This window comes from Mchenga conophoros, linkage group LG6 (genome assembly GCF_057382185.1).
Source record: "Mchenga conophoros isolate Kocher_MC1m ecotype Shallow Benthic linkage group LG6, M_conophoros_male_GT1.1, whole genome shotgun sequence".
NCBI lineage: Eukaryota > Metazoa > Chordata > Actinopteri > Cichliformes > Cichlidae > Mchenga > Mchenga conophoros.
In genome coordinates, this window is record NC_140531.1 from 2,004,851 (window position 1) to 2,148,443 (window position 143,593).

At 44.5% G+C, this 143,593-nt stretch overlaps 6 protein-coding genes, 1 long non-coding RNA gene and 1 pseudogene across 12 annotated transcripts in view; 5 read left to right on the forward strand and 3 right to left on the reverse strand.

Annotated features, from left to right (window-relative positions):
• The window catches only part of slc43a1b (solute carrier family 43 member 1b), a 35,171-nt gene extending 34,727 nt beyond the window's left edge, over window positions 1-444 (forward strand). The window contains exon 15 of the mRNA XM_085275801.1: window positions 1-444. This exon is cut by the window's left edge and continues 2,231 nt beyond it. The gene's annotated coding sequence lies outside the window, so the exon portion shown is untranslated.
• Window positions 445-17,495: 17,051 nt separating this feature from the next.
• Window positions 17,496-49,482, forward strand: zdhhc5a (zDHHC palmitoyltransferase 5a). Of its 2 annotated transcripts, none has more exons than XR_014892622.1 (12): window positions 17,496-17,961; window positions 22,144-23,940; window positions 33,854-33,975; window positions 35,272-35,429; window positions 38,245-38,417; window positions 38,793-38,895; window positions 39,307-39,398; window positions 39,667-39,793; window positions 42,689-42,797; window positions 43,582-43,691; window positions 45,069-46,325; window positions 47,202-47,330. XR_014892622.1 is itself a non-coding variant. In XM_085275802.1 (12 exons), the coding sequence occupies exons 2-12, from the start codon at window positions 23,777-23,779 to the stop codon at window positions 47,440-47,442; spliced, it is 2,505 nt and encodes an 834-aa protein (XP_085131928.1). In that variant the 5' UTR covers window positions 17,496-17,961; window positions 22,144-23,776; the 3' UTR covers window positions 47,443-49,482. The 2 variants fall into 2 exon arrangements, 1 of the variants encoding a protein (XP_085131928.1); XM_085275802.1 differs by having other exon boundaries at window positions 45,069-46,174; window positions 47,202-49,482.
• A 4,697-nt stretch (window positions 49,483-54,179) lies between these two features.
• On the reverse strand, window positions 54,180-64,059 carry tmx2b (thioredoxin-related transmembrane protein 2b). Its single transcript, XM_085275803.1, has 8 exons — window positions 63,745-64,059; window positions 61,039-61,099; window positions 59,928-60,041; window positions 57,596-57,672; window positions 57,390-57,496; window positions 57,235-57,300; window positions 57,030-57,159; window positions 54,180-56,317 (listed from the first exon to the last, which is right to left on the reverse strand). Exons 1-8 carry the CDS (start codon window positions 63,931-63,933, stop codon window positions 56,138-56,140), a joined length of 924 nt encoding a protein of 307 aa, XP_085131929.1. The 5' UTR covers window positions 63,934-64,059; the 3' UTR covers window positions 54,180-56,137.
• Window positions 64,060-70,775: 6,716 nt separating this feature from the next.
• LOC146571839 (uncharacterized) lies at window positions 70,776-101,304 on the reverse strand. Its single transcript, XR_014892623.1, has 6 exons — window positions 101,175-101,304; window positions 100,986-101,078; window positions 99,438-99,567; window positions 98,053-98,211; window positions 93,887-94,027; window positions 70,776-71,571 (listed from the first exon to the last, which is right to left on the reverse strand). It is a non-coding gene; the product is annotated as an uncharacterized LOC146571839 (long non-coding RNA).
• Window positions 72,020-93,910, forward strand: tesk1a (testis associated actin remodelling kinase 1a). 2 transcript variants are annotated; one of them, XM_085275804.1, is made up of 10 exons: window positions 72,020-73,113; window positions 85,490-85,611; window positions 86,233-86,281; window positions 86,753-86,899; window positions 87,061-87,143; window positions 87,509-87,599; window positions 89,717-89,800; window positions 90,108-90,194; window positions 90,296-90,389; window positions 91,641-93,910. In XM_085275804.1, the coding sequence occupies exons 1-10, from the start codon at window positions 72,907-72,909 to the stop codon at window positions 92,876-92,878; spliced, it is 2,202 nt and encodes a 733-aa protein (XP_085131930.1). In that variant the 5' UTR covers window positions 72,020-72,906; the 3' UTR covers window positions 92,879-93,910. The 2 variants fall into 2 exon arrangements, with proteins under 2 accessions (XP_085131930.1, XP_085131931.1); XM_085275805.1 differs by lacking the exon at window positions 72,020-73,113 and adding an exon at window positions 74,074-74,084.
• A 1,727-nt stretch (window positions 101,305-103,031) lies between the features above and the next one.
• Window positions 103,032-116,065, forward strand: adisspa (adipose secreted signaling protein a). Of its 3 annotated transcripts, none has more exons than XM_085275810.1 (6): window positions 103,032-103,174; window positions 104,628-104,700; window positions 106,266-106,402; window positions 106,746-106,899; window positions 109,301-109,401; window positions 114,878-116,065. In XM_085275810.1, the coding sequence occupies exons 2-6, from the start codon at window positions 104,682-104,684 to the stop codon at window positions 114,914-114,916; spliced, it is 450 nt and encodes a 149-aa protein (XP_085131936.1). In that variant the 5' UTR covers window positions 103,032-103,174; window positions 104,628-104,681; the 3' UTR covers window positions 114,917-116,065. The 3 variants fall into 3 exon arrangements, with proteins under 3 accessions (XP_085131936.1, XP_085131932.1, XP_085131935.1); XM_085275806.1 differs by having other exon boundaries at window positions 103,034-103,174; window positions 109,301-109,426; XM_085275809.1 differs by having other exon boundaries at window positions 103,166-103,281; window positions 109,301-109,426.
• Window positions 111,963-112,284, reverse strand: LOC146571842 (pancreatic progenitor cell differentiation and proliferation factor B pseudogene; annotated as a pseudogene).
• Window positions 116,066-135,727: 19,662 nt separating the features above from the next.
• Window positions 135,728-138,225, forward strand: LOC146571843 (uncharacterized). 2 transcript variants are annotated; one of them, XM_085275811.1, is made up of 4 exons: window positions 135,728-135,867; window positions 136,658-137,166; window positions 137,376-137,611; window positions 137,699-138,225. In XM_085275811.1, exons 1-4 carry the CDS (start codon window positions 135,728-135,730, stop codon window positions 137,852-137,854), a joined length of 1,041 nt encoding a protein of 346 aa, XP_085131937.1. In that variant the 3' UTR covers window positions 137,855-138,225. The 2 variants fall into 2 exon arrangements, with proteins under 2 accessions (XP_085131937.1, XP_085131938.1); XM_085275812.1 differs by having other exon boundaries at window positions 137,400-137,611.
• The last annotated feature ends 5,368 nt before the right edge of the window (window positions 138,226-143,593 follow it).

A 143,593-nucleotide genomic window follows, 5' to 3' on the forward strand; every position in this document is an offset into this window, starting at 1 on the left:
AACTGTAGTGTCGGTTTGGTTAACCGATGCAGGTACGGGGATTTGCTTTCCTCTTGTTTCCTCATCGTTATTCATATTTCCTAATCCTTAAATGCGGACAGGTTGCGAACACATTGCCATTAGTGAATGAGTCTTTGTCAATGAGCACAACTCAAAGGACACGACTGGCTGCCAGTTTGTTGTGTATTTCTGTAGAACATGAAGGCTGTTGAGTGCATATGTAATAACTGAATGTGAACTTCTACCCATGTAAACAGCTGCAGATGTGTGATCTTCAACTATTTACCACAGTTAACTCTTCTATTATCAGAAACTGTTGTTGTAATACTCAGCATGTTACAAAAACTTATCCTGAGAATAATTTTCAACCCAGTTGGTATTATGATTTCCTGCTGCAAAGACAAAGGTTGTGGGGAGAAATAAACTGTTAGCTGTTGTCCCCTGTTACATTGCATACATGTGATTTATTGCTGACATTTTAAAAGACACAAACACACTAGTATTTAAAACCTTGGGAATTAGGACTGTACTGTGCTTTTCCGGTCAGACTGGCTTTCTCATTGGTGGTGGTTTGTTTTTGCTGTACTTTATCCCAGTTTGAGGGTATTTATAACAGATTACTCTGTTCAGGCCAGTGTTTCTTAGGAGAAAAATCCCCACTACCAGCAGAACACCCAGCCAGTTGTAGAGCAGGTTCGATCCTTGGCTTCCCCAGTCTGCATGCCCAAGTATTCTTGGTGCTCTCCGATGCATCCATCGCAGTGTGTATGAATGTTGGTTAGATTGCACTTATGTATAGAAGGAAGTGCTTGTATGAGTGGGTGTGATTGGGTGAATGAGGCATGTTGTATAGAGCGCTTTGAGTACTCCGGGAGAGTAGAAAAGCGCTCTATAATGATCAGTCCATTTACCATTACCAAATAAACAGGAATCAAAAGAAACAATACTCAACATGTGCATCTGGCATAACTGAGGAGATGTGCAGGACTAAAGATGTGGAGGTTAAGTTCAGTGCATTTATTTACAGTGAATGTTAAAAATGTTAATAAATGCCGTAATGCAAAGTGAATGGGCAGTAGTCAGAGGATTCCTCGGCACCAGCTCAGGAAAAGAGTCTCTTCCCACAGGAAAATCTTTTCTCACTCTCAGTAACTGACATCAGGAGGACATCCAGGAATCCTGAGCAGACGAGAACAAAGAGGTGCATCAAGTAAGATGAGCCATCAAAACTGATTGTTTCCTGCTTGACGATTCAGTGTCAAATGAAGGTCTTAAACAGCAGCCAGGCCTATCACAGGATTGTCAACAGGTAAGTTAATTAACACAGGCATGCTGGACTGAAGGGGGGGAAACAGGAGGACCAGACCCCACAACAGAAGGTGTGAATAATGCAAACATACACTCCCACAGACAGAGGAGAGGAGCGACAGATAGAAAGAGTGAGCCAGCACAGGAGGACTGAAGGACCATGACACCAATCCACAACTGCTCTTCTGGGCCATATCACTCCTGCTCCACCAGATATCGTAGATCTCTCCTGCGATGTCGAACATTCATAATCTGCTGGCCAGTAAAGGCTGGCTCACTGAGGCTGAACCAACCAAGAGTGGGTTTGATCTGAGAAACATGTTATTGATTCTCATATTTTGAGCTGACAGACACAAGATTAAACAGAGCCTCAATTTCAAACGGTCCGATGAAGTTTGGAGACGTTTTATCAGATTCCGTTCTTAGAGGAATTTTCTTTGTTGATAACCAAACCTTTTGTCTCGGCATGTAACTTGGAGTTTGGTCTGGACGACTTTTATTTCGATCCTTGGTCCACAATAGTGCTGCCCGAGCTGCCTTCCAGATCCGCTGACAGCAGCGGAGAGGATTTGGCATTGCTGGAAACAGTGGAGGTTGATACCCGAGGAGTGCTTCAAACTGAAAGAGACCAGGGGCTGATGGTGTCATGGTGTTTTGTGCATACTTAATCCAGGTGAGTTGCGTGCTCCGGGTGGACTGATTAAGGGAAGTGATGCAGTTCTGTGAATGGAAACCAGAAGAAGAAAGGTTCACCTGGACACCGAGGATGGAGCAGAATTCTTTCATACAAGTGCTGTAAATTAAGGACCCTGGATTGAAACTATGTCCAGTCGAATTCAATGAACACATCGTCTACCAGGAGCTGAAGCAAGTGTGCAGCTTTTGAAAAATGATCAACAATAGTGAGGATTATTGTGTTACCAGAGCAAGGGGACAAGCCGGTGAGAAAATACACTTCAATGTGGGACCAAGGACTTCCTGGAGTTGGAAGTTGGTGGAGCAGACCGACTGAAGGAGACCTGGAAGATTTGTTCTGAGCACACACTGTACAGGAAGCAACGCATTCTTTTTTCATCTTTTATCAAGATATCAACGAGTATTTACGGGTCGATCTACGTCCCGTCCCATATGGTCGCGAGCAGTGGGTAGTGACTGAAAGAATGAGATCTCGGATACAAGCGGTGGAACTGGTCTTCCTCTGAAGGGTGGCTGGCCTCTCCCTTAGAGATTTGGTGAGAAGTTCGGCCATCCAGGAAAGGGCTCAGAGTAGAGCTGCTGCTCCTTCGCATCAAAAGGAGCCACTTGAGGTGGTTCAGGCATCTCATAAGGATGCCTTCTGGGTGCCTCCTGGGTGAGGAGTTCAGGGCATGTGCCAACTGGAGGAGGCCCTGGGGCAGACACGCTGGAGAGATTATATTTGTCGGCTTGCCTTGGTCTTTCCCCGGATAAGCTGGAGGAGGTGGCGGGGGAGAGGAAAGTCTGGGCTTCTCTGCTTAGGCTGCTGCCCCTGCAACCCGGCCCCAGAAAAGCAGAAGAAGATGGATGGATGGATCTTTTATCTTTTTTATGTTTGCAACCAAAACAGAAGCTTGAAGAATTACATTATTACTGGGATGATATGCAAACTCGGAGGTATGAGCTCAGTGGATGACCTGGGAGTGGACACAAGAGGGGACAAAAAGAGGTGGCCCATTACCTGGGCCTATATGTCTCCTTCTCTGATTCACACCAAGTGATTTGCATCATATAAATCAAGTTTTGAAAAGATTGTGGGTCGCTACAACAGTTCAAGTGCTGATGATAACAGAGGCGATGGATATTTGTTTTTAACTGTGAGGGATGTGTTTGCTCAGCCAAGGGTATCCTAACACTAGCACTGCAAAAGTATACTTGGATATGTTCTGAGTGGGCACTGGATTTATAGAGAGAGAGAGATCATTTCCAGGAGACATGTCCAGTCCAACTGTGAAACTTGAAGGAGTTTGGATAATTCTTCCAGGGGAATCTTGAGTGTGGCAGTCAGGTTCTACTCAGGAAAATTCTGCTCTGCTCCAGAATCAATTAAGGCTTGGACAGAATATGAAATAGACCGGGAAACAAGTTTATCTGGCAACAACAATCTTGGCAGGGAATGTTTCTTTAACTTCCATCCATCCATTTGCTTCTGCTTATCCTTTTCAGAGTTTGCTGGAGCTTATCCCAGCGAGAGGTGGGGTACACCCTGGACAGGTCGCCAGTCTGTTGCAGGGCTAACGCACAGACAACCATTCACACCTATTCACATTAACCTATCCCCACTAGATGCATGTCTTTGGACTGTGGGAGCAAGCCGGAGTAACCGGGGAGAACATGCTAAACTCCACACAGAAAGACCCCAGCCTGATGGTGGAACTGAACCCAGTCCCATCTTGCTTTTCAACAACAGTGCTAACCACCGTGCCACCCCCTTTACCTTTATTTAACGTGCCCACCAGTATCCCCACCTTTCCTGAGGGGTGTTGTCTTTTATATGCCGCAGATATGTTTAAAAAAAACTCACCTTCTGTCATGGTCCCTGTGCCCCCCCGGCCAGCCCAGTGTGGCCACAAGTGTTTGTTGTTTTTGTCTCACTCTCTCTCTCCTACCTGTCTGCCTGGGCAGAGCTCTGATTGGGCTCCCGCCCTTGGCCCACGCACCTGCAGCTGATCTCGGGTGAATTGCAGTTCTCTGGCTCTTAAGGCTGGGGCTCTGAGCTATTCGTCGCTGGAATATTGAGTGACCCTCGTCAGTATTGCCTGGCTTCATTGTGAATTAGTTGTTCCCGTGCTTGCCGCCGACTTACCCTCGTCTATGTTGATAGGTTTATCTGGACCTGCCCGTTTTGATTCCTGGACCCCGTGAGTGTGAGTGGGTTGCCCGTGTGAGGAGTGTTTGGACGAGGAGCGGAGCGAGTGTGAAGACGTGTGTTTCCCCCCTGTTGACCCCCGGGACCCTGGTGTCCCCCCCCCCCCTTCACGTGTACATAGCGCACCGGAGTGTCTAATAAAGTGTTGTTAAACTGTTGAGTCCGTTCCACCCCCGTTCTGTCACGGAGGTGGAACGGACTCAGGTGCAGACTGAAGTAGCACGGTTCAACAACACTTTATTAAACACTCCGAGCGAGAGAAAAACAACAAGCACTTGTGGCCACACTGGGCTGGCCGGGGGGGGCACAGGGACCATGACACCTTCTCTGATTATTCTGTGTCTCTCAAATGGAGAAAGCCACGCCTGGCCAACTTCTGTCACACCTTTCAGGAAGTCCTCCGGGAAAACTCCACCAGAACTTGGGGTTATTCTAACCAGGGCAGCAGATCGTGCTGGTGATAGGACAGTGGAAACAGACATACCTCAACTCTGAAGACTGGCATCTTGTTGGCCAGAGACATGGTGGAGTAGTCCCTATGTATATCCAGCTGGGCTTTTTGGAGGACAGGGGAGCAGCAAATTCAGGTCTGGGTCGAGATGTGGCTAAATCATTCTGTCATAACCAGAGATGGGTTATGACAGACTGTAATCTGATTACTTTTTTCAGGTAACGAGTAAAGTAAGGGATTACTATTGCAAAAACGGTAATTAGATTACCGTTACTTTCCCGTAGGAACGCTGCGTTACTGCGTTACTAAAACCGTGATTTTTTTTGCGAGAATGTCTCATGACAGTGACGTGAGCGAGTGCGACGTTTGTGACAACAGCTGTGTGCAGATCAACAGTGGACAGTGTTGGGGAGTAACGGAATACATGTACCGCCGTTACGTATTTAAAATACAAAATATGAGTAACTGTATTCCGTTACAGTTACCGTTTAAAAAGGTGGTATTCAGAATACAGTTACTTTGTTGAAATAAATGGATTACACTGCGGTACTTGTTTCATTTTGTCGCGGGTCAGGACTGTTTGGGTTTGTTTGACAGCTACGTTCTGTTGTTCCAGGCGGCAGCGTTACGGTTGCCATGGTTACAGGGCGACGCTCTCTCTCTCTCTGCGACTGTGTGTTTCCTGGGTGAGAGAGCGCCTTTTCGTTGTTGTTGTTGTGCTAAGCTAACAGGCAGAATGCTACAAGCATAGCTCTAAAGAATGTAGCATCATGGGCAGTGTAGTCCGTGCTGCAGGGAGAATGGACTGCCATACACGTTATGGGTCTGTGAGCGCGAGGAGGGAGAAAAAGGGGAGTGGAAAGGTACGAGTTGTCATCGAGGAAAAACGGGAGCTGGAAGCATGTAAATATAATAATAACCACTGCAGCCAAGAAGAGAGCCTGACGAGCCCAGTTGTAAGTAAGCTATTTAGACTCGATTGTACACCGTGTTGGTGTTTTCCTCTGAAACAATAAGCTCCGTTGGAGCAGCCTTTCAACGCCTCTCTCTGTCTCTCGCAAGAAAAGTTGACCCACACAACAAAGTAAAGCTATTTTTCGGCTACGAGCCGACAGAGACCCCGCCGTATTAGTCAGAGGTCCCTTTACTACAGTTCGGAGTCGCGGACCTTCAGTAATAGTAATAAATCACAGCAATAGTACATTCACGTTGTTGTAAAAAGCATGATAATATATTAAGTAATCCAAAGTATTCAGAATACGTTACTGTCATTGAGTAACGTAACGGAATACGTTACAGAATACATTTTGGGGCATGTATTCTGTATTCTGTAATGGAATACATTTAAAAGTAACCTTCCCAACACTGACAATGGATCATATATCGATTGTGGGAGAGAGTATGAGCGTGCAGCGTTTAAAGCGTGGAAGTACTGACCTTACTTTGAGTTTGATTCCATAAAAAGTGACAAAAACATTAGTGTCCATTGTGCGTGGGAAGAAAACTTCTTTTTACAGCGAAAAAAAACCCTAAACCTCCAAGCAAGCACCGAGTAGCTACGACGTAATGGGAAACTCACAGAGAAACTCGCGGATTCTTCCACTGACCGCTGCACACCTGCACCAGGGTAAACCTCCGCCTACCCTGCTCCTGCTTTACAGGTGAAAATAGAGCAACAGGACCGCTGAGTCTTTGACTTTATTTATGTTCTGCTGTGTTTTACTTGCATCTATTTGAAAGACTGAGTGTAAACACAAAAAAATATTTTATTTTATGTGCTGGAATGTGCAGAAAATAGGTTTAAATGTTAAACTAATTTCTTCCAGTCAGAGAATGTTGCATATAATTAAATTTTTGCTTGATGCATAAAGTTAAAAGATTAAAACTAATAAAACAAGTTTTAAAAAGAGACTTTTCCATTTGATTACATTTTGTATGATGGATTATGCAGAAAAAGTAGAATTGGGCTGAAAGACCTATCGCTTTATCACCTATTCAGGTTGTAAATTGTGTTTTTAAAAAGTAACTAAGTAACTAAGTAATTAATTACTTTTGAAAATAAGTAATCAGTAAAGTAACGGGATTACTTTTTGGGGAAGTAATCAGTAATTAGTTACTGATTACTTTTTTCAAGTAACTTGACCAACACTGGTCATAACTAAGGAGATCTGAGGACTCAAGATGTGGGAGGTTAAGCTCAGCACGTTTATTTACAGTGATTGTTCGATAATAAAGCAAAGTTAAGATACTCAGATGATTCTTTGTCTCCAGCTCAGGCAAACCCACAGAGTCTCTCTCTCTGGTCTCTTAGGCCAGGGGTAGGCACCTCCAGGCCTCAGGCTGGTGTCCTGCAGGTTTTAGACCTGTGCTTGATCCAACACAGCAGATTCAAATTGCTAAATGACCTCCTCAACATGTCTTGAAGTTGTCCAGAGGCGTACAAATGAATGTGAACTAATGATAATGAACTAATCATTTGATTCAGGTGTGTTGACCCAGGGTGATATCTAAAAGCTGCAGGACACCGGCACTCGAGGCCTGGAGCTGCCCACCCCTGTCTTAGGCTAACAAAGCAGCTTCATTCTCAAATGAAGGATTCAGAAGATGATAACAATGTAAGGCTTTTTTCTTTATTTACCCCATATTTGGGAAATTTTGTTACAGAAATTGAACTGATGATGGTAAATGGTGTCTTGCCCAAGGATATTTGGCAGGCAGACTGGGATCAAACCACTAGTGATGGCCAAATGAAGCTTTCTGAAGCTTGTATTGAAAAACGGTTCATTACTCGAAGCTTTTCAACACAGTCCTCTCTGGTGACATCTGGTGGCCAAATATATGAAGAGCAGCTTGAATCCACAAAATAAAACCAACCGCTTCATTATGACTGCCCACTCGACAGAGTGGAGTTCTGTCTGATATTGAGCCACCGCTGTGTTGCTTTAAACATGTATTTTTGGGGGTGAAAAAAATGTTGTTTATTTCTTTAATACATAATTTTGACCAGTAAACTCTCGTTGTTTAAACATGCACCATGGTGTGGTCTTTCTTTGCTTGTGACTTCTTGATGTTGGTTACAATAATTGAAAAATACCACATTACATATAATATACATATGATAATGTACAACACATTATGGAGTATGCTTCTGCTCTGAGGTCCCGCCTCCTTGTACTTGTGCAATTAATCGCCGGACGGGTATATTTATAAATAATATTATGTTAGGGACATTTTCCTATACATATTTGTGACCTGGGGGTAGAATTGATTGTGAACTGGAAAAGGAAAATGCTTATGAACTTGCAAATTAAAAACATGATGCATTTAAAGCAACCCTTTTTCATTTTTATTTAAAAAGAGAATTTGTTCTAGTGTGCGATGGCCGAACCTGTTCCTTTTCGTGGAGATAATTTCTCTTCACATGGCACAGAGGAGGCTGCAGTGCAGAGAAACTGGTAGAGATGCAGTTATACAGTCTGGGCCCCACAAACTATCAGCTAAAGAGAATAAATAAATTCAATTGCTGCACATTTGGCAGACTAACATTTTAAGATTAATTTAAAAAAAATAAGATATATATTTTTACAACATTACATGTGAAGAGTAAAATGGAAGTTTTTCTAAAGTTATTTAATGATATTTATATTATGAAAATAGGATTTTTGACATTTTACCTTTTTCCCGTTGTCAGATAAAATAAACACGCACAAAACAAAAGCAAACAACCAGAACACAAAGCTGGAAAACCCACCCGATCGACCAAAATCAACTCCAAATCCTCCCACACAACAGAACCTCCTCTATTCCTCGCTGGCTCCAAATCTCTCAGTGGAATGATCAGTGGTTCGCTCTCTGTCACCATCAAACACTCCACAAATCCCGCGAATGATTCGCTTCCTTATAAACCATTGAATCAGACACCGAAGCAGTTAGGCTCTAACTGAAGCTCTGACGTCACTGATCACGTGACTCTGGCCAAACGAATCAAGCTTCGACACAGTGCTTCTGAAGCTGTGTGTTCATTTTTGTGACACACGCACCGGAGCGTCAGCTTCAAGCAAGAGGACCTGGCTGCAGCCACTGTGGAGCTCCACAGTAACCGGAAACACGTGACCTCCACACTAACCGGAAACACGTGACCTCCACAGTAACCGGAAACACGTGACCTCCACAGTAACCGGAAACACGTGACCTCCACAGTAACCGGAAACACGTGACCTCCACACTAGCCGTAAACACGTAACTTCGGTTAAATCGACTTTGACAGCGACAACTAAATTGCGTTTTTGTTACTATAAAATGGTTTTAAGTGGGGTGTTTTTTTAACACTCTGGGTTTGTTCAAAAAAATTCACCATCCCCTAAATTGTTCGTGGCCAAAAGTGACACTTGCTGTTTTGCTGATTTATTATTATTTTTACAGTACATCGTGTTGTGCGTTCTGATTGCTGTAGACCATTGTCAATCAATCTAGTCCAGTGTCTCCTGTACAGGAGCGGTCCCTAATAGGCCCACGGACCGGTCCCGGTCCGTGAGTCCTTTGGTACTGTTCCGGGAGAGTTGATCCTCCGGTGTGAAATGTATGGTTGTAGTTTCTGTGTCTTATTTTGAAAGAACTATTTACGCGTTACCATAGCGACCAGAGAGCATTAAAAAGCAGAGAGGAGGATGTCACTGTCATTGTTGTTGGCGCACAGCTCAAGTCACGTTTATTATTATATTTACAAAATACCACAGTTTCTTTTTTTTATTCTTTTGTTGTATTTATCCGCGACACCTTAAAGGTCGTTCCCTGAAAATATTGTCTGACATTAAAGTGGTCTGTGGTGCAAAAAGGTTGGGGACTCCTGCTGTACAGTACAGAATGCGTTTAGCTTGTCGAATTTACATAAATCTTCGATCACTAGCAGTGTAACTCTGAAGTGCTGTACTGTATGTTTGTAAGTTTTCTCCCAAACAAACACAACAATGCCGACGAAACGTTTTGCACCCTGAAATGCACCTTTAGGTTTCATTCCATAATCCTGGAGTCATGTTTCTACGAAGGTTTGAACTCTAAGAGTGTTTAAACAAAAGAGAAAAGTGTGAAAATGTTCATGCCTGTCTGAGAAAAGTGTATAAAGCATGTAGTGAGGGGTTTCACAGTCTTAACATCTATAATAATTGCAAAAAATAAAGTTGGCTACTTCATGGATTTCACCTACCGCGGGTTATTTTTAGAACGTAACACCAGCGATAAACGAGGGGCTGCTGTATTATTGATAGTAGAGTCTGGGACATCTAATTGATTAACATCAACATTGATTATTATGCACTATTATTTTTGTTCAAGGAGAGCCAAAAATATAAAGAGGAACTACCAGACCCCCGTCATCAACGAGTGCCCAGTGGAGAGAGTGGACAGCTTCAAATACCTCGGAGTTCACATCACGCAGGACCTGTCATGGTCCTGTCACATCAACACCGTGGTGAAAAAGGCCCGACAGCGTCTCTACCACCTCAGACGCTTGAGAGACTTCCAACTGCCCTCCAAGGTGCTCAGGAACTTTTACTCGTGCACCATAGAGAGCATCCTGGCGGGAAACATCTTAACCTGGTTCGGGAACAGCACCATGCAGGACAGACGAGCTCTACAGAGGGTTGTGCGGTCAGCTGAGCGCACCATCCGCTCCGAGCTCCCTGACCTGCACTCAATCTACAGCAGGCGGTGCTGGACCAAGGCCAGGAAGATGGTGAAGGACCTCAGCCATCCCAACAACAGACTGTTCTCTCTGCTGAGGTCAGGAAAGCGATTCCGCTCCCTGAAGACCAACACAGAGAGACTGAGGAGGAGCTTCTTCCCGCAGGCGATACGGTCTCTCAATCACACCACCACACAGTACTGACCCACACATATGGTTCTTACACACACACTGGACTTTCTGGACTTTGGTTTTGCACAACACTGGTCACTATATTCTTCATTTCCGGTTAATACTTGTACAGCTGCTGTTATTGTGTATATATTTATTTATATTTCTTCATACATTCTTATATAGTTCTATATTGTGTATTTTGTTGTACAGTTATTTTATTTTCAACTTTAATTTATATTTTATTCCTTCCTAGTTAAATTTACCCTTTTTAATTTTTCATATTTATTTCCTATCTTATTCATAGCCTTTTCCTTTTTTGTTTTCTTTAGGTCACGAGCAGTTGTCCAAGCATTTCACTACATATCGTACTGTGTATGACTGTGTACGTGACAAATAAAATTTGAATTTGAATTTGAATTTGAATTTGAATAAAACTCTCTCTCAGCTTGTTTGTTGCCAAAAATGGCCACTTTTTGTGTATGTTCACAAAATGCTATAAAATGTATATTTCTTAAAACATTTTTCTACTTTTACCGACGTGACTCTTTAAATTAGTACCAGTCCTTTTCATCAAAATCAAAATTGTATATAAATTTTTTACTCTTTATAGCCAGTTAGGTTATATATTACCATTAACTTTGAAGATAAAACGGTGATAAAGTCCTAATGTTTTCATGAAACTTCCTTTTTTTCCCCATCTGAGCATCGGGGAAAAGGCTGTCTTGCAATTGTTGAGGTCACTAGTGTGTGCCCCATTTCTTCCAGGATCACTCTCTTTATAGGTTTTAGTGGACTCCTAGTACTGCGAAGTGGTTTCATGGTACAAAGGGATTGTATTCCAAGATCTGGGAGACTGTAGAAATGAGCAGTGATGCCCTTCCTACCATCTTTCCAGAAAAATAAGTGATCTGGAAGCTGTTAGGCTGACTTACAGCAGCAGCACTTTCTGCACCTGCATAAACTCCAGGACACATTTACTAACGGTGTTTGTTGCTGTATGTGCTGCAGCTTTGAATTTTTTAATAATATATATTTTGTTAATATTTTGGCTATGGTGTCTTGTTATGAAATGTACAAGAGTAAAAGTGTTTTTAGCAGGTGCTTCAAAGCTAAGTTTGACTGGGAAACTCAAAGCTCAAAGTCTGTATCAACAGAAATTCCCTGCAGCCTATGTAATATTTCATGCGTCATAATTTATTCTACTCTATCTTGCAAATACATATTTGTGTGGCAATGTCATGCACAACACACACAACTATTAGATCCTTAAGATCAAACCCGTGTCATTCTTTTGGTCCACTGCAGTGCAGTAGTCAAAAAAAAGAACAAGTGAAGTGTCCACAAATGGCCAGGATAGAGCCCAGAGTGTTAATGTTTAAAATGTATAAAAATATTATTGATTACAATTCTTTACTATTAATATCAACAATAAGCTTTTTATTTTTAAATTACAAGTTTAAAAAAAATGCTGTTACATTTACATTTAATGCTGTTACACTGTAATCCTTTATTATAAGTATGGACACAGAATCAAGTGAACAACATTTTGAAATAAGTTTAATTGGAATTTTGTACTACGCAAAAAAACAACAACAACAACATATTAAACAAACAAACAAACAAACACAGCCAGTGCCTTCATTTGTCCATCACATGTCAAACATAGCACTGACCCTTAGCCCCTGCTCATCAGCACATGCTTTCAAAAAGAGCTCCATGTCCTCTGCAAACTGAAAAACAAAGAGGAACAAGTCCCTTGCTCCAGTGTCTTCTTCCTCTGACATGTCTATTAAGACCCTCTGCTCTTGATTTAAGGACACATATTTGGGCATTGTTACATGTCCACGGAAAAGTGCCTTATTTTGGACAACCCACTGCACAGCAGGACGCAGATCTTCAACAACTGCTGGCTCCTGTGTCAGGCAAATGGGGATGAAAACATAGTTATTTCTCTGTTGCAGAACAGTTTTTTAACAGTTATTCAAATGTCACTAACCATGTAATTACACTACTGTTTAAAGTGAATACTGACCTGACTGACTTCCTGGAACTTGCGCTTTTTCAGTCTGAAAATGGGCACGTGTTGTCCTTCAAGCACAGCTTTGGCTTCCTCTCTCCAGTGTGCAAATAGCTTGCCAGAGCTACGAAGAGTAAGGCCACAGTGAGGGGATGTCATTTTCATGGACTTTCCATCAGCAGCAGTTTTATTGAACACAGAGGGTAGAGCATATGAATGTTCTAACAAAGACTCAGACAAAACCTTGGGGGGGAGACGGGGCTCCTCGAAGAGTACTGCCGGAGGAATACGGGTCTCCTCGGAGAGTTCAGCGGGGAGCAGTCCTGATAATTCAAATTCAAATTGTAATCTTATGTAATCGTATGATTGTAATCTTACAGACAGGGCAGTGAAAGTGTCCTGTTGTCCTACAAGGCAGCCTGCACCGGCATATCATTTTATCTGTAAGAGAAAAAAACAAACAAACAAACAGATGTAATTTAAATGTAGTTGTATAGAATGCAATCAATTTGTCTAACAATCAGATTGTACATGTTAACAAAAACATCCAAGCCAACCTCAATAATGAAAGCAAAATGGTATGGATCACAAAAGTTATGTCAAGAAAAGTGGTGAAAAGTAAATAAAAATATATTTTATAAAAACACTATTTTTGTTGCAGATGAATAAACTGAACTGTACAATATCAACAGCAACTTTTAAGTCAACAAAGATACTGCAGAAGTGCTTAAAAAAGTGCATATTTATAACTATAAAGTATATTTAATACAAACATACCTTTGAAAGGCAAAGCATTTTTTATATGCACACTTAGATGCTCCTCAATCTTTGCCCTGACAGTAGGGCTGAAAGTGGGGCACAGAGGGCAGTGAAAGAGTCCTCTGCAACACGTGTTGCATTCCTGCAATTCTGGCTTTAAGCCCGAATTGCAGATTGATGTGTGCATCTAAAACAGAGAGAGAAACAGATAAACACCATATATACATTTAAGTTAAGGTTTTAGCAGAAATAACAATTTACAGTTGGCATGTAATAGATTTGGGAAGAAAATCCTTGAAAAAAACCCCACAAGTATTTTACAAGACACTTTAATTTGTGAGACATGTTTCTATTGACATATAACAGTCAATTGAACAGGGGCTAACTAAAATCTGGGCAATAAAAAAGCTGTACAGAATAGAATGACGAATAGAAGTATTGATAAATATCTAAATCTGTTTGTGACGGAATTTACTGTGTTGACGCTAACCAAAGGTGTCACAAGTGCACACGTTCCTTACTACAGTTTAGATACCTCTGTTTAAAAAGCACCGACTCGACTTTTTAGTCAAGTCGAAGTAAGAAGTACAGGGTTTAAAATATAATTTATGTACAAAATTTTGAAGTAATCTTGCGTCCAAAGCAGCGTGCAGGGGGCTGATTTACAAATGTACGGATTACAAAGTACAGATACGCGTGCTACAATGTGAGAAGTAGAAGTATAAAGAAGTATACAGTAGGCACAAAAAAGTACAGCAGTAAAGATACCAGAAAATTCTACTTAAGTACAGTATTGAAGTATTCGTTATTTTGCATCTCTGACGCCAACAATAAATCATACTCTAATGCAAAATGTGGTTTTTGCTTCTTCTCGCCCACAGAAGCCGTTAATCCAGCTCTCTTACTGAAACCAGGCCCAGGAAAAAGCATATCTGTGTGTTTCTCTGCCATGGAGCACGATGAAAAAACATTCAAATAAGGAGGAATGTTGTTGTAACGCTAAATAAGTGGCAACGTGATCATTGTAAGAAAACTAGACGATTCCTAGAATTATGAAATCACTAACGGCAAATTTATTTAAGAAAGACTTAACCAACCTTTGCGATCAACTTGCAAGACTTCCACGGTATCCATGCGTGCTTCCGGCTACTGTGGAGGTCACGTGTTTCCGGCTACTGTGGAGGTCACGTGCTTCCGGCTACTGTGGAGGTCACGTGTTTCCGGCTACTGTGGAGGTCACGTGTTTCCGGCTACTGTGGAGGTCACGTGTTTCCGGTTAGTGTGGAGCTCCACAGTGGCTGCAGCCAGACCCTTCTCGCTTCAAGCGGGCCATCACCAATTTTTGGATCAAGAGGTTACCTGCTCTACCACCTGAGCTACAGCCACATATGATTAAATACTAATCATCAGTGCCATAAACAGTATTATACGATTTGGTTTAGCTGTGAGTAAAACATCAGCAAGAGCTCCTCCTCCTTTCTCTCCTTCTTTAATGTTTATTCTGTGCAGGCACAGACAAATGTGACGGGATTTAAACACAGTGGAAAACACAGTAAACAACACTCGGAACACAACAGCACATATTAGAGTCTATCAGTAGAAATATAGAATTACTTGAGACTATGTCTTGTCATGTCTGGTAAAGTCCAGAGAGCTTGTACAGAGTGAACAGAAAAAGTGATAACACTGCAAAGATAAGAGGTGTACGTATGTACATTTGTGTATGTGAGACATGCTTTAGTGTTAGTGCCTTAGACTAAACTCACTAAAGTGTCTTTATTTTAGGCACCATACATGCTGTAAAATCTAATCGAATACACAACACCCACAAATAACTTGATATGGCGTAGTTGATATATAATAGGACGCTTGAAGATGTGCTTATTTGAGAGTTTAGAAATGTGTTAGGTAGGATGTAGAATTATTGTAGAGACACTGACACTGCCTGGATGCAATAAAGGCCTGAGTGTGTCATGAATTTGGGAGTAGATTTCTAGGAGGCCCTCCCCCACTTTGAACTGTGACAGTAAGACAAAGAGAAGTTAATGTTGAGTGGAAATTCCCCAGGGGAGACCTGGGTGGGGGTCTCCGTGTTTGTAATATGTTAACTCTGTTTTCTCTGTTGTGTAGAGGAATTTGGTGTAGCTTGGGTGAGGAGATTACTTTTGTGACCTGCAGGAAGTCACATACACAGAGACACACACACAGTGCTTTGACTGTTATGACGCACCCACACCTACATGCACACTCACTCACGTGCACTCACATAGACACACGGGTACGCGCACACACAGGCACTCACGTGCTCGTGCGTACACACACAGACACAGAGTTTGCAGCACACCGTGGGGGTTTTATGATGGGGTCGCTGGCACCTCTCCCCTTCTAGAAGATGCTTAAATGAAGATGAATGAAGGTGAATAAAGGTTTTGTGAAAATGACTACTGAGTCCGGTGCCGTCTCTGGATGCTCGAGGAATAAAAAGAACCGGGTGACTGATTTCATAACACATTGTAGACAGAGAGAATGTTGTAGTTATGGTGTAGCCAGCCTATTGTATCCACCTGTTGTGTGTTATTGTGACATTGTTCAGCAGTGGTGATTAAGGCCTGTGTACATTGTTGTACATGTGTGTGCAGTGTCTTGCTTGATTGCAATGCTGCTCTGATTTGTTGTAGAATTATATGAATAAATAAAGGTCCCTGAAAATGTTATATCAAACAGTTGCGTTTCTGTTGAAGCTCCTAACATTCGAGATGACTGGGAAACAGCTCTGAACCCGCACAACCATCATTCATTTTCTTGACTACTTATACAAATTAGGGTTTCTAGACCATATCCCAGCTGATACTGGGCTGAGGTGTGTTGCACCCTGGGCACAATACCAGAGCTGTAGAGTGTTTAAAGTCGAGTCCTTGAGGCAGCTCTTGTTGTGATTTGGTGCTCTATAAATGAAAATAAACTGAACTAACACAGAGACATGTTTATGGACTGTGTGGGACGGCCAGAGTACCCAGAGGAGGCACAACAAACTACAACGAAAAATGAATCTGGGTATGTTACACCCAACACTGATACCAACTGTCAGCTGTTTTCTTGAGAACGCTCTTTATTGTTTTGAAGGAAGAAAAACAAAACCACCGTCAGTTAGAATAACTCTCTTTGTTCACATTTATGTTTTTGGTTTGTAAGTATCCCTGCTTTGCATCCTGGCTTATTAGAACAGTGTGATGCTCTTAGCAGTGGTCTGATGTTCATACCTTGGTCAATGTAGAAAGAAGTGGTGCTAAAAAAAAAAGTACACATAAACAACAGCACATGATGTGCTACACTGAGTCATTATTTCATTAATAACACCACAGAGGCATTGTGTGTTACATTTAAATTTCACTGGAATAAGGAAAGGTGTAGTCAATAATCCTGTTAAATAACTGAGACTACAATATTCACCAGTACTGATTGTGAATTTTGTTATGACTGATTGGTCTACATGAAGTGATAAGTAGTGAAAAAATGTAACCTATTCTTTACTAATCAGGTTTTTAGACTGAAGTGCACATAATGACCCCCACCCCCTCTGAGAAGTGGGTCATCACAAAATCCATTGGTTTTTGTTTTCAATTCTATGATTGCCCCTTCACCAACTGTCCAGTCTTTCAAGAAGCACACACACACACACACACACACACACACACACACACACACACACACACACACACACACACACACACACACACACACACACACACCGTGCCATAATACAGCCGCATCTATGTTTTTCCTGTGGCAGGATTTTAGATTTAATATTAGCGATTTTGTGTCTGTGGCTGCTGATGGGGGACTTGTTTGTGCGCTTATCACAGCGCCTGCTGTCCATTTAATCTCTCCTTTGTGTTGTTGGTGTCTGCGTGTGCGTGTGTTAGTCCTATAACGAGAATACGGGTGCACATACACATATAACAAACATACGTTACTGTGTCAGTGTGTCACATGAAAGGATTAAACCCTCAGCTTATGTAGCATCCAGCCTCAGTGACAATAACGTTCAGCTGCAAGTATTTTAACACGTGTGGGTGCTGCTCTGTGCTGCTCTATCAATTTTATCACGATAAAGAGCAATCATGACGCTCGGCGTTCAGGGGGCGGGGACTGGGGAGGGCTTGCAGGTGCAGAAGGAATACAATACGCTTGTAGGGTGATTGACAGCCCTGTTGTCCAATCACTGTTATTTTTATTGCGATAAGTCTGCTGTTGGACGCTGGCATCAGAGTTTAATAGTACTGAGAAATATGTCGCTCTTTGAGAGTCTGTTACCCAGTAATACTATGGATTTGTGAGAAGAACACGTAATTATTGTGGGATTACGTTTATTTGGCGGCCTCTCGGCGTTGCACGGGCCTGGATAAGTTACAAACCGAGCAGCCTCTTCTACGAACAGTTGGTCAAGCTAGCCGCCTGTAGTAAAATGACGGAAGACGTATCGGTGGGCTGCTAGCTGATTATTTATCTTTGAATTAGCCAGGAACTGGTACAGCTAGCTACCAAGACAAGACCCCATCACCGCTGAAAGGCTGGAGTATGGATTTCTGACGGATACAACGACTTTTCTGTCATTCTAACCGCAGGAAGAAAAAACATGACCAACAGTGAAACATCGGGTTTACTGTGTTTGGAACTGAACCTCGCAGGTGAGATGAATTGTTAGCTAGCTGCTAGCCAGGGTTAAGCAGTACAGACCTAGGTAGCTCACGGTTAGCTCATGTTAATGCTTACTCGGGCAGCAGCGTTATACTGAGCTTTAGCAGTCGGTGGAGTGCCTGTATGAATGGTATTTTTAGATGTCCACATAGCTCATAGTAGCAAGGCAGAGCCCGTGTCTGTGGCCGTACTCTCGCGTCCTGTGGCTCGGCTTCGTTTTCTCCATCCCACTCATTTCATGAAGATAGGCGTGTAAGCTAGCTATCACCGGAATTGAAATCTTAGCGAAATTTTCTCCAATCCCTTTGACGTTAGCACCATTCTCGGTGGCTAATGCTCTGCGTCCCCACCCCGGCTTCAGTGTGGGCTGTGTGTCGCTCACTCGGGGGCTCAGAACATTCCGTCAGCTTCTGCTTCCTGAGTATTGGCAGTGAAGCCCTGACACCACTGCACGGTGTCTCTGAAAGGATGGTAATGATAACGACCACCATGTTAACACTGGCAGCTTCACAGAGCCGTTTAGCGTGACGCCCTGTTCGTCTGTAAAGACCAGCCTGGCAGGGCCGAGTCTGGTCCGCTGCCCGCTTCCTTCATGTAAATCGGGCAGCCGCCTGGCTCTGCGGGATCAGCCGAACATCCCCGCGCTGCACTTGACACGTTACTGGGTTTTTTCCTTTTTCAACGCGATTAAAATGACAATTCACAGCCAGTGTTCGGAGATTATAATCTTTGAGTAAAAGCCATCCTTTTTCCACTTTGCATATATCAAGGCTCTGTCTGCTGCTGGGACTGCAGCAGGATATACACACCCAGTATCTGTGTGTGCATAGGTGCTGACAGCGCTGTAGGCTGCTTCAGATGGAAGGTGGTGCCATTGTGCTTGTAGGTTTTCTTGAAGGGTGGAGATTCTGCCTGATGGGAGCATGAATCCACTGTGAAGTACTGACCAGCTTACATAAGACCCGTTGCTGAAAAGAGGAGAAACTTGTTAGAATTGTACAAGGTCTGTCTGTGGGTTATATGAAGCATTTCCATCTGTGTTTGCACCATTTTGCTCACAAAAATGTAAAGAAATGAGTGGTGGCTCAAGAATTTAGCGAAATACTCCTGGTGCTTTTGGATCCAACAGTTTTGAATGCTCCCTCAGGGTGACCACATACTGCAGTCCTGACATGTGCACTTTCATTTTATTTATTTTTTTTATAACTTTGTTCGATCAAAATGATGTTGTTTTTTCCCTGCCAATTAATCTCTAATAGAAACGGACTGATCCAGGCTTTAAGTGATCTGTTAAGTTTTCATAGCTAACGTTTGTTCACAGCAGTTATCGTAGTTTTATCATTTCTAGTTAGTTTTCAAACTTTTTGTTTTGAATTCAGTTTGGTTTTAGTTTCCAGAGTGGATTGTCTTATTTCCTCTTAGTTTTTATTGTTTCAAGATGTTTAGTTTCAGTTAGTTTTAGTCTTTTTAATCATTACTGTATGGAGGCCATGTGTCAGAGGAAAGTTTTTAAGAAAATTAGTATAGATGGTACAGTAAAAACCTGATTTTTGAAAGCAGATGACTCACGGTGTAATTGTAGACATCGAGAGTCTCAAACATGTCTGTCAACTCGTTGGGTAAGTTTATTTGTTTTATTAACAAACTAACAGATACAAATACTAAGGATATTTCCTCTAGACATTTAGTCTTTTTTTTTTTTTTTTTGTAAGTTTAGAAAACCATTTCAGTTTCTTTTTTTAAATCAAGTCTGGTTTTTATATAACTAAAATGTTTTTCACCTCCAGTAACTGGTTCCTCGTACCTTGATGTGAGAATTATAAAACATTGTCAGTCTGACGGACATTGAAATATAACTCATTCAGGCCTAGGTGGACCCTGGCAGACTGGCCGGCTTTACTCAGTTTCCAGAAATCCGGATTTACTCTGGTAACCACTGGGCATCTCGTATGGGAGCTGTAGTCTGCTACAAAGCCTACAACTCATCAACCCACATGCTTCAACCTGACGTCCACCCTAAAGGTCAGCTTAAAGCCAAGAACCCACACAAAAGACTGAGTGTGGCAGTGAGGGCACAGTCCCACTGAGGCAGTAAGCTAACAACTGTATGTGGAGATGCCCAACGAGCTGCTGCACTGATGTCCTCCACAGAAACACTCAGGAAGGGTCCGTGAGATCGACATTCCTCCGGTGTGACGTGCACGCAGGAAGTTGTAGTCCTGGCACTCGTATGCCATCACAGTGGCCTCCACCAGCACCTAATGTGCCAGTCAGTGATGTGGCATAAGCTTCCTTCATGAGATGAGTCCAGGATACAGAGCTGGTTCCCTTTTCCTAAACCTCTTAGTCCTACTCCCCGTTGAGGGGATTCCCACTTTCCCGGTCTGTGCACCAGGAAGTGTGTTGTGCCCAATGAGGGTAGGTCCTTGCTGCTCCACATGATCAGACTGTAAGCTAACCTGTGCAGTGTCACAGAGCGAGCGCGTCCCACTGTTGAGTCTGTCCTAACCAAGGCATGACTATATTTCAGGAATGGCAGGAAATGCCTGTAAACCAAAAAAACTGCCGTGAGCTCCAAGTGGCAGCAGCTTTTACGAGTGTGATGGAGGAGCTGGTTGAAGAGGGGATCAAATTCAGCCTCAGCATCTTAAACCATGTCCCTATACTAGCTTTCCCAGTTTGTTGCTGGGCTCTGCTGCAGTATCAGAAAGGCAGGGATTGGCCTGTGACGCTGCCAGTCAACGTTCTGCCAGCACACACACATGCAGGCAGTGCCGAGGGGGCGACGGTCTGTCCCCAAGACCCTTATTTTTAGATTTTGACTGTTCTCATCAAATTACCAGTAACACTTTTTACTTAGTTAACAAAAGTCACATACATAAACTAACCTGTAAAGCTACAGAGGTTTGGCCTGTGAGGTAGAATTACTCTTTGGTAGCACAGTCTGACAGCTTATCACAAGACGAAGCATCGTCAGGCCCTGTGTGATGGACCGAGCAGTGAAGGAAACTTAGGCACAGGTTAAAGTCCAAAAAAATGATTTTTTATTTAACCCTAAAAACATAATTGGTTAACTCATGCAAAAAGAATCAAAATCTTGGGCCCATAAAAGAGGTCAAAATAACAAAACTCTACTCAACGTTGACAACACAACTGATAACTCAAACAAACTGACCTAACTTAAGGAGACAAAGGGGAAACTTAAATAGTGGCTGATCAGCCCACAAAAACAGGAGAAGGGCTAAAACACACAAAACCTAACTAAACATAATGAACTCCAATCCCCCCCCATGGTCCTGAGTTATGGCATGAACCAATTTGTAGTCTCCTTTAAAGCTCGCTCCGCCCCTTTTCCACGTCTTGGCTCCTAATCAAGGGACTGGAACAGCTGCAACTACGGTAACGCAGAAAACAAAAAGATCAATCATACATAACAGTGTAAACTAAAATGTGCGCACTTATTTTAGAAGGCAGCGTTATGTGGATATGTGAATTAACTCTAAACCAAAACCAGTTATTTATTGTCCTGTAAATTAATTCCTATATTTAAAGAAAGACATGTGAATGCAAGGTTACTTATAAGCCTCCACACTAACATGGTGGGTATTACCACTGTGTGGCTGTAGGTGCAGCCATCACACCCTGGAAGCACCAACTGCAGTCCGTGGGCAAACTTTGAAGTTGACCATAAAATGATTTTCTGTTTTTGCCATTATACTTTCCATTTGAAGTTTCAGTGTACACTTAAACACGGAGAGTCACACTCTGTCAGATTAGTTCCCTCATTGTCTTTTTCATAGATTTTTACACTTGCAGCATAAGATGGACATTCTTGCTGCCTTCTCCCATCCAAATGCAGGATTACTTCCCAACTCCCTGAATTGGTTCTTGGTCCCCTGGGAAAATCCCTGCTGTGAAACATAAAACATGTCTTCTCATTATTTGATTTGTAAGCAGCACTGCTGATCAGAACAGTCTGAGGAGGTAGTGTTTCCAGCACCACTGACTGCAGCACCTCGAGTTACTGTTTTCTTAATAAAAGTGAATGCAGTCAGTCAGTAATTCCACAGCAGCAGCGTTTGATCCTATTGATCAGTGACAGCTGATCAGTGAATGCAGCTCCCAAAGGCTGTGGAAAATAATAGTTTCTCTTCCTGTTCTTACCACTATAGGAGCATCCTGACCAACCGTGGGACTGGATTCAGCTGTTTGTGACTCCGGACAGATTCTACTGTTCCAGTGTTTCATCTGTTTACCCACCAGACGAGGAAACGTGTTTGCATCCTGAGGAATACTCAGTACACAGCTGGCCTTTGGAACCTCTATTTCCTACATATTAAAGGCACCACTTTTCCCTTCTTGTTGAGGTTGTTTTTAGGGCACGGCTCTGGAGAGACTGTAACCTCCACGGGATTGTTGTGGGGAGGGTGTTATCAATGCCTCAGTGCTCTGCTAGGGAAGGAAGTGGAGGGACGTCCCTGGAGGAGAGGGCACAAAAACACAAAACTGCCTGAAGCTGGGATGCCCGACATTTCTGTTGCATAACTGACACCCATGAAACCATCGGAGGAACAGAGTAGGTCCGTGTTGCCATGGCTGGCTGATGTGATACCACTACCTGTTTACACATAGCCCGGGCCTCCCTGTTTGGCTCTTTCTCAACACTTCCAATACTAATGAAAAGGATACTAATGGATGGTCTACTGGATTTTCCCCCAGTTGTTTTGGAAAGTGTTACCCACTCACAAACTGCCTCCTGTCTTGCGATCACATCTACAGTGCAGCTTGCAGGTGTGGTGGTTTGAATCGGCCACCAGCGGGGTCTAGGGATGCCCCGACACAAGAAAACCAGGCTACTCCATTGGCCCGCTTACAGACTGCTGTTTCTAATACAAGTCCTGGACTGAAGGCCAGTCGGGGTTGATGCATTTTTTAAATTTAAAGCCTGTCCTCGGATCGTTCCCCTGACCTGAGAACATTTTGCTAGTGTGGACGAGCTTGTTGCTGATGTGAAGGACTCGGCTTTTAAAAAACACAAAGCAGTGACATTTTCATCCAGTGCTTTATTTTTCATTCACACTTTTCTTTTTAAGCCTCATCACATTTCTCACTGCTTGCTACCCAAACAGCTCCGCCTCTGCGCTCACCCTTCTCCTATTTGAGGACCAATCAGGCTGCGAGGTTCTGTTACAATTTGAGTTTTTTCACAGCACCAAAGTACTAAATAGTTTTTGTTTTTCACAATTAGCCATTCTCCATTTAAAACTGTACTCTTATCATTTTGCCAATTTTTCTTGTTTTGTTTTGTTGACGTTTGCGGACCAGTTGTTCTGGGACCTTTGGGAAAGACCGCCTTCTGTCGTATTCATACTTGACTGACACGTTGGAATAAACAGAATAGAACTTTAGCGTGTTTGCTCGTGGCACACGGTGGATCAGGCACCTTCCTCTTTACGTTCAGTGGCTTATTTGTGCAGCCTGTCTTCCCACCTGTTTTTTTTTTTTTTTTAGGCAGACGGGGAAACGAGGCTTTTACAGCACAGACCTGTAAGCTTACTTTAATCTGTCACAGTTGATCAGGATTGACCTAAGAACCTGAGATAACAAGCATCCAGCCCTCCTCCCATCTGAGCGTGCAGTAAAGCATTTTTCTCTTTTCCATCTCAGAAGTGAAACCTTCCAACTATTATCGACAGTCCCTGCACACCAAACCCTCTCTGTACACGTAAGGGAACGTTTAAGGCTGATGATAAATGACTTTGGATAGCAGTTAGTGGACACACACATCACTACTAACAGGAAGTGATGCCAGGCAGTAGTAGTAAGAGCGGAGGGCGGGGTCCATCCTCGTCCCCCCTCCCTCATGCTGTAGTCCCGTCCAGCAGACCCCTGCGACCTTCACGCTACGTTCCTGTGTCAGCAGCAGCGTTCTTCCTCGTCGGCTCCACCACGCTCTTCTTCTGTTTCACGTGAGTGCAAACACTGCGCACACACACAGTTCATGGGCTGTGATCATTTCCATTGTTTTATTGCTCCGTTTGGTTATTTTACAGTCAGCGTTGTATGTTTGGGTAGCTCAGACCTTCCCAAAGTGTGGGGCCCGCCCCCTAGGGGGGGCGCAGAGCCATTGCAGGGGGGGGGGGGGGGGGTCGCGGCATGAAAAGGGGAAAAAAAACCCCAACAATGCTTGGACACTGCTAGCACGGGGCTCCCACACAAACACAAAGCAGGAGATGAAGCGTCGCTGAATATGTTTCCAAACCAACTTCATTCTGAGCCAAAGACTAGAAAATCTGGTGAAGCACATCTGCCCTTTGGCTTCACCTGCACAGGTGCTGAGGTAGGTCTCCCTGCAGGTTCCCCTTCTTCAGGAGCAGCGCTGGGCTGTTTAAATCACAGACAAACAGGATCCCACATTCTTGATCTTTAGTTCACAAACACTTGTTGTAATGACTAACTGCTCCTGACATGTTGGAGATGTTTGCTCTTTATACAGTAAAGTTACAGCAGGATACAAATAACATCAGGCTGATCCTGACACAGTTTGTTCCCCCGGTTCAAATCACAGACAAACAGGATCTCACAGCTGTTTATGTTTTTGAACACATTTTGCACAGAGAGAAAAATGTATTGATGCAATGTTGAACATTATTACACAGGAAAAAACAACCACATGTAAAACAATCACACTGTGACGCCTCTGCCTTTGTAAATGGAGGGACAGTAACTGCGTGTAAACCTGCAGATAGAGACAAAATACTGTTCATCTGGGGCCCGTTCTTCGTACCTCGCTAAGTAAGTTAGCTGGATTTGATTATTGATGATTTCGCGTGATCTTGGATCGTTCGGTTCTCCGAAGCTCATCCGGGACTTGCTGTCATAGCAACAGATCCGTAAGCGTAAACCTGCTCGGGAGCAGGTTTACTTTATGTAAACAGGATTAGATCGCGGCCACGCAGGTATGTCCGCTTCATTCATACGAAAGCAACAGCGATATTTTTCCACTGTTTCACCATAAATAAATAACATCAATGTAACTAAAGATAATGCAGCACCTGATCCTTTTATTGATGTCACACAGATACATACAGGTCATTTCCTAAAAAAGGGAAATGTACTATTAACATTCTATTACATGTATGTGATTATTACAGATGTAATTCATATTTCAGAGTAGTAATTGTAAATTACTTCGTGTAATCAAGATGAGAGACCACGGCTATAAAAGCGAAGGTGGATTTGGGAAGCCTGTCGCAGCCATGTCCTGTCCGTATACGCGAGCCACCCATTGCGGAAGGTGCAAGATTGATAAGGAGAGTCCTCAGAATTCAGCGTATATTGCGGGACAGACAGGATCCTTTAGCTCAGCGCGACAGTGTGCTCATTGAGAGATATCGATTTTCCCGTGAGGGTATTATTTACTTATTAACCAACTTGTTGACAAGGGGGGGTGCAGGACCACCACCTGTCTTTTTTTTGCTCTGCCCTTTCTTGGTTGCTGTTATAAACAAACAAACAGATTATTTCAGGGTCTCTTTCCAAGAGACGAAAAGCAATATAAGTGATAAATATTACCATTCTGTAGAATATTCTTATATTTCACTTTTACTTGTTCCCATGTTCTAGTGGGTCCTGTTGTGGCTCTAATGTGAAAGGATATAATGTAATATAATATAATATGATATAATATAATATAATATAATATAATATAATAAATTTACCCTACCGCCTACTGGTGTTGGTCAGAGGGGCCGATGGCACGATATGGCAGCCTGGCTTCTGTCAGTCTGCCGCAGGGCAGCTGTGGCTACAACTGTAGCTGCCTCCACCAGTGTGTGAATGTGAGAGTGACTGAATAGTGGCATTGTGAAGCGCTTTGGGTGCCTTGAAAAGCGCTATATAAATCCACTCCATTATTATTGTTATTATTAAATCACTTACGAGTTTAATTTGTCAGCAACTTCCTGCCAGCCCTCTCTCCTTGCTTTTGCAGCCTTTGCAGTGTTCCCTTGCGTTTTAATTAAACTCTGAAACTCCTGAAATCCCTCACTCAAGAGTTCTTGCTCTGCTGCCGGAAAATACTGAGCGCGCTCCTTCGACATTTTCGCCGACCAATCAAAGGGTTGCCGATCAATGTTTCTACTATCGATGCGTAGCCCCTGTTAAGCCACCCAGTGATCTCACATTACTTCATCCAGCTGTACTAATCGTCAACAACAGGTGTGTTTGGAGAACCGGAATAGAGAGCTCAAAGTTAGCGCGATGATTTGATCTTGGATGTAGTAAGCGAGGTACGAAGAACGGACCCCTGAATATCTGCCATTCTGCAGTTCATCTCATGTAAACAATAACGTGGCCACAGCGTGACGTGGAAAAAGGCACATACCTTTGACGTTGCGTGACGAACTCTGTATGGAGACATGGTTACTAGTGATGGGATTTCCGGCTCTTTTTAGAGAACCGGCTCTTTCAGCTCCGAACCGGCTCTTCAGGTTGTTCTTTGCTTTAATTTATTATTAACAATAATATAAAATTATGCACAAAAGGAATTACTAATGTAAAAAAAGTGGTTTTATTTATATATGTTTATATATAAATATATGCGGTGGCCCCTAGAGACAAAGCACGTACAAACTCCAAAACACATCCCTAGCGTTAACTGAACTTCCAAAACAGAGCTACTTAAATTACACAATTGAAAGCATGTGTGTATTGTTTGTGTATTTGTACACAAGCACTCATATATATTCAAATAATAATAAAAAAAAAAAAAAAAAAAGTTCATTTACCTGTTACTACCACACACCAGATCAGGTCGTTGGTACTTGCTGGCTTGTGTAGCCACTAGGTAACAAAAGCTCAACACTGCCCCCTAGCATCCTGGAGCACTTCTGTTGTGTTTTGCTGCGGAGTTTGTATGTGCTTTGTCTCTAGGGGCCACCGTAAATATACTTTTATTTATCCACTCTACATAAAATGTAATAAATAAATCATATAATACAAAAACCAACTATTCACATTTCAACTTTTAACTATTTAAATTTTCAGCTTTTTTCTTTTAAACAAATTTAAAGTGAAACAACACAAAACACTGCAAACCACAACACAATTAAGTATAAATTACAATATGAAAACAAAAAGAAGATGCACATTCTCTGTCATATGGGCCTGCATGAATAAACTTTCTGAATCCTTTATCACCTGCAACTGAAAATAGCTGTGGATGATTACTATACCTTTCTAATGGGACGTTGTTGTCCCTGCCTCTCTCTCTCTCTCTGTGCTACTGCGAGTGTAACAGTGTAACTACCGCCCCTCCCCCCTCTGCCCAGCGTAAAGCACACGGCTCGCATGCGGAGTGAAGCGGAAAAAAGTGCGAGAGGGAGAGAGAGAGGGAGGGTGAGAAAGAAAAAAGAAAAAAAAAACCCACGGCTCCCAATAAGGAGCCGGCTCACGTCAAAGACCCGGCTCTAAGAGCCGTTTCGTTCGCGACCGAAACATCACTACTACGGTAGCCGTAATGCTCCGACAATCCATCAAGCGCTGCAGCTCCGTAGCTTAGCAAAGTCGAACTAAAACATTTATTGACAGATTGCTGAGCGCCATGTATCACATAAAAACGGTTTGCGGTCAGTAAGCACAACCAGAATTCATACATAAGGCGCGCTGTCGATTTTAGGCCATGCATGTCGTTAGCGCGGTTAGCTCACTAACACGTTGACGCCGTCCAGCCCCACGCACGGGGCGATCCGCGGTAACTCGTTAACGGAGATTTGCCGTCTCCATCTTGTCCTTGCCTGCAGGTGAAGCGATGGGGGAGAAGGGGGAGTTGTGTTCAGTGCAGGAGAGGCGAGGCTCAGTAACGTTGCGTAGAGACAAAAGTGGACGAAAGAGAGGCAAACTTGTGGCTCCACAAGTATAATTATAACGTAACATAGACTATATCGATATGAAGGATATTGTCACATCTTATATCTCGTATGAAAATATATCAATATTTTTTTAAAAACCTCGATATATCGCCCAGCCCTAAACCAAAGCTGTGTAAAGCGCCTGTTCTCAGTGATATTAACACGTCTGCAGTTTGTTGCGATGCACTTGGCGTCAGTCAGTGTCCGAGGTAGACTTACTGAGTCCCCGATGCTCCCTGAGTGGTTTGTCGCAAAGTGCTAGCAGCATCCCCGGCTAACGTGTGCTTCGTGTCAATGTGATATTTTAAGCTGGAAGTGATTCGGTGAAAAGAAAATTCCTTCTTGCACAATGTGCATAATACTTTATATCAGCCGACTGTTCCGTCTTATTTGTTTTAATGCTCAAATGTCCAATCGAGAGGGCTGATGTGCGTTTATCATCTTCCTACTGAGTTGATTGGTTCAGTTGCCCGTCACTACCAGACCTATTGCCCAGTCGGGCATGTGGGGAGGTAACTGTACTTGGACAAACTGCATGAAATGCGCTGACAGAAACATTTCAGGGATTTTGAGGCATTCTGCACTCCAGATGCGTTAAATGTGTGAAAAATTTTAATCGCATTGACTGTGATGGCAGATTAATTTGTGTAAATGCGTTAATTAGTTATATTATGATGAAAATATCAGATGCAATCATTACATTTGGTTTTGGCTGCACATGCAGGACGTAGAGATTCATTTATGACCAAACATGAGGTTTAAAACTCTTTTCTAAACTCTTCAGCACCCTGTGGCACGTATGTCACTCTCTCTGACATTAAAAGTTAGGCAAATAGACAAACGAGTGCACACAAACTGAGCATGAATATTTCATGCAGCAACCTGGGAGCCAAAAGTCATTGTTTAACTTAAACTAATGAACATTTTAAAGTGTTTTTTCCAGCCGTACGTGAGTAATTAAGTCAAATGTGACTATCACATGTAAACGGAGTGCATACCTGTAACATGTTCCAAAGAGCGGCCGTGTTGTTCTGCTTCAGCAGGATTACCAACCATTTCACACTCTCATGCTCATGTGTTCCTCCCTAATGTTTAACATATAAAACCAGAGTCGCTCCTCTTCTTATGAATGTTGGGAGCACTGGTCTTTAATCTTCTGCTTCCTGCCTGCTCTTCATTCAGGTGGTCAGTGAATAAGGGGCGGGTTTAAAAATCGATTTTAGTTTGAATAAAGTGACATCGATTCAATAAATCCTGAATCGATTTTTAAATATAAATGTATTTTGTCAGAAATGCCAGAATCTCAGCTTAAAGCTCACAAAACTACGTCAACAACCGGCGAACAGCTAAAACAGGAAATGAGCGCCGGTAGTCCACGGAGTCCACAGCGTGGATCGTGGACACGTCGGGTGCTGAACGCAGACATCTCACAGATTCTGATGCTGCAGGTTGAGTAACTCCGACTAAAACTGACTGAACCCGCAGCAAAAGGAGATCCAAACTACACTTCATGTTTGATAAGCATCGTCATCTCGGACCTTTGCTGTTTTGCTTCCACCACGATAAAATCACACTTCCTGCACAGCTCTCTCTGTACTTCAAGAACAGTTTCCCGCCTCAGATCTGTTTCTGCATTACTCTCTGCTTATTAAGCATCAGCCTACTGTTGTCAAAGAAATGTAAACTTTTAAAAATTATACCAAATTACAAACTCTCAGCTGTGTCTCTGATCAAACTCTGTAACTTTGCTCCGCTTCTCTTCAGCAGCATCAGCTAATGTTCAGATGTTGATTGGTGGATTTATTATCTGCTATAAAAGCCAGGCCAGGAAAATCTCCTTCATGTTTTATCCTCAGTTCCTTTGACACAAAGACATCTGCTGTGATGTTCACACCTCTGAAGTCTCACAGCGTCAGCTTTGTTTGTATACACAGATACAAAAATGTGGACATGTACTGATAAATGATCAGAGTTATAATATTTCTGAATCGAATCGGGAGCTTGTGAATCAGAATTGGATCAGTGGTAGAAATCAGTGACGACGCCCAGCCCGACACTTAATCTTGTTCAATAATCAACTTTGATTCAAACTCTTCTTCTTTTTTGTACCTGAGCCACAGCACGTAGCTAAATACTGCCAGTACCACAGACGATCCACTCAGAATGATTCTCACTCACTAGCATATCCATGGTGGTGGGAACAGAGTTGGTGATGAGCAGGTTTCACGAACACAGCTGTTGGTTTACGTGTGCGTGCAGAGCGAGAACATTTCTGTGCACACGTTAATGAATGAGGCCCAGCACGTCCAGTTAGGGTTGTGCTGATGGACGCCGCGTCACAAATCATTGATGGTCAAAGTAAGCAGTGGTAGCTCGCTAGTCCAGACCATTTCAATTTCACTGCTCCTCTAATGCATTCTAGTTTTAATAATAATAATTATGACTATAACAACACTGTATTACAATGATGATGATAATTTCAATCTGCATTGGTACGGTTTCCTCCTGCCCAGACACACAAAACGTGTGTGTGTGTGTGTGTGTGTGTGTGTGTGTGTGGCACTGGCCTATCATCATCAAATAAAAGAAAGCAGAGGAATTTTGTGTGTGATGTACTTCAGTGCTCCACTGTAGTGTGACGGTGCATCTGCAGAGACACTTGTTTCCATTTTTGCCTCTTACCTGTAAAAGGCCAATGGAGTCATTGGCTGCTGGGCGGCCACTGAAATGATCCCATCGGTGTATCTAGTAGGAGTCTGAGGGCTAGCACTAGCTGCCAGTATGTATTTATTTTATCCCACTGGTGGTTTTTGTCCCAAAGCTATAAACACTGTGCCATGTGCACGTTGTGTGCTTTGTGGAGGGTGGATAACCTCCCCTGCTACATGGTGGGAATGTTGTCGTCCACTGGTGATGCCAGAGGGGAACAAAAGGACCATGGGAGTATTGAGCAACCTCACCCCCAATTCATTGTTGACATTAACCCCTTAACTCGCCAGGATGTTCCCAACAGGTTCACTTACCTGCCACACACATGATAGCATACATTTAGGGGGGTAAGCAGACTCTGTGAGTGTGAGAATGCTAAGCCAATGAGGTTACAGACTATTATCAGTAATCTTGCAAACACCTCACTCTGGTGTGCACGTGTGTCAGGAAGTGTGAGGAAAAAATAGTGGGCGTGTGTCCTCTGTAGGAGAAACATGAATATGTCAGATTGGCGTGCATGCGTGGGAGAGGGGGGCTCATTATGGTGGTCAGTCAGCTCTGTGCATCAGATTAGTGAAGAGAAAATAGGCCAACATCTGTCACCCTGACAAAAGCTCATCATCTGGTCTGCCACTCTTTGTTCCCCTGCTGTATTCTGTCATGTTGCCGTGTATGACAGTTAAAATGGAGATGGTCTTTTTATGATCCCAGTGTCTAATAACTAACAAAAAACAAAAACGCCCCACACAAGTTCAGGATCAGAAAGATCCAGATTTTAAAATCATGATTGTTACCATCCAGGATCACATAATTCATGTTGCTTTTGTTTTTCAAAGGCGTCCAGCACTGGACCACTCGCATCCAGAGTGGTTTATTCTTTATTGTTTGTTCATTTATTTCAAACATGTAAACAATATACAGGTACATGTAGTAAAGAAAATAAGAGAGAAAAAAATACTATACAAAAGTCAATACTTTTCAATATTGCTACTGTTCTGATTCATTTACATGCAGGGCTCGCAAACTTTCAAAACCCCTGGTAGCCCTTCGGGCAGGGACTCGTCAGTTTTAGCCCAAAATAAATGTAAGTAGCCCGAATAAAAAAGAGAGCAATTTTTTGATTGATGTTTTGTTTCTGTTACAATATTATACATTAAAGTATAATATTGTAACGGAAACAAAACATCAATCAAAAATAGTTTAAACACAAATTACAACATTGTATAAAAATTACAATCATCAACTCAAACACTTGGTTCTAATTGAACAGAAGTTTCTATGAACTTGTAAGAACTGTGTAGGACATGAATCAGTCTGTCAGAGCCTCAATCTGACATTTCCACTGAAGTCACGGGTAAGAGACAAGTGGAACCAAGATCGAGGCCGTTTGCGTTTTGAAGTTTGCACAGACTGCTGCATTGTGCCAGTGGTCGTTCACTCTTTGCAACATAGTAGCTGTTTTAAACTGATTTTTCAGGTTTATTTTTAGTTTGTTATTTGCAATTGGTGTTTGTTCTGGGAAAGATATTGCAGACTGAGCAATAATGCATTTCTTGCATTTCTCATGGGTTCTAATGGGGGCCTTTCTTAACTCATTCACTGCCATTGACGTCTATAGCCGTCAATTGCAGTGTATGAGTCAATGGGTTTAACTCATTCACTGCCAATGGCTGGCAGTGAATGAGTTAAAATGACTGGTCCCAGTAACAAAGGCGCTTGTCAGTTCAGAAATCGAGGGAAAACCAACAACACACCCGGCAGAACATTATGTTATTTACACGGGTGCACATAAGTGGTCCGCATGTGCGCATTCGCTGTCAAAATAAAAGACGCACACCAGATAAGAAGTTGCAGCGCGCGTTTGCGTCCATATAAAAGGCTGTTTTTGTCCTAGAGTGGGATTTTCACGGCACATTCTGCACCACATCTCTGTGCGTTCATCATTTGTTTGAAGCCAGCTCACCTCCTGCAACCACTTTTCCGAGAATACGCGCTTCTTTTGTAGTTCGGACTCCTTCTGACATTTCTTTGGAGGTGGAGGAACATCACAGTAATTGCTTAAAGGAGCTTCTTCGACATCTTTAAGAGTTCTAAACAAATGTCTGTCCTCCTCCAGAAAATCTTATGTACGCAAACACGTGTTGCAACTTCTTATCTTGTGCGTGTTTTTTATTTTGACAGCGAATGCGCACCTGCGGACCACTTATGTGCAGCCCTGGTTATTTAGCTCGTCATATTGCAGCCACAGAAATTCTTTTGTCCATGAAACCATAAAGCTGCACTTTCTTTTTGCCTTATAGTCTGATTTGTCATAACTTCTCCGTTTTGTGGTAAGCTTTTCTTTGGCTGTCACTTCTTCACCCTGACCTGTCTTATTTGGCTCAGCAGAACTAAAATATATATCTGTCTGTGAAGGTTCTCAGTCATCCAGGTCATCGTAGTCAAATATAAATCCTGCTGCTTTTACACACGGACTCACATAAGCTCAGCGATTCTCTGCGCGATCAACCTCTCACATGTTTAAGCTGCGGGAGATTTCACTTGTCATGTTTGCATAGTAAGCTAACGATTGATAAGACGATGTCAGAGGAATTGGTGCGCAAATTATCATCACTCACAGATCAGTGCTGTCGCTCTCTATACACAGTTCGCACGATTGCAAAGTGAAAGCAAAAAAACAAGCGCAAATTCAAACGCGATTTCAATATGTCACATATTGACAGTGGCTCACCGATGCCAATGACATAATTACCCAGCTACATTTCCGAAAGAATGCAAAAGCATTGACATATATTTTTCCTTCCTACGATAGGCCAACGGGCAGGGCAGAGATAGATTTTGGTAGCCCGACTGAAAAAATCGCTAGCTCCGGGACGTCGGGCTAGCGATTTTGCGAGCCCTGACATGTTGAAAGTGAGTGGGAAGAAGTAAACACTTATTTAATCCCACCCCTTTGCCATGAGTTATCAGTTAATATTTAGTCAGCTTCCTTACTGATATAATCTGTAATTAAAATAGTGAACATCTATCTATCGATCGATCCCTGCAGGAGCACACCAGGGTGCTGTTCTGATAGATCCAAGAATAGACAAATAGTGGAAGTTAGCAGAACAGCTCCTTTATAAACATTTTCCTTAGAAAACACATGGTGCTGCAGCTTTGCTACAAAGACCGCAGCCTCACGTTTAACGACACTCAGCTCTAACAGTTCTGTAATGCATTTGTTTGGACATCTCCAACGTGAGGCTTGGTCTTGTTTCAGGTGTCCGTGGCTTTCAGAGCGTTTCTCAGTGGCCATCCCCATCTACAATGGCATCATCTTCCTCTTTGTTTTGGCTAACTTCTGTATGGCCACATTCATGGACCCTGGCATCTTCCCCCGAGGTGAGTGCACGGATGGTTGAATGAATGCCTTTAATGCTGGGTGTCACCAAACAGGTAAGTTGTGTCGAACAGGCAGGACTTGGATGAAGTGATGGATTAAAGCTGCAGAGCGCAGCAGCACCTCAGTGAGGCGCGCTGCACAGGAAGCGTGCCGCGGCTCAGTCGTTGGGATGTCTTACGTCCTTCTAATTTGATTTTGTCGAAAACAAAATTACATCTAAAATTCAAAAGGGCCGTCTACCCATCACCACCACCAGGGTGTAGCTACAAATGGAAACTCCAAATTGAACACAAAAGCCTCATTGTGGTGTGAGGTCTGTTCATACTATTGTGATAGATACAGTGGAGCTGTGAAGTTTAGCAGCAGGCATCATTTAAGGTCGCGTGTTCATTTTAATCCGATTCTCCTCATGTAAAGTAAGCTTTGACACGGTTTTTAGGTTTGATTAGTTGTTATCATTTAGATCATTATGGTGAACACAACAACAGCTAACAGATAAAATAATGTAATTATTACGGAACATAAACATTATGAGTTTTGGATAACGTGTGTTGTTAGTTATACTAAACATTTTAAAACTGGCCTCACAGCTGGCTACAAAAACCGTTCGTGTTGTCCACATCTGCATGCGGTCGCCTCGCCCCGTCGTCCACGCTGCTGTTCTGGATTTGACTCTTTATTTGGTGGGATTAGCTCTCCACACTGTGGATTCTCTGCTAGGATCCCCACAGTTCAGAACTTCCGTCCACCCAGTTGTCCATGCGTTCAGTCACACGCTCTGCTTTTTTATTTAACTGCAGTCCTCTGTGTTTTTAGCTAGCTATCTCTGGCTCATGTCAGAGCAGCCTCTTATCAGAATGTGTGTTCCTAGGCAACCCAACACCAGTGAATTTACATTATATTTTACATTCATTTCTGTTTTGTTTTTTATTTCTTTTGATCTGAGTCTGAGGTGAAAAGTCTGACACGAAATATGAGATGATGAGGTTTCAGTGTAGTCACAGGATTGTTAAAATACCGAGGGGTCAGAGGGCCCTTTGTTTGACTGACACGGAGAGGCGACCCGTGACCCTTTCCACACGACTGGCTTGTTTGAAACTGTAAAAAACAGTTGCTATGAAAGAGTAAATAGTTTCTACAGACTGAAACCTTCTTTGTAGTCCATCATTTGAACGTGGACGCCTACGGTCAAACTCGGGTGGACTGAGTGGGCAGCTGCAAGCTTTGGCACTTTCACTGTCTCACTTTTGACCAATAGATCGTCAGTTTTAGGATTGTGTGTGTTCTCTGTGCAGCCGAGGAGGACGAGGACAAAGAAGACGATTTCCGCGCTCCACTGTACAAGACGGTGGAGATCAGAGGGATCCAGGTCAGGATGAAGTGGTGTTCAACCTGCCGCTTCTACAGGCCGCCACGCTGCTCCCACTGTTCTGTCTGTGACAACTGTGTTGAGGTGTGTTTGACTTTTTACATTTACTCATTTATTCTTCATATGAACAGTCTGAATGTTGCACGCTGAGTAAGCCTGCACTATAAACAGCCCAGTTTGATCTGAAACAGTCTGAATCATTGTATGCGTCTGTGGTTAGTGAGCCGTGTCCACAACTCTGTGATTTTCACACTTTCAAACCCTCGCCCGGCTGGTTTTGGCATGTGGTTATCATCATTGTTATAAATCTTTAGATGTGTTTAGAAGATGTAACTCAAGGACATGTCTTTGCTCTGCAGCTGTCCTGTTAGTGTATGATGGAAGGAGGAGTGTCAGTGTTGATGGGTGCAAACGAGTTGGACAGCCTGTAGTCGTCCTTTGAATAACACGGTACTCCAGCTCAAGCACGACCTGTAACAGGAGTTTACTGCAGTTTTGGACCTGAAAATGTTTCAGTATCTACTCCTTACTTACACTCCTTCCACTGGGCACGTGTGTAGCCAAACTGTAGCTGATGCTAAGCCAGTGAAAATGGTCTTGATGGGCCTCTCAGGCTACATACGTGTTTGCTAATGGTTTCCACAGAATGGCTGCCTCGTGTCCATCATCAGGCAAGACAGCAGTGACGCACCTCTATCTGTTCGCTGTCTCAGAGACATGACTCTAAACTCAGTGCACAATCTTAAATGGCCTGATATGTTCACACTGCAGCCTTCTACTGCAGAGGACAAGCTGAAGATGATGATGGCACCTCTCGTGCCGATTGCAGTTTAAATATTTAGAGGTGTCATTGCAGGTGTGTCAACATGACGTTTGAGCCGAGTTTAAGTTCTTAAGTAACTGTGTGTGGAACAGAACCTGACGACGAATAGGCTTTAAAAGCCAGGAAACATTATTTGGGCACACCGGTGTGATGTGCTGACTACCTAAATCCACCGATCGACTCCTCTCTGAGCGTCAGCTACATGTTTTTCCCCCATTGGCAGAGAGCTGCAGTGAAACATGCAGCTAGCAGCGTTCCACGTTAAGCCAGCACTCACTGTCTCTTTCTCCAGTTACAGTGACAAACAGGAGAAAATCACACTGTCCTTAATCCAGTAAAGAACTGGCTGCCAGGCCAAAATCAAATATGGCTGACCTTGGGATTGTGTGCTCTGTGCAATATGTCTGTGAAGGTTCTCAGTCATCCAGCTCATCACAGTCTAAGGTCTGTGGGAGTAACTCACCAAGAGGGAAACTCAATTTTCAAGGATGCCAATGTTCACATTTTGGACAGATGGTTTGAAAGAGGAGTGAAAGAAGCATCTATGTCCACTGTGAGCGACCATCTTTGAACAGAGGCGGGGCTTACGACACCAACTGTCTGCCATCTATAATCCAGTGTTGAGATCCTTCCCAGACGCCTTAACGCCCACTCACATCCTGGGCCATCTGACCTCAGGAAATCACATGATAGGGTGGGGCCAGGTTTCACAATGACCTCATCCGAAACCTTGGCTGATTGTGACCTACACCTGCTTTCACACCTTAGCTCGTGTGATTAGGTAGAGGATCACCAGGGGTCCTTTTGTCCCTCTGTGGGGGGAAACTCCCACAGGGTTTAAATCTGGGACTCTCCACCATTTGACCCTCGAACTGAAGAAGCTTCTCGGATGAGAGGTGAAACGTCTTCAAGCAACTTAAAGAAGTCCAGACGCTTCTCTTTGCAAGCTCCTTAGTAGGGATGGGTATCGTTTAGGTTTTATCCGCTGCCAAACCGGTACTTTTGAAACGGTGCCGGTGCTCAAACTGGTGCTTAAAGAATGGAGAGCACAAACTTTGTCCAAAAAGCTCTCGTGTTTTTATTTTTAGCAGTCTCTTTTTTTCTGCAAAATGATAAGCACGGTCCAGCCCCATGCACGGGCGATCCGCACTAACTCGCTAAGGGAGATTTACCACACCCACAGTAGATGTGCTCTTTTAAAGAAACGCTATGCGTCGCCAGGTGTTTCATCAGATTCGAGGTGTTACCTCCTTTGACAGCATCACAGTATCAGCTTAAAGCTTAAAGCAAAAGATGAGTTTGCATCTTTTGCTGTGAAGTACAGCCAGACTTTGACCGCTTCACCTTGGGCATTTTTAATCTGTAGCTCTGCTCTAAAAGAACGTACGTACCTGGCCCCGCCTACTACGCTTGCAGAGGTAAAATGATTGGCTGGAATCCAAAGTGTGTGACATCTCAGGGGAAATAAAGCAGCGAAATGTGCGCTGCTTTTCGGTCTGGTTTCTACCGTTTATGTCAGAACCATAATGGCACCGGATACCGGTACCCATCCCTACTCCTTAGTGCTCTGTGTGAGTGTGCATGTGTAACCCAGGAAGTGGCATGCTGCCAACAGACAGTCAGTCGTTTACAGGGTTTCCATGATAGAGCACTGGCAGTCCGTCCCAGGCTCTGTTCTGCATTTGTCTGAATCTATTTGAATGTTCCAGGTTCAAAGGTAATCTGCGTTGCTCATCTGCAGCAGTCCAGGTGTTGGATCCGTGTTTGTATCAGCAGATGACCAAAGATCTCTGATCTCAGGACTAAACAGTTGTTGATATTGTGACCTTCCTCTGAACATGCAGTTGTACAATATTTCAAGCCTCTTCTCTTGGGATCACATGGGAGAGTTGTAATCAGAGTATTCTGGTGAAAGTATGTCACATTCCCAACCTGCAGATGACAGTTCTGTGTATCTGTTGAGGACTTAATGAGGTTAGACAGGAAAGGTGGTGCATGGAAATAATGCTTCTTAATGGCTGCATTCCTATTTCAGCCTCCTCTGACGGTGTCTTAAATGTCCCCCTGACTCTGCAGGACTTCGACCATCATTGTCCGTGGGTGAACAACTGCATCGGCAGGAGAAACTACCGCTACTTCTTTCTCTTCCTGCTGTCTCTGACAGCCCACATCATGGCTGTGTTTGGCTTTGGGCTGCTCTTCATCCTCTACCATCGGCAGAACATTGACCGCCTGCACGCCATTGTCACGTATCCTTTCATGTCTCGTGGATCTGGTACTCTCATCTGGTTTTACATTGCTGAGTTACTGTCAGGTTGTTTAAATGAGGCACTCTTTTTTTTTTTTTTTTTTTTTCCCCCCACTGTGGCGTGGGAAGATTTCACGTAGCTTCCTAAGAAAAGATGGTCCAACCCCACCCAATCTGATCTTTGAATGAGAATGAAAACACACGATATAAACGCACGAATCTGCATAAACTGGCCTAGGACAGGAGTACATTCTGGCTTTGCTCGCCCCACACACACCACATGTTGTTTTGTCCATCACTGCTCTCCATAGGCCTTGATCTGTTGAATGTAATGTTTAAGATGCTAAGGTCCTTGACCCCCCACCCGTGCTCTCAGGCTCGCAGTAATGTGTGTCGCAGGCCTGTTCTTCATCCCTGTCGCTGGCCTCACTGGCTTCCACATAGTCCTTGTGGCTAGAGGCAGGACGACCAACGAACAAGTAAGTAGAAGTCAGTGTTGCACACATGTACACCAGGAACCCAGGAGTTAGCTCATTCAGTTCAGGTCAGTCTTATTTATATAGTGCCAATTTGTAACAACGGTTGTTTAAAGACACTTTATATTAGGTAGAGATCACAGACAGAGAACCCCAAATATCAGACAACCACACGGTGACAGTGGCAAGGAAAAACGTCCTCTTTGGCCCTTCCACTGTGCACTGTGGCATAGGGAAGGATGTTTGTTTTCCTGGCAGAGAGACGGTGGTTATCCTTCAAACGGTCCTCACGTCCTACTGAGTGCATTAATTTGAAAGTGGATACAGGTTAACAGCCATTTAACCCCACCCCCCACCCCCCTCCCCGCATTGTTATATTCTCCATGTAAGTTTTTGTGACGTGTCTGTCTCCAGGTAACGGGGAAGTTCAGAGGAGGTGTTAACCCTTTCACCAATGGCTGTTGGAAGAATGTCTCTCATGTCCTCTGCAGCTCACAGGCACCCAGGTCCGTTCTTTGTTTCCCCTTTTTATTGGACTCTCTTGTCGAGTGTCGAGAGCATTACCCTGTAGCTCATCACACTTCCTGTTTTTAAAATGAATTTCTTAAAACTGGCCACTGAATAGTGTAATAACAGAAACAGCTGGTGAGAAACTAAACCATCTGTGAGCTGTTGCTTTGGTGTTAGTGTTGAAAGTGATCAGATGTAGGATTAAGAGGAATTTGGATTTGATACCAATCATTAGCACTGTACTGATGTGAATGCTCTCCGCAGGTATCTGGGCAGGAGAAAGTGTGCACAGAGTGTGAGTCTGCAGCCTCCTTTTCTTCGGCCACAGCTGACAGAGGCCCAGCTGGCTGCAAAGATACTGGACAATGGCATACAGGGAGATCTGCACAGGGTAAGAGGTGCAGCAAAGGTGCTCGTGAAGCTAACGTGCCACAAACTGTGCTGTGCTGGCTGCTTCAGCCTGCCGGTAATAAACAAGGGTTATGCAAGGGAGCTGTGCTTCTCATTCAAATCTGCACTTGATAAGTTTGCATATAGGCAGGTCCAGATGGCAGCGAGAGCTCTAAAAGCTGTTTGAAATTCAACAGGCAGAAATCCTGTAAGGTCACAGCAGTAAAAACCCAACCACATCCATCAGGCTGCGTGCTGCAGAGCTAAGGATGCAAAAACGGGGTTGTTTGCTGCACCTTTTTCTTGGTGTTGTTTGTATTTTATCTTGTTTCTGTTTAGTTTTGTTTTTGTGTTGCTGTAAGAAACTGCTAAAGACCTGCAAGTATTGTACTTGTTAGGAAATGGATGGAATAATTTGTTCTAGTCGCAGGTGGATGATTGATTTTGTAATCGTACGTAAACGTATATCAGATCTGTGGCCATGGCTTGGACGCAGAAACGCTGTCACTGCTGACAGACCTGGGAGACCAAAACTGAGGATGTCTGACAGACGCCCCAGTCAGCAAGATCTTCAACTTACACCTCAGGCAGAGGTTCTCCTCAGGGAGACACGGAGTCCGAGTGGACCATGCTCCACACCTCTTGCTTAGGCTACTGAAAGGAATGGGGCCTGCACGATCCTCGGTGCTTCTCGTGGCGGCAGTGCCAGAACCAGATGGTGCATACTGGAGGTGAAGTGAGCCGTCAGGCTGAAGGAGGAATCTTATTGGGAGTCCACAGGCAGCTGACAGGTACTGGCAGGCCAAGTGGAGTGTGGCTCTAGCCATTCAACATTGTCACAGACCCTTTCATAGTTTTTATAGAGTGTCTGGGCATAGTCAAGCGGTCTCCACAGTGTTGGCTGCAAGATTTTATCTTTGCTTCTTGCGGAGGATGAGGTTCCTTTGGCCTCCTTTGACCTCCAGTTTGCACTGGAGTCGTTTGTTGCTGAATGTAAAGTGGAGGGAATGACAGCAGGAACCTCCAAGTCCAAGACCATGGTTCTCAGCCACTAAAGACTGGAGCGCCCACTCCAGGTCAGGGATGAGTTACTGCCCCAGGTGGAGGAGTTCAAGTATCTCGAGGGGAGAGTGCATGCAAGGTTTACAGACAGATTGGGGCGGTGTCTTCAGTGATGGAGATGCTGTACCAATCTGTTGTGGTGAAGCGAGAGATGAGCATGAAAGGGAAGCTGTCAATTTAGCACAGCCTCTGTTTAGTGACCGAAAGAATGAGGTTGTGGATCAGAGTGTCAGGAATTAGTTTCCCTTCAAGGCTACGTCCACACGTGCCCGGCGTAAACAGCATTTTCGGTCACGGAAAACGGAGATTTCTAAAAACTCCGGCCAGGGTGGATATTTTCTAAAACTCAGTTTTTGCGTTTACGTGTGGACGAGAAAAACGGAGAAAACGCAGCGTCAAAGGTGCGCGCCTTTTGTGACGTCACACTGTGCGCCACGTTATTGTTTCGGTGAAATGAATTTCTACAATACTGTTAATTCTACTCTCTGCAGTGTTTACATGCTTACATATACACACAGTTACTGTCCGTCCACACATACGACTCGGTTCTGCTTCTATGCCCCAGCTTTGTTTACTTTTTCCCACCGAGGCTTCTAGACTTCTGATTGGCCAACATTTCTGCACGGTTAGGAATCTAGCGCCACCTGCTGCTTTGGCATGTTCCTAGCAGCGTTTTCCTTCATTTCTGCCTTTATGTGTGGACGGGATTATTTTTTAAAATGAAAACTGAAAATCTCCGTTTTCAAAAACACCCGTGTACGTGTGGACGTAGCCTGAGAGTCGCTGCTCCTCTACATGGAAAGGAGCCAGCTGAGGTTATTCGGACTTCTGACTAGGATGCCTCCTGGGTGAGGTATTCCAGGCATGTCCTACTAAGAGGAGGCCTTGCTGTAGAGAATATATCACTTGGCTGGCTTGGAAACATCTCAGTGTCCTCCTGGATGAGCTAGAGGAGGTGGCTGGTGAGGGAAGGCTGAGTTTCTCTGCTGCTGTTGCCCCGTGACCCAAACCCGGATAAGCAGCAGGAGATGGATGAATAATTTGTTCTTTCACACAGTCTTTGACCTTTGGCTCTGCCTGTGTTACAGTCAGGAACATTTTCATTTAAGTTGCACATGGACAAAGTTTACATAAAGTTTCTTACAGCCTCACACCTACAGATGGGTACTGATAAGATTTTCACGATTCCGACTCATCATGGTCACTAAACGCACAGTAATGGCAGGTTTGTAATAAGGCAGATCGCGCTAACATAATATGCACTGTTGTTGATTATTTACCTGCCGCATTAATGGGAGAGGACGTGCAAACGTTACCGCTGCTGCTGGGTTGAGATTCACGAGTCCAGAATTAAAAACACGACATTCATTTAAGGTCATCGCGTGTTTTGTGAGCAAATGCTTTTGCATATTCGTAGTGTTTCCTCCCTTACATGAAATATCTGCTTTGCAAGTATTGCAAGTTGCCCTGTTGTCATCCGTTCTCGTAAAGTATAACCAAACTTTTGAGCGTTTGAGCCGCCGTGTTTCCTGCCAGGTAAATGATGCTCCACAACGTGGTGACGTCATTCGGGGCGACTGGAGCCGATAAGGGAATCGTTTGCAAAAATGGCAAACGACTCCAAGGAATTGAAACAGTGGGAACCGGTTCTCAACAAGAACCGGGTTTCGATGCCCATCCCTACTCACACCACCCAGCAAAAGTCCATCTGGGTGTGACCCCAGGCTTCTTTCTACTTTTCTGTTCGGATTTGGTCACAGAATGTCTGTATTTCACCAACAGATGGGTAATTCTGTCACTTTCTGTCTCTAATGCTCGCATTTCTTCTTTCCAGTCAAAGTCCAGTCTGGAAATGATGGAGAGCCAGTCCTGTGACGCTGAGCCACCACCACCTCCTAAACCAGAGCTCCGCTACCCAGGAATTACCAGAGGAAACACAGAGGGTGATTGGCTCTTACTCTGTCTGCTGCAGTTTGTCTGCTTCCTGTTCAACATATAGTTTCATACAAAGGTTTGAGAACCCACACTCAAAGGACTTAATATTTATCCTCATCGGGAGGCTTGTGGTTAGCACTGGTGCCTCACACCACGAGGGTCCTGGGTTCGAATCCCTGTGGCTGCGTGGATACACTGTCATGGAGGAGATTACGTTAATTGGTGATTTTGGATGTGGAGGTGAGTGGCTGTCTGTCTGTGTTGACAGCTGGGATGGGCTCCAGTATCCCCAGCTCCCTGCCAGTACTGTGAACATTTAGAGTCCCACAAGCAGCAGAGGGTTGCTTGTGGGATACTATGTCTTACTTCATAGTATCATTAAAAACAGCAGCTGTGTTGCACTAATATGATGAAATCTCTAAATTCATCGTCAGAGGTTTGAGCTTTGAAACGAGCGCTGGTGACAGCGTCTCTGTAAATGAACAGAAGGTTAAAAACGAGGAGAAGGATCCTAAACGCACCTCACGAAGACCTCACACACCTCTGATCCAAGAATATTGGACAATGTTTCAAAGCAGCGCATGCAGGACACCCCAAGACCTTTTGCAGAAAGACGGACTAAAGTCTTACAAAACCTGAAGGGCTGTTAGCTGTCAGAAGAAGCGGTGCTAGTATCATCATGCAGGGTGTCCAAACAAAACTCTGCATTCACTATAGCTCTTCTATGCTAATGGTGCTCAGTGCACATGAAGGAGATTCTGTGCTCATCTTGTTTCTCTTTCCACCCTCCAGAGTGCAGTTTGCTGAACAAGGCCCCTCCCACTCCCACTATGTACAAATACAGGCCCACGTACAGCCCTGGCAAGAACCACACGGCGCTCACACATGCTTACGCCAACCAGGTAACGCACGCAGAATGCAAGAGTGTGTGCTACGTGTCAGGTTGGACCTCCACTCGTCCCTGCTTCTGCTTCTTTGATCATTTTTTAATCTAACATCTCCATTTCTGTTTTGGTTTTTATTTTTCTTTCTCCTTTTGATTTCCTGTCGGCCATCTTGGTTTGGTTTCTCAGTGGCTTTCTGTTGATCAGTAAGTGATTGTGCTGAAAGCAGTTTCCTCCTCTTATCTTCCTTTTAACTTGTTTCCTGTCTCCTTCTGTTTGCACTGGACGTGGCTGAAATACTGTAATGAAACCACTGAAAACAGACTTCACGACTCCGTCTCAGCAGCGTTCTTTGAACACAGTGAGATATGAACGTGAAGCAATCAGGACTGCCATAAATACACTGGTTCTGCTCAGTATTTGTGCCCCTGTCTGGTCCATATCACTCCTCAGTTTCTTTGTTAGTTCTTCCTGGTTAGATTTGTGCCTTGTAGCCCTTTTCCATTGCCTGGGGTCCCAAGTGATCTGAAAATGTGATGTCAGCAGACCGCATGCCAACGATTGGCCAGTCGGGACATCACTCGACACGTCATGAGAGAAACTGCCACCATTTTTAAAGCACAGCAGTGGGGAAATGCAGAGTGTGACACACATTGAGCCTTGACGTGTTCCTTTGTCGTGGTGTTCATGTCGCATACAAATGTCATCACAAGATCTGTGGCTACACCGACCCCCCCGCGCGTTGGGTGGCAGTCGTAATAGTTTGAGTCACATCGACATGATCCAAGTAGGTACTAATGGAAAAGGGCTTTGAGTGACTGTGGCTGTAGCTCTGTACAATTCCTCTTTAGTGTTTAAGCATCAGTGTCAATACAGCGAACGCCATCATTTCACCATCTCAGACATTCTGACTGACATGTTACTGAAACAGGCAGAGCGCAGGAAGCTCCAAATACAGCGCACAATAGCAGGATCCAGAGAGTCTGAACACTGGCATGGTTATAATGAACATTATGATGATGGAGCTGCCGAGTTCATCTGGACAGTCAGGGTTGTACAAAGAGCAGTTTGGTAAATGTGCTGGTTCTTTTAATGCTTTTTCACTCGATTCGAGCACTTGGAGCACTCTCTTAGCCTAATGTGCACACACACACTCTGATGGATACACTGAGATACTTGTGAAAGCACAGGCCAACCACCGGCCTTCTGCTCAGATGACCCACCCCTGACTAATCACCGTTGGTTAGGGGTGGCTGTTGTGTCAGGCTGTCACCGCTAGAGTGCAGTATGACTTTAATCTTCCCTCATGTGCTGAGCTTCTTCTTGTTTCTTTTTCCTCCCTCCGCCTCCCTTCACCTTCCCTCTTCTCTCTCCTCTTCCCTCTGGCTCCTCCAGCTAAGTCGAGGGGAGAGCGTCGGCAGTGCCAGGGACTCTTCCTCCTCCACCTCTTCCCTCCTCCAGGCCAGCCAGCAGCCTGGTTTCCGCTCGCAGCCCAGCCTGGATCGGAGGGAAACGTCGTCTGAAAGAGGGGGAGGAGGAGGGGAGAGGAGGGAGGTGGGGCGAGAGGGAGGAGGAGGAGGAGGCGGCATTCCTGGCTATTCTCTGGGCGGGCGCTCCTACCCCTCCTTCTCTGACCCCACCGTCCTGTCTGCAGTGGCGTCGCGATCTTCCAGCTCCACGCACACCTCGGCGGGCACCGTCCACGTCTCAGAGGCCACCACCACCTCCGCCAGCTTCAAGAGCTTAGCCAATCAGACACCCCCGCCCCACCACCCGTCTCGCAACGGGAGCCTGTCTTACGACAGCTTGCTAGCAGGCGGCGATGAGTTTGACAAAGCAGTGGGCGTGAGCTCGGTGGCCCCCGACGTCTCCGGTGGGAGACCCTGCACGCCAGCGGCGGGTGGTGGCTACAGCTCCCCCTTCCTGTCGTCACAGCAGAGAGAGGATGAGATGCAGTCCCAGTCCACCCAGTCACCCCACCACCACCACCGTTCCTCTCACCACCACCACCCCTTCCTCCATCACTCCTCATCCTCCACGTCTTCCTCCCCACCGCCTCCACCAGAGAGGGAGCGCCTGCTGGGCGAGCCCCACCTACCTGCAGCGCCTGCCGGTCAAACCTCTGCTCCACCGCCCCCACACCACCACCACCACCATCACCATCACCACCACCACTCCCACCACCACCATCATCACTCCTCGTCCTCTTCCTCCACCTCTCGTCCTCCACGCTTTGCTGCCCCTCACGCAGGGCCCCACCACGCCTACCCCTATCGCACCCGTTCGACCGACACGCCTCTGGGCTCCTCCTCCACCACGCATCCTCCCCGCTCCCCACACCCCCCACCTCTGGGCAAGTCGCTCTCCTATTCAAGTGCAGCCGCCGCCGAAATGCAGTACCGGCTGGTCCGCAAGGCCTCGGCGTCGGCCGGAGCAAACGCAGCGGGGGTAGGAGGAGGTGGAGGCGGAGGGATGGGAGGAGGAGGAATCCAAGTGCCGAAGTGAGTATGAGTTTGAGCTTTTGTCGGGACGATTGGTTTGACACTGAAAAAGCGCCTGCTCGCCTGAAACCTGACTACCTGATTGACTGCTCCTCCTGCTCCTGCTCCTCCTCTTCCCTTCTCTCCTCCTCCTCATCCTGCCAGACTTCCTGTGAGTTTCTCATTCTTCTCCCTTTGCTCGTCTTCCATCCATCTGTTGTGCGTTGTTTGTTGTCTTGTGCATTATTGCTACTGTCTGTTTGGTCACCATGATTTGACGTGCAGTGATGATGACTTTAATCAAACTGAGGAGCCCAGTGTTTGTGGGAGAAGCTTTTTACTGCTCCTCGGTTTAACCGCACAGGAAGTGAAATCTGAAGGAAGCGTGAGTAGCAGCACAGTGTTGCTGTTAAACTGAGGCTCAGTCTGACCGCTGCATGACGGCGTTTTCAGTTTGTCTGTCCCGTCTCTCATTCCTGTTCTTTTCCGTCCTGCTCGCTGTGTTGTGTACACGTACTCCACCCCTGTGTACTGCCAAGGTGTTTCTGTAGCTACGATTATTAAAGGGAAGTGAAAAGCATGATTCACCGTCCACAAACTACTGACCTCTGTGTACTAAAGCTAGCTTTGGTAGCCCTGGTTTGGGTTGACCTGATGTGAACTATAGCATCGACATGGCTGAGGGTAGCACCGCCCACCGCCAGTATTTTCATACACAGGACCAATCAGCGTAAACACTTTTTATTGTCACCATCGGTAACACAACAGCCCAACTGTGTGTCCATGTTCCCTCTGGAACTACGCACGCCGTAACTACGTCCACTCTGACTCGCCAAATTCTTTCTCACCGATCAAAGCGATCCAGTCATTCCTTCATCTCCAGTGTTCAACATGAAATGTGTTCAGGTCTAAATGTAGTAAATGGTGACATCCATCCAAATGTAGCCGCGCTTCAGTGATGAAATTAGCAGCAGAGCTAACATGGCTAACACGCTGCAGCCCGCAGTTTTCAGTAAAATTGTTCTTTTCTGTCTTTTCCTAAAATCAGGGATGAGCTGATGCAGATGAAATCTCTGAGTCGGATTAATGGAGGTCAGCCCTTCTCCTCGACTTCCACCTCCTCCTGCTCCGCCCCTTCCTCTCCCTGTCACCCAGTCAACACGTCCGCTCCGCCCAGAGCAGCCTGTCCCAGCCCAGCACTGATGCTGAGTCCTGCCCACAAGCCCCAAGGCAGCGGGGTGAAGAAGGTGACTGGTGTCGGGGGCACCACCTATGAGATTTCAGTCTGACTGGCAGTCGGCCTCCAGCTCCAGGACCAGTGGGACAAAGTGGACGCAGCACTACGTCTTTATGCCCGCTAAGGAACAAATTCAGATTTTACCAAAAAAAACAGCTTCCTGCTGTGGACCTGGACCTTACTTCTCATTGGCTGTGTGACTGAGCAGCCCCTCCAATAGAAACCTGGTCTAAAGTGAGGCAGAATCCCAGGCGCTGCGCTAGAAAAGACTAGTTCTTGGTCCAAACAGACCCCACGGTGCTCACTTCTGCTTAGGTCTGTGTGGCATTGTACAAGCATAGCAGCGAAAAGGCGTTAGCACTGCCAGGGATGGGGGCTGGATCCCCGGGGGTCCACTCTGGAACAGGTCTGGACTCGAGCAGAGTTTACCTGATGTTGGTTGTCTCCCTCTTTTTTAGACCTCATCATTTTCACACTTGTATCTAGATCATGAAACTGTGGAACCCAGAGGGCTCCCCCAGGACAGGTGATGAGTCACACCAGGGGGAGTGCAGGTAAAGCGTGCTTTTACCAGCAGCATCCACCTGATGGAGCAGTCAGGTGGCACTGGACCACAGGTGTGTGTGTGCGTGTAATCCTGAAACCAGTCAAAGGGAGCTGTTAGCGGCTCTGTACCTTTCTGCTTCGATGATGATGAACTCTGAGTTCGTTCCTGATGGAGGAAAGAACAGTGTAAGATTTGAAGGGGAGGGGCACGAGCAGACTTCTCTGCTTCATTTGTCCATTTATTCCTAGATGTGAATATGATTCCATGTTTGTACAGGATGTGTTTTTAAATGTGGTTTCCTGTTTTTTAAAAAAATAAAAAGTGGACTGCAGCATGCACTACTCCAACCCTGTAGGCCGCCATGTCTGGCTGCAGACGCACAGGTCATTCCATCTGAAAGCATCACATTTGATTGGCTTAAAAATGGTTTAAAATGGGACACGTGTACTGATTGTAAATGCAATCTGCAAATAATCATGTGGATATTTCATTTAAAGCAAAGGCCCATCCGTTCACTTTCAGATGTGAGTCAGTGTTTGAATGTGACTCTAAAGAAAACAGTCTGACCACGAAACTGAATCAGGATCAGTCTTTACCTTCAGGTACTGCATAAATAAACTGGGCTGAGCTGAAACACCAGGAAGCTCTCAGTGGTGGGCTAGTTGGAAAAACTGCAGAAGACAAGTGACAGTTTGACAGTAATGCAAAATAAGATCAGCAGACACGCTGAGCCAAAGGGACCCAGGTGCCATATGGTGCTCTGATTCTAACCTTTGTTTTTAATATCAGCATGTCTCACAGCTGAAGAGACTTTCAAGCTACAGATAAATGTAGGAAAGGACGAGGGATGAAAACAGGATGTATACACATTAGAGTGTGTGTGTGTGTGTGTGTGTGTGTGTGTGAGAGTGTGTGTGTGTGAGAGTGTGTGTGTGTGAGTGTGAGTGAGTGTGTGTGTGTGAGTGTGTGTGAGAGTGTGTGAGAGTGTGTGAGAGAGTGTGTGTGAGAGTGTGTGTGTGAGTGTGTGTGTGTGTGAGAGTGTGTGTGTGTGTGTGTGTGTGTGAGAGTGTGTGTGTGAGTGTGTGTGTGTGTGAGAGTGTGTGTGTGTGTGAGAGTGTGTGTGAGAGTGTGTGAGAGTGTGTGAGAGTGTGTGAGAGAGTGTGTGAGAGAGTGTGTGTGAGAGTGTGTGTGTGTGTGAGAGTGTGTGTGTGTGTGTGTGTGTGTGTGTGTGTGGTGATTTCAGATGGAACGACCACTCGTTGTGTTGTCTGAACAAACTAAAGTGAATCTGGAAACTGTTTCAACCTCTCGTTGTTAAAGATGCAGCAGGATTTTGTGGAACATGAGCGAATGCCTTGAAAATGCAAGTGTTGTCCTTTTTTTATTTCACCTATTTAAATTGACATTGTTTTATATGAATTTCTATGGAAATCTAGCTATTGATAAATATTGCAGAGTTTTTAATATTGACCCAGAAGAGGTTGTGTTTGCCATTGTGTCAGTTTGAGCCTCTGGATAAAACCATTAAAGCAGCACCTCCCATTGCTTCAGGCTGATGCTTCACAAACATGTTCCAGTTCTCGCGGCAGCACGACTCTCTGAGATGACAAAGTACACACATTCTGTACTCGAGTAGAACAGTCGTGCAGATACTCCAGTAGAAGTTGAAGTACTGACTCAGCGTCTTTGGTCGAGTACCAGTGAAATGTACTCGCAGTAAGAAAGTAACTGCTTGAAGGACGATTCTGCTGTTTTAATGCACAGATGAGTGGACCTGCTGCTATATTATCATAATAAAGTAATATTAGTCAAATGTAAATTCTGATTCTAATGAATGCACTCAGCTTGAATCTGTTGTTTGGGACACAAGCAGTAAATAATGAAACAGAAACATATTTGTTTCTGGTGACGTAAACATTCAAATGAGTGCAGTCAGGGGTTAAAGTGAGACCCAGGAGGTGCTCGGGGGGATACCTCACAATAACCTCTGTTGAGAGCTCCAGTACATTTTCTTAGTGGTCAAGCTGTGATCAGCTGACCTGCGGCTCGTTGTGGATTTGCATAACCAGATGTGAGCAGATGTGTCCCAGCTATCCTGGCTGATGCCCATCCACTACACTGTTTACAGTATACAGTGAGTTTAAAGTCTTAACTCATCTTAAATGCAGGTTCACATCTGCTACACTCGCTGTAACCTAACACTAACCAGTACACTGTCTCAGGCCAACACAGGGCTTTACTGGGAATTCACCAGTTTAATGCACAAAACTCCCTTAAATGTTTATAAAAGATTTGAATAACACTTAGTTTTTCAGAACATTTCAGAATATAAAAACACAGTTTATCAAGACCGATCATAAACAGATGAAATATGTGATTATTGCATTAAATGTAACCTCTACATCTGTTTTGTCACTGAATGTGTTGCTAGCTAAAGCTCCAGCTGATGAATTTCCAGGGAGAGAAAAGAGTGCACGCTAACTTCATTTACAAAGATGTAAGAAAGGATTAGCACTGCTCAGTAACTGGATAAACTGCATCTGTTTCTCTGTTGGTCCCGCCCACTTTACCCCTGAGCATAAAGGCTGTAAGGATGCTGCTGAAGCTAAGTGATGAGCCTGTTTTAAAAATGTAAGGAGTACAAAGATATTTGACTTAAAAACAGGAACTAAGCTTTTGTACTTGAGTACTTACGATCCAGGAACCTCTGGTTTCCTGGATCCACCAGCTGTGTTTTCATCATGCACACTCTGTTGTAATTAAGTACAAATACTTCAAAATACCAGTTCCCACCTCTGTGAATTACAGTGGGGCAAAAAAGTATTTAGTCAGCCAGCGATTGTGCAAGTTCCCCCACTTAAAATGATGACAGAGGTCAGTAATTTGCACCAGAGGTACACTTCAACTGTGAGAGACAGAATGTGAAAAAAAAATCCATGAATCCACATGGTAGGATTTGTAAAGAATTTATTCGTAAATCAGGGTGGAAAATAAGTATTTGGTCAATAACAAAAATACAACTCAATACTTTGTAACATAACCTTTGTTGGCAATAACAGAGGTCAAACGTTTACTATAGGTCTTTACCAGGTTTGCACACACAGTAGCTGGTATTTTGGCCCATTCCTCCATGCAGATCTTCTCGAGAGCAGTGATGTTTTGGGGCTGTCGCCGAGCAACACAGACTTTCAACTCACGCCACAGATTTTCTATGGGGTTGAGGTCTGGAGACTGGCTAGGCCACTCCAGGACTTTCAAATGCTTCTTACGGAGCCACTCCTTTGTTGCCCGGGCGGTGTGTTTTGGATCATTGTCATGTTGGAAGACCCAGCCTCGTTTCATCTTCAAAGTTCTCACTGATGGAAGGAGGTTTTGGCTCAAAATCTCACGATACATGGCCCCATTCATTCTGTCCTTAACACGGATCAGTCGTCCTGTCCCCTTGGCAGAAAAACAGCCCCATAGCATGATGTTTCCACCCCCATGCTTCACAGTAGGTATGGTGTTCTTGGGATGCAACTCAGTATTCTTCTTCCTCCAAACACGACGAGTTGAGTTTATACCAAAAAGTTCTACTTTGGTTTCATCTGACCACATGACATTCTCCCAATCCTCTGCTGTATCATCCATGTGCTCTCTGGCAAACTTCAGACGGGCCTGGACATGCACTGGCTTCAGCAGCGGAACACGTCTGGCACTGCGGGATTTGATTCCCTGCCGTTGTAGTGTGTTACTGATGGTGACCTTTGTTACTTTGGTCCCAGCTCTCTGCAGGTCATTCACCAGGTCCCCCCGTGTGGTTCTGGGATCTTTGCTCACCGTTCTCATGATCATTTTGACCCCACGGGATGAGATCTTGCGTGGAGCCCCAGATCGAGGGAGATTATCAGTGGTCTTGTATGTCTTCCATTTTCTGATGATTGCTCCCACAGTTGATTTTTTCACACCAAGCTGCTTGCCTATTGTAGATTCACTCTTCCCAGTCTGGTGCAGGTCTACAATACTTTTCCTGGTGTCCTTCGAAAGCTCTTTGGTCTTGGCCATGGCGGAGTTTGGAGTCTGACTGTTTGAGGCTGTGGACAGGTGTCTTTTATACAGATGATGAGTTCAAACAGGTGCCATTCATACAGGTAACGAGTGGGGGACAGAAAAGCTTCTTACAGAAGACGTTACAGGTCTGTGAGAGCCAGAGATTTTCCATGTTTGAGGTGACCAAATACTTATTTTCCACCCTGATTTACGAATAAATTCTTTACAAATCCTACCATGTGGATTCATGGATTGTTTTTTCACATTCTGTCTCTCACAGTTGAAGTGTACCTCTGGTGCAAATTACTGACCTCTGTCATCATTTTAAGTGGGGGAACTTGCACAATCGGTGGCTGACTAAATACTTTTTTGCCCCACTGTACATCCCAGTGATAGTTGGTGTTTTCTGCAGGTGCTTCATTGGAGCTGTTAGCTACTGTACGTAGGAAATGAGGCTAGTGAGCTGCTCTCATACCAGAACGTTAAAGTTGCAGAACAAACAGGTGAACATGGATCACTACGAGTTCATCACTGAGACCAAGAACTTTCATACCTGAATTCTGAGAAGGTTCTCAGTCATCCAGCTCATTGTAGTCCAATGAGCTGGGAAAGGAAAGCGTTTTTTTAAGTGTCCCTGACCAAGTTTCATCCAAGAAGCTTCTTCAGCACTAAGAGTAATTGGTGGGAGTGTCCCCAAGAGGGTCATGGACCCCCTATTGATCCTCCTCTGCCTCATCACATGAGCCGAGGTGTGAAAACAGGTGTGGGTCACAATCAGGTCAGGTTTTGAGCGAACCCAGGTTTTTAAAGTACAAGCAGTGACATCCTCCTTTATCAAATCCAACAGTGTGGCCTGATAGAGGGAAGGAGGCGACCAAAGGAAGTAGCAGATGAGCAGTAACTGTGTGAACACGTCTGACGTTTTTATCTACATGGTGACGCTTCATTTGCTGTCTTGGAAGCAAAAACAAAACTGCTCTCTGCTCCTGGAAGCTGGGTTTGGTCAGCCAACTGTCAGCAGTTTGAACCAAAGATGTGTTGCATTCAAGTCAGTAATGTTGAAACTGGATTTATTCTGAACACAGGACAAGTACCATCAGATTTGATCCATTATGCAGTCCCACCTAGAAAGCATCTGATTGGTATGAGTTTGCTTTTGCAGCATAATGATCCCAAACACAAAAGTATATCTGAATAGAAAAACACACATTACAGCAGGACCTGGACATTAAGCAGTGTGGGATCAGCTTGACAAAGAACAGAAGATCGCCATTCAAAGAGCTTTGAAGAAATGACAGAAAGCTGCCTCACAGGTTTTAGCCTTGAACAATAAATGTGGTAACATCATTTGAAGGCATGGCGTACATTTTCATTGATCAATTCTAAAATCTACTCTAACCAGAATTTCAGCAGAATTAACTTCAGCTTATTGTGCAGCCCTCCAAAACTGTCCTTTCTCATTTTGCCCCATTAGAAATTGCCCTCGCCTGACGTCGCCCACACTGTAGAGCAGCGGTCCCCAAACTTTTTTGCACCACGGACCGGTTTATGCCCGACAATATTTCCACGGACCGGCCTTCAAGGTGTCGCGGATAAATACAACAAAATAAAACCAGTACCGACAAAAAGATTTACTCATAACACACGTAAAAGACCCAGGAAAACCGAGTTAACGATAAAAACGATAACAAAATAACGCTGAAAACCGATAAAAACCCTGAAAACCACACATTTCACACCTGAGCCTCAACTCTCGCGGCCCGGTACCAAACGACTCACGGACCGGTGCCGGTCCGAGGCCTGGGGACCGCTGCTGTAGAGGTCACCCCACTAAAACATGATCCACTAGCTAATCGTTAGGAATGACACATTGTATATCCAAACCTTTATATCTTTGCAAGAGAATATGTATGTATACCTGCAACAAGCGCGGTTTGTGAACAGATTTTTTAAATCCAGGGAACTTATAAAATCAAAAAGACGGCAACTCGGCCCAAACTAGCTGAAAAAGTTCAATACGAGTCTTTCTAATGGACATAGTTAATTGGTTTAGCTCATTCATCTTCTACAAGCTTAGCTGGCTATAGTCATTTCACCACAGATGAAACATCTGCAGATAATTGGGCTACACAAAGACCCTGGCACAGAGTCGTCACATGTCACTGTGAGGGTGGTGACCAAAGTCTGAGCTAAAAGGAAGGAGGACGACAGCATCACAGCGCTTCATGTTGTCTTTACTGCATGAACAGCAAACAGGCCAGACTTTTCTGAATGAAATGTAACACGCCACAGAGGTTAGACATGGTCAACATGAATAATAAACCAAACCGGTTTTGTAACAACAGGTTAAATCAGGAACAAACATCTGTAAAACTACAGTGTGCTTACTGAATGTAAAAAAGGAAAAACGTGTCAGAAAATTGGTTCACTATGTAACAAATAACAGTTCTGATCATCAATATTCAAAAGGTTTGTAACAAAGACATGAATGCAGCGATGCCAGTGACCCAGATGATCCTCAGGCTGTGGAAACACGCTCGTTTTATCTCCATGGAGTCCAGGGGTCAGCCAATCAATGTGCAGGACACATCTGCCATCATCTGGGTAAGGAGCGCAGAGGCTCCTGGATCCACCAGCTGTGTTTCCATCATGCACACTCTGTTAGTCACTGTGTGCAGTTTCTCAACCCGGGGCTCAACACCCCGGCTGGGACCTGTAGATATGAAGTTTGTGGACAAGATGGATATAATCCAGTTTCCTCATGGATGAGACTGACCAAACAGTGACTCCCCCTCCATGGAGCATCCCAATTATTGGATTGTTGTTATTAGATATACTTTTTTTTAGAAAAGAAAATGTATTTGAGGGTCTCCACAGATTTATCACATGGCTCTTTATCATTTATCAGAATGTTTAAGTCATCAATTACACGTTAAGGCAGAAACCGAAGCCTTCTCTGTTTGAAAGCAAAATGATGGGTGGATAAAACACAGCAGGGTTTAGAAACCTACATTCAATGGCAACTACACACAAATACCACAATGAAGAAGGAAGAAAGAAATGAAACTCCTGTTGAACCAACCCCAAACTTCGGCCTGACTCACTGCTACTTTCTTTGCAGTGGTTGAATCATCAGCTACTTATAGTCTACAGCAGCTCACTGCTCAGGTCAGCGTCTGCAGTGAGCTGTGTTCGTGTGCACCGCCCCGTGTCCTGGCGTTGGAGCAGCAAACAGTGCTGCCACACTGCTGCATGGTTCTTAGGGGGTTACTGCAGTTCACGCAGATTCAATGCCTCATTTTCAGGTTTCTGCACGAGCAGGAACCAAGCACAGCCGAGAAGCCTGGAACTGCTTCACTGATCCCAAGCCAGCAATTATTTGATGTATTATTTAGTCTATTAGATTAAAATGTAAACTTGCACATGCATGTAGTCAAGTTTAAGAAAAAAGTCCTTTGCATTTAGAGTTTTACGAAGTCAAACTAAAAACAAAGGTGGGCTCGTCAGGTAGGGAGTTACACCTGAACGTGTTTTACACCATCTGTTAAAGGCAACTGCAGAACACGGGTCACACACAGCAGACTGGAGACCAGGTGAGAAACTGGGGGGAAGCGTAGGATCACTGAATCACCGCTACTTTAAATCAACCTGACTACTAAGTGCTGCCAGTCAGGGCCTGTAAGGTGTGTCCAAAGAAAGAAACAGCTGACTGGGAGCTGCACACAGTCACGGTCAGCAGGTAAAAACACTCAAAGAAGAAAACACGACAGAAGCTGATGGAATGTGTGTGACGAAGCTGCTAAATGGTCCACATCAGTAACTAACTAACTGCATTTAAATTATTAAAGATTAAAATAAGTCATTAGTAGCATAAAACATGTTCTGCTCCTGTGTTGGACGTCTCCATCATCAGCCCCCACCAGCCAAGCTCCTCCACCAAAGAGTGACCTCAGGTCCTCTTCACACAACTGGGATGGTTTACTGCAGTTTGCTTTGATACTCTGCTAAATTACATATTAGGGACATTCAGGGAAAGGGGCGGGGCCTGATTCACAAGTAAACAGAACACTCTGAAGAGGAGCATGAAGACAAAGGTGGAGGAGGAGCTAGCTGACCCACAGTGGACCCACAGATTCCATTAACAAGTCCAGTGTGAGTAATACAAATGGTCCTATTTGTCCTTCTTGGATTCAGACTCCACCCCCTGGGCTTCAACTCCCTGCTGCTCTGGCTCCTCCTCCTCGGGCACTGGGGGGAACTGGGATTGGCTGACCTTGTCTCCTCTGGTCTTGCTGAGCTTCTTGGACTTCTGGTAGAGTTCGTTCAGGTTGAACTCTCGGATGATGTTCTCCTGATGGAAACAAGCATGCAAAGTCTTAAATATAAAGACTCTAAGTGTCAAGTATATGGATCAGGAGGGGAACAGCTGACACTATAACTGGTGTGCAAGTTTCTGGAGCTCACAGCTCTGCCTAAGCTCTGCCTTTCCCCTCAGCCCAACCAGTCAAGCCTGACCCTGGTTAGAATGAAGGGATCTTCCTGTTAAAGGGGAGTTTTTCCTCTCCACTGTGGCCAGGTGCTTACTCACAGAGGACTGTGTTAATATTGGGCTTCTGTCACTTATTGAAGATAATTACAACAACTCAATTTTTAATTTCAGTCTGAAGTTTTTAAAGAAACATGTTTCTTATCCCATGTCAACCCTGCAAAGAAGAAGATACAAAGTTACTTTCTCATGCACAGATGTAAATATTTGTAAAACATAAATGTTCTGATTAACACCGCTTACCTTCAGCATTTCAGATATTTCCTTATTTTCTATAATTGGAGTAAATGTAAATAGGATTCTGTGTAACAATCGCACACTGATGGAACAAACGGTGACCCCAGGGTCAGACGACGCACTGCGAACTTGTTTTCTCTTTTTTAGATTACTTCGCACGTTTTAACGGACAAACAGGAGGCCACAGTGCCATGCGACCAAGTCCAGGTGTTACTGAGAAAAAGAACATCTTTGATATTACAGGTGTTCACCTTTAGCACACCAGCAGCAGCAGTCTCACCTCAGTGAAGCTCCATGACACAGCCCTGCCCTTCTTGTCCACCTGAGGGCGCCGCATAACTTCCTTCCCTCCTTGGAACAGCACCAATGATGGAAGCTGCTTGGAGAGTGGAGATGCTGACACCTTGTACCTGCAGAACAGGGAGTGCTCATATGTATGTGGGGAGCCAAACGTCACCGAGAAAACTGATTTAAAAGGGTCTTACTTTTTGGAAACCTCTCCATAGCGTCCAATGTCCACTTTGCCAAACTTTAGGCCAGCACAGTTATACCTATTCCACAGAACAGAAGGCACTGAAGTTACTCCTGAACGCAGATGAAGACACGCCACGATTTCACCAGAGGACGGTCTCAGCCTTACTTGAGAGAGAGATCAGCGTACACAGAAGCGAAGGACTGGCACTCTGGAGACCAGTTGGCAAAAAACTCGACGATCCACGTCACACGGCCGTCTCTCGCCAGTTCATCCTGCGCACACACGGTAAACACACACTTTAAAACAACTGGACGTAAGTGTGTTTCACCAACAACCAAACCTCTACCACCAACTCTTCCACTTGTACTCACATCAATAGTTTTGTCACTGAAGTATTTGATGTACTCGGGTCCCATGTACAGAGGAGGCTTACAGGTCATCAAAAACACTGAAACACACAGAAGATCACAGCATCTCACACTCAGTCTGCTGCTTTTTCAGCTGACTCCAGTGAACTGCTCTCAGCAGGATCTCACATATTAGTGAACTTACTGTGTCTTTGTATGTTAACATATTATTTCCCTTGTCTGAGGGAACGTCAGCCCACTAAGCATCCAATGAAACACACCTTATTTTCTTATATCTCCAGTTTTCAGTGTAACTCACTTCCAGCTTCTCGTTTCAGATTTCTATGACTGATCGTAGCACACTAAACATCAACTCATGACAACTCTAAAGGCCTTTGATCCGTTAATTCATCACAATCTTAGAATGGACAACTGGACAAGTAGATGACGTTCAAACTCCGACCCCTCTGTCTCGATCCCTTGCTCTGCTGTTTTAACCGGTTTGAGCCTGTGACTCTTTCTTCTTTGGAGGATGTGGTCGGCCACCTGAGGCCCTCCGGTTCTCCAAATGATCCTGTCCCACCACAGCTTTTTCAGGAGATGTTTCCTAGCATAGGCCAGGCTGTTCTCACTGTTATATACAGCAGATGTGGTGTAGTCCCTGCTCATTTCAAGCATGCATCAGTACAACCCCTGCTTAAGAAACCTGCCCTGGACCACACTGTGTTGGCTAACTTCAGGCCTCTCTCCAAGTTGTCTTTTATGTCTAAAATCTTAGAGAAAATTGTACACTGCCAACTGATGGATTTTTAAATGAGAACGGTTTCTTAGTCTTCCAGTCAGGTTTTAAAAACTTTCATAGCACGGAGTCAGCACTCTTAAAGGTTTTTACTGATATCCTCTGGTAATCATGTTGTTCTTGTCCTCCTTGACCTAACAGCTGCCTTTGACACTGTAGACCACAACATTTTGCTGTCTCGCTTCACCATCTTGCAGGCATTCGTGGTACTGCCTTGAAATGACATCTATCTTTGTGACAGAACTTTTAGTGTTAACTTTTTAAGGTTGAGTCCTTCTCTGCCGCTCTTCAGCTTGGGGTCCCACAGGGCTCAATTTTAGGGCCTCTGCTTTTTTCATTATATTTACAGCCCCTGGGAACCATCCTCAGAAGGCACGGATTATCCTTCCACTGCTATGCTGACGACTGTCAGATTTATCTGCCTCTGAAGCAGAACGATGCCTTCTCTATTAAACCACTTTATCAAATCTTGGATGTTCCTAAACTTTCTAAGATGTAAGCAAAAGAGAGGTGATTGTGTTTGGTCCCAGTGGACCTTGTGAACCCTCCACTATTGACCCCTGGCAGAGTACTTTAAACCTGTCAAGTCCAGTTTTTATCATTTAAGGTGTTTGGCAAAGGTAAGACTATTTTATCCAGGCCGCATTTTGAAACAGTAATGCGTGCTTTTACTTCATCTCGTTTGCATTACTGTAATGTGCTGTATTGTGGAGTTAGTCGGCGTCTTCTCTCTCATCTGCAGCTGAACTGGTAAAAGAGAGCACATGACTCCCATCCTCGCCTCACTCCATTGGCTGCCTGTATATCTTAGAGTTCATTTTAAAACTCTGTTTTCAAATGGTTAAACGGTCTTGCCCCACCTTACCTCTCTGAGCTTCTGCATCCTTACTCCCCCCCAGGTTTCTCAGGTCAGCTGACAAGCTGCTCCTGGAGGTACCCAGGTCCAAGAGGAAGCTCGGAGGGGGCGGGGCCTTCTCTGCAGCACATTAGAGAGGCCCCTTCACTGTCCACTTTTAAAACGCGTCTTAAAACCCATTTTTACTCCTTGGCTCATGACAAGGAGTAAAAATGATTTTATTGTTTTAAATGTAATTCTAATTCTCATTTTATATTATTTTACTTTTTGCTATTTGTGCTAATTTTATTCATTTAAATATCATTTTAATTATCATCTTATTTTTATATTTTTATCCTTTTATATATATTTTTTTAACTTACTGAAAATATCATTTCTGGCATGTCAGGTGTACAGCACTTAGTGTTCAGCTGGGGAGTTGTTCTGAAAGTGCTATATAAAGAAATTGCTTGCTTACTGTTGCATATATACATGTTTGCACTCTCTAAGGCCCGTGGCACTTGTACTGTTTTTTTTATCCTACTGCGGTAACAAACTCCTTTGCGGGATGAACAAATGGTCTTTAGCCTTCTCTCTCCTGTAGTTTGTTTGGCCCTGTTCTTCCTGTTAACGTGGAGTTCTCCCCACCAACAGTCTCAGTGATCCTGTGGGACCAGACGGTTTCTGTGAGGTGCTACTGTCTAAACAATGAGCTGACAGACCTATGCAGAGCGTCAGGTAGAGCAGCCCCATCCTGATGTCCAGTCTGAAGAACAGGATCACATTGGCCACTTTGCTGAACAGGATGATGTTGCCCACATGTTGCTCCACAGTTACTGACACAAACAACACAGAGACACTTTCATGTTTTAGTCAATGCTTTAAAACAGATTAGCAGCAGATAATAAACAGCCCTAATCAATGATGAACACTTGGGCTGTTCGATATAACGATATATATCGGATGACGATATAAAACGTTTGAGTCTGAGGTTTATTTTTTAGCACCTGGCGGCTCTTTTTGCTTCTCATCCGTAAACACTCTGCACACTGTTTCACATCATTCAGTTTATTTTGAAAAGTCTCAACAGGATCTTGAGCTTTATTGTGAAAGGTTTATGTGGAACATAAACAAGCGGACACACGATGCTGTTACCGTCGTTGTTGCTAACGACAACGCATAAAAACAGGCGCTTGTCCGTCCGTAGTGTGGTTATATTAAATATAAGAGAAAGAGAGAACTTGAAGAAATTAATAATAACTACAGGGACATCAGAACCATGAACAAATATTGCTGTAAACAGTTTATTTTGCGACAGCATGAAACAAATGACAGCGTAAAATGAAACGACAGATGTTTTTATATCGTCATCCGATATATATCGTTACATCGAACAGCCCTAGGCTTTTCCCCGCAGCACGCCGTGTAATAAATACAAAGAAAATGGCGCCGTTACAACTTATGACTAAAAATGTATCGTTTCATGCATCGATTAAAACACTCGACTCCAGCTACAGGACGCCCAGCTGGAAACACTTCCTGCAAGTAGAGCTGCCCGAGATTCACAGAACTTACAGAAAATGTTAAATGTTTGTGATTTATATCGTTATCGGGGCGATGGGATATGAGATTGTGGTCATATCGCACAGCCCTGATGAATGCGGTGATGCAACATCTTTCAAATTCACTACTAAATGTGAAACAGAGCTCTGTAACGGGCTGAATCTTGAGGAATTCACTGAACAGCCAATTTAAAAGCCTCCTGACAGAGAACATCACAGAGCGCTGGATAGCACACAACTCATCCACACTATGAAAAAGACATTTACTCACTCGCCCGGCGGTTCTTCATCATCACGATGGCACTGAGGAACATGAGGATCTCCACCTCTCTCTGAGAACACAAACATGGCCTTTGTTACTCTGCCGTCTCTGCTCCACTCGCACAGCCTCTACAGCTCTGACACGATTTGCTAACACAGCTTTTCCCATTTGACTGGTTGTTGTTTACACCTTTGTTACTCAGCTGATTTCAGAAACAAACAAAACTGTGAGATGAGCAGAGAGAACACTAAGATGATTTTCATTTTAGCTCTGAACAGATTTTAAAGCCCTGTTCTGATACTTGCACAGGTGCTGTATCTCTTCTGTCAAAACAGCAACTGCAAATAAAGCACCACATCTGCCAAATAAGTCATTTACAGTGATGTACACCAGTCAGACTGTGAGGAAACAAAGGCATGAACACTTGTTTCTAATTCCAATTTGGACACATTGTTCTCATAGATGTGAAACACAGGATTGCATGAGGCCAGACCATCAGTACAAACAGTTGTGCCCAAGTACAAGTTACTCAGATATGTCACCACTAGGGCTGGGCTATATCGTACCGTTCACGGTAATACCGGTGCAATGTTGGGCAACGATAGGAAAATGAAACATGGCGATAGAATATGGGTAAAACGCGCAGGCGCAGTGCCTTTGTTTTCATACGCACATGGCGGAAAAAGCATGGCGGCGACGCAGAATGAGAAGAGCGAAAGTGGATCGTTGAATGAAACCATGAACCTGAACTGGTTTGTAAAAATGCTGCAGCTTCACTGGTGTGGAACTGGTTTAGCTTTCGTCCGTCAGATACACAACAAAGCACTATTTTTGGTAGCGCATGCTAGCGGGCCGTCGTTATTACCGTGTTGTTTGGAAAATACGGCGCACTTAAAATCAATCCTTTGATTTTTCTGAAAGTCGACAGAGCCCCTTATAATCCCGTGTGCCTTATGTATGAACTCTGGTTGTGTTTACTGACCTGGAAACGATTTTATGTGCACGGCGCTCGAAAATCTGTCAAATGTTTCAGTACGACTTTGCTGAGCTACGAAGCCGCACCGCTTGATGGATTGTGGGAGCGTTACGGCTATCGTAGGCGGAGCCTCGCGGAGTGATACGTGCTGTGCTTCAACATAATGTTACCGTATTGTGTGTGTATAAGCTCTTTTTAAGTTTTGTGGATGTTATACATGGTGATGCTGAGGATGTGTCGGCCAGTTTCCACTGGAAATACCTTTTGGTTAAACTGTCAGCGAGGAGTTTGCACTGTTACGTTTTTATATAACTTTAATGCAGATAAAAAACAGCTGCTTGTTTAAGTGAAATACATTGATGGTTTTTGCACTAATAAAGTTGAGGAGTTGTAAAGTATTTTGTCTCGTCTCAATTATATCGTCAGTTATATCGTTATCGCAAATTTTCAAATGTATATCGTGATAAATATTTTTGGTCATATCGCCCTGCTCTAGTCACAGTCTACATCTACAAGAAGACCAATCTGTCTCCCACAAACGAGAGGAAACAGTCCAGAAACCAGCAGGGCTCAAGCCTCATGACCTGGAAACTGCTAGAACACCAGTGTCTGTCTTTGCTGTGGAGGGGCTTCACCCTCTCCACAGAAAGCTCCACTCAATTTTGCAGCTTCCCATTTGGACAAGCCGAAGGCTTCTTGAGAAAGGTCTTGTGCCCGGACATGATGAAGATTGAGCTCTTTGGCTATATTAACAAGACTCATGTTTGGAGGAGTCAAGTTGAGGGAAACCTAAGAACACCGTAGCAACTGTCAGGCATGGCGGCAGTAGCATCACGCTCTAGGGCTGTTGCTGCCAGTGGTACTGGTACCCTGCACAATGTGGATGGAATAATGAAGACAGAGGAGAAGGACTACATGCAAATTCTTCAACTTCACCTCAGATCAGTGGCTAGATGGTTGAAACTTAGAAGCAATATGATGTTCTACCAGGATGAGGAACCCAGGAACATCACAACTGGTTCTGCAGACTAATGTTAAGTTTGACCTCTGACCCCAATTTGTGGACTATGCCTGGGCTAAGAAACAAACCAATTTAAATGAACTCTTCCAGTTTCGTAAAGAAAAGTGGTCAAATATCCAGACTAGATTATGCCAGAAGCTCATTAACCAAGTGTCTGGTTGGGGTGCAACTTTGTAAGACACATATATTCTTTTTTTTTTTTTAAAGTCACTAGAGATCTATGCAGTACACCAAAGAACAGCTTAAAGAACCATTAAAAGCCCAACTTCACCACAACATTCATGAGTGTATATAAACTGTAAGAGCTCTAACGGGACATTAAATTCGGTTCCATTTGGCTTTTATTATTATTACAACAACAACCCTCATTCTGTGATACCCCGATTTTGCCTCCCCTCCTGCAACCTTCAGGACCAACACAGTAACACTGACACCCCATGTTCATTCTTGTATTTTAACAGACCTTCATTGATATGCCGTAAGCAATAAAACACATTAATCAACAGCGGAAAACTACAAATGAATCGTTTTCACTTGTGTATCTTAGTCAACAAGTCCAGGAACATCAATGAGTTGCTTTTTGGCCGCTGTTTGGCCTGACAGCTAAAGTCATCTGGCCCTCGTTACCACAGCCTGTGCATTGGTCCAGCATTCACTGACCGGCTAGCTGCTAACACATTCGGGAAAACGACCAGACTTTCTGGCTTTTTCTACGGACCCAGTCGAAGTCGCAGGAGTTGCCGTCTTCTCGCTGTGTGGCCAGACGGTCACAGATGCCGGGCGTCTTGCGGACAGCTAGAAATGCTACAGACATGAAGAGAGATGCTACGTAATATGGCTTCAGCAGCCACTTGTACACCTGCGGTAGATGGTACAGAAAAGCGAATAATGGCGTCAACAAAGCCATCTTGAAGCTAACTGTCGTACAACAACTAACCCGGGAAATAAACCCCGCAAAGACGGAGGTCAGCAGTGCTAAACCGTTAGCTTAGTATAAATGGCTCTGCGCTAGCAGAGCAACGTGAAGGGGGTCGGAACCACAGCTTCCGACATAGATGTTAAAAATAAAAGCATTGAATTTTATATTGTGGATCGTTACTTTTGGATTCAACCTTTTTGTATATCTTTGTAGTCATTTAATGGAAAAAATAACGGTGCGATAGATATTTAAACGCACTGCCGCTGTTTCTAGGCCTAAAATGACTCATGTCGCCTTTTAATTTGAAGCTGGCAGGACTAACGTCCTGTGTAAGTGTAAGCTGGAAGATGCTGCACGTTCAGTTTTATGGAGCACGAGCAAAAATTGTGTTTCACGTTTTTGTGCGCGTGCGATTCTTTTGTTTACAGCTGTGTACAGTTTTTTTGTTTGTTTGTTTTTTGTGTGAATTATCTAAGTTTTTTTGTTTGTTTGTTTTTTGTGTGAATTATCTAAGTTCTGTACTCATTATTACGTCAGTAGATAGCGCTCACAGGCTCAACGCATGCGCAACTCAGAAATAAATGACCTGGGCACGATGATGTGTCTACACATGAAAGAGAAATAAACAAACAACCGATTTGAAATAGCATCTTCAGGCATTTTGTTACTAACAGCCTGTTGCAGTTATGTGTTAGGATTTCTTTTATTCAATCTATATTTTTTTAAAAAGATAGACATTGTGTTCTTGAAATATTTGAAGGAAACTGGAGAAAAAGAGAAGAGAAAGAATTGACAGGCCTCAAAAACTTCATCTTCAACAGATAAACTGTATCATGTCCAGGACCTGAAAGACCTCATCAGAAAGATTTGTATGGCACTCCATCACATGTTGACATGAGGTGAAAGTAAATGTTGCACTGAGCTCCTGGTTAAAAGCCATGAATGAGACTCCTCAAGGGAAACATCTAGAAAAACAAGGAAAAGAAACTTTCACAATATGTGAAGTTACAGCCCAATTTCTCCAAATGTATTAGACAAACAGATAAGTCCTAAACTCCTTGATATGCTGATGTTATGTCAGTAATTGATGCAGACATCAAATGTTAAGCCTGTACACACTTTGTCATGGATATAAGAGGACTCGTACTAATAAATAAATCAAAAATGTTAATCAAGTCATCGGATTTATTCCAAATTGGAAAATACTTTTCTGTCCACCATTTGTGTGACTAACAGTCTCACCTCCAGGTGGCTGTTGTTGCAATCTGGTGACATATAGATAAAACTGGATTGTGCTGTACAGATACTAAGGAGTCCTGTCATGGCCCGTGTGCAATCACACAACTCTTACTGCAGAAAAGGCAGTTTGGAAATTTCAGTGACATTACAATTGTTGTGCATTACTGTAAAATCAGTGCTGTGAGAGTGACTTTAAGATCACAGCCTGATTAAAAACACAATCTAACATAAAGGTTATTGCCCCTGGAAATAGCTGTAAGATATTAAGACAGCGAGATCACAGGATGGCCAAAAATGTACTTTGAAATGAGATTCTTGTTTCATTGGAACAATAAAGTACGATGACAAAGAATAAGTGCACCTATAACAACGGGTATCACTGCTGAGGAGTTTAATGTTTTACGTGCAGACTCGGGCTGCTTGTCTCCTCTTGACATTTTCTTATTTAAACGTCGGAAGCTGAAAATTTAGCAGCACAACACTGTTTCCTTTTCCCATCAAACATTTCTTTCAGTCATCTGTTTATCAGTGTGATATGTGACTAATATTTTTTTTGTAAAAACCAATAACACAAATACAAGAGTAAATATTTTATCAAAGATACATGATGACTCGTGCAAAACAACATTATAACATAGTCAAAAAAGTTTTATGACACTCTGAACAGAAGTTCTTACACACACACACACACACACACACACACACACACACACACACACACACAGGTGCCCTGAAAACGTTGTCATCATGCTAGTCCACCGCCATATTATTAGGATCATATTTTTGGTGCTATGATCGTGGATTTTTACCGAGTTATACATCATCATATATATCAGACCTTCCCAAAGTGTGGGGCCTGCCTCCCTGGGGGGGCGCAGAGCCATTGCAGGGGGGCGCGGTATGAAAAGGGGGGGAAGAAAAAACAAAACTCTTGGACACTGCTAGCACGGGGCGCCCACACAAACACAAAGCAGGAGATGAAGCGTCGCTGAATATGTTTCCAAACCAACTTCATTCTGAGCCAAAGACTAGAAAATCTGGTGAAGCAAATCTGCCCTTTGGCTTCACCTGCACAGGTGCTGAGGTAGGTCTCCCTGCAGGTTCCCCTTCTTCAGGAGCAGCGCTGGGCTGTTTAAACCACGGACAAACAGGATCCCACAGCTGTTTGTGTTTTTAAACCCATTTTGCACAGAGAGGCATTTTTTGAAAAATGCATTGATAGCAATGTTGAATATTATTACACATACAGTAAAACAATCACACTGTGACGCCTCTGCCTTTGTAAATGGAGGGACAGTAACTGCGTGTAAACCTGCAGATAGTCAGATTAACAGTATTTAGTCTCTATCTGCCATTCTGCAGTTCATCTCATGTAAACAATAACGTGGCCACAGCGTGACGTGGAAAAAGTTACATACCTTTGACGTTGCATGACGAACTCTGTATTCCTCGTCCACACGGAAACGCAAAAAAGGAGTTTTAAAAAATCTCAGTTTTCGGTGAATCGAAATATCGTTTACGTGGACGAAACAGCTGCGTGTTCAAAATCACCCGTGTAGGTGCGGACGCAGCGTGACAGAGTTAGTAGTTTATGTTATTACTTCCTGCAGATTACTTGTATTTGCTTAATTGTTCACTAAATGTTTGAGGTGTGAAATAAACAGCAGTGGAGCAAAATATGGGCGTGTGGTTGGAGGATGTGGTTGTGCGTGTGCACGCGCGAGAAAGGGGGGAGGGACGAAAGATTTTCTTGTAAAACAAAGGAGGGCCCAGCAAAAAACGTTTGGGAACCACTGATGGGACGTTCTGTATCGAGGCTTCGGAGCGTGTGTCGAGTAATGGAGGGGGCGTTTCCGCGATGCGCGTATCGAGGCTTGCTTCATTTATGGGAGGAGCTGAAAATGATGACGTCCGAAGCCTCGCTGCCCGGCTGTACCACGTGACTGGTTCATGAAGTGGTTCGAACTTTGCCGCGAGATATGACAGCGATATAAACCCTCAGACTTCATTCAAAATGTGGGTGTTTGATGGAGAGTTGTTAGTGAGAGTTTGGAGACCGTTTGGAGGTTTATGAGAGTGAGGAGAGAAAGTCAGGAGAGAATGGAGCCAGCTAAGAAGAGGAGGATGTCCTCCCCTGTGTGGGAACATTTTGATCTTATTCCTCCCAACAAGGTATGTAAATTTCTACAGAAGATGTATTTTCATGATACTGATGGTGCAATACAATTTATGTTGAGCTGTCTTGACTTTTGTACAAGGTGAAGTGTTTTCTATGTGCCAGGGAGCTGGGATATAACAACAACACCTCATCCATGCTTAGGCACTACAGAGCTTTGCATGAGAATAAGGGGAACACCGACTGTGGAGCAAGACCAGGTGAGCCATCAAATGCAATGATAATATAGCATGCAGTAATGTTACTAAATGATATAACAATATTATACAACTGTTATAAGTTACGTGTGTGATATTTATATTTGTGCTTTGTCTTTATTGTCTTTCCTCAGGAGAACAATCTCCAATAGATGAAGACCTGGTCAGCATGGTGATTGAGGACTCACAGCCATTTAGCATTGTGGAGGACAAAGGATGTAAAAGATTTGTTAAATCATTAAATCCTAGTTATGTTCTCCCCACTAAAAAGGACGTAAAAGCAGTGAAAATTTAGTTTTTACAGAATAAAATGTGAACAGGCAGGACTGAGGCTCAAAGCCTCAGTGTGTAGCTGTCCATACCTCAACGTTACAAAAGCACAACTACTGTCCACACCCCAACCACACCTCACCTCACAGTAAATGATCATTTCCATTTCAAGCATTTCCAAATGATCATTTTCCATACTGCCACTATAAATATACACAGTATACTGCCATCACTACAATATACATGTTTTACACACTCCTTTTGTTGTTGACATTTACAGGCTGTGTGCAAAATGCCACACTCTTCAAATTCATGCCAACTAATATTTTTACGTCCAGTAGGTGTCCTGCTAGAGCAAATGAAGCTTCATGAAGCTTCTCGTTGGGGTGAACCAATTGGATGAAAAGCTTCAGTGCTTCATGGGGCTTCATCTGCCCATCACTACAACTCGCTACATATATTTGAGTTTGTAATATGTGATGGCCAAACCCGTGGCCACACTCTAAAGTTGGTAACTTTTGTATTTTCATTCTTCATTTGAACATAGTAATACATTTTAGTTGCCAATAACTTCATTGATTGGTTTGGATACATCTGTTCTATTTGTAAGCGCGCACATTTAGTTTACTTATGTATTCATACTAAATTTCTTTGCTTTCTGACTAACTTTTGTCTTTTTATTTCTTACCTGCCATCATCCCTGGGAGTTGCTGGACAAAAGATGGTAGCCAGGGTTTGAAACCATTAAATACAAAGGAAGATAATTGGACCACACCACCACTTCCTGCTGAAGGGGGAATGTGTGTTTTCTTTACTTTAAAAACAAAGTATTTGTATTTAATTAAATATTTGAGTTTAGGGTTTAATGGGGTTTTTGATTTTCTTCTTTAGTGTTTAGTTTATTAACAAACTAGATTGTACTGCATCGTTTGTGATTTATGATTGTGTTTTGTTTGTTACCCCTCATGTGTCACAATGGTCTGATCAGCCATTATATATACCCTTGTATGTCATTCATGTTTAGGTCAATTATGTATGTTTGGGCAGTCATTTGGTTTGTTAAGGTTGCAGTCTTTGCCTGAGTTCAGTTTTGTTTCTTTGACCTCTTTTATGAGCTCAACATTTATTAGTCTTGTAAATATAATTTTTGGGGGTTAAATAAATGGAAACTATATTTTTCTAATAATTCCTGGGACTCCTCCTGTTTTTCAACTCTGTCCATCACATAATATAAACAATGAACAGTATTGGCTCCATTACAGACCACCCCTGGGGGACATCACAAGAAATTTCCAAGCTTAATGAGGAATATTCTCTCAACTTCCTGTCATTTCCTGTCACAGTGTTTCGCTTAAATAACAATAATGTCACCCCTCCCTCTAGAACAGGGGTCGGCAACCCTAGGCACGCGTGCCAGGATAATTGATGGCACGACCATAGCTGGACTGGGTGGCCCGATGGTTGTTTTTTTTTTTTTTTTTTTTATTTATAACAGTATAAACAATGAGAGGTGGTGGATTGGCCAGATGCTGGCAGATGTGTAAAAATAACTCAGTTGTTTGGTGGTGGCTGTGGCGGAGCTGCCACAGAGGCAACAGGTGGATGAGAGAAAGGTGAGGCAGGAGGAGAGCCCCGAGGCGGCCGAGTGTCAGGTGAACTGAACATCAGGTAAGAAGTTCTGACCTGCAGTGTATCTGGGTCAGATATAAACCAAGTTCAGGTGGAGTTTATTTTAGCTGTGCTGACTTTTTACCCTCAGTTACAATAACTCGTACTGCTACTAGCTAGCATGACGGAGTTTCTATACAGCTGGTTGGTGCTATGATGTTACTGATAGTGAACTTTATTCATAAGGTTAGTTAGCAGAGTTGCCAACCGTCCCGTAAAAAACAGAATCGTCTCGTATTCAGAGAAAATATTACGCGTTTCATGTTGAGCTGAAAGGAACAGTTTGTCCCGGACTTCAGCTACAATGAAAAAAGACACAAAGCTGGATTTATTCTGTCGTTACGCTGCACAGCTGCCTCTTCTTCTCTCCTGTTTCTACTTCAATCATGAAACTGATCAATGATCAGCTGATCGGCTTTTCTCTCTTGTTTGTTTATCGCCCACTTTGTGCCAGAAAGAGGAAACCAGCGGATGTCGCGCTAAACAACAGCAGCACGTTTAAGCTTGATCAGCTGTTGTTAGAATTTATTTAATATTAATTTCTAGTATCAGCTGATGTTTGCTGGAGCCACAGCTGTAAAGCTGCTGGTCATGATGTCAGTTTGGATATGTGGTGAGAGGGAAACATGAAGATGAAACCAGGAGATGTCCTTACTGAATCATCAGAGCTGAACAGTGATGGAGAAACAGGTTTACCTTTTAGGTGACATGAATGAGTTGAAGTTATGAACTGTTTCTGAGAGACAAATAACACCAGGATCCTTTTCTAAGCAGCTGATAGCTGCCAACATCTGTGAACAAATATAATCCTATAAAGTGGTTCTATCTAGTGTGTAACTGTTGATATAGAGCATTATTACATTTATTGCTAATGCAATCATATGGCACACTGACCTCTGAGGAAAGTTTAGATGCACTCATCATCAGAATGTTGCCGACCCCTGCTCTAGAAAGACTCATGCATACTGTACCTGTAATCTCATTGAGTCAGTTAATGCTGGTGATGTGTAACTGTGTGATCTGAATCTGTATTGATTGTCAGAGAGTAATTTATGTTTATCTCAGAACTTTTCTAATAACATATTTCTAGTGATGTGTATCTGCAGTTACAGCACAACATGACTCATTTCCTGTTGATGCGATGCAGATGTTGATTAGCGGTTCTGACATCTCTTCCATGACCTGCTCAATAATTAACAACTGTTATAGTGACATTATTACAATCAGTGGATATTTTCTATTCACACCTGTTTCCAATACAGTTATTTCCACATTTATTTTTTATTTTTTCCAAATATATCTGCTCACTCCATCATGTCATAGAAAGAGGGAAACATTGCCTCTGTTGGTGAATCCAAACCCATGATGTCATCCTCGTAGCTGACATCATTTTTAACCCTTTGCTTATTTTATTTTTAAAAATCTTTTATTATTATTTATTTTTTATTTATTCCTATTTCACAGCCTTATATCAAACACATGAGCTGTATTTCAAGCACTGAATTTACACTGTAATGATGTGTTTGTTTGATGGTGCAGTAGCTGGTGTGCAGATAGTTCCCTCATCACTTCCGCCAACGTGAACAGGAAAAACATGTCAGTAGGACACAGAGAGAGGACCGGGGGGCGTGGGGGGTCGTCACTCCTATGAATATGGTGGGGGTTGTTTTTTATGTTTAACTGAGAAATGATCCTCCAAAATAAATGATGTCATGTTACAGCAGCTGCTGTGTTTCGTTTTTATTTAATACTTATTTCATCTGTTCGTTTATCTTTCTTCATCGGTTTGTTCATTTATTTATTTTAATTTCAAAATGTGTGTCATTGCTGCACTTCCGGCTCAACTGCTGGTTCGGGATCGGTTTCCTGCAGTAAGGCGCAAGTGTTCCCGCCACAGACGGACCTCAGATCAGCTGTTGGGGTTAGCCTCTGCCTCCCCATCTTCTCCAATCACAGCTCCGTCCTGTCTGTGCCAAGTGTTGAGCTCGACAGAGGTGGGAGGGAGAGGGGGGTATAAAGGAAGTCGTACCACTTGGTCTTCAAAATAAGAGTCTTGAACTGAACCCTCAGAGTAACCTTACAAAAATGGAGAAAAAAGAAATACCAAATATTACCACATAAAGCATGATGATGTATCAACTCTTTCAATAATATTCTTGCTAATAACCTGTTGTGTGATTTGTGCAACCGTGTAGGTTTAAGCAGCCCTGTCCTGACCGAACTTGTTCCATACATGCATCACGTAGAAAGCATCTTCCCAGTAAACACTCCTGTTTTGTAGCGTTAGTTAGTCCCTCTGTCTCTGCAAACCTTCCGTTTGTGTTGTTGGCCGCAGAACTCAGTAACTCAGCTTAGGCTTTGTTGCTGTATATTCAATCTAATCCATCAAACACACACACACACACACACACACACACACACACACACACACACTGAATAAATACTCGATTAAGAGTTTTGCTGTGAAGTGTCGAGCAGGAAGTAGTCCGAGTGCCTCTCGGGCGCTTGGTTCGGCCACTTTCGTTTGTGGTATCCGTCCCAGCCTGCTCCCGGCGAAGCACGGAGACACACGGGATTAGGAGCAGCAGATGCTCCGGTCCTCGGAGCGCAGGACGTCCCCGGTCACACCGACGTGTCTACCTGTGCCTGTGGAAGCTCCCGTTATCAGCAGCGAGGGAGGCGCATTACAGGGAGGCTCAGCACGCTGCATCAGCGGGACTCTTTATTCTAAAGCAGCAGGTTTAACGGGGCCTGTCAGTCTTAGTTAGTCAGGCAGTCTGGTGGAGCCGGCCCGATGTGATTGGGTGGAGGTGGTGGTCACTCTGGCTGCTGGTGTCATGGTTCCAGTCGGAGATGGGCCCGAGCTCTTGTTCGTCGGCGCAAACAGCGCAGTGATACGCGGTGATGCGGATCTCTTGCTGTAAATCCACCTGCAGCCACCGTAAGGGCTGCTGTTCCTAATAATGTGCCTTTAATGCTTCCGCAGGGCTCTGCGTGTATGGCCGGCTCCCGGTGCCGTGGAACTGCGGCATCCATCAAACGTGCGGGATGACGGAAGGAACCGAGCCTCCTCTCTCACCCACACGCTGAGGAGGCGTTCATGGGCAGCGGGAATTCCAAACACTGCGTGACTTGAACGAGTTGAAACTTTGTCAGGCAGGAGCTGTTGGGGCAGCATGGGGGGGTGATGAACAGATGAGACGTTTGGCTCAGTAACGGAAGAAGGACATAAACTGAGCAGTAACCTACAGCACACACTGGGGCGACCACAGCAGCGCCGTGGTTAAACAATACTGTCGGCTCATTGGTCTCTGTGACACTATGATGGTGGGAGGCACCATCACCTCGTACCCGAGGACTGCGGTGGTCTGAGAATCAGGGTTTCAGAGCATCTGGAGAACTGTCAGCACTATGGACTACCACTCCGAGTGCTGCTTCTGTGACCCTGAGGAGGGTCACGGCAGCCTCGATGAGCCAGCTCTGCATAGCATCCACGCACCCAACCGGATCCGGCCCTCCTCGTACCGAGCCTTGAGGAGTGCTGTGTCCAGCCTGGCCCGCATCGATGACTTCTTCTGTGAGAAGATCGGTTCAGGCTTCTTCTCGGAGGTCTTCAAGGTATGTGACCTCACCTGAGTCAACTGCAGCGTCAGAGTAGTCCTCTGCTGGTGTGCCCCATAATCCCCCCGTGAAGAAGCCACGTTTCCTTCATCTTCCCACACATTCAGATAGACAGACAGTGGCTGGGGTCTGACACTTTATAGCAGGTGTGGGGAACTCCTCGAGGGCCGGTGTCCTGCAGCTTTTAGATGTGTTCTTGACCCAACACAGATGATCCACATGACCTCCTCAACATGTCTTAAAGTTCTCCAGAGGCCTGATGATGAACTAATCATGTGATTCAGGTGATATCTACAACCTGCAGGACGCCGGCCCTCCCTGCTCTGCTTTATAGCCTTTACAGATGAGTTTCCTCTGCTGAGAAAATCAGTTTGTCCTGCTTTTGTTTTTGCTAGATTTCTGCTAGCTTTAGATGTTGGAGGTGAAAGGTGTGCGGGACAGTTTATTGTCAACTAATGCAGACTGACAGGCGTTTGGAAAGTAGGATGGCATTTATTGTATTAATAGATGTTTCTGAAGTAGAATTTTCCTGCACGTGAATTTTTGATTCTCTGAGCACACGTTTTAATAAGACTTTGCAAAAAGACCACATTTGGAGAGTTGAGGGTTTAGCAGTGACACGATTCGTTTTGTCACTCACAGACTTTATTCACAGTAGAACACAGAAAAGAAATACAACTTTTAAACTAAGAAAACGGACCATTTAAGGAAAATATTAGCCCGTTTGTAATTTGATGGCAGCTGTACAGCTCAAACTCTTGGGACAGGGCTGTGATTCCCCCTGTGCAGCATCCCCCTCTATTCTCCGAGAGAAGGTTCAAGTCTGGGACCAGACTAGTACCTGGATGTTTGGGAGAGGACTATGGGCCCGCTGTCTAATAGAGGATCGTAGCTGCTCAATAGTCCTGGGTCGTCTTTATTGTATTTTTCTGTTTTCCATTCCTCGGTGACAGCTGGAGAGCCGACAGGTCAGTGCACCATCTTGACTCTTGTACTACGAAGCCGTGCTGTTGCCATAGATACAGCCAGTTGCTCCCCCGGATCATTTTTAGCCTTTTAGTTTAGTTTTAGGTGATTTTCAGTCACGTACTCTAAGTTATATTCGTTTATTAGACATCAGACAGTTAAAATGTTCTTCCTGCTGTGAGTTTGCAGTTGTTATTAGTAATGCTTTGTTGTCAGCTAATAAGCTATTGATTTATTACTTATGCCATGATCCACAACCTGAAAAGAATATGTGACGGCACATAAAGCCACCCTTGGTGACAGTCATGTGTCCCTGCACTGTAGTGTTTGTGAGACTAAATGAAATATGAACTGGTGCAGGTTAACCCTCTGTACCCGGTTAGTATTCCCACAGAGCGTCCAGAACTTTGAAGGAAACACTTGAACGTATCGAATAAACCACTGAAAAGTGTTAATTTATATTTTCCATGAGGGTACGGTGGGATTTTAGATGGGCGGGGTGTAGGAGAAGTGTTCACCTCAGCCGGTCGCAGCAGATGGCGCCGCCCCTCCCTGAGCCTGGTTCTGTCTGAGGTTTCTTCCTGTTAAAAGGGAGTTTTTCCTTCCCACTGTCACCAAAGTGCTGCTCATAGGGGGTCATATGATTGTTGGGTTTTCTCTGTATGTGTTATTGTAGGGTCGACCTTACAGTATAAAGCGCCTTGAGGCGACTGTTGTTGTGATTTGGCGCTGTGTAAATAAAACTGAATTGTATATGAGCTGAATAATAAAGTTAGTCAATCATCAGCACAAGACCATAATAAAGAGAACGACCGTGTAGTTTGGAGCTGGCTGAACAACACATGGCTGGATGGCATGAGCTTCATCACACTCCTCCTCCACTGCTCCCTCGTCACCTCATTCTCTTCCTCCTGACCTGAGCCCTTACCTCCTTAGCTGACGTCAGAGCTGTAATGAAGGAAACTGTGCATAAACATGCAGAATGATTTAGTCATGATATATTTGCAGTTATTGCCAGCAGACTAGATGTGCAACCCTTCTCTATAGAGAAAATAAAGTAGTCTCTAAAAACCTGACAGCTAGCCACCTGTGATGTGATGCTAGGACCACAGATGCAGCCCACAGTGTCTTTAAAAAGCCACACTTCCTTGTGATAAAGGGTCTGATTACACTGGCACATCATCTGAGAGTTTACTTGCTGATGACGTCAGAGCGACGATGCTGCACCTCAAAGCTTCAGTAAGACCAGCGGTTTGGGATATCCTCGTCACCCCTTGGTTATCATTGCAGCAGACGCTCTCTGACCTGTTTCACTGCCTCACAGACATGGATGCTTCACACTGGGCTTGTTGACAGCGGAGCTAAACAGCCTTCTGACAGGATACAAACTACAGCCAGTGTGTTTTGATTTGTCGGGGAAACATGGAAACTATTTGATGCACATATATCTGTTTTTAATCCTAATTTATGATTAAGTGTCTCCAGTCTGTGGTATACGCTTGTCGGCCAGTGGCAGTTGTTATTAGTCAACAGTGGGATACAGAAGGTTAAACAGAGCATATGTGTGTGGGCGGAGTCACAGGCCCATTTTGGCAGTTTGGTTTTGATTGATCAAAGTGTTCCTGAGAGGATTTCATTTCCTGTTGAGGAGTTTTTCCAACTTGTCCAACTCTGAGTTATTAGTGGCACCAGCTGTGCTCGAGGCACAAGCTTGGACCTGTTTTACGGCTCCGGTACCCACTCGGACCAGATTTACATCAACTGGTGCCAGTTGATCTGTGGCTATGGGAAGGGCTACCCCAATAAATTCACTGGTGACTGCAGGACACTTACCCCAGGTTTTGCCAGCGCTATCACGATATCACTGTACTTCACTCACGATACTATATTATGGCAATTTCACCTTTTTTTTTTTTTTAGTACAAATGATGTCATCAAAGTTGAACTTTGACAGTATCTGTTTGATCCAACATGACAAAGTTGTGGTATTGTCAAGCGCTGTCACTGAAACCTGGCGTCAATGTTGCCATAAGAAGGAGTCGTCCTGCTGTCGGTCTGATATCAAACTCAAAGTTAGCAATTACATGGAACCTGTTTCAGATAGTACGAGCACCGACTGCCATCAGAGACTCTCTGACTTTTAAAAAGGGAGTTCTTCCTCCCCACAGTCATCGCAGGAGATCATCTGATTTCAGTGCTGTATGAGGGAACCATTATGAACCATTATAAACTGGTGATATACAAATGAGATTGTATTGAACTGAGGAGACAAAGGAAAACCAAACATGTGCAAAGCTTTTAAGACTTGTTTTCTTCTTCCTTTCCAGGAATAGAAAACATTATCGCAGCTATTCAGCAAACCACTCACAGCAGGTCTTCACTCCAGTGTGTTTATGTTTGTGTTAATGTTCAGAACAGCACAGATGAGTGATTCCTCACTGACGATCGCTCCTCGTTTTTTAATAAACAGGCAAAGTTTTCCTTTAAAGCCTTCATCCAGCGTAGCAGTGGACACTTAAATTAGCATGTTTCTTCATTTGGCATCATCAATTGGAAATATCTCATTAACTACTTGAGTTTTCAAATACAGGAAACAGCTGTTCCTGTGTCAGTCAGTCAGTGTTAGAGCTTTTATTTCTTTTTGACTGTACAGAAGTCAGACTGACATCTTAGCAAACTTCTCCATAGCTCCTTTTCAGCAAAGACACAGTTTAACAATTTCCCAAAAGAAAAAATATTATTCGGAAATACACGAGTTAGCTTGTAAAACATTGATTTGAATCTACATTTTACATTTCTGATTTTAGCCTCGTATAGAAACAGAAACTTTCCTGTGGTCAGATTTAGTGAATGGTATGTGTGCAATTTAAAACTCCATGGGGCGGAGCAACAGATGCCTCCAGCCCTGGATGTTGTCTCATCCATGGATTGAGGTTTGCATCAGCTGCTGACAGCTCTCAGTGACGCTCAGCATAGAGGCTGACACGACTGCCTCGGTTAGTGCCTGGTGATGTAGCTCCCTTAAACCTTGCATAGCCGTTACTCTGCAGTAGGTAAGCAAGTGCAAGGTCTGTCCCTGGTTTACCAAACATCAAGCAATATTTGATGCTGCACCTACAGCAGGCAAGCTGAAGGCTGCCAGCATCCTTTTTTTATTTTTCCAAAGACTGTTTCAGTTCTCATCCAAACAGCTGATGTGAAGTTCCAGATATTTACCCCCAGTGAGGTTGTCACCTTGTCCTAATGGTAGCCTGTGAAAGCACCAAATCACAACAACAGTTGCCCCAGGGCCTTCACGCTGTAAGGTAGAGGTCCTTAAATGACTGAGAGAACCCCAACGGCCTCCTACGAGCGAGCACAGCGAACCTGTGACCTTAATGACCTCATGTGACCACTCGCTCTTTTTTTGTCTCGTGTAGACTTTTATTTTATGCTCAGCAAGAAAGAAGAAGCCGCTGTTGTCGTCTGTTGTGTAGTTGAAGATAATCACTCGGATGCTCCTGGGCCTTGGTCCCTCTCAGCAGTTCTTATACTCCACCAACTCCATCCACTCTTGCATCCAGAGCAATGTGCATGTTGGCAAGAGTGTGAAATAGAGCAGCTTATGTTGCAGCCACGGTGGAGCCGTGCAGCAGTGTCAGTACCAACAGTCACACAACTCTTCTGCTTCAGGTTTAGTTATCGCTGTACATTAGTGGTCTCTTATCATTGCCATAGCACAACAGTAATGCTAATGTGGGAGCTAGGCAGCAAATGCTACCAGTCCCATCCATCTGCATTAATGGACAGTGTTCATTTACCAGGCTAATGCATCTGTGTGTCGCTGCAGTTTGAAGAAACAGTAGCAGCATAAAAAACAGCTCTACCTAAAAACGTGTTTATTATTATTTATACCTTTAAAGTTATGTTGCTCCCATTTTCAGAATTGTCACTGTTGGTATTGTTTGTATTACACGTGTTGCCGTACAGGTGCGTCACCCTGTTGGTGGGTTACCCTGCTGCTACTCTGATTTAGCCATACGTAGTCGTATACTCATGTGTGAGCTACAACCAGCTTCCAACATCAACTATTTCCCCATATTCTTGTTATCACATTATGTATGCGTATAAGACGTCTGCCTTACATGCAAAGGAGCACTGGTTAGAGGTTGAGAGGAGACACAAGCCCAGCCGAGGGTGGTCACAAGCTGCTGTAGTCCTAGCCTGGGTAAATGGGACGGTTCATTAAATGTGGTACCAAGACTTGTGTGGTCAACTTTCACACGTGTGGTTTGATACCAGGATTATTCAAAAAGTCTCAGATGTGGTTGGGTTTCCAGAGCTCATCAAACAGCTGACATTTCTACATGTAACCTGGCTAAAGACAGAATAGTTACGAGCATGTGTGTCATTATTGTAAACAGCTGCACCTGTAGCGTGAAGTTTCCTGCTGCACTGCATCACTTCCCCCAAAGTAGAGCAGCTCAATCGCATTAAGTAAAGCTGCTGTGTGACTACAGTGTAGAGCTTTGTGTCTGCTGCTCGCATGCCTGCAAACTTGGTGCTGTTACACAAAAAGCCGAGTGTAAAACCTTCTTTCTTTATTTCAGTCCTTCTTTTTTTAATACTTCTTTTTGTAAGAAATAACAAATATGCAGAAGATGGATGGAAGCACATTTAGGGGCATCAACAACTTTCCCCTTTTGCACCACAGTTCACTTTTCTTCCAGGTAACCGTGTGTGTACATGAGTGATCGCCTCCTGAGCGGAGGCTCAAGAAGATGTGAAGGCATGCAAAGCAGCACGCCTTATTATTTGCTCAGGGAGAGGTTTATACAAAGTGGAGATTTTTCTTCTTCTAAGCCAAAGATTTACCCCCCAGAGCCAAAGAAAGAGCAAAAGCTTTTATTGTGCAGACGTGAGTGTGGAAACGTCACCAGTTTAATTGTCTCACACTTAAATGAATGAATGCTTTTCCACACTTAAACTTGGATATTTTGCAGCTTGTTCTTGTTTGCTCACCAGAAAACTCAGTTTGCGCATGGTTTCATTCTCTAAAAAGGAAAAAATTCAAGATTTTTATTTGCCATTTGTGCACATTTTAATTCTTGTGCAGAGCTCTCTAGGACAAGTCACATTTTAACCCTCTCAGGGCAGGCGTTGCAGATTTGCAACAGTTAAAAATGAACAACCTGATCACCCCACATACATAAATTATGAGTTTCTTTTACTCAGAAGTACCACTGCAGGACTTGGTTGTGCATTAGCAACAAAAAGTTTAATTTGAGCCTGAGAGGGTTAAGAGGTAAAAGCAAAGCAATGGCTGCTGTGCAGGTCTTCTTAGGTTTGGACATGGGGACCAGCGGGGACAGACTGGGTGGACCGTAGGGTCAAATGCATCGTGTCCACTTCTTTTATTCCATTTTGAAATGAGACTGTGTGTTTAAGTTTCACAAATGCATGTTTGTTAAAGTAATTAATAATTTTACCACATGCTGGGAGCACTTCCATGTTTATTGTTTTGTTTGTTTTGTAGCTAAAGACAACATATTTAAGATTGCATATTCAGCAACGTGGCTGAGCTCTAATAATCAAATAATGGTAGCAAGCATGATGAGTCAGCTACATCTATAAACTGTGTAGATGCTACACACAGATGAGGTCTGCTGCAGTGCTGTTTGGCCCTTCCTGACGTCCTATTTTTTGTATGTTTGTTACTTAAATGTTTCAGACCGTCAAACAAATTTAAATATTAGACAAAGATAACACAACTAAATAGAAAATGCAGTTTGTTATTGAAGGCGTTAATTATAAAGGGGGAACAAAAATCCAAACCCAGGCCTGATTACTGCCACAGCTGTTCCAGATCAAGAGATCACATAAATAGGACGTGCCTGACAAAGCAGACCAGAAGATCCTCAAAAGCCGGACGACATGCCGCGATCCGAGGAAATGCAGGAACAGCTGAGAAACAAAGTTACTGAGATCTCTCAGTCTGGAAAGGGTTATAAAGCCATTTCTAAAGCTCCGTGAGAGCCATCATCCACCAATGATGAAAACATGGAACAGCTGAAAGAGCGACGACTCATCCAACGGGTCACAAAAGAGCCCAACATCCAAAGAACTGCAGGCCTCACTTGCCTTAGTTAAATCAAATCAAAATCAAAGCAAACCAGTTTTGTTGTCACATCACATGTACACTGGTACAGCACTGCGAGTGTCATTGTTGTGTGTGAGCTTCACAAGCAACAGAGGTGCAAAATGCAATAATAGAAGAACAAGCAAAATATAAGGATGGGAATCTGAGAATTATAAGAATGAATATGTGTGCATTACTGAATATGTATATCTATCTATCTATCTATCTATCTATCTATCTATCTATCTATCTATCTATCTATCTATCTATCTATCTATCTATCTATCTATCTATCTATCTATCTATCTATCTATCTATCTATATCTAGATATCTATAGATATAAAAATTAAATCTACAGAGGTTAGCAGTTGAAAATGTGCAAGACAAATGGCATTCATCTACATTGTGGAGTGCATAGTGTACTGATAAGAGAAGATGAGGTGTCTATGAAGTGTTCAGCAGCCTGATGGCCTGATGGAAAAGGCTCTGTCTGCTGGTTCGGTTCCTCCTCACTTTCCTCAGGCACCGCTGCCTGTAGATGTCCTGGAGGGAGGGAAGCTCACCTCCAATTATCCTTTCGGCACACCGCACTACTCTCTGGAGAGCTTTCTGGTTGTAAGCGGTGCTGTTGCCGTACCAGGTGGTGATGCATCCAGTGAGGACGCTCTCAATGGCACAGCAGTAAGCCGTCTCATCACCTTTGGTGATAAGACCCACCACTGTAGTGTCCTCTGCATACTTCACAATAGGGCTGAACGATATATCGCATTTGCGATAATATCGCGACATGATCAAGTGCAATTTTCTAACCGCAAAGGCTGCAATTATACTCTGGACATGTCCAAATTCATGGGCTGCATCCTCCTGAGGCCGCATTTGTAGACCGATTACGTCACAGCGACGCGCCGAAGGCTGTCCAAATTACTACCATATCCCAGAATTCATAGCGCGGCCCAGCCAAACTCCAGTTTCCAACAATGGCGGCCGCTACTAAGTTTTAAAATTACTCATACTAATCTTTCTGGGTCACAAAATAAACTTTTAACATATTTTCAGGCGAGAAAGTAGTTGTGTAAACATCAAATATCTGCTCGGTTTATCAAGATATCCCATATTTGCAAAAGTGCTTCGACGTTTTCAGAGGCGTCTGCTACCCACCAGCTCGACAGCTAGCCGGGAGCTCGAGGGTTACTGATGCGGCCGAGAACGGCACAACTCCCGGCACATCATTTTCAGATCACCGCGGAGTTTCGCTGCTCGGGTTAAACGTAATATATAAGTCACTTAGACAACCTAAAAATGTTATTGTTGGGCTTTTTTCAGTGTTTTGTTTGTTCGTGATTAGCTAATCAGAACTAGCCTTCTGATTAGCTAATCAGAAGGCTAGTTCTGATTAGCTAATCAGAACTAGCCTTCTGATTAGCTAATCAGAAGGCTAGACCGTCCAATTTCACGCCTTTAAACTTTAAAGGCGTGTTTGTGTGTGTGTTTATACAATTGCTATTATGTTTGCACTTTATGTGTAATGTTACTGACTGCAGAGATCAGTAAGATGTGTGTATTTTTTATTTATTTAATATTATTTTTTAATTGAATGACTGTCTAGTAGTTCACAGATGTCGAAAAACTGAGTGTGGTAAAGCCACTGATTTTGTTTATGTATATTTCTGCAATCTGCACATTGCACTGACTTTCATTCTAATGTTTACACCAGGGTTCCTTGTCAGCACTTTATGCTCAGATGTTTGTAAGCTAAAAATAAACTATTGTGTATGTTCAAATATACTGTTGTGATTGAAGAAGTTAAATAAAAATGTCAGTCATCAATTCATGCATCACCTCATGTCATCATAACAGAGGTCTGTCTTCCAGGAAAGAACAGTTTAAAATTAATGTAATATAGTATTGGCCATACTATATGATGTATTGCTTGTCTTTGTTTAATAATACAGAAGACAAAGACCTTAAAAAATAATCGCATATCGCATCGCAATCGCAATATTGGGGCAAAAAAATCGCAATTAGATTATTTTCCATAATCGTTCAGCCCTACTTCACAATGATGTTGGAGTTGCTAGTGGCCGTGCAGCCGTAGGTGTAGAGTGAGTACAGGAGAGAGTTATGGTCAGTGTTCATGACTCCAGGCCATTATTGCCCAGAGTCTTTCTTATGGCAGAGTTCAAAGACGAAACCCACTGCTGAGCAAAAGAACCATAAAGACTCGTTTACCAGAAAACATCTTGATGATCCCCCAGACTAGAGCAGGGCGATGTGACCAAAAATATTTATCACGATATTTTGCGATAACGATATAACTGATGATATAATCGACACGAGACAAAATACTTTACAACTCCACAACTTTATTAGTGCAAAAACCATCAATGTATTTTCACTTAAACAAGCAGCTGTTTTTTATCTGCATTAAAGTTATATAAAAATGTAACAGTGCAAACTCCTCGCAGACAGTTTAACCAAAAGGTATTTCCAGTGGAAACTGGCCGACACATCCTCAGCATAACCATGTATAACATCCACAAAACTTAAAAAGAGCTTATACACACACAATACGGTAACATTATGTTGAAGCACAGCACGTATCACTCCGCGAGGCTCCGCCTACGATAGCCGTAACGCTCCCACAATCCATCAAGCGGTGCGGCTTCGTAGCTTAGCAAAGTCGTACTGAAACATTTGACAGATTTTCGAGCGCCGTGCACATAAAATCGTTTCGAGGTCAGTAAACACAACCAGAGTTCATACATAAGGCACACGGGATTATAAGGGGCTCTGTCGACTTTCAGAAAAATCAAAGGATTGATTTTAAGTGTGCCGTATTTTCCAAACAACGCGGTAATAACGACGGCCCGCTAGCATGCGCTACCAAAAATAGTGCTTTGTTGTGTATCTGATGGACAAAAGCTAAACCAGTTCCACACCAGTGAAGCTGCAGCATTTTTACAAACCAGTTCAGGTTCATGGTTTCATTCAACGATCCACTTTCACCCTCCTCATTCTGCGTCGCCGGCATGCTTTTGCCACCGTGTGCGTATGTAAACAAAGGCACTGCGCCTGTGCATTTTACCCATATTCTATCGCCATGTTTCATTTTCCTATCATTGCCCAACATTATACTGGTATTACCGTGAACGGTATGATATGGCCCAGCCCTAGCCCAGACTTTTGGAAAAACACTCTGTGGACTGACGAGACAAATGTTGAAGGTGTGTGTCCCATTACATCTGGAGTAACAGTAACAGCATTTCAGAAAACATCATACCACAGTAACATATGTTGGTGTCAGCGTGATGGTCTGGGGCTGTTTTGCTGCATCAGCACCTGGAAGACTTGCTGTGGTAAATGGAAGCACGAGTTCTGCTGTTTACCAAAACATGATGGAGAATGTCCGCACATCTGTTCATGACCTCAAGCTGAAGCTCACTTGACAATGATCCGAAACACACCAGCAAGTCTACCTGTGCATGGCTGAGTCCTCTGAGTCCTCTGCATGGCTGAGTCCTGACCTGTATCCGATTGAGATGCTGTGGCATGACCTTTGAAAGGTGGTTTGTCCTTGAAAACCCCCCAATGTGGCTGAATTACAACAAATCTGCAAAGATGAGTGGGCCAGCAGTGCTGCAAGAGACTCATTAACAGTTACTGCAAACGCTTGATTGCAGTTCTTCTGCTAAGGGTGGCCCAACCACTTATTAGGTTTGGAAGGCGATCACTCTTTAACACAGGGCTAAACACCTTCATCTGGAAACTGCATTTTGTGTTTACTTGTGTTATCTTTGTCTAATATTTAAATTTGTTTGATGGTCTGAAGCATTTAAGTGTGACAAACATACAAAAAAGTAAATTAGGAAAGTGGCAAACACAGTAATAACATGTTTACTAACTAATTTCACCCAATAAAACTACAGTAGAGTTCTTGGATTTTCTGTGTCACACAGCAGAGCATATTATTCGTGTAAGAACTCCATTACAGTGCACAATAAGCAACAACAGCACAAAGACCACACAAAATGCAACCAGAGGAGCAGAGACAGCTGCTGCAGTGTTAGTCTTTAACAGTTTTTATTTCATATGTTTTCACTTTTACTTTACAATAAACACGTTCTATCAGTATCAGGACTTAAGTCTCCTTCTTGTCAGTTTGAAGGTCCAATCACTGCACCCAACTCAACAGTAGCATCTCTGATGGAGGTGAGCTGGCGTACAGGGTGGAGGTAGAGAACAACCTGAAGCTAAACATCCTTAAAACCAAAGAACTCATAATGGACTTCAGGAGGCACAGACAGGTCCACTCCCCTCTCATTATAAGTGGAGAACTGGTGGGTTCTGGGCACCCACATCTCTGCTGATCTCAGCTGGACCCACAACACTATCACCCAGTAAAGAAGGCCTTACAGGGACTGCACCTCCCCCGAGGAAAAATAACCTGGACCAGGAGCTGCTGCTGGCCTTCTACAGCTCCTCAGTGGTGTTTGATACTCAGGAGCCACGACTGAGAACAGGAAGGCTGCACAGAGAGTCATTAACACCGCCTAAAAAGTCATTGGCTGCCCTCTGCCCCCCCTGGAGGCCATCACCAGGTCCTCCTGTCTCAGGTAAACCAGGGCCATCACAGGTGTCCCCTACACCCCGCCCACCACCTGTTTGACCCGCTGCCCCCTGGTTGGCTTTAGGTCAATCAGGTCCCACACCTCCAGACTCCCGGGCCATTCAGACTGTTAACAAGCACTGGTTGTGTGTATGTGTGTGCGTGCGTGCACACACATGCGCTCTGCTCAGTAGCAGCCCAGTGGATTTGTGCAGATCAGGAGGAGTGATGGGAAATCCAGAAAGCCTATTAGCTGTACTATTAATATACGCACACAAACACAAACGCATGCAAGTGCTTGGAGGTGCAGACACTGTATCAACTTTGCAAGCACCAGTCAGTGACCCTGGTGACCACATGACCTACTGTAGCTGCAGCTCAAACTGTACGTATCAAAATAAGGCGAGGGAGACCGAGTTTATGGCCTCGTGAGACTATTGTGCTAAAATGTGCAGCTGTGACGAGTCACTTGTACCAAACGTTTCTCCCAATGAAACATTCAGATGAACAGAATCAGCGTTCTCGGGGTCCAACGTTACAGGATTGTGTTACATGCTGGTCTTAAATTTCACAACTTGAGGTTTTGTGGCAGACTTTGTTGAAGCAGAGGTGGAGAGACGTTCACACTGTTAGTCTGTGAACAATCATTCTCTGCCTTTGGCTTTCTCTTTCTCTGTACCAGGTGCAGCACAGGATCACAGGGCAGGTCATGGCACTGAAAATGAACACGCTGGCTAGCAACAAAGCTAACATGCTACGAGAAGTGCAGCTTATGAACAGGCTGTGCCATCCCAACATTCTTAGGTAGGTGTAAATGTGCTGATTAAAAATTCAGTGTTCGATTTTGATTACAGTGAGATTCGAAGAACATTTTGCCCCTTAAATAAAATCATCCTTTAAAAAATGCTTTTTGTATTTACTCTGCTGATCTTTGTCTAATATTAACATCTGTTCGATAATCTGAAATATGTAAGTGTGACATATACCAAAAAGATACAAATGAGCAAGGGGGCAAATAGCTTTTAAAAGCACTGTGTATATGTTGTACATTAATGTTTGTTCTATATTTATTGCATGAATAAGACCTTTGCCAGAGTTAACTTCAGCACATTTTAACAGGTTCACTCAAAAGAAAAAATCAAAAAAAGGTTTTTTACACTTTATTTTTGTAGACTTTAAAATGGAAATCTCATTTCCCCTCATAAAAGGCCGATCAAAAACAAATCATATTGAAGCTTAAAATGTGTAATAATAACAATTTACAAAGTCTAAAGTTTTGAAGTTGTGACACAAATGTTCTGTCGTTCCTCTGAGGGACACAAGGGGGTGCCACATCAACACATTCCAAGCTGTCCATCGATGGATGGGCGCCATGGTTACTGACACGTAGAAGTGATTAAATCGTGTTTCTTGACTTCCTGTCAGGTTTCTCGGGGTTTGTGTGCATGAAGGTCAGCTGCACGCTTTGACTGAGGTAAGACTTTTGTTTTGTCCTCTTCGTGCTGACAACATTTCCAGGTTTCCACAGCTACACCTTATTCTCATGTCTCTCCTCCTATATTCATTTAGAAGTTGTGCAAAGACGACATTCAAACATTCAAAAGCAAGAAATGCTAAGTCCCATTTAGAGAGGCCCATCAGGGTCCCCGGAGGACCAGGGGATTAAACCAGCCCACGTTTAGCAGCTCTGCATGTGTTTGGGCAGCTTTCCTGATTCATATATTTTCCTTAATGCAGTGAATTCTTGCACTGGGTAGCAGGTCTGAGGTTGGGACACATGTTTTAAACTGTGTGCTGGGAAGAATCCCCTGACTGGTTTACAGTGGGAGACATGGCACCTGAGTTGGTCAGACCACAGGACAGCTTCCCTCTTGAGATAAATGAGCTTGCAGCATTTCTGGATCTTGCTTGTGTCTGGCTCACCCTATCGTCTCTTTCTGTGCAGTACATAAACGGGGGTAACCTGGAGCAGCTGTTGGACAGTGACCTGTATCTGTCGTGGGGAGTCAGGATGGCTCTGTCTCTGGATATCGCCCGAGGACTGCAGTACCTGCACAGTAAGGGCATATTCCACAGGGACCTCACATCCAAGGTACGGCACACGAGTCGCGTACCTGCACTGATGAAAGCGACGACAAAAATGAAACTTTTTAAATTGTACTTCTGTCTCTCTCATTGTTCTTTATAGAATGAGACTGTTTTTACCAGCTGTTGTTTGCATATATTCATTTCTCGACTGTTTATCTGTTGCAGAATTGTCTGGTTCGCTGTGAGAATGGCACGTTCACTGCTGTGGTGGGAGACTTTGGCCTGGCAGAGAAGATCCCTGATTACAGGTGCAGGACAAATCTTTTCTCTCCTGAGCTTCTATAAATTTGATCAAAGCAGCTGTTTTGTCTGTGTTAGAGAGCGTGGTCTGTTTGTGCACAGGTACCAGAATGTGTCCCAGACATTAAAAGGAAAGTGGAAACATCGTAACCTTCTATTAAAAAGTCAAATCCAGCGATTCTCCACTCCAGCTCTGATCGTTCTCACGTTAAAATAAACGGGAATTAATATTCAAACGTTATATTCCTTGTTTTCATGTATGATCTACAAAGTGATCATTGGCAGGATTTTTTTAAGTGTGATTAGATAGATCATGAAGAGCATTCACATTAGGTTCCTAATGACAGACCGGTCCACTCCCCTCTCTTTACAGTGAAGGTTCAGAGAAGCAGCCTCTGGCCATTGTGGGCTCTCCGTACTGGATGGCCCCTGAGGTTCTGAGAGGAGAACTTTACAACGAGAAGGTGAGCGTCTTTGCTTCTGTAAAACTGGAGTACAGTATTAGAGTGTAATCTTTTTGTGACCCTCCTTCCTTTATTTAATTATAAGCAATGAACTCTTTACTCGGTACGAGCCAGTGGCTAATATTAGCTGATGTTAACAGACTGTCTGGATTCCTCGTGTTTGTCTTACCCTCTGTTTTCTCTTCTTTTTTTATTTGAACTTGTTATTTTGAATATGTTGGTATTTGTGTTGTCTTTGTGCGTTTGTAGAAACGCAGGATACTGAGTGACCAGTATCCTTTCACACAGTCACATATGATGGGTTGGGGCTAGCTTACAACTGTGCTAACTGTGTGCTGTAACTAGCAGCTGCTACAACAATGTGTAACTATAGGAACATTTCTCAGTATAAGCAGCCAAGCAAAGCCACATAATGTTGTGGCAAATCCACTGATCCAAGAAAAATGGGTCAGACATCAGTTATAGAAGCGATAGTCTTTATATAAGACTTCGAAAAAGGGTGTACAACACAAAAACTGACCAACATCAGAGCAACATATCATAATGGGTCCCGCAAACCTTTTAGTTAAATATGAATAACTTCCATCTCTACAACAAAGGATCCTGGGAAATGAAGTCTCGAATGAAAATAAGTATTAAATGCTCTTTTTTGGCAGAAAATGAAATCTATAATTAACAGCTCTCGCTAAATATGTGGCTGGCAAGAAATCATTTACCACATAACCAAAATGCTGTTATCAAAACAATAAATCGCAACAAAGTTACAACAAGTAATAGATTCAGAATTCAGTTCTGACTCCCCCTGAAACCATAAAAGCATGTGTGAAGTGTTTCCACAGTCTGTGGCTGAGCGTTCTTCCAACAGATGACCAAAAATGAAGGTTATTCCTTTCTCTTAGTTTGAAATGTTCCTTCTTAATCTCACTCTGAGTTCAACACCGTTCACCAATTGCATGTGGAGTTGAGCTGACAGGGACCCCAGTCAGAGTCAGACGCTGATAGGAAACGCATCGTTGCCGTTTCCTCTTTCAGCCACGTCGAGTTTGCAGTTAAGATGAAATTTATTGCAGACATTATTGCAAACATACAAAGCAGCTAAAAGATCCCTTTGTATGTTTGTCTTACCCCCCACCCACCCAGTCACGGCAGATTGCTACCAGAGCGTTGTTCTGTTGTAGGTTTCTTCCTGTTAAAAAGGAGGGTTTTCCCCCACTGTTGCCAAAGCACTGTTGCTCATAGAGGTCATATCATTGTAGGGTCTCTACCTTATAATATAAAGCACCCTGAGGCAGTTGTTGTTCTGATTTGACGCTGTATAAATAACATTTGTACAGCCCTTTGCCGTCGTCTCATCTTAGCTCTCCATGTCAGAATCAATGCACACATCATAGCACGTCATCAAAGACCTGATCAGTTCGTTTACATCCGGATCACAGATATCGATCCAAACGTGAGACTGGGGAAACCTTAATAAGGGCTACACTGAATGGATACTTCTACTTAACATTAACTGTACCAAAGCAGCCTAACAACTTTCCCAGACAAACCTACTGTAAAATGAAATCTACCACAGTGTAACTGTCAATCATAAGGTCATGTTTGTGTAATTGCATTTAAAGTTACCAACCATTAGACTCTGCCCCCAAATTCTCCAGGTTGTTTGTTTTTGGTCTTGGCAGACTTCATAGAGCTCATTTAAGTGAGTTGGTTTCCTGCCAAAGTCCCGCTTTTAAGCTTAGTCCACACGTTTCCAATAAGGTTGATTTCAGGGCTTTGGGAATGCTGTTCCAGAAGCTTAGTCTCCTGTTTTATCAATTCCAAAAGTAGCTTTGGTGTATGTTTGTTATCCATGTTTCAACTGGTGAAGTTGAATAATTTGTTATTAGCAGGTTGTTTCCAGTACAACTGGCAGCAACCTAGCTCCAGGGCACGATGCTGCCACCTCGACCTGTATGAGTGAATACCTGCCTGTTTCACATGGAACTGATCAAAGACATCATGTTCATCTGATGATGTTAAGAGTTAGTTTCATCCGTCTGGTTTTGAATTTTACTTCTGTATGAAATCTAGTTGGAGCCCTAACACAGCCAGAACTAACGGGACCTCCTCTCTCTTAGGTGGATGTGTTTGCTTATGGCATCATCCTGTGTGAGATCATTGGCCGGATTGAAGCTGATCCTGATTTTTTACCGAGGACAGAGGTAGGAAATAAATCTGTCCCCACAGTCACGCACATTCATACAGCACTTTGCTCTGCACCTTATCTAACATTCACACTGTGAGGGATGCAATCGAGGAACTGGAGGTTCAGCGTCCTGTGATATGCAGGCTGAACACCAACCTGCCAATTAGTAGTCGGCCCACCTGAGCTAGAGATACACAGGGTTAGCTCACGTATACCCAAAACCAGTCATACGGCGTGGGACATGTCAGACCTAATCCAGGCTAAAGCTTTGACCTGAAGCATTTTGAAACTGCTAACTCTCCCAGCTGTGTGTTTGTCTCTAGGACTTTGGTTTGGATGTGGATGCATTCGAGAACATGGCCGGGGACTGCCCACCAGCATTCTTTAATCTCGCCGTGACCTGCTGTAACGTAAGTATACGCACAGCGTGTCACAACCCAAACACGACCGGGAGCTACTGAAGCTTTGTCTGCATCCTAAACCGTGGCTCTGTTCGTCTGTGTCGTTTCAGATGAATGCAGAGAGTCGACCCTCGTTCTCTGACATCGTCTTCACGTTGGAGGCCCTGGAGAGAGAGCAGCAGGGAGAGACGCCTGTTGCACTTGGTAAAAAGACCCTTTTTATCTACTTATTTTTAAAGTTCTACTGTTCTGAATGTTTCACTCTCTCTGGGTCTTAGAGCAGGTTAAAGCCCGACCCCCTGATGTGTCCCTGCGATGCTTTGAAGCATGTTCAGACATCACGGCCACAGCTAACCGGGTTTCGTGTTTCATCTTGCTGCATTGTTGTTCTCATGTTTTAATCAACAAAGATGTATAATACAGAACTACACATGCTGTCACCGCTTGAGCCCAGCTGCCATGCTGCTGCTGAAAACTGCACTGCATTGGAACGAGGCTGCTGATGATGTTAGGGATGCTAACATGTTCTAGCAAAAACTCGAAAAGTAAAAATCCAAAGTAAAACTGTAGTTTTTGTGAAAACTGAGCTTCTACTTAGTTTTATTTACTACAGCTGGATTCTGAACAAGGAGACAAAACCTCACCTGCTGCCTTTGATTGACCGTAAAGCTTTAACATGCTATCGTTAGTCTTAAAGGATGTTTAAGGATGTTTGTAGCACATAAATAAGTCACAGCTATATATGTTGAGTTGCTGTCTGAAACATACATGAAACTATGAAATTATAGCTCATATTTTTTTCACATCAAGGAAAGACCTTACAGAATAATAAACATGTTTGTAGCTCGGTCCTCAAACCTTTATGCTGGTCTGAATACTTTGAGACACGGATTAAAACAAACAGACCTCAGGGTGTTCTGACCAATAAAGCTGATGGATCAGCTTTGCAGGATGGAGCCTAGTCAGGTCTTTACACTGCAGACTGTTTTTCAGACTCATGTATTTTTCATTTGCATGTACTTTTTGCCTCACTTTTGGGGCCGGCTCATTGGCCACCACTGGAGCTGCAGCACTGTAGAAGAGGCAGGTAAAGAGCAGTTACAGTGAGGTATTATTTTCCGTTTTATCTATCTCCTGTCAAAAATTTAAAAAGAACCCAACGATGTGACGTTACCCTGTGAGTGACACGAGGGATAATGATACCAGTGCAATAATAATGAGCTCCAGCAGAACGAGGCTGAGGACAGACCAGCCGTTGGCTGCAGCTGGTAGGAGGTGAGGGCAAAGAGAAGACAGAGGAGCATAGCGAGACCTTGTCACGGGGTGATGCCGCCTTGCTGCCAGTGAAAAAAAGAATGTTCTTACACGTTATGTTGTCTTTGTATTTTCTGTGGTTCGTGACCTGTCGTGCTCTCTGACTCTTGTTCCATCTTCCACCTTGTTTCCCTTGGTTAGAGCCTGTGGCAGCAGACGTCAGCCCGTACCGATGCCGAAGCTCTCCCTATCACCCTGCGGACCACACTCAGCTATGGCAAGGCTTGGCCAGGAGCCAGTCAGACACGATACCTCCAGGAAGCCTGCCTTCTCCTTTACTCGGGACCCCAGCAAGGGTCAACCCGTTCTCTCTCAGACAGGACTTAAACGGAGGACGGTGCAAACTGTTGGACACTCCCAGCAAGTCCGTCATCTCGCTGACCTTTACCCTACCTGCACTTCCTGACATGTGCACCTCCCCCCACCTTCTTAAAAAAGCGTCAGGGATGAGAGTGCCTCCAAGAAGGTGCCAGTCTCTGCCCTGCACCCCAGAGCTCAGCCGGACTGTGGCTCTGCCCAGACACGCAGCGGGGGAGGAAGAAAAAAAGGATGAGGACGCTCGAGAGGCGGCCATGAAGCACAGGACGTGGGAGGATATGAAGGATGACACAAGGAAGGGGACGAAGGTTTCAGAGAGAATACAAGGAAGGCTGCACGTTGACCATGCAGACATGAGACATGAGCCAAGTGTGAGGAGAGAGTCTTTTGGAAAGGAAATACAGGTGGCAGAGGATCCTGGTTTTCCTGTAGAATTGGAAATGGTGTCTCTGGAGCGATTGGAAGAGGAAGATGACGAAGAAGAGGAGGAGAGCATAAGTTTTACAGAAGCCATGGACTGCACCAAATCTCCTGAGGCAACAGACAGGATCGTGAACGCTACACCTGAAAGACCATTGCTCACCTCTACCTCCTGCAACTCCATACGGACCAAGGGCTGGCGGCTTCCCTTCTCAACGTCTGCCTTGCCTCCTCTGCCACGACTCAACAACAACAACGGCTCAGGCCTGGTAATCAGTCAGCAAGTGCAGTGGGGTCGAGGAGGCCGCTCAAGTGACTACAGTGGAGCCCTGTCCTCAGACCCAAGGGGGCCCTCTGAGCAGGACGAGGCAATTTCCTGTCCAGGCTGCTGCCTGGTAGGCCTGAGTTTCCCTTCGGTGTGCCTCCGTGGTTCAGCTGCCATACCTGCCCCCCGCAGAAGGGCTTCGTTACCACGGCAGCGGCCCTACCGGAACCTCAACGGTACCATAACTGGTGGCAGCGCTTCGTCGTCAGCAGTCACAACCAAAACATTACTGTGTCACAACACAAATGGATTAGTGGGTGCGGGGCCCTCTGTGTCGTGTGAGCCCGGCCGCTCCCTGCCAGAAGCCCAGTCGTAAGAATCCTCGAAGGTGCTTGTTTTGAACTCGTGGCAAAGTGAAGTGGACAAAGGCATAAACAATAAATGTAGTGGGTACTCAATGCTTAATACTGACTCTAGCAGCTGTGCAGTCACTGTAGCCTGTGCTAACACACTGCTGATTAGAGCGCCATCTATTGGGCTGGAGGATTAAACATAACTGTCACAGTGAGAAGCATGGTGGCATAAAGGAAGAGGTGGCCAGGGTTCAGCTGCTTACTTTATTACTTCCAACATTGTATGCTGAGCAGATCTATACATCTAACCAGTCAGGGTTAACGTTACTGCCTCTGGGATGGTGCTCGTTCAGACAGAGCAGCTAGTCTGGCTTACACTGAACTCCCATCTCCACTGAAGCAAACACGCTCTATGTGGAACTGGTTTCCAGACATGTGACAAAGAGGGGCAGGCCTGACTGAATCCACTTGCCAACTGGGCAGTCATTAGCCAACGAGCTAATCCTCCTTTTTGAAACGTGGCATAATCACCTTACAAAATCGATTCCATTTTTTATTCAGTATGACGTCAAATCGAGTGACTGAACTCGGCAGCAAAGTGCCTCCAGAGGACTGGAAATCTTTTTTGCAACCACAGCTATCATCATCGGCTCCCTTGAGATGAATGCAGGTTTACAGGCACTTCCACATTGGCTTCATTTTTCCTAACAGGAAGCTACATCCATATTTTATACTGTGTCCTCAGTGATGAGTGACGAGAGCTAAATGGCTAAATTATTTAAATTATTTATTTACATCTCTGTATAGACAATTTCTAGATGTTTTAGTTTTCACAAAGATTGTGTCAATAATACATTTGAATTGGGAAAAATCAGTTTTCTAATAAAATAAGTGTAAATTAGCTAACTGTGTTTATGAGTAGTAATTAATCAGTAAATGATTTATAACTTGGCATACTCCCTTGATGACACATGTATCCTAACATTAATTAGAAACTTGAAATTTTCATGTGCAAGCAGCTGATGTCACACCTTGTAGGACTGTAACGTCTCCAATGCAGAAAGTTAGATGTTGGTTATCCATCCATCCTCTTATTCTTTGTCAGGGTCGCTGGAGCCTATCACAGCTGTCTTAGGGCAAAGGGCAGGGTACACCCTGGACAGGTCACCAGTCTGTCAGAGGACAAACACAGAGACAGACAACCATTCACATTCACACCTATGGGCAATTTAGAGTTACCAGTTAACCTAACCCCACTAACTGCATGTGTTTGAACTATGGGAGGAAGGAGCCTCTACCTAAGGAGAACCCACATAGGAAGACCCCGGCCTGATGGTGGAATTGAACTCAGGACCTTCTTGCTGAAAGGCAATAGTGCTGCCAATTTTGATAATAATATTATTAAAATTACCACCTTCTTCTTTTTTTAATCCAGACCTCCATTTTCTGCAGAAGTCCATAAGATGAGATGCTTATACTCCCAAGTGCCTTGCTTGTTTTCCCTTCCTAGTGCCAACACTAGCTAAGGGTAGCTTTAAAGAAACAGCTCCTTTTTGCTGCTCCCTTATTAACCAGGGGTCGCCACAGCAGATGGCTCTGTGTTTCTGATTTGGCAGAATTTTATACCCTTTATGAGGCAGAGATAGACTGTACTCTTGGTCTCATACCAACAACCATTCACGTGTTAGGCAAATGTGTAAACCACTACATATAGAGCTGCTGGTGCTAGCTTAGAAGTCAAATCCAGGAATGTCAACAAACATCAAGGTCTTCACAAACTTCACATAAAGACAAAAAAAACATTTATGTAACTTCACATAATATTTTGCTAGTGACAATAGCAAATCAGCTGAGGCTAAACAACTAGCTTTTATACTTAGTAACAAGAAATTTGGCAGGGATGCTAACGTGAGCTAACATTAGCTAGAGGAATGTTAGTTCTCTCTCACAAATGTAAACTCTGAAACTACTGTCAGTATTCTACTGCCAGGGCATTCAGTTTATAGTAGGAACATTTGTTTTTTCTGTCTTTCCTCTGTTTTTTATTTTATTTTATTTTTTTATCAGTACTAGCGTTCCTGCTAACATGTGCAAATTGCAAGCTAGCCCATGTAACAAAATGCTAGTTTGATTTGGATAAGGATGAGTGATGCATTCAAACTCCTCGGGCTGATGGTAACTTAGCTGAACTTAACTTAAAATTACTTTATCAGCTTTAGTAACTAAAGTGTTTGTTACAGCTGGTTAGTTTGTCAAATTGCTTTACCAAGGAATGTGATTCATAATCCTAACCTTACTATAAGCTATGTAGCCCATTCCTAGCATTGGTTGCCCCAAATGTAGTTTTCATGATGCTGATACTCAGGTATAGAATATATACTAGCCTCTATTAGCTAGTGTGATGCTGGAGGATTATTTGTATATCCAGACCTACATCCCTAGCACTGTGCACCACTGGAGTATGGTCAGCTGCAACCATTATCGTTCAGTGTAGGGCAAAAATTCATGTCTGCATTTCTTCAAACTAACTTGGACAGCACTAATCCCTGCAAAAGAGTGTTGGTAGGGATTGGTTTTCTGCAATTTATACACACCGATCTTTAATTTATATTGTATATAAAAGATGGATGAAGCAACTGTGATATCAACCATTGGTTTGTGGATTCTTCATATTAAAGCCTTTAGCTATAGTGCTTTGGCTGGTGCCATGTTGATTCTTTGGAGCCAGACGTTAGCATATTTAGACCTGAGACTTTTGTAATAAGATATCAGCTAAAATGCATAGATGCGGTGCATTGATACACATACTTGCTAATTAAGAGGCTATAATATTATTAGAATTCCAGTCACTAAAGCTGGAGGATGAACTTCTGATACAGTCTGTACCGCATGATCATTTTATTAGCACGCTCACGGCTGAGAGGTCCAGTTTTAGTGACTCAGCTGGGGGAAGTAAGGTCGAACAGACAGATACCAGCTACAGCCGGTTGTGTCAGCACATAGTGAAAGCGACCTTACCTCTAACATTAAGCCTTAATAAAACTGGAGTTATTCGGAAATTCACTTGCAATACAGCTATGAAGGTAGGAACGATCCATAGAGACCAAAATATTTGCTTTTATGAATAGTTTCCAAACCATTGTCAAAAACCATTTGATGTGTGGTTGGTAGATTTTGAGTGTGGTGACAAGCAGATGGTATAAAGAATGAAATGTCCACATGCTGTGAGTCAGACGACTGTAAGAGATTTAGACGACGTATTATTACAGAAAAGACTTAAACCAGGACGCTCTTCTAAACTGTGTTGTAGTTTTTGGTGTGGTAGGGAGGAGCTGTATTTGTACACCTCATTTTGCTGACATGTAAAGAGGAAGATGAACGTGCGTTGCAGCTCTGATGCAGCATCCCTGATGGAAACAGTACAGCGCTGCTACGGAGTGGCCACAAACTGGAAGATGTGATGAGCCTTACTGCTCCCAGCAGTCTGGACGCAGGAAGATAACCACATGCTTTTGACTTTGTGTGACTGTAGCTGACGGGGAGTATTTATAAAGTTAATAAAGATGACCTGCTTCCTATGTTTTGTTTTGTTTTTTACAGAAGTACACATTTGTGTGTATGTGTGTTTGAGATGGAGAGACTGGTATTTGTTGAAGGAAGAAGCTCTTCATTTAGACTCTTTATTTTTGCACTTGAGCGTGGAGCACTTTGCAGTAAGACACCAGGCTTCTGTTAGATGGGGCTTTATTTAAATCTGTGCTACAGCTGATTTTTTTATGTTTATCTGCGTGTGCATGTATTTCTGGCTCAACAAACTACCCAGCTCAGATATCCTCCAGTGCATGTTACTTATCTACATGTTCATTTTGATTACACTGTTGTAACTGGAAAACATGAAACCGGTATGCATATTTATTATACAAATCATTTCACACACTGTGTGTGTGTATGTGCTTTGGAGCGAAAGGTAGAGTGATGTATACTCACAGGATAATCTTTTATCCCTTAATTTCTTACCTTATTTCCAAGTTCTGTTCCTGCTGTACAGCTAGAACCCTGTGTGCAATCATCTGGTAATAAACAAATATAACTGTGGATTCTTTGAGTGCTGCTTTTTAACCTTTGCTGTGGGGAGATGACATAGTGGAGGAGGGCATGACTCTTGGAGGTCTTTAAGGGAAAAACAAAGTCTTAAGGTGCTTTGGAGCCTATACAAATATTATATGTCGATATGATCTGCTGGAGGCATGGGAGGTTTTGCAACCAGCAACATTCACTCTGGTTGTTTTTACACAGCAAAATCTCCAGTGTTAAATTAACACTATAGAGTGTCTATATGGGTCCACACCTCTGAGTGTTAAATTAACACTTTTGACAGTGTTATATGTTTAAAAGTAACCTAGTCAGTTTTGAAGATTAACAAAGGCTAACAATGAGCAGTGCTGATTTTCTAACACTGGAATATTTCTAACATTTTGAGTTATTTTCCAGTGTTAGAAAATCAGCACTGCTCAGTGTTAGTCATTGTTAATCTTCAAAACTGACTAGGTTACTTTTAAACATATAACACTGTCAAAAGTGTTAATTTAACACTCAGAGGTGTGGACCCATATAGACACTCTATAGTGTTAATTTAACACTGGAGATTTTGCTGTGTAGGTAATAAACCAAAAACCGGAAGAGTTCAAATTTCTTGGAAAGCCTTTTTTTTGGTCTCATAGGCTACGTTCCCACTGCAGGCGAAAGCGCATCAAATCCGACTTTTCTGACCCTCTGCGACCCATATCCGGTCATGGTCTGACAGCGTGAACGGCACAAATCCGATATTTTCAAATCCGATCTGGGTCACTTTCGTATGTGGTGCTGAATCCGATACATATCTGATGTTTTAGAAAGCTGCTGTTTGATGGTCACGTCGCATTAAATCTGTTTTTTACGTCACAAGACAGACGCCAATTATCAGCGCCGGAGCAGACAAAATAATCGGATTTGATCTAAAAATCGGAATTGAGCATTAAGATCTGCAGTGTGAACGTAGCCTAAGTGCCCCATACTCACATTTTCATTTTCCTGTATTCTCAGTTCATATAAAGAAATTAGTTAAATCACCCAGTATAATTAACTAATAAATATATTTACTTTTCAGTAATCATTCACATAATCCTTTGTTTTGGTCTTTGAAGTCTGTGGAGCTGACCTGTGCTGCTGATCTTGATAGCCGCACCTCCTGGTAGGGTCTCCCAAGGCCAGTGATGGACCAGACAAGGAAACACCAGCGAACAGTTTCACTTGTTAAAATTAGTAGTTGATGCGGGAAGAAGATTGTTGGAGAAATGAAACAACTGGGAAGAGCAGCCTGTTCAAATAAAAGCAGGAATGTCACAGATTTAAAGACCGAGGCTCACTTATATCTAATGACATGCAGTCATTGTCCCACACTGCCACCTAGTGTTCACAGTGCATATTTTAAAATTAATTCCAAGGAAATGTTTACTGTACGTCTCGTTAAAAACCTAGTTATGAATCACTTTGATGTGTTCACGTGCTGACCTGAACTTAAAATAAAGATATGCTGACAAGACTAAACCCTTGTTACACTAATCATTGTTGCCCATTTAAAGGTTCTGTTTAAGTGCTACGCCCGGAGTCTGAATAAACTTACAAATTCATATTTCATGTTTTGTTTGTTTGTTTATTTAGTGCTGTTATTGTAAGGTACTGTGTATGTTTACGTTTTCCACAGGACATAAACTACTTTCTGCTGATTTCATAATAAAGTATCGAGGAGCTGCCTTTTGTTTTCTGCTTGGTAGTTGATGGAATCTGATATCCAGCAGTATATGTTTTGTGTACGTTATACATTACATTGTGGTGTCATATAAATGTGACGATCTGTGAAAGTGTTAGGATAAAATGATAACGATGATAATTAATAAATAATCATGATCAAAGGGAGAGAATAAGTTTCTAGTTGTGGTTACAGTTATTTGTTAATTGTTCTCCCTCCTGTATCAGTCCTGTTTTATGTTTCCCAGTCTAGTTATTTCCTATTTTATTTTGATAGTCACATTTCCTTTGTATTCTTGCTGTATGCTTCCTCTCTCTTTACCTTGCTTGTGTTCAGGTGTGTTTTGCACTTGTACCTGGGCCTAAGGAGCTATGAGTAATACATTTTTAGTTTTTACTTTCAGTTAATTCAACATTAAATAAAAGTTTATGTTTTTCTCTGGTTCCTGGTTCTTGTTTTATTACCTTAGTTCCCTTTTGTGTCCAGTCTGTCTCTAGTCTCGTCTCTGTGTTTTGTCATCTTTCTCCCTGGTCATGTCCACATGTCTGTCTGCTCTCCCTGTGTTTTCATGTTGAGGTGTGTTTTGCACAGAGCTGTGGTGTCGTATCTGGGCCTAATGACCCCATTCTGACAGCCCATGAGACACATATTCTTAGTTTTTACTTTCAGTTTATTCTAAAGTAAATCGTAGATTAAATGTGTCTTCCTTTATAGTTCCTGGTTCTTGTATTTTTTTAAGAGTATCATTGGGTATGAACTGTTTAGCAGCCTTGTTGAAAAACACATTTCTTCACCTCTGCAACCAAGCTCATGTGGATCACCGCCAATGCTGCAGCAGCCAGTACAATACTGTCTTCCAGCCTATAATGGAAAGGAAGCATGGTTCAACAGCCTGTTGGACTGGATCTGCCAGTGCCGGGTGCTCTGTAAAGATAGTAAAGATAAGTTATTACCTCGCACTCTTCCACTGTTTATGCAAGCCATCTCAGACGTCTCAGCTAGCAAATAGTGAAAATTAGTTTTGAGTTTCAGTGTTGGTCAAAGTAAAGAGACTTTCAGAGTGTTTTCAGCAGGGAATCCCTGAGATGGCTCCATCCAGCGCCGCCTCACAAACTGAGCTGGAGCAGTTTGAATCTGCAGGAGTTGCCCTAGAGCAGGGGTGCCCAATCCCAGTCCTCGAGAGCTACCGTCCTGCAGCTTTTAGATGCATCCTTGTTCCCACACACCCGAATCAAATGAATGGCTTGTTATCAGGCCTTTGCCAAACATGATGGCATGCTGAAGAGGTAATCAAACCATTTGATTCAGCTGTGTTGGAGTAGGGATGCATCTAAAAGCTGCAGGATAGTAGCTCTCGAGGACTGGGATTGGGCAGCCCTGCCCTAGAGACTCTGCCCACACCACAACCTGAGCAACCAGAGACGGACTGCTCTAAGCAACCGGAGCCAGCTAACTGCTCTGGAATGTCTCGATGCACGCTCAATCATCCAGGGCAGGAAATCCCAAAAGGTTGATTCTGTTCATCTGGATGTTTTCAGTGGGACAAATGTTTCGTCATCATCCTACTGACGTCTTCAGTCTCAGCTGACTGCAGGTTTCAATCTTATAAGCAGCACATTTGCATAATGAGCTCCCAGCCCACTGAAGGAACAATGGGCTGGGAGGTCAGTTCCTTGATCATTAATATGCAAATTGTCATGACCATTGATCAGCGACCACTGATCAAAGACCAGTGATCAATGTCCATGAGTACCATTCACAGAGAGTTGGTCAGGCTCGAGGGCGAGTGTCTAGTGGCTGAGCCTTAGCCCATGAGCCCCGGCTGGGCTCAGCCCAAAGCAACTATGTGGGCCCACCACCCACCCACTTCTTCCATTTAGTATCGCTATAGATGACATTCAGTCATATTTAAGCCCCAAGACATTTCTAAGCTACAGATCTTGCATAAGTGCTTAGACTCTATTAGAAGTTGGATAGCAGACACACTCTAAAAACTATTGTTTAAGCTCAACAAAAAAAACATCATGGTTGCAATCTTATCGTCAGATCCAGGGCTGTACCGGCCACTGATGATGGCAGTTTTCATCACCTGCCTTTCAAGGTTGGCCTTAAATTCTTCGGTGTCCTTGTAAAGCAAATTTTAAAAATAGTTTAAAAAAAAAATAGGTTAGTGAATTATAGATTAGACTTTTATACTTACTGAATCTTAATGAATTCAGATGATCAATGGAAAACACACACACACACACACACACACACACACACACACACACGCACACACGCACACACACGCACACGCACACACACACACACACACACACACACAATGCTGGATTACTTACACCAAACTCCATGAACAGGCCCTCGTCCTTCTCTCCAAGGAAAGTGATAAGGCAGCAGATGGCTACGTCTCTGTGTGTTTCGATTGTATTGTGCTATTTAAGAAAAAATAAAGTATGCGTATAAACTACATGGGTGACTGCCAACAAAGTGCATTTCAAAGATACCCAAAGTCTAAAGAGTTGTCCTACCTCAAGAAGCATGTCCTTGATCTGCCTGATTCTCACTCCTTTAGCTCCTCCCCTTGATAAAATGACATCCATCAGTTTTGGGGTGCAATGGTCAAGTGTAGCCATTCAAGGCTTACAGTGGTTATTCTCTTGAACGCCTCCTTTATCTGTCGACCACACAAACACAAGAATTAAGCCTTGCAGACTATTAGCTATACTGCATTAATGAATGCTGTAATACATTATTTAAAGAAAGAAAGAATATGCTTGTGCAAATGGGTGTGAATGGGTGAATGTACAAGTTGTATAAAGTGCTTTGAGTGCTCAGAAGAGTAGAAAAGCGCTATATAAGAACCAGTCCATTTACCATAACCATGGCGTAATCTGTAATGTTTTGTAGAGGTTAGAATTTTGTTCACTCCCAGCCCATTTTGTAACAAATGTGTCCCAACTTAACACTAATGACCCTCGATTATCACACTATACTAACTGCTTACACAAAGTCTTGATGTTAAGTAGATTCACATAGCCTATGCCAGAACGATGCTACTGGAATGACATTAACAATATTTCACACAACCTGATTTTTCAAAAAGAAACAAAGATAGCTGCAGCTCTTAAGATCAAGAACAATACTTACTTTAAGCTGTATCACAATACTAACCAAAATCATTTACAATGTAATATTACATATAGGTCATGCAAATTTTATAAAGACATAAAATAGGTGAGCCAGGGGGGAAAAGAAGCCTCTAGGTCATCCTCTGACAAAACTATTCACAGTTTAAGGCTTCTAATTTTGGTAAAAAGAAAAACAAAATCAGCCTAAAATCAAAATGAGATTGCACTGTGTAGCAGAACTTTAGCCACGCTTTTCCTGGCCACAGTTGCACTCTCTAGCTGAAGACTTTTGTCAAATGAAACTATAAGTCTTATCCTCTGCTGTGCTAAGTTTAGAATGGCTAGCATTAGCCACATGTGGTAGTGCAAAATATCTCCTTAAATGTATGAGCATCACATCATCCAGTACAAGTGAGTAGCACAAATGCTTTGCTTTGTTAGAACTGTAAATGAAATGTTATTTACCTGGAAATGTCTTTTACAAAAGCTTGCAAGTCCACCATGCAACGCACCGTATGTGAATTTGTCCGGGCTAGTTAAGTGGGAACTTGAAATCAGAAGTTACAGTGGAAATAAAATAAGTTATCTATTCAATTTCTTTAAGTAATTACAGCTTGAATTTTATTTTGAACCCACTAACATTGGGATTTAATTTGAAATTACATATAAAATTAATTTAATGTAATTACCAACATTATTATTTCAACACAACCAAAAAAGAAAGTTTGCAACTTAGAAGGTCTGTCTTAATCAATAAATTAGAATTTTTATATTGCAGCCATGGATTTAATCAAGTGGAGGTAAAAGGCCTGGTTACTTTTTAGAGTGCAGCTTTCTCCAACTTAATGAAGTGAAAAAAGAAGTCATTGTTTGTGTTTGTGCCACTGACAGATTCGTGCCTACCTTGGGTGACTTTTGACTCGGCACATCTTCAGGTTGTTCAGAGTGCCTCTAAATGATACATTCTACATAAATGGGATGGCTGTGTCTCAGGAGATTTGGGCAGGTCATCTACTAATGGCAAGGTTGGAGGTTTGATCATATGTAAGTGGCAAGACTTGGTTAACATACAGTTAACATTTCTGAGTAAAATCCTGAAATAATAGATGGAAATAGTAGAAACAGACATTTTACCAGGTACACTCTGCTTTGAGTCTTACACGTGTGAGGCCTTAACGCCGCGGTGGAAACCGGACATTTGGACCCATCTGACGCGCCTTGTTATGTAACGGTGACCATCTGTGCCCGCTGTGTGGCTGTCTGCTACACGCGCGTGTCCGCCGAGCAGTCCGCGCGCGGGACACGTGAGTGTGCATGTAGAGCACAGCAGCATCCTGCCAGCTGCCCAAAGACGGACGCCAGAGCGGGAAGCGCGCAGCTCGGATGATCTGAACTAAGCGGTACGTACTTCCTATGTGACTGCGTGCGTTTAGCTATACCAGCAGGTTGGTGCAGGATGCAGCCTGGATGGGTGTGGATCTGTGTTTGACGGGTTGACACAGTCCCTGTAAGTAGCACCCTGCTTTTATTATTATGCATCCCGAATGGTTATGTAGCGCATTATTGCCCAGTGTTACAAAGCCCTCAGGTGCCTGCGTCCCTCCGTACAGCTGAGCAGGATGGGTGTTGTCCTCTTTAAGCTCCCGTGACACTGAGACGTTTCAGCTCTCGATATTAAAGTGCTTCCAAAAGCTTTGTGACTTCTGGACACGCTGTGATAAAAACAGCACAGAGGATTTTCACCTTTTTGATTTCTGTGTGTAGCGCGGACACAGCAGCGCGCTGTACGGGATCCAGCTTCATTTGTAAAGCACTGCAGCAAAAAGCCATTTAAATGTATTGTAAGACAAATAATCGCTGGATTACTGTGTTGTAATTGTTACTGATAATCTTGGAATTAGAAGAAAGCCTCTAATAATTTAATGGGCAGGCTACAATATCGAGTAATCATCATTCAACTCATTTCAGTTGAATTTCTTGAATTTTACTAATTTTTTAAAAGAATATTTTCTCATTTATTTAATTTAAATAGGGAAGCTTTATATAGTAGAAGAGAGGAGATATCAGTGCTGGTAATCAGACCACACAACAGTGAAAACCTGTGGCAGCAAAGAGTTTTCATCATGTGCAATAAAAAACAAAAACGACCATAATAAAAACGCCTATGTGACAGTGAAATAGCAATAAATACATGGATCATATTTATTTTTTTACTAGCAGTGAAATAAGACAACCCATGACCTGTGATGCTGACAGCTCACCTGTCTGTGGGCCAGAACAGCACACAGTGTCATGTGCTGTGCATGTCTCCGTGTTGTGTGTTTATCTGACTCTGTAGAAAAACTACTGAAAGCAACAGCAAACTTTTGTGCGCGCTTGTTCTTGTTCCCCTCTCTGCCCATGGCTCCAGGGCTCGTCCTGTGGCTCTTTTCTGTCACCAGTTTTATCTCTGCACATACTTTTCCTTTACAAGGCTGTTGCTTTGTGCTGAAATTAGAAATTGATCAAAATGAACTTCGGCTCCTGCTCCTTAGTTCTCCAGATCAGACCAGCTGCAGGTCATAAAGGAGAGCCTGGTCAGTTTGCAGTGACTGAGCTTTAAAAATCAGAGTGGCAGTTGTACTCTATTCAAATAATCAATTTGTGGTCTCGGACTGATGAAAAAAAAATCAGTGACAGATTATATTTGACTGGTATTCATATCCAAGGGATATAATAGACTAAAGTAAAAATGGGACAACAGGACAAAGAAGGACGTGGAGGAAGAGACCATGTGATATCGGTCTGTACTGTCCATCTCCACCACAGAGCTGTGACACCGTGCTCTCTGTCTCCCTGTGCTCTCACACTCAGGTCAGTGATGACAGTACTCGGGTTTTGTCTAACCTAAATCCTAACCACATCACCATGGCAACAGGAAGAAAAGGTGAGTGTGATGCTGCTTGTGTGTTTATGAATGCTACTTGTGACTGGCCTTTATTTGAAACCACCAGGGGGCGCTGTATCCCGTTTCGTGATAAAGTGGCAAGTAGTACAGGTACAGGTGATTTGAATGAGCAGAGGGCCTGGCAAATGCAGAAAGCACATGATATTTTCTCACTGTGCTTTTAACGGCTCTGTTTGTGTTTGTTGTTTTTTTCCTGTATGTTTCTAAAAATATGTGTCTGCACTGAAAATGAGCACCAAAAACAATCCAGCTCATCAAAATGTTCTGACTGCGTTATGCCATGTAGTTTACATTCTCTCTGCTGTAACCCATCCAACACTGAAGTTTTAGCATCAGTGAATCACAATGACGGGGTCCTTTGGTCCGTCTGTCACTTGTGTTGTTTTGGTCACAGATTCTCATCAGCCTCGCACCTTCTGCTCGTCTTTGCAATCTAAGAGCAGGAGAATCTAAATCACCTACCTTCTGATTTGTCGATGGTCTGCTGAGCCACAGCTGCTACCAGCTGTTCTCTGAGTGCTTAAGCAGAGTAGAAAAGTACCACATGACAATCGGTGTGTGTCCTACAACCAGTTTGGAAGCATTTTTCATATTGATTCACAAACTGTAGAGAAAGCTGTAATGTCTAACTGAGACACACATGGGAATATCACATTGTGTCTGTGCTGCATCGTTCTGCATCTGATGAGTTGCAGTTGGTGCTGTGCTGTAGGAAGCACTGGTCCAGCACATAGTCCATCCAGATGTTTCTTTGAAGCAGCTGTTGCTGTGAGTCGCCACTGTATAAAATGGAACTGAATTGTTTTACTACAATTTTTTAGGTTGTTTTGGCTCAACTGGCCCACAGCACAAAAGTCAGTAACACACCTCCTCACCCACATCAAACAATCTTATTGTCTTCACACACACCTTTGCTGTCTCTACACGTGCTTCACTACTAAAGATTTTCATTTGCTACTGTGTTGATGCACTTCTCACTTAAGCATTTTGTACTTTTGTCAGCCACAGCTCCAGATCGCTCACTTTCCTGAATACAGTCCAGCATTGCATTTATGCTTTCAATCAAATTCCTGCTCATCCAAATTTCCCTTTCATGCACATCCCAAGGATGCTGTGCTGGACTGAAATCTGGTGACTGTCGAGGCTGTTGGAGTCCGTCTCCTCTTGTCTAACCTTGGTGATAGCGGACATGATTATGCAGGATAAACCCAGCCCATCGACAATGTCTGAAATACTCACAGCAGCCCGCCTGACATCATGAACCATGCCACGTTCATCTTTCTTACTTTGATGCTCAGTTTGAGCTCCAGCAGGCCGTCCTGTCTAAATGCTTTAAATTCCTGCTGATGTCAAAGGCTGATTAGATGTTTGGATTGCTGTGATGAGCAGTGGAACAGGTGTACCTAATAATGTGACAGTACAGTAGTTGGTGTTATGCTCTCAGATTGTATCGGTTTGCTGTTCTCCATCTCAGCAAACACGTTGACAGCAGTTGTGTTCATTTCTACGGTTGCCGTGGTTTGATGTTACCTGTCTGTCCCCAGGCTCTACGTCCAAAGCAGGTGGGGTGCGTTTCCCTGACGATGACGAGCCCCCTGGCTCTCCAACACGGAGAGATGACCAGTCGAACGTCGCTACGCTCATTGCTGTCTCAGAGAAGGATGGCAGCTACTTGGTGAAGGTGTGTCTGCACACCGTCAAACGAACACAGTTGTTCGTCATGATTTCATCATTGTAAGCGATTTTTCAGGTGAAGTGTTGATAAAATGACCACAAGGTGTTTTCATGAATGAGCAGAGAAAGTCTCCTGGTTTACGATTTGATTGATTTCCATGTTCATGGATGTTTCATCTGGATACATTTGTAAAATGTAAAGTCCGGCTGAGGAATGGTGGAACAACAAAACAACATTAAACTGAGCCATGAAAATGTGACACCACGGGCTGTGTTAGCCCACATCCTCCTGAGCTATTTGATCCAATGTTTTCTACTCTTTGCCTCTAACACGTCGCTCCTCTGTCAAGGCTGGTTTCCTGAAGAGCCACCACTGTTATGAGATTGTCTTCACTGTCCCAGATGTCCCCACACTGGGCAAAGAGCTCTCATGTCTTCCCTCCTCTTCTCCATCTCGGAGGTCGCCCAGCCTGCGGGTCCAGCGTATTAACTCCACACTGGAGGGTAAGTATAGGTGTACAGGCATACTTCAGGACATGCTTGCACATATGTCTAACCTGCAGTGTTGTGGAGCAGACTGTTGCTGCACAGAGCAGGTGACCATGGTGGGTTAGGTTCTCTGCCCAGCAGTAAGTCTGTAGGTTCTCAGTAATCCAGGTCATGCTAGTCTAAGGAGCTCCTTAGACTCTGTCCACCAGCGTCCTCACTTGTGCTAAAGCATATAGTTAGGGCTGGACCAGGTGACCCTGAATCCTCCCTTAGTTATGCTGCAATAGACGTAGGCTGCCGGGGGATTCCCATGATGCATTGAGTTTTTCCTTTCCAGTCACCTTTCTCACTCACTATGTATTAACAGACCTCTCTGCATTGAATCATATCTGTTATTAACCTCTGTCTCTCTTCCACATCGTGTCTTTATCCTGTCTTCCTTCTCTCACCCCAACCAGTCGCAGCAGATGGCCCCGCCCCTCCCTGAGCCTGGTTCTGCTGGAGGTTTCTTCCTGTTAAAAGGAAGTTTTTCCTTCCCACTGTCGCCAAAGTGCTGCTCATAGGGGGTCATATGATTGTTGGGTTTTTCTCTGTATCTATGAGGCGCCTTGAGGCGACTTATGTTGTGATTTGGCGCTATATAAATAAAATAGAATTGAATTGAATTGAAGATTACTTTTTGGGACTAATGTTTCTGTGGAATCTTTTCACACGAGCACAACACAAGTCTGTAACCAAGAAATGTATTTTGAAATTCCAATTTATATATCACCAAATCATGACAGTCGCCTCAAGGTGCTTTATATTATAAGGTAAAGACCCCACAATAATCATATGACCCCCTATGAGCAAGCACTTTGGTGACAGTGGGAAGGAAAAACTCCCTTTTAACAGGAAGAAACCTCCGGCAGAACCAGGCTCAGGGAGGGGCGGGGCCATCTGCTGCGACTGATTGGGGTTAGGGGAGAAAGACATCCTAAGGAAAATGTATATGCATGGTCACATTTCCCAACACCAGGAAGTGAAAACCTAAAAACGAAACCAAAATATGGCGTTAGTGTCTACTGTCTGTGGCAGCGTCTGCGTCTCTGTGCTGAGAATATTGGTAACACCTTGCTATTTTTGAAAGTACGAACCTAAATTAAAACCCTGAGTAACTGAATGATTGTATTACATTACACTGATTAGCCCGTGTGAATAAACTGAGCATAAGCCATCTTGGGTTAAAAGCGATCCTGGAAGCCTACGTAGAACAAAACTCGAGTCTGCCTCGTGTCAGCAGGCCCAGTATTTGAGCTCTCGTCTGTAATAGTATACCAAAGCTCAGCTCTCCATACAGCTGTGACACTGTCTCTGCCTGACCCAAGCATCTCAGTACCGCAATAACAGATCTCTGCTCTCGAGCAGGTTTGAGATCAAGAGTCAGCTGACTGCTGTTGCCAGTGTCTCAGCAGAAACAGCTGGATTCATCTCTCTAGCAGCTCAACACCTCCCAGGCTTGGTTTAGCACTAAGGAGCTAAACCAAACAAACCAGTCAGCTCTCCTTCATTGCAGCTGCATGGATCTAGTCTTCAAAGGAACAGCCACAAAAAAATAAATCAACCACATTCCTGAATTTCCCCGTCCAGGAACAGCTTCAATGTCCTGGATAAGCAAGAACTGGGTTGTAATTAGAGGGGAAGATACCAACACATGAGTTCACTGGAGTGTGGACGTTCAACCCACTGTCACAGCAAAGTGTGTAATAGACATGCCGGTCCACAGTGTCCAAAATGGCTACCCTGGATGAATAAAGACATTTTCAATCATAAAAGACAAGAGGGAGGGTAAGGAGAAGAGTGTTCAGCTACAATAACAAGAAATGAAAGCACTGATGGCTTTCTGTGAACAGACTGAGTCTCTGAGGACGAGCTTTAAAGATCTGTGGTGCAACGAAAACGTTCTTCAAGCTTTGGATGTCACTGTTTGTTTCTGCACTTACCAACTGTCTGTCCTCTGGCTGTGTCCCAGAATACTTCAGCTTTTGTGCAACCACACCTAAAAAAACCAGACGGCCGTCGAGCCGAATACCAATCTCAAAGTTTCCTTTTATAGCAAAACGTTTGAAGAAGACTGTCTACAACTTATTTAAGCATTACATTAGAACATCGTCACTCAGGGTTAAGATGGCATCAGAGTTACTGAGTCTGTGCTTGTTAGAGTTAGGAGTGCTGAATGTTTTGTTCTTTGCTGCTTGAGGTAAATGCAGTCTTTGATACATTAGACATAGATATGCCGCAGCACAGGGTTGGTACACCTGGGGCTAAAGTATTCCTTTAACTGCATTGATGATGTTTCTAAAGTTCATTGGACTCAGCGTGGTGCAGACTGCGTATGAATAACTTGTCTCCTTCCTCACTCCCTCGTTCTCTTTAGGAGGTGTAAAGGTAACATGTGAATACAGAACTCACCAGGAGGGGGTGCAACAGGAGGAGATCACCATGGTAACCAGAGGGAGAAAAGACAGCAGTCTAAAGGTCAGACTCCAGGCCAGGGTCATTGGTAGGTGCTTGTGCACCGACAGATACACACACATACGCGCGCACAGACAGAGTAAACAGGTCCTAATCATACAGGACTGCATCTTTATTACCTTGTTGACTGTACACAGATCAAACACAGTTCAACAGGACACAGTGCAGCACAGTGAAACATTATAGTATGAGTATTATGCGTCAGTACATCTGGAACTGAGATTCTTGTTAAGGTGGAAGGAGTCCTGAAGAAAGGATATGTGGAGATTTTAACCCTTTAAAACCGGTCAGAGCAGCACGCTCCGTTTTGCTTAACTATTTTTAAATCCCGGTAGCACTGCAACCACGTGAGCTAGCGCAAAAAATTTTTTTGCATATGAAACCGGAGGAGTTGTACTTACATCTTATGCCATCAGCTTGTCCTCGGTCACAGTTTCCTTCCACATAAAGCTTTGCAAAAACTGCATAAAAAGCACTTGCAGCAACAAAAACATAATATTCCAGAAACACGCTTTGCCGATCCGATCAGCTGTTCATAACACTTCCTCCGTCCATCAGCACGAACTATCGCATGTCCGCCATGTTCTGCCCGAAATTGGAAGTGACGTCATTTTCGCGGAAATGTAGTTTTTTACCACCAGTGACCGCTGCGAATGGGCAGCTGAGAATCAGGGAAAGACCAGATGACAGCCTGGAAAGACTGCTGACAGGAGGGAATAGACCCTAATGGGGCTGGTGTGGGTTAGTGCCTCATACCAGCAGGACCCAGCGTTTTTTAGCGTACCTGGGTACACCCATTATTGCTACAGAAGTCTCAAAAGAGAAGGGTCTGCGAGAGCAGGGGTGAAGGAAGACCCTTTCCGGACGGATTTAATGGCAACGAACCACGGAACGGTACCACCGATGAATAGATCAACCAGCATTGCAAATAATGGACCATCAATGATGGTAGGAAAGAAGCTGCAGGACTGCATTTGTGGCTGGCCAAAACTAACAACTGACATGGGCCTTGAAATATTAGATTCTAGCTCTAGCTTAATATCAGCCGCTAGCTTGGAGTTTAGCCACCAACAGCTAGCAACACATTTCCAAGCCAGCCACAATCAACACCATCAACCAGCCCAGAGCTCATTCAGAAATAGCTAACAGAGTCTTCCAACACTGAGTCTAGCCAACCACTACCAGCAAGGGAAAGGAAGATGGAAGGTAGGAAAGATCAGATTCTGTGGCCCAGATCCAGTGAGAAAAGAGAGTGGGTCTGGCTCTTATACTAGATCAACAAAAGGGTCCAGTTGAAAGGAAGCTGGAGAACCTGGGAACCATCATCTACAGCTATGGGGCTGAGCGATGTGGGGTAAAGAACAAGACTCAGAGCAGAAAGGCCATTTCAACCAGTTAAATTCCAGGAGACAGCAGGAAATTGATAGAGGCATGAACCAGTTATCATTCCGACTGATATGCCACCTATCCAGGCACCTGAACACCAAATGGACATAAGACCACCAACATGGAGTGAAGTGGAGAAGGTAGTGAAGCAGGCAAGAGCAGCATCGGCCCCAGGACCTAATGGCATCTCATATAGGCTCTACAAAAACACCCCACGAGTCCTCAAATACCTGTGGACGCTGATAAAGGTAGCGTGGCAGAAAGGAGTGATTCCAAAGGCTTGGAGAAGAGAAAGAGGTATTCTGATCCCTAAGGAGAAGAACTCCTCATCCATCAGACAGTTTCGCCAGATCAGCCTGCTGAACGTAGAGGGAAAAATCTCCTTCAGTGTCTTGGCCCAAAGACTATCTGCTTTCCTGCAAAGAAACAACTATATTGACACATCAGTGCAGAAGGCGGGGCTTCTCTGGATGTCTGGAGCATGCCAGCGTCGTCTGGCACCAGATTCAAACTGCTGAGAAAGAACAAAGAGACCATCACGTGGTCTTTTTAGACCTTGCCAACGCCTTTTGGTCAGTTCTGCATTAGATCTTGTGGATGGCCTTCAACTATTTCAGCGTACCAAACCACATCACAGGACTGGTCAAGACCCACTTTAAGGATTTACAGTTTTGTGTGACAGCTGAGAACACCACCACAGCCTGGCAACACCTGGGAATTGGAGTTATGGCAGGCTGCACGATTTCCCCTCTGGCATTTATCACGGCAATGGAGTTGGTCATGAGGGCATTCCAGTGGGTAGTGGGAGGTGAGAGACTCAAGAGTGGCCTTCGTCTTCCTCCCATTAGAGCCTACATGGATGGTCATCTAAATTACACCAGGGCCTGTGCTGCCGGCTTAGGCCATCCGCACCACACCAGTAACCCAAGAAACCCAAAGCAGGCTCGAGCACCAACAGAGAGGTCATTATTGGCTGCTTCTGTTTTTTTTTTAAGTTTATTATTGGTTGTTAATTTAAAAAGTGAGGTTAGAGGAACAGAAGACGCAGCCACACTATGACGAAAGAAGGAAAAACAGAAAGTAAGGCTGTAAACACGACTTCCTCCCGTCACCTAGCATTGGCTGATGGTTCGATTCCCCATCAAGTGTGGTGGCGTGGACCAAGAGAGAACACAGGATCACGAGGAGGTGGGGCTACCCGCATCAATGCTCCCAGTCGCCTGCTGCTACATCACCATCTCCCAGGAAACACAGGTGATCTGACTGTTCGTCACCACACCCAAGACCCCCGCCTTGTGCTGTGCCTCCTCAGTCAGTGGGGTCATCCCAGTGGGGCTGCTTATCAAAGAAGAAGCTGGACTACCAGGTGCTGCAGTCCTGGATGTGAGGGATGACTTCACCACATGAGCTGCTGCTGCACGTAGAGCTGATGCACCTTTGATAGTAGTTGGTGGCCGCCACGAGAGACCCTCCTGCTGGCAGCCCAACAATGGCAGCCATTGTTGGGCTGCTGGTCACTGCACACTGTGCTGATGGAACCCTTGTGTGGACCCAGACGTGCTTAATGTTCGGGAGTACGAGTACGAGGCTGGGGGAGCGAACGTTAGGCAACGGGGCCCATTTGAAAAGAAGTTTTGGGTAAATGTGTGTCACAAAACAGCTGTGTGCAAGCAGGAGAAGGACCCAAACGCAAACTCACCAGAGCGGGAACTTAACTAAAAAATGCAGCTTTAATTGCTGAACAGAAATAAAGGTGATACAAAACCTTGCAAACTAAACTGGGAAAAACTAATACATGAGGAGACTCGGGGAGAATCACACACAGCTATGAGGGAGGACGTGACACTAACAAAGAGAAACACAAGGCTTAAATACACTGAAGGATAACGAGGGTAATGAGACACAGAAGGAGAGCACAGCTGGGAGTAATTAGACTGAACTAGACAAGGGAAGCAAAACTAGAAACACTGACATGAGACACAGACCTTCAACGTGAAACAGGAAACACACTGACTGAACTCAAGACATGTAAACTTAACAGACTGGGGAGACAGAACATAGAGACCTGAAACATGGGGCAGAAAGGCACAGTAGACACAACACGGAACATAGGGAAGCCATCACACAAAACCTAAGAACTAAACCCAAATTTCCCATGTGTGGGACTAATAAAGCTTATCTTATCTTATCTTATCTTATCTTGACAACCATAACTGAAACCTAGGGAAATGACAATAATCAAAACCGTACAACCAAGGACTTAGAACATAAACCATAATATAAAAATACAAGAACTCAAACTGGACCGTGACAATGTGACCCTCCAACGTTCGAGTGAGTTTCAGTGACGCTGTGGTATCTTTCTTTTTTCAGGCTGCACTCAACTTTATTTTGTTTGCAGTGAAGTGAGAGAGGTTAAGAAAAGCCAGTGGCAGCGCCACCTTCAGGCTTAATGGTGCAAACACGCATTACAAATGTTAAAAACATTGCTTCCTGGCGTTCACCTGATGTCAGCGGAGAATCCAGTGCTATTAGTTACCTGTCTGGTAGTTTCGGAAGGAGGACGTTACCAAGAAACTGATCAATTTTTTGATGGGTTTATCTGTGGAAAATACAGACTGTTTATTCTTTCAGGGTCATATATTATGTCCCCAGATAAATCTTTAACAGCACATATAGTTCTTTTTTCTTTCTTTCTTTTTTAACTGGTTAGCTAAGAATTGACCGGATTTGTTACCGTATTCAAAAGTTTGCAAGCCAAGTCTTTGTACTAAGATTTGAGTTTTTTTAATTAATAATTTCATTTAATTCTAGTTTTGTTTTGCGTATTTTGTTAATTATTTCCTGATCTTGCTGGGACACATAATCCTCTTATAAGGATTAGATTTTTTTTCCAAGTTCCTGAATATTTTTGTTTTCTTCTTCTACCCTCTGTGTCTATAACCATGTTGAGTACTATAAAATTAACATTTCTATGCGTTAAAATTGCTGCTCCCCTTTGTCTAGAGTTATAGCAGGCTGAGAACACGTGTGTGCAGCTGTGACCTTAGCGTGCCCATAGTCATGTGTGTATGGCTAATGTCGCTTACATGGGTGTGGAAATAGTTATGGCATCACCTTGAATCGACTAACTGATAAGTTAAACAGATGTTAACGCAAGAGGATGAGAAAGAAAAAAGGATTCTTATCTGGAGTGATGTTACAGTCCCGATCAAAAGTTTAAGACCACCTGAAAAATGACACAAAATCATATTTTTGCATGTTTGGATCTTAACAAGGTTCCCAGTAGCTTCAACATGGAACAAGGAGAAATGGGAGTGAGACAAAATCATTTTCTGATCATGCAGTTTAATGAAAACAACGTTTAAACTGAAACAGGCTGTTTTACAGCTGATCAAAAGTTTAAGACCACACCTCCAAAATAACCTGTAAACCCCAAAACAGAAATCAAAGTTCCAAACATGAACTCAGTGACGAACACCTCCACTGTTATTCTGCCTCTAAACATCATAATCCGTCCTTCATGCTGCTCAGTAACATTCAGTATTTATTATTTACTGTTACTGATGCTGATGTTGGCTGTTGCCGTGGTTTCCTGCTGTGTTGTTTTCTTTTGCTTGTTTTTTTTCAGCAGGTCTTTTCTCTCCGTCTCTCTTCTCATCTGTTTTTCTTTCCTTCTCCTTCTGTTGAGTCTCTTCACAACTTCTCTTGTCCTTGTCTTTCCCGTCCTGTGGTGCTGTCCGTTCTGATTGTAACAACTTAAAAATATAATAGATAAATAAGTAAAGATTGAATAAACCATCATAATCTATTGGACCCACATACCAAAAGCTCTAATGATCCATTTGGGAAAATAAATCTTTAGCATTGCTACAGCGCTGGACAGGACAGACAAAAAAAGAAAAAAGAAAGAGCTCATTAAGTTGTCATAAAGAAAAGAAACCATTTTTCTGCTACTAAGAGCTAAAGTTATTTCAGTAACTACAGCCTGCTTGGCTACGCTGTCTAAGCATTTCATGGAATGTCACATAGTTTTTCCCTGCCGGCATCTCTCCATCTACTCTGACATCTTCCCCTTTTTTCCTCTGTCCAGACCCACATCACGGCACCCCCATGCTGCTGGAGGGGGTGAGGTGTCTCGGTGCCAGGAAAGATGCCCACACAAAGCACAGCAGTGATCGTAAGAAGATATGAAGTGTGTAACTCCTGATCATACTCAGTGACTGGGTCAGGGTGCAGTAGAGAGAGAAACATGGATCCATACATAATAAGTAGAATTCATCTGAAGGACAAACAAACTGCCCTGAAAATCACATCACAGTCACAGTCATGCAATTACATTTACACGAGGCTGCCATAGAGCCATAATGCCTCTGCTGCTGGGGCCAGTCAAACCAGTGTTACAGCACACACACACACACACACACACACACACACACAGATACACACACACACACACACACACACACACACACAGACACACACACACACACACACAGATACACACACACACACACACACACACACACACACACACACACACAGATACACACACACACACACACACACACACACACACACACACAGATACACACACACACACACACACACGCGCGCACACGCAAATACACACACACAGACACAGATACACACACACACACACAGACACACACACACACAGAAACACACAGACACACACACAGACACAGATACACACACACAGACACACACAGATACACACACACACACACGCGCGCACACGCAAATACACACACACAGACACACACACACACACACACACACACACACAGACACAGATACACACACACAGACACACACACACACACAGACACACACACACACAGAAACACACAGACACACACACACACACACACACACACACACACACAGATACACACACACACAGATACACACACACAGACACACACAGATACACACACACACACGCGCGCACACGCAAATACACACACACAGAAACACACAGACACACACACACACACACACACACAGACACACACACACACACACAGACACACACAGACACACACAGACACACACACACACACACACACAGACACACACACACACACACACAGGGTGTGAGTTTCACACTTGTGTAACAGTAATGACCACAGTAACCTTGCATGAGGTGTTGTGAGCTGTCACAAACACAAAGCCAGCTGGCCTGGTGTCACGTTCCCTGTATCTACTCTGAACCACCTGGAGGTAGAAAACCTGAAATTAGAGTGAAATTCCAAAATAGACGTTAAGTCTCTGAACGTTAATGCCACTAACAGGGTTTATGAAAGATAAGACAGACATTTTACCTGGTGACGCTGAGGTTGGACTCACCTGTTCCACACCGTTTACACTTTTACACCACATGTAGTTGCACAGCAGCTTAATTAACCGACTCACCTGTATACTCTTCTTGTATCATGACCAATGTTCCCTCTAATGTTTCATGTGTCTGAGCGAGCACACAAACTCCCTGAGCGTCCCTTGGACCACTGTGAGCAGCAGCAGACGTGTGCACTGTGGTCACGCCAGCATCCAATCCATCCAAGTTACATGTTTATTAAAATAATCAAATTACAGCATTTATGTTAGACGACTTTTAATTAACTGCTTTAGCCCACTTACAATGAAAATTAAAAAAATCCTGTTCATGACCTGCAGCATGTTAACACTATTGGAAAGAAAAATAACTTCAACTCGTCAAAGGAGCTTGCAAAGAAAAGCGTCTGGACTTCTTTAAGTTGCTTGAAGACGTTTCACCTTCATCCGAGAAGCTTCTTCAGTTCTAAGGTCAAATGGTGGAGAGTCCCAGATATAAACCTAGTGGGAGTTTCCCCCCACAGAGGGACAAAAGGACCCCTGATGATCCTCTAATCGCCTGAGCCAAGGTGTGAAACTGGGTGTGGGTCCCAATCAGCCAGAGTTTCGGGTGAGCTCATTGTGAAACCTGGCCCCACCCTATCATGTGATTTCCTGAGGTCAGATGGCCCAGGATGTGAGTGGGCGTTAAGGCGTCTGGGGAGGATCTCCAAACTGGATTATAGATGGCAGAGAGTTGGTGTCGTAAACTCCCGCCTCTGTTCAAAGATGGTCGCTCACAGTGGACATAGATGCTTCTTTCACTCCTCTTTCAAACCATCTGTCCTCTCTGTCCAAAATGTGAACATTGGCATCCTCGAAAGAGTGTCCTTTATCCTTAAGATGCAGATGGACAGCTGAGTCTTGTCCTGTGGAGGTGGCTCTTCTGTGTTGTGCCATGCGCTTGTGAAGTGGTCCACTGTGAACGACCATCTTTGAACAGAGGCGGTGGTTTACGACACCAACTCTCTGCCATCTATAATCCAGTTTTGAGATCCCTTCCCAGACGCCTTAACGCCCACTCACATCCTGGGCCATCTGATCTCAGGAATTCGTATGAGGTGGGGCCAGGTTTCACAATGAACACACCCGAAACCCTGGCTGATTGGGACTCACACCCAGTTTCACACCTTGGCTCAGGCGATTAGAGGATCATCAGGGGGTCCTTTTGTCCCTCTGTGGGGGGAAACTCCCACTAGGTTTATATCTGGGACTCTCCACCATTTGACCTTAGAACTGAAGAAGCTTCTCGGGTGAGAGGTGAAACGTCTTCAAGCAACTTAAAGAAGTCCAGACACTTTTCTTTGCAAGCTCCTTTGACTACGATGACCTGGATGACTGAGAACCTTCACAGACATAACTTCAACTCCAATTTTGAAAACACAACTTTCTTTTTTTTTTTATAAAGCTCTGACTTGTATTATGAGTCTGTGGTCTGGGAGAGAGTCTGTAACTCTGTCTGCAAAATACAGTAAATAATGACCAATGACCAAGGCAGTTAATTATATACTTACTTCTTATATAAACAATATAAACAACGACAGTATTCAGGAAGAAAACAAACATTGCAGATATTTTATCATAACTCTGGTTTTACGTGGCCGATCAACACAATTTAAAAACTGGTATAAAGTCCACACTTTTCTCGTCAGTTGTTCCGTCTGTCCTGCTCACATCTCCAATGGTTGTACACGTTGTCATTAACGTGGCTTCACTCCACATCAGCCGCTTTGCTCGCTAAAACACCGGCACATAAGGACGCTGTCATAGCCTGTCAGCGACGTTGATTAGCTGCATATATACGAATGTGAATCGCATCATTGGCTGGACTATGGGATAAGGTGGCATCGTTCTGATCCCATACAGGAGCAGCCAGTCACTGACTAACACTGCAAAACAGAATCGTTAAAGTATTAATTTTAATTTCAATTCAGGTTCAATTTTTTTTTGTGCGCAGAGACGTGCCAGCAGTGCGCAATTGCGCACGTGCACAGTTTAGAGGGAACATTGGTCATGACAGACTCTGAAGTTATCATGTAACCATACAGCTGTGTGTACTGTAGACCTTTTAAACCCCCAACATTACTGGCACCAAGCCTGACTCTGACATGTGTAATAGAAGTAGAGCCTCACTGCCTTTTCCTTTGTGCTGACCTCTTTTTCTAATTGCTATAAACGTGTCTTGTGTAACCTTTTCCTGTGGCACTGTTGTGTTTTAATATGTTGAAAAAGTTCACTTGTGTGAAGCGATCCTGACACCCAGTTTCAGTGTTTTTCTTTGTTGGATCAGTCAGCTTTCCTGCTGCGTTCCTGAAAAAGGGGAGACTGTGACTGCTGAGTGCCACAGACCACGCCCCTGCCACACTGTGAAATGTACTTTTTTCCCCAGTGGGCAGCGTGGGCACCCAAATTCCTGAACGCAGTAACTTGACAACAAGGCACCATAGAATTGTTAAAATGATGTAACGGAGCGGAAAGGCTGATTTTATTTCCAAGATGTTTTGTGTTTTTAAAAGGAAGGAAACCTTCCTAAAAACGGGCAGAGCAGTGGAGCCGCCAAGGGAAGCACACAATTTAAACTGTAAGATTAAAAATATAATTTATTATATTTAAATAGTTAAAAATGTAAAATGAATTAAAATAACCTTGGCCAAGGGATAACACAATAAAAATCAATAAAACACAACATTAAAAGTCCAGTGGGATCCACCCCGGCATAAAAGTCACAAAAAAACTAAGAAATCCAGCGTAGTAGTAAAAGAGGGAAACCCAGCGGAGTCCTCACCTTCCTCCCCGCATTCCACGTCCCGGTGCACTGAAGGAAGGGAGGGAGCGGCAGTCACTATTCCTTTCGACAGTTTTACTTTAATAAAAGGGATAAGTCAAAGACTTACCCCGGGTGGGCAGAGCTCTCAACTCCGCCCGCCGCTTCTTTAAAACTGCAATCGGCACCAGCTGTCTCACTGCTTCTGCTCTCCCGCAGTGCACAAGCTGGCTCTTGTCATTATTGCCGTCTGACTGCCCGCTGCGCGTCCCTAGTCGCTGGTCACCTCCTGTCAAACGCCAACTCCAACCCTCTTATGTGTCATTGAGCTCTCTGTAAATTACCTTGCCTTTCCTCTCAGGTGTGTCCAATTAGTAAAAACGGGGGAAAGGGCGGAGTCTCTCCAGGACAATTTGACGGTAACTAAAACATGCAACCTAAATAAAACCCTGCACAAAATATAACCAATACATGCAATATAAAAAATAAATAAGTACACTTCACATTAAAATACAGCACAGCAAAACAACATCCGTCCTTCCCTGGATGACATCCCCCCACACTGAAATATTAGCAGTCCCTGCTAATGCTCTATCTCTCTATAACGCTCTGGTGGAATCCCACGCGTGGTCCTAATGGACCGTCTAAGGGACATACCTGAATCACTCTGGTGAGGTGACACACAGTCAGTAAGGGGTAAAAACCCATAAAACACTGGCGCTGGGAAATCCGAAGGGCCTGTGGTCGGCTCCTCCGTAGGAGGGGTAAAGTCTGTTTGAGGAGCAAGGCACACTTTTAAGGCATTCCTATGTAAAGTTTGTATATTACCCCCCTTTTCTGGTTTGACCTTATACACTAAGCCCGTATCTCCCACCTGTTCCAACACCACATACGGCTCAGGAGACCACCAGGAACACAGTTTTCCTTTGCCCTGTCTGTTTCGATCACGTACCCAGACTCTCTCCCCGGGCAACAATGGAAGGGTACAGCCCCTTTTCTCATACTGGCTTTTGTGTTGGGAGGCTGCACTACACATCTTCTGCCCAGCCAATCGATAAGCTAGGGAGAGCTTCTGATGATGGGAACACACCCACTCACTCAAACCCTGCCTCGCCTGTTGGGGGCCCACACCTAACACCACATCCACAGGCAGACGTAAATGCCGACCAAACATCAAGTAGGCAGGTGCGTAACCGGTGGAGCTATGGATAGTATTGTTATAAGCATGAACAAGTTCCGGCAGATTTCCTACCCACTGGCTCTGCCTAACTGATTCTAGTGAGCGAAGCATGTTCAATAGGGTCTGATTGAAACGTTCTACACTACCATTCCCCGCAGGGTGGTAAGGTGTCGTGCGGCTTTTAGTTATACCATAGGTATCACAGAGTTGTTTCATTAATGCAGATTCGAAATTAGACCCACGGTCGGAGTGGAGTCGGCCTGGGCAACCAAACGGCTGTATCACATACTTCCATAAAGCCTTTACTGTAGTCTCTGCTGTTTGGTTTATTGTAGGGATAGCCCAAGCGAACCGCGTAAACAGATCAGTCACCACAAGTATGTTTTGATAAGTGTCAGTTGGTCGGCCTAAGGACAGAAAATCCATGCCTACAACCTCCAAAGGGTATGAGACTGAAATAGGGTGCAGTGGAGCCCTAGGTTCTACTCTCTCCTTTTGTAGACTACAGGGGACACAACCCAGATGAAACTGACGTACCTGCGCTTCCATGTTAACCCAATAGAACCGCTGCCGTATCTGAGAGAGGGTTCGATCTACCCCCGCATGGGCAGCAGCCTCATGGACCTTCCGCCACACCTCATGGCACCTGGAACTAGGACACACAACTTGATAACGAGTCTCCTGGGTATATTCGTCCAACACCCTATGGCACAGTACTCCGTCTTTAAGAAAAAGTATTTTTTGCTGCTGCAGGAGTCGCCGCACACCATGTGACAATGCCTGACGCTCTGACTTTGTGGGTGCGACCTGGCCTTCCAGAAGTTGTTTTACCACTTGAATATCCGGATCGTGAACTTGTGCTTCTGCCCAGTCCCTCCCCTCTACCTCACAGGTCAATTCAATGGCTGCTGAAGTGACTCCACGCTCCGATCCAGCCCCCTCCAGGTGCTCTGCTGGGACAGTGGGGAATCGAGAAAGGGCATCAGCATTAATATTGCTCTTACCCGAACGATACTTGATCTCGTAGTCAAAAGAGGCCAGCTGGGCAACCCAACGTTGTTCCACTGCGCCCAAGCGAGCAGTCTGTAAATGGGCCACAGGGTTATTATCAGTATACACAACGAATCGTGCACCAGTCAGATAGTCTTTAAACTTTTCGGTAACTGCCCACTTAAGGGCTAACAGCTCCAACTTGAAAGAACTATAGTTTGCGTCATTCCGTTCCGTGTGGTGTAAGCTTCTGCTGGCGTACGCTATTACCCTTTCTTGGCCCTCTTGAACCTGCGCCAGAATGGCTCCCAGCCCGCGGCCACTGGCATCTGTATACACAATAAAAGGAAGAGAGTAATCTGCGTATGCCAAAACAGGTGCCTGCGTTAAAGCTGCTTTGAGGGCCTCAAATGCCGTTTGACATTCTGGGGACCACTGTACTTTACGACGGTCTGTTCTCTTGTTCACAGGGACCCCTGTCAATAATGCATTTAAAGGGCGTGCGATTTTAGCAAAGCCGGACACAAAACGTCTGTAGTAACCAGCCAGGCCCAAAAAGGATCTGACCTGTCTGATGGTATCAGGGACCGGCCAATCCATCACCGCAGAAATCTTATCAGGGTCTGGTCTTACACCATACTTATCCACTACATGCCCCAGAAATTTCACCTCTTGTTGCAGGAACTCGCACTTGTTCGGCTGTAACTTCAACCCATGACGCCACAGCCTCTGAAACACTTCATCTAGATGCTGTAAATGAGACGAAAAGTCAGGTGAATAAATGATAATGTCATCTAAGTACACTAATAAAGACTCGGCAATCTGTCCACTCAAACAGTGCTGCATCAGGCGCTGAAATGTAGCGGGTGCATTGCACAGACCAAACGGCATCCGCTCGAACTCAAACAACCCAACTGGGGTCGTAAAAGCAGTCTTTTCTCTGTCCGTCGGGTCCATTTGGACCTGCCAGTATCCACTGGCTAAGTCCAGGGTGGAAAACCACTTCGCTCGAGTAAGGCTTGTCAATGTCTCTTCTATTCGTGGCAGGGGGAAAGCATCTTTATGAGTCACCGCATTCAATTTTCTGTAGTCCACACAGAACCTCCAGGCGCCATCCTTTTTTCTCACCAAAACAATGGGTGCAGCCCACGGGCTACAGCTTTCCCGGATAACTCCCTTTGCCATCATATCTGCCAAGAGACTCCTCATTTCCTTATACATTGCGGGGGGCAAAGGACGATACCTCTCTCTAATGGGAGCTGCATCACCTGTGGGGATACAATGATGCACCAGGTCAGTCCTCCCGAAATCTTCGTCATCTTTAGAGAACACCTTCTCCCATTTAAGCAATAAAGCACGTAGCTCGCCCTGTTGCAGTTCAGACAGGTCAGGTCTTTCAATCAGTTTATTCATCTCCTCAGGTAATCTCTCCTCCTCCGTGGGGGCGCCACAATCGACCAGAGCCACCTCCACCACACCGTCCGTCCCAAGGGACAGGCTCAGGTCCTGTGAGCCATGTACGTCAGCTTCATCCACGCAGGATAGCTTTCCCAGTTTCTGGTAGCGACCTATAAAAAGAGGATAGGGGTGTGGGTTACAAATCCTCACTGGCACTCTCCCGGCCCTTACCATGACAAGGGTTCTCGCCACCCCCACATCAGGGGTTTCAGGCAGTGCCTCCACCAGGGCACAATAATCCGTTCCTTGCGGACCCGTCTGAGTCCGGCCCCACACCATTATTTCACTCCTCGGGGGGACTTTAATTTTGCGTCGGCCAGCTAGCCGTACATACCCCACCATTCCGTCCTCCACTGTACTTGCTTCTATCCGTCTGCATGTTGCGAAGGCAGTCCTCCAGGCCTGTTGATTCGTTAACTGCTGTGGGGCAGGAGTAGTCTTTTCCGGCCACTTAAATACATTCCAACAGGCAGTCACAACATTCATACCAATAATCAGTGGGTGAGTGCAATGGTCATCTTTTACCACCACAACCCCGCGTCCAGGAACCTTAACACCTTCTATTTCCATGTCCAGGACAGCATAGGTGGTATAGGGAATTTCCAGACCATTGGCGGCTCTCAGCCTAAAGGCGGTTGGAGTTTTCTCAAGCCTAGCCTGGGAAAAATACTCATTAAACAGACTCTCCTGTATCAAAGTCACTTGTGACCCGGTATCCAACAAGCCTTGAAGCTCCACCCCTTCGATCACTATCTTCACTGTTGGACACTGCCCAATAAATGTTTCTGTGGCCCTTAATTCCTTAGGTGAACCAAAAACCCCCGCCCCTCGGACCTCAGCAGCAGGGTCATCTAGTTTAAACTTGGCTGGGAAGACATGGAGGTCTGGCAAAACCTAGCTATATGTCCTGCTTGTTTACACCTCCGACAGATAGGCCGACCTTGTGCATCCCAGCTAGCATTTGATTGTCGCGGTCTTCTCCTAAACTGAGGTGCAGGCGGAAGAGTAGCTACAGCTGGCTGAGTGGAGCCTCTAATTTCCCTTACTAGCTCTTGTGCCAATCCTTTAATTTGTGCCTTAACATCCTCCAGTATCTCCTGTTTTAACACCTGCCTCCAATCTTCTTTCTGTTCAACCTTAAAAGGAGCATGAGACTTATTTACAGACAGGCAGGTTACCTCAGACTGGGGCTGTACATGTTCTGAGTCTAGGAGCAGTGCCTCCTGGCGTATGGCAGCAAAATCTTGGTCTGGATTACGCCGCACATAGACCTTCAGTGCCTGACTTACAGGGCCCTCCCGCAATCCTAGCAACAATTGATCTCGCAGGGCTGCATCAGAGGGGACATTATCTGGATCATGCTTTCGCAACCTACAGTATAATTCTCTTAACCGCAAGATAAATGAAGATACGGTTTCACTTGAGGTCTGAGTGCAACTAAAAAACTGTGACCTAAGAACTGGGGTGGGGACACTATCACCATATAAAGAGTCTAAAAAAGAAAAGATTTTTTGTACTTGGTCTCTTTCACTGGTTTCAAGAACACTGACCTGACGTTTAGCCTCACCTGCTAGCGCTCCCAACACAATAGCAACTTTCCTCACTTCAGGCAAGTCCTGAGATCCCAGCAGCCCCCGCATCTGCTCCTTCCACTCCTGATATTGCACATCCTGATCAGGCCCTTTAAACTTTGGCAGCCACGGGGCTCCGGGATATACAGGCATCATCATATTTGCTATTCCCCTGGCTAACCCAACTGCTCTTGGCTCCGTATCCTATGTCGACAACGCCAATTATGTAACGGAGCGGAAAGGCTGATTTTATTTCCAAGATGTTTTGTGTTTTTAAAAGGAAGGAAACCTTCCTAAAAACGGGCAGAGCAGTGGAGCCGCCAAGGGAAGCACACAATGTAAACTGTAAGATTAAAAATATAATTTATTATATTTAAATAGTTAAAAATGTAAAATGAATTAAAATAACCTTGGCCAAGGGATAACACAATAAAAATCAATAAAACACAACATTAAAAGTCCAGTGGGATCCACCCCGGCATAAAAGTCACAAAAAAACTAAGAAATCCAGCGTAGTAGTAAAAGAGGGAAACCCAGCGGAGTCCTCACCTTCCTCCCCGCATTCCACGTCCCGGTGCACTGAAGGAAGGGAGGGAGCGGCAGTCACTATTCCTTTCGACAGTTTTACTTTAATAAAAGGGATAAGTCAAAGACTTACCCCGGGTGGGCAGAGCTCTCAACTCCGCCCGCCGCTTCTTTAAAACTGCAATCGGCACCAGCTGTCTCACTGCTTCTGCTCTCCCGCAGTGCACAAGCTGGCTCTTGTCGTTATTGCCGTCTGACTGCCCGCTGCGCGTCCCTAGTCGCTGGTGGTGGCGCGTCCCCAGTCGCTGGTCACCTCCTGTCAAACGCCAACTCCAACCCTCTTATGTGTCATTGAGCTCTCTGTAAATTACCTTGCCTTTCCTCTCAGGTGTGTCCAATTAGTAAAAACGGGGGAAAGGGCGGAGTCTCTCCAGGACAATTTGACGGTAACTAAAACATGCAACCTAAATAAAACCCTGCACAAAATATAACCAATACATGCAATATAAAAAATAAATAAGTACACTTCACATTAAAATACAGCACAGCAAAACAACATCCGTCCTTCCCTGGATGACAATGACACCACAGCTGCATCTACTAAACATACTGAACAAGTTTGAATCTCAAGTTTGACGTTTTCTTCTCTGAACTCAAACGATCACAGAAAGAAATGAACAGTCTCTTCATTTTCATGGTAGTTTTATTTTAATGAAGAGTATCAACCAAAAATCCTTACATAAATGTTATAAATTGATTTGCATGTCATTGAGTGAAATAGTTTGATCCTTTGTAACCAAAGCACTAAGGTCCTAAATGAATGTTGTGCATACCGGCGGTCAAATGGGTGAATGATGCTTGTAGTGCTCAGCACGTGCTGTATAAAAAAGGCCATTTACCGTTTCATGGATTTCTCTGCTGAAGAAGCCATGTTTTTTAACGTTTCCAGTGAACAGTAATGATTCAGAGGTTTTTAGTTCAGATGAAACCAAACAACCCCACAGACACGGAGGTGGAAAATTTATTCTTTGGGCTGGTTTTCTGCTAAAGCAACTTCACCTGGACATTAAACCATCACATCTTGGGCAGGAGCCTCCTTCCATCAGCCTGAACACAGTTTGTGTTTGTGGGTGGATACTGTGACACAAAACATACCACCAAGGCCACAATCAAGTGGTTACAGAAGAAGCACATTGATGTCTTCAGGCCTCAGTATTCATACAGAACATTTGTGGCGTGAACTGGAGCTTCTAGTTTCCAGGTGGCAGCCAAGAAACCTGAAAGATTAAGAGAGTTTCTTTAAAGAGGAGAGCGATCTGTGCAAACCTGGGGACCAGCTACAGATGTCTAACTGCTGCTGTGTCAACAAGGTTTCTCCAGATATGCACTACGACATAATTTGCTCAAATACTTAATTCACGCAGTGACAAGCACGTCTATTTATAACTTTGATGTGATCTGTTTGTTTTGTTTGGGTGATATTCTGTCTCTCCATTTAATCATACTGTAAACTGAAATGCTGTGTTGAATGCTGGAGCAATGATTTATTAATGTAGGCTAACACTTGCTATTCCAGCTCAGTAATAATATGCTAATAATTGTGTAATAAGGTAGAAACAAGGTAATCATATGGAAGTGTGAGTTATTCCTACTCACAGAGTAACATTTCAATAACAGCCAAGTAATAAGCCTGTATGAACAGTGAATGTAGCTGCGTAACATTACACTGAAATTCATATAACTGAGTTCTAACAGACCAGAGATTGAGTGTAATAATGTGGAAATACATGTGACTGTGACACCAAGTGATGATAATATTATAGCAATATATTGGTTATATATTATAATTCAGTTCAATTCAATTCAGTTTTATTTTTATAGCATCAAATCACAACAACAGTGACGTCAAGGAGCTAATATTGTAAGGTAGACTCTACAAGTGAGAGAGGGCAACGTTCAATGCATCATGGGAATCCCCCGGCAGCCTACACCTACTGCAGCATAACTAAGGGAGGATTCAGGGTCACCTGGTCCAGCCCTAACTATATGCTTTAGCAAAAAGGAAAGTTTGAAGCCTAATCTTGAAAGTAGAGATAGTGTCTGTCTCCTGAATCCAAACTGGAAGCTGGTTCCACAGAAGAGGGGCCTGAAAACTGAAGGCTCTGCCTCCCATTCTACTTTTAAATACTCTAGGAACAACAAGTAGGCCTGCAGAGCGAGAGCGAAGTGCTCTAATAGGCTGATATGGTACTACAAGGTCATTAAGATAAGATGGGGTCTGATTATTTAAGACCTTGTATGTGAGGAGCAGGATTTTGAATCCTGGATTTAACAGGAAGCCAAAACAGGAGAAATATGCTCTCTCTTTCTAGTCCCTGTCAGGACTCTTGCTGCAGCATTGTGGATTAGCTGAAGGCTTTTCAGGGAGTTTTTTGGACATCCTGATAATAATGAATTACAGTCGTCCAGCCTGGAAGTAATAAATGCATGAACTAGTTTTTCAGCGTCACTCTGAGACAGGATATTTCTAACTTTAGAGATGTTGCACAAATGGAAGAAAGCAGTCTTACATATTTGTAACCTGTTAGCAAAAAAAAAATCTGTGCTGTGGACTTTTTTGTTTATTGACTTGTGGTGGTAACCTCATCATTATAAGGTCAATGCATTAACATTACTGTATTACAGTTACTGTATTTCAGTGCTGGAGCCCTGATTTGTGTCCCCAGGATTCTTCTTTGTGTGAAGGTAATAATCTAACTATTATGTTTAATGCTGTGGCTTATTAATTCAATTCAATTTCAATTCAATTCAATTTTATTTATATAGCGCCAAATCACAACAAAAGTCGCCTCAAGGCGCTTCACACGGGGTTCAAGGGAGCAACGGGGAGTTATTGTGTTTACAGCTTTTCACTGTAAATAAAGAGCACTGTTTGCATCGCTCGTCCTGGTCGCGGAACACTGGACCAGCTCTTTATCCTCTCGAGGATACTTGAGGGTGCATGGGAGTTTGCCCAACCAGTCTACATGTGTTTTGTGGACTTGGAGAAGGCATTCGACCGTGTCCCTCGGGGTGTCCTGTGGGAGGTGTTGCGGGAGTATGGGGTGTCTGGCCCATTGCTACGGGCCATTCGATCCCTATACAACTGTTGCAAGAGCTTGGTTCGCATTGCCGGCAATAAGTCGGACTCGTTCCCGGTGGGTGATGGGCTCCGCCAGGGCTGCCCTTTGTCTCCGGTTCTGTTCATCATTTTTATGGACAGGATTTCTAGTAGTGGCGGCCAAGTGGCGGAGGGTTTTCACTTTGGTGGCCTTAGAATCTCGTCTCTGATTTTTGCGGATGATGTGGTTCTGTTGGCTTCATCGGGTGAGGGCCTCCAGCTCGCACTGGAACGGTTCGCAGCCGAGTGTGAAGCAGCAGGAATGAGGATCAGCACCTCCAAATCTGAGGCCATGGTTCTCAGCCGGAAAAGGGTGGAGTGCCCACTCCGGGTCGGGGATGAGTTCCTGCCACAAGTGGAGGAGTTCAAGTATCTCGGGGTCTTGTTCGCGAGTGATGGGAGAAGGGAGCCGGAGATCGACAGACGGATTGGGGCTGCAGCTGCAGTAATGCGGACGCTGCACCGGTCCGTCGTGGTGAAGAGGGAGCTGAGTGTAAAAGCGAAGCTCTCAATTTACCGGTCGATCTACGTCCCTACCCTCACCTATGGCCACGAGCTGTGGGTAGTGACCGAAAGAACGAGATCGTGGATACAAGCGGCGGAAATGAGCTTCCTCCGAAGGGTGGCTGGCCTCTCCCTTAGAGATAGGGTGAGTCAGCTCTTACTGGGACAGTGGCGCGGCTGCCCCTATGTGGGTCTTCCTTGGTCTCTTGTGTTCTGGGGGCCTCTGGATGTCTGGAGTTTTGATCTCCTCCATACCCGCTTCACACCCTGGAGGACGGGGCTGTGGCCCCCCCACACTCCCTAGCAGATCATTACATGGAGAAACCTTTGGAATGCAAGCATGCTGATCCACACAGGTATGCACACATGGGTATTCACAGACGCGGACTACAGCTTTCTTGGCTGCTGCCTCAAAGCACATTGTGCGCTGTCTATCTTGCGTGCTGCACAATATCGTTTATTATTTAGTAAATATTGATATCTATGACTAGCTAGTTTATTGTGATGGTGCTTTGTTTTCTCTATTATTATGTTGCTCTTTGTTGTTTGCTGTCTCCTCTGTTTGTTTTTTTTGTTTGTTTGTTTGTTTGTTTTTTCTCCATACAGGTGACCCAGGAGTTCTTTTTTTTTTCTCTCTCTTCCCCCCCCCCCCCCTTCTCACCGTCTCTTCTCCCCTTTGGTTTTCTTTCTTTCTCTCCCCCTCTTTCTCTCATTCATTCCCCCTGTCCTATTTATTAAAAAAAAAAAAAAAAAAAAAAAGAGATAGGGTGAGAAGTTCGGCCATCCGGGAGGGGCTCAGAGTAGAGCTGCTGCTGCTCCACATCGAAAGGAGCCAGCTGAGGTGGTTCGGGCATCTGACAAGGATGCCCCCTGGGCGCCTCCTGGGTGAGGTGTTCCAGGCATGTCCCACCGGGAGGAGACCCCGGGGCAGACCCAGGACACGGTGGAGAGATTACATCTCTCGGCTTGAGCTCCCCCTAACCCGCCCGTGCCGCCTGGCCCCCCACTCGGGTTACCCTATGTCCTCACATTGCAACAACTGAGAGGAAAAGAGGTCCAGTTCAGCCGATGCCCCTTACTGGGGACCTCTTTTCCTCTCAGTTGTTGCAATGTGAGGACATAGGGTAACCCGAGTGGGGGGCCAGGCGGCACGGGCGGGTTAGGGGGAGCTCAAGTTGGGAGGTTGGCCACCAAAGGTGGCCAAATTCCATGCACAGACCACACCTGTTCCCATCCCGGGCCCCCACGTCACCCACAGATTGCTCTCCAGGAGGGAAGTGTCCTCTCTTATCCCAAATAAAGGGGTTTGAAAGTGGGCTTAGGGAACCCAGAGGTTAGGTTTAGGGCCGGAAGATAGGGGTTGAAGTTAGGGCCCAATGTTCAATCAGGGCTCTAGGCGGTTAGGTTTAGGGCCGGAATGAAATCCCTGCATGGGGTTAAAAAAGGTTAAGGTTAGGGAAGGCTTCAGGGCCAGGAGTTTATAATGGGATGGCCATAAAAGGGCCTATACAAATAAAAAATGAAGAAACAAGGAGAAAAGTAAAGAGGAGGGGAAAATTCCCTTAAATGGAGTTACAGCACCCTCTAGTGGGTTATATTGGGGTTAAACTCTCACAAAATGGCATCTGAAGCCTCCCTCAAGCACAGAAGTACATAAAATCAGTCACTCAAATTGGTTTCATGGAGATGCTCCATTAACATGATCATTCCAATGATCCAACATGTGCTCTGCAGTCTTGTCCGTCCAGCGAAGATTGTCCGATTCTGTGCTGAACTTATCAGCAGGTAGAGCAGGTATGTGCTCCTTTAAACCTGCAATAAAATTGTTTATGTGTAATAATGTGTCTTGTTCTGTTTTGGGAAGGGCAGAAGAAAAGTTAATCACTGGAATATAAATGTCAGCTTGGGGGAATTTTTCTTGTGCCGACCTCAGCGTTCTTCTCAGCTCCCTTATTGGTACATTTTTATCCCTCTGACACCTGTTATTCAGGCTGAAGGAGAGAACCAGCTTCTCCACCGATGTGTCACTGTCTGCTTTATCCACAAGGATCTCTGCATGGCCACATTCTGTCAATTTGGACTCCCTCCGCAACATTAGGAGGAATCAAGCCCACATTGGTGTCTCCAGTGATCACCGATGCTTCCTTTGTGTGCAGTCTCCACTCTCTGAGCTTTTTCTTTGTGCTTGGATGTCTCGTCGAGGTGCATACCTGTTGTCCAACTGAAGCTGTGTTGGTCTTCTTGGGGGTGGATTCCCCCTGTATGAGGTCCATCGCCTCCATGTTCTGTTGTAGCTGAATGGCGGGAGAAGATTTCCCCTCAGAAGAAGCCCCATGAAGTGCTGTAGGGATTCTCCTCACCCTCTGGTCTCTCGGTGCCACTTGATTGGGCCCTGGTTCCTGTAGATGCACAGGAGGAGTGGCAGGTCTCAGATCGCCGTCTCTTCCCTCCTCCGTCTTACTGGAGAGTGACAGTTCACCTCCAATCGGGTCAGACGTCGTAGCAGTCGTAGTTTTGGGTGCGGTGTTAGCTGTGGGTGGAGCCTGAACTTGTGCTGTGACAGAAACGATCCGGCCAGTAGTGGCCTGCAGTGCTGCGGGTTGTGTGTGCAGAGAAGCTGATTGTGATGCTTCAATCAGGGGTGCAATCATGTCCACCTCTCCATTTACTTGTGGCTGATGATCTGGTTCATTGATGGCGTTGCTCCGCTCCGTCGATCCAATAGTTGCCTACACGTCTGCCAGCTTCGCCACAATTACAGCCTCAGTTTGCTCCAAAGATTCAGGCTGAAGACGGCGGCCCAGATTCCTTTTGGCCCAGGATGCTGCTATCTCAAACGGGCCTCTCCAGTCCTGTTCAGGAAACTCAAAAAGAGTCTTAACTGCCTCCTCCATGCATTCATTATAATGATCCCAAAGGATTATCATGGTTGTATGAGCCCAGTTCTTAGCATTGCCCTCAATTAGAGTCTGCACTTCTCTATTGGGGATAGCTGGCTTAATCACAGTCATTAGATTGTGAGCTATCTTGTTCAGAGAGGGAGGAGGAACGTCCCCCGAAACATTCTTTAAATGGTGCACTGTCTTAATGAGTTTATGAATGATGTGAACCTTTGCTGAGAAGTCAGGATCATCTGACTGTATTTTCTTCTGTTGTCACGGACCCGGCTCTGGAGGACTCGGGGGTCCGTGAGCAGTTTTGACTGTTGTTGTTGTTATTATTATTATTATTATTATTATTTGGTGATGTGTGTGTTTTTCTGCACAATGCTGTGTTAGTCTGTGTCCCACTCGTATGTATAGGCAGGGTGTGGGTGTGGGTGTGTACCTGTGTATGTCTGCGGGTGTGGCTGGAGGATGGAGTACAGCCACCTGCAGGCCTGATGGGTGTGGCCCTGCGGAAGGACTGGCCACACCTGAAGTTCCTGCCACACCTGTTGGTGATCTGGGCCCTATTTCAGGAAGCCGGTTTAGTGCAAAGTCTGACTAAGTATACCCTGAGTTAACGAAAACTCTGGTTTTTCGGTTTCACAAAGCGAGTTCAGCTGAAGCCTGAGTGAGTCACTATGACGACACACTCCGTGAAGCTAACCTGCCCCCTAGCAGGTTTACCACAACTAACCCTGACTGTCTCCGCCTCTTTGTCGGAAACCTGACAGTAGGAAGTGTCAGACATGGCGTGTCCCTTCCTTGAAGAGCCAGTAGATCTTGAAGCCCAAATTCTCCGCAGAGCTCTCCGCCGGGAGAGAGTGATCAGAGCGCGTATGGACATTTTATCATTTCCTGATGATTTCCTGTGCGAACGTTACCGTTTCTCAGCACAATCTATAAGTTATGTGAATAACATCCTCAGGCCTAATATTGCGCATGTGACACATCGCGGACATGCGCTCAGTCCATTACATATTCTTTGTACCGCACTCCGTTTCTTTGCAAACGGGAGCTTTCTGTACAATATTGGTGACGCTGAGCACGTTTCCAAGGCTACCGTCTGTCGGGCAGTCAGGAATGTTACAGTAGCACTGAAACGTCTCCTGTACTCGTCTGTGGTGTTCCCCGGTCACAGACCCACAAGATTCATCAAAGAGGGATGCCACAAAATTGCAGGTATCAGGATGAAGAAAACTCAATGCATGATGTGGTGATACGTGAACTACCACTCAAATGGTACAAAAATTTCCAGGGTTCCCAGGCGTGATTGGCTGTATAGATGGCACCCACATTCCAATCATTGCACCCTCAGCAAATGAAGGAGACTATGTGAACAGGAAGTCCTTCCACAGCATCAATGTACAGGTACATAGTTCCCTGTAGCATTTCACACCAACAAGTGATGGCATCATGGTAATGGATGCCAATATGTGTTCTCTGCACTGTGTAGATCATATGTGATGCTGCCAACATCATCATAAATGTGGAAGCCAAGTGGCCAGGCTCTGTCCATGACTCACGAATCTTCCGTGAATGTACACTGAGCACCAAATTTGGACATGGTGGGTCGAAGTAACTGTGAAATATACAGAGACCAATTGCCACAGGGACGTTTGCACTGACATGTATTCTTCTGTCCTAGGAGAGTTCACTGGCCACCTGCTTGGTGATAGGGGGTACCCATGTCTACCCTATTTGCTCACCCCTTACCCTGACCCTGAACCGGGCCCACAGCAGCGTTATAATCTGGCCCATTGCAGGACACGGGCCAGAGTTGAAATGACCATCGGAATGCTCAAGGCCCGGTTCCAGTGCCTTCGTAGACTCAGGGTCACCCCAGAAAGGGCATGTGACATCATTGTGGCATGTGTGATCCTACACAACATTGCCACGATTAGAGGTGAACAGTGTCCAGCTGAACCAGACAACAGCAGTGATCCACACGATGAACATCCTGACCCTCCCACGAACGTACAGGATGGAAGAGCAGTCAGAGAGACCATATGCCACAACCATTTCCTGTGACCCGTCAACCCAACATGTTACAAGACAAATACACAGATACTGTGGTCAACTGGCTTTATTGGTCACCCTGTATGTCCTGTACACAAAGAATAAATGCGTATATTAGTATGTTGTACAAACACTGACATGATTCGTCCATCTGTGATCACTCCACCCACCCTTAACTGTTGTTCCAGCAGTACAATCTCCAGCTTCGACTTTTGGCTCTGCAGCTGGAGGTGCACCATTTCCATGTCGCACTTCTGTATCTTCCTGGCCAGATATGTCTTATACAGCTGCTTCACAGGGAGCTATTGCAACAAGGGACATAGCATTGGCATCCATAGTACATGCCTACTTAGGTTGGTTGTAAATCAGTGCTGGACAACCCACTGTGGTAAGGTTTGTTGTAGGAGTGGCTGGACCCTCTTCCTGTTCATTTCCAGCATCACTCTGCCAGGGACATAGTAAGTCCATGGTGTCATCATAGTACCACATTGTCGTCAGTGTTATTTTCCACTGTACACTGTATACCTCATAGTGTGGCTCTGTTGCGGCCTCCTCTGTAGCAGCTGTCACTGTTTCGTCATCATGTGCCTGTGGTGGAGACATTTAACAACATTGCTGTTCTACTGTTGACACATGTAGTCTGTGGAGTATTACGAGTACTCACAACTGCATGTCGGTCTGGCTCAACAGGGGGCTGCACCAGATGCAGTACACCATCACCATCAACTGGAAGTATATGGGGTTCATACAGGTCACTCATGACTTATGTGGGCGCAAATGGCAATTACCAGACATACCAATCACCATACACCTCATTGTCAGTATGCTCGCAGAGACAACCGACACTGAGGGAAGGCAAAATCAGTAGGTGTCAGGGTGGAAACGCTTTTATGAGCTTTATGTTGCATTAAGGTATATGTTCATATGTTACACTTATTGGGAAAAGTACGAAATGTACTACTCGCTCTGTCTCTGGGAACAGGGAGCTCACCCTGTGAGAGGTTAACACACACACACACATGTATGCAAAATTAAAGGACACTGCTATGCTCATAATAAAGACGTACCACTGCAGCTCGGTGTGTGTGAGTCTCTCCCTGGGCCCTCACCCGTGCAGCACGTTAACAGTTTCCAAGTGTCTCAGTGTTGTTTATTCACCTGACTGTTTGATAACTCTCATTCTCTGTCAGTAGGACAATAACTTCACTACGACATAGTTCATTTTGGTCATGGTGACTGTGCAGAATGGATGTATGCACGCCATGTATTGTTTTGAATTTACCCCCTATGTAGGCACTTGTGTCTTGTGGGGTTGTTGCCACAGAGGATGTCCCCGCAGAGATGCCTTCGGCCACAGGGCGCCCACTGTTTTGGCTGAGGGCCAACTGCTCAGCCTCTGTGAGTGGTGGTGGTGGAGGACCCCCACCTGTTTGTCGGGCCTCCGCTTTTTTTCTGTTGGCTGTGACGGCACACATTTGGGCATACAGAGTAAGCAGATATGTACTTGTAATGTGCTCAGATAATTTCAATATGTGCTTACAGGTGGTATATTACTGTAGCCTCTAACTGCAATTGATTTACATAGGACACACAGACCAAGCACTATGGCTCATAATACAATTACACCTTACCTGTTTGGACTATATTTTTATATGTCATTTTTACTTGCTGCCAGGAACGTTTGGGGCCTGTTGGGTTGCACCTGCGCTCACATCACGTCACAACATAAAATGTATGACATAGGCAATGAAATGACATATACTGAGATGACGTGTTAAATGGGTGGTGATCCCTAGATCAATGTTTAGATTAACACTCACGCATCGACTCTGTCGGCTATGTTTTGCCATGCATGCTCCCTTTCCTTTGCAGCTGCGGCTGTGTTACTTTTTTTCTGCATGATGTGCATGCTGTCGGCATATGCTGCCATCAGAATTTCCGCCTCAAGCGCTGTGAAATATGTCGACCGCGCCTTCTTTCCCTCCGTCTCCATGGTGACTCGCTTAATCTGTGCTCCACTAATCGGGGCTTTATGTATCCTCGTGCGCGCGCTTGACTTGGGGTTAAAGCAACTCCGCGTTGACTGAACTAATTGTTATCAGCCTTTCTGAAACCGAATATTCCGAGTTGGACAGTTCGGGGTTACTCAACCGTGAGTATCGTTTTTCACTCGGGGTTTTCTAAACTGGCTTCCTGAAATAGGGCCCAGGGCTCGTTGGGGGAGCTACTTAGGAGAGAGCTGGAGCTCCCACCGGCGCGGGATCATTGAGTTATCGTACCAAGTCAGTGTGTGTCAGCATATGTCTGTGCTGTTCGTATATGCCCGCTGAGGGTATATATGCCCAGTTTCAGCCCGGTCAGCTGGCAACAGACCAACAGCACTCATTACCGCAGTGAGTAAACCCGACTCATTTGTGTCTATTAATCCTGTCATTGAAAATCAAAACACAGATGAACAGCAGAGGACGGTTTCCTTACACCCGGCCCCGCCTTCACGGAGGAGAAGGCGTCCTCGCAAGCAGCGTTCAGCCACATCTACACTCACTCCTGTGCTGGTCGAAGACTCAGGACCAGCGGCTCTGGACGCCACAGTGAGTAAAATGGACTCTGCCGGTGTCGTAAATTCCCTTCCTGTGAACATGGACATAGAGACTATAGCCACTACGGCAATTAACAATGGAGAAACTGTAAGAGGTGTAACTGAACTCCCAGTGGGGATTTTTGGACCACCGACGGACGAATGTGGCCTGAGTGCTAATGCTGGGGCAGAATTTTGCCTAGACAGCCCTGAGGTAGTTAGCTCAGAGTCGGTGGGGTCAGAAACTGTTTGCTTTACCTCCAAAAACTCAGAAGATGTTCACTCTGAGACTGTGAGCTGGGAGCTAGGGAGTTCACAGCATACAGACCCAGATGACTTTTTGGCTCAGTCTGGCCATATGGAGACAGAAGTTCTCCCCAGGGCTTCCCCAGAGGCCGAACTGGAGGCCTCAGTTGCCTCTGGACCCCTGGAATTTGTTGAGCCAGCTGTAACATTCTCATCCTCTCCACCCTCCATCATAGCAATATCACCCTCAACTCAGTCCGCTGCCCAGCTAGTAACGGAGTCTGCTGCCCAGCTGGTAACTGAGTCTTCAGTCCAGTCAGCCTCTCACCTTCATCCTCAGTTGGAGGTCGATATGCCTGCTGGACCACCTCTGCCATCATTTCACCCGTCTGTCCCTGCATCACTGTCCAGTCTACCGGGAGTAGCTGCCACACCATCATCACCTCCGCCCTCTGCAGCTACTTCTCCACCAGCGTCCCATCAGACTTCAGCAACCGCAGCACTCTCGGCTTCACCATCCGCATCACCTACTCTACCTTCACCTTCCCCACCTGCAGATACTGCATCACCATCTTCACCTCCGGATCGACCATCAGTAGCTGTAGCGCAGCCGGAGGCGCTGCCGGAGGAGCTCGGCGAGCCGGTGGAGCCAGCGCCGCTGCCGGAGGAGTGGCCACTATCGAGAGAGGGGCTCGGCAGGCCGGAGGGACCCGCTCGGCCAGAGCCGGAGGTCGGCGTGCAGGATGCATCTCCACGCCGTCCACGTCCAGTGCGCCCACCACGCCGTCCACGTCCAGTGCGTGCAGCGCGCCCACCACGCCGTCCACGTCCAGCGCGTCCAGCGCGCCCACCACGCCGTCCGCGTCCAGCGCGCCCACCACGCCGTCCACGTCCAGCACGTCGGGGATCTTGAGCCTTTCAACTCTGCCGCCCGCCGGAGCTGCAACGCTGGCGCCACCCAATCCGTGGCAGGCCACCAGAGATGCAGCACCAGAACTGTTTCGTTGCTGCTGCTGGACCCGTGGCCGCCCGCCGGAGATCCTGCTCTTCCACCAATGGACTAGAGGTAGGCCACCTGAACTGTTTTAGGGTCGTCGGGAGCCGACCCTTAGAGGGGGGGTACTGTCACGGACCCGGCTCTGGAGGACTCGGGGGTCCATGAGCAGTTTTGACTGTTGTTGTTGTTGTTATTATTATTATTATTATTATTATTATTATTATTATTATTATTATTATTTGGTGATGTGTGTGTTTTTCTGCACAATGCTGTGTTAGTCTGTGTCCCACTCGTATGTATAGGCAGGGTGTGGGTGTGTACCCGTGTATGTCTGCGGGTGTGGCTGGAGGATGGAGTACAGCCACCTGCAGGCCTGATGGGTGTGGCCCTGCGGAAGGACTGGCCACACCTGAAGTTCCTGCCACACCTGTTGGTGATCAGGGCTCGTCGGGGGAGCTACTTAGGAGAGAGCTGGAGCTCCCACCGGCGCGGGATCATTGAGTTATCGTACCAAGTCAGTGTGTGTCAGCATATGTCTGTGCTGTTCGTATATGCCCGCTGAGGGTTAGTGTTGATGGCTGCGTCTATGGTTTCCCTGCAGGAGGAAGAGTGGTCCAGAAAGGCAGCACGCACGGGGTGTGCGGAAACGCAACAGCGGGGAGCACGAGCACAGACGTCGGAGGGAAGCGCCTGGAATTACCTGGAAATGTTCAGTAACTTCATTATTAAATCTAATTTCAGTTTAATAAGTTATTAAACCAGAGTTCAAGAAGTGTAATGATTTCTTGGAAATATGTGTGGTAAAGTATGTGTAATAACTTTGAATCAGGTCTGCAAAATACAAAATTACTATTACTACATTTCATAGTAACATTGGACAATATTGGAAGCAGACGATGAGTAGGAATAGAAAGTGCTGCTGATATTATTTGACTGAACAGGTCGGTCTTCTTAACGTCTTAAATATGATGATACTCGTGGCTCACATACATGTGTGATCTGTATAAACATGTTGGTTGTGAATGTGTGGCCTCTGGTGTGCACACTATGATGCTCTGTGGTGTCACTAACATCATGTCTTTCTTTGCCTTGGTGACTTGATCATGTGTCTGTTTATGTGAATAAAGCACTGCTCACATGTCATTAAAATGACATTTCAATGATTTCTTCATTGTTACAGTCTGTTGTAGTGGGTGTAGTTCTGAAAACAAACATGAAATTCATATAAATGTTGGTAAGAATCACAGCAGGACATTTACATGCAGCAGGGGATTATGAGTGAATCACAGTAAAGGAATTTAAGAAGAAAGAATTGAACCACGGCCCTCATCCACATCGTGCATATTCTGTCCAAACATTATTACTGATGGAAATGACTCCAGAAAAGGTTCATAATGTCCCAGAACTAAAATCCTCTGTCACGATCGGGCGAATTACACACAGTAGTTCGGCGTGCCCGTGTGGCGTGCTGGCTAGACCCAAACGCGGCGAAGGCTAGCGGTGGGTTGGAACAGACACGCAGTTATTCTAGTAACAATCAGTGCACGAAGCGTGGCTTCGGAACTGCCGTTACAGACAGAGAGCTAGCGGAGCCGGGATGAGAAAAAGGATCGAAGGGAAAAACACTCACGGTTGCTGAATCAGGCGGAGACTGACGTCTGCAAAGTTTCGGAGCTCCTGACATGAAGAGAACGATGTCTGAGCGGCGAACAGGTGGATGGCGTCTCTTTTAAACCCGGCCCCGTGATCAGCTGATCACCCCCCCCCCCCCGAAGACCGGCACCCGACGGTCCAGGACGGCGGTGGCGGAAATCCGAGATGAGGGAAGGATCCAAGACGAAGCGGGACGGCACCCAGGAGCGCTCCTCAGGACCGTAGCCAGCCCAGTCCACCAAATACTGGACCCCCCGACCCCGGGGACGGGAGTCCAAGATCCGCCGGACAGTGTAGACAGGACCCCCATCGACGAACCTGGGCGGGGGCGGGGCCTGGGAGGGGGGCGCCAGCGAGGAAGTGACGCGCCGTTTAAGCTGCGAGACGAGTAATACCGGATGGACCTTCATGGCGGGTGGAAGCCGGAGACGATAAGTCACGGGGTCGAGCCGGGCAGCGATCTCGTACGGGCCAACGAACCTGGGAGTGAGCTTCTTGGACTCGGTGCGGAGCCGCAGGTGCCTTGTGGAGAGCCACACGCGATCCCCCGGCTGGAACGGATGACCCAGGCGGTGGCGGCGACGATGCTGCCGGGTGTACAGAGCGTTGGCTCGGGAAATGGCAGCCCGCGCCTTGATCCAGGCCTGACGACAGCGGCGGACCATCTGTTCAGCAGCAGGCACGTCGACCTCTGCCTCCTGATGGCTGAAGATAGGAGGATGAAAACCATGACAGACTTCAAAGGGCGAGAGACCGGTGGCAGAAGAGACGTGAAGGTTATGAGACAGCTCAGCCCACAACAGGTAACGAGGCTAAAGCGACGGTTGGGCGGAGACGAAGCACCTCAAGAAGCGCCCCAACTGTTGATTGGTCCGTTCAACCTGCCCATTGGTCTGAGGGTGATAGCCGGACGAGAGGCTGGGAGACGCTCCAATCAGGCGGCAAAAGGCTTTCCAGAACCTGGCGGTGAACTGGGGCCCCCGATCGGAGACTATGTCCTTGGGGAATCCGTGAAGCCGGACGACATGGTCCAGGAGGAGCTCGGCCGTCCGTTTGGCGGAAGGGAGGCCGGCCAGAGCGACCAGGTGCACCGCCTTAGAAAACCGGTCTACAAAGGTGAGGATGGTGTCAAGACCGTCCACGGATGGGAGGCCGGTAACAAAGTCAAGGCCGACATGGGACCAGGGACGTCCCGGCACAGGGAGAGGGCGAAGGTCGCCAGCGGGCGGCTGAGTGGAGGACTTGGCCCGAGCACAGGTGTCACAGGCGGAAACGAATTCACGGACGTCCCGAGTCATGGAGGGCCACCAGAAGGCACGAGGGAGGAGTTGGAGGGTCCTGTCGGGCCCCGGGTGACCAGAGAGCGGGGAGGAATGAGCCCAGAGCAAGGCCTCCTGACGGCACCGGGATGGTACATAGAGCCTCCCAGCAGGGGTGTCAGGCGGAGGTGGTTCGGCGGTCAGGGCATCCCGGATAGAGTCCTCCAAGGGCCACCGAAGGGGGGCAGCGAAGCAATGAGAAGATAGGATAGGTGCAGGGTCTGACGTGAGGCCGTCCTGGGTGAACTGTCTGGAGAGAGCGTCTGCCTTAGCGTTCTTGGAACCAGGGCGGTAGGCGAGGTGGAAATTGTAAGGCTCAAAGAATAAGGCCCAACGGGCCTGCCTTGGGTTGAGCTTCTTGGCAGAACGAATATGGATCAGGTTCTGATGATCAGTCCAGATCAGAAAAGGGTCTTTCGCTCCCAGGAGCCAATGCCGCCACTCTTCTAAGGCCCACTTGATGGCCAGGAGTTCTCGGTCTCCGACACCGTACCGTTGCTGTGTGGGAGAAAATTTCCTCGAGAAATAGCAGCACGGGTGAAGTTTTCCATCCGGGCCGTGTTGAGAAAGGACGGCGCCCGCGCCAACATCGGAGGCATCCACCTCCACCACAAAATCTCTGGCAGGATCAGGGAGGAGCAGGACGGGGGCCGTAGTGAACCGGTGGATAAGGTCTCGGAATGCCTGTTTCGCGCCTGGGAAGAGGCAGAAGGGCTTAGGCAGGTTAGCTGGTTTGGTGAGGGATGTCAGTGGGGCAACAACGGTGCTGAAATTGCAGATAAAGCGCCGATAGAAATTGACAAAGCCCAGGAAGCTCTGTAGCTGCTTAAGGCTGGAGGGCTGAGGCCACTGGGTCACGGCTTGGACCTTTTGCGGGTCCATGGTCAGGCCATTGGAGGAGATGGTGAAGCCTAGGAAGGTGGTGGACCGCTGATGGAAAGCACACTTCTCCAGTTTGCAGAACAGCTGGTACTCGAGCAGCCTGCTCAGCACATGGCGAATATGGGTCCACTTCGGTGTGGGAGTAGATCAAGATGTCATCTAAATAAGCAAACACCCACCAGCCTAGCATATTCCGCAAGACATCGTTGATCAGATGTTGGAAGACAGCAGGGCTGTTGCAGAGGCCGAAGGGCATCACCAGGTACTCCCAGTGCCCGTTAGGGGTGATGAATACTGGGCTCCATATTAAACCCCGGTCATATGCTCAGGCGGTGACCGCTGACAGCAATGAGGAACCTGGAGAGCTTGACATTAGCTCCACGGAACAACAGGTGGCTGCTTTCCTGCGGTCCAAAGGGATTGCCCTGGACTGTAACTCTGTCGAAGCATGCCACCCTCTTCCCAGGAGGAACGGCAACACACCGGCTATTATATTAAGGTTTGTAAATCGAAAGCACAAGATTACGCTGCTGAAACAAGGAAGAAAATTAAAAGGATCTAATGTCTTTATCAATGAACATCTAACCAAACACAACGCTGAAATAGCCAAAAAAGCGCGACACCTTAAGAAGCTGGGAAAAATCCAAGGCACTTGGACGACGAACTGCAAAATATTCATTAAACTAAACGGATCACCAGAGGAAGCCAAAGTTCTGACCATTAAAAATATGGCGGATCTCGAAAAATATCAGTGAGCAACACGATCTGGACGGCAAACAAGGTAACAGACAACCACACACTCACTTATGACACACACTGGAAGGAAGAACTCAGATACATCTGGAAGAATCAGCTGCATCAGTCAGACAGTTGCAGAATATGATCAATTGGAACTGAAAACATTTAACTATATGGATCACAATACACAGGACTTGGAATATGAAATAGATCCAGACAACAACTTTTTCTCATCTAACAATACCAATTGCTGCTACTATACAAATAAAGACTACAATCAGAGGATTAAAACTGAGAATAAATGATCAATTATCCACTTTAACTGTAGAAGTCTCTATGCTAATTTTAGTCATATCAAAGAATATCTTAACCAGTTTTCACATCCATTTAGTGTCATTGCCTTATCAGAAACTTGGATCAATATGGAAAAAGGAACAGACTTTGAACTGGAGGGTTATGAATTCACATTTATGACTAGGCGAAACAAAGGAGGAGGAGGAGTGGCCTTGTATGTGGACAAATCCTTGAAATTTAATGTGGTGGAAAAGATGACGATGGTGATTGATAATGTACTAGAATGTATTACAGTTGAAATTTGTAAAGAAAAAAGTAAAAATGTAATCATTAGCTGTATATACAGAGCTCCAGGTAGTAGTATTGAGACATTTAAAGACTGGATAGAAGAAACATTTATTGAAATAGCTCACAAAAAAGTTTTCATTTGTGGAGACTTCAATATTGATTTGCTAAACCCAAATAAACATATAACCACTGAGGAATTTATAAACACAATGCACTGTATGAACCTATTCCCTAAAATTACTAGACCTACCAGGATCACATCACATTGTGCAACTCTCATAGACAACCTTTTTACAAATGACATTGAAAATAAGACTGTAAGTGGACTCCCGATTAACGACACAAGTGACCATCTTCCAATTTTTACAATCTATGATAGGAATTACAAGATCAATAAAATGGACAGTAAAAAAGAGTAAGACGAGTAAGAACAGAAGAAAGAATGAATGCATTTAAAAAAGATTTATTGAAGGAAAACTGGGGTGAAGTATATCAGGAACAGGACGTTAATAGTGCTTATATTAAATTCCTTAGAATATTTACATTACTGTACAATACCAACTGTCCAATAAAGCAATATAGTAGGAAACAGAAATATATGGACTGTCCATGGATAACAAAAGGTCTGCAAAATGCATGTACAAAGAAAAATGCTCTATACAGAGAGTTCTTAAGAACGAGAACTAAAGATGCTGAAATCAGATACAAAAGATATAAAAATAGGTTAACTAATATACTTAGATTTAGTAAAAAGGAATACTATAAGAAGCAATTAGATATAAATAGAAATAATAATAAAAGATTATGGGAAATCCTGAACAGTGTTATAAAATGTGGGACTGGACAAAAGAACTATCCCAAGTATTTCATTTGTAATGACCATGAAGAATACAATATGGATGTTGTGGCAAATAGTCTCAATGAATTCTTTGTAACTGCTGGACCAAATTTAGCAAGAACAATCACTCATCCTGGGAAAGCACAGGAAAAACCCGATACACTGATTGACAGAAATCCATATTCTATGTTTCTCACAGCCGTTGATGAAAATGAAGTTCTTGAAATTGTCAAAAAATGTAAAAATCACAAATCTTTGGATTGTAATGATATTGATATGATAGTGGTTAAAAGAGTCATTGAGGCTATTATAAAACCATTTACATACATCTGTAATTTATCATTTCAAACTGGTCGATTTCCAGACAGAATGAAAATAGCAAAAGTTATACCTCTATACAAATCTGGAAACAAACACCATTTCACAAACTACAGGCCTGTCTCTTTACTACCTCAATTCTCAAAAGTTCTTGAAAAACTGTTTA

Excerpts from the sequence above, each read along its gene's own strand:
- LOC146571843 (XM_085275811.1), top strand. The coding sequence starts at position 135,728 with ATGAACAGCAGAGGACGGTTTCCTTACACCCGGCCCCGCCTTCACGGA. Across the intron at positions 137,167-137,375 it reads CTTCCACCAATGGACTAGAG|TCTGTGTCCCACTCGTATGT; the intron begins GTAGGCCACCTG and ends ATGCTGTGTTAG. Across the intron at positions 137,612-137,698 it reads TCATTGAGTTATCGTACCAA|GAGGAAGAGTGGTCCAGAAA; the intron begins GTCAGTGTGTGT and ends GTTTCCCTGCAG.
- tesk1a (XM_085275804.1), top strand. The coding sequence starts at position 72,907 with ATGGACTACCACTCCGAGTGCTGCTTCTGTGACCCTGAGGAGGGTCAC. Across the intron at positions 87,144-87,508 it reads GAGAAGATCCCTGATTACAG|TGAAGGTTCAGAGAAGCAGC; the intron begins GTGCAGGACAAA and ends CTCTCTTTACAG. Across the intron at positions 90,390-91,640 it reads AGAGACGCCTGTTGCACTTG|AGCCTGTGGCAGCAGACGTC; the intron begins GTAAAAAGACCC and ends TCCCTTGGTTAG.
- zdhhc5a (XM_085275802.1), top strand. The coding sequence starts at position 23,777 with ATGCCAGGCAGTAGTAGTAAGAGCGGAGGGCGGGGTCCATCCTCGTCC. Across the intron at positions 33,976-35,271 it reads CCCTGGCATCTTCCCCCGAG|CCGAGGAGGACGAGGACAAA; the intron begins GTGAGTGCACGG and ends TTCTCTGTGCAG. Across the intron at positions 38,418-38,792 it reads CGCCTGCACGCCATTGTCAC|GCTCGCAGTAATGTGTGTCG; the intron begins GTATCCTTTCAT and ends CCGTGCTCTCAG.
- tmx2b (XM_085275803.1), bottom strand. The coding sequence starts at position 63,933 with ATGGCTTTGTTGACGCCATTATTCGCTTTTCTGTACCATCTACCGCAG. Across the intron at positions 60,042-61,038 it reads GATGAAGAACCGCCGGGCGA|TAACTGTGGAGCAACATGTG; the intron begins GTGAGTAAATGT and ends TGTTTGTGTCAG. Across the intron at positions 57,497-57,595 it reads TCAGTGACAAAACTATTGAT|GATGAACTGGCGAGAGACGG; the intron begins GTGAGTACAAGT and ends GTGTGTGCGCAG.
- adisspa (XM_085275806.1), top strand. Across the intron at positions 106,403-106,745 it reads ATGGCAGCTACTTGGTGAAG|GCTGGTTTCCTGAAGAGCCA; the intron begins GTGTGTCTGCAC and ends TCCTCTGTCAAG. Across the intron at positions 109,427-114,877 it reads ACTCCAGGCCAGGGTCATTG|ACCCACATCACGGCACCCCC; the intron begins GTAGGTGCTTGT and ends TCCTCTGTCCAG.